At 40.1% G+C, this 144179-nt stretch overlaps 3 protein-coding genes across 5 annotated transcripts; 2 read left to right on the forward strand and 1 right to left on the reverse strand.

Moving 5' to 3' along the window:
* The first annotated feature begins 20960 nt into the window (after positions 1–20960).
* On the forward strand, positions 20961–39384 carry DENND2D (DENN domain containing 2D). 2 transcript variants are annotated; one of them, XM_055139864.1, is made up of 12 exons: positions 20961–21090; positions 25639–25820; positions 26859–26971; positions 27700–27769; positions 28398–28475; positions 30166–30306; positions 30952–31100; positions 33936–34113; positions 37160–37201; positions 37573–37657; positions 38000–38239; positions 38796–39384. In XM_055139864.1, exons 1-12 carry the CDS (start codon positions 21033–21035, stop codon positions 38864–38866), a joined length of 1407 nt encoding a protein of 468 aa, XP_054995839.1. In that variant the 5' UTR covers positions 20961–21032; the 3' UTR covers positions 38867–39384. The 2 variants fall into 2 exon arrangements, with proteins under 2 accessions (XP_054995839.1, XP_054995838.1); XM_055139863.1 differs by lacking the exon at positions 20961–21090 and adding an exon at positions 24743–24853.
* Positions 39385–41277: 1893 nt separating this feature from the next.
* Positions 41278–79462, reverse strand: CEPT1 (choline/ethanolamine phosphotransferase 1). 2 transcript variants are annotated; one of them, XM_055140238.1, is made up of 10 exons: positions 79359–79462; positions 72996–73405; positions 65538–65685; positions 63393–63534; positions 51073–51114; positions 50365–50449; positions 44579–44710; positions 43547–43705; positions 42885–43010; positions 41278–42169 (listed from the first exon to the last, which is right to left on the reverse strand). In XM_055140238.1, the coding sequence occupies exons 2-10, from the start codon at positions 73332–73334 to the stop codon at positions 42050–42052; spliced, it is 1293 nt and encodes a 430-aa protein (XP_054996213.1). In that variant the 5' UTR covers positions 73335–73405; positions 79359–79462; the 3' UTR covers positions 41278–42049. The 2 variants fall into 2 exon arrangements, with proteins under 2 accessions (XP_054996213.1, XP_004620148.1); XM_004620091.2 differs by lacking the exon at positions 51073–51114.
* A 50-nt stretch (positions 79463–79512) lies between these two features.
* DRAM2 (DNA damage regulated autophagy modulator 2) lies at positions 79513–110306 on the forward strand. The gene is made up of 10 exons (XM_055139754.1): positions 79513–79686; positions 84485–84592; positions 86480–86571; positions 88425–88569; positions 95584–95651; positions 97697–97836; positions 103449–103626; positions 105203–105285; positions 106904–106996; positions 109347–110306. The coding sequence occupies exons 4-10, from the start codon at positions 88439–88441 to the stop codon at positions 109452–109454; spliced, it is 801 nt and encodes a 266-aa protein (XP_054995729.1). The 5' UTR covers positions 79513–79686; positions 84485–84592; positions 86480–86571; positions 88425–88438; the 3' UTR covers positions 109455–110306.
* The last annotated feature ends 33873 nt before the right edge of the window (positions 110307–144179 follow it).

A 144179-nucleotide genomic window follows, 5' to 3' on the forward strand; every position in this document is an offset into this window, starting at 1 on the left:
TTTCATTGTAGACTGTAGAATTTTCTTACCTAAAGGACAGCAGAAAAATATCAGTGCAGACCAGAGCCATCCTCATTGGATATCAAACTTAAACGGACAGTTGGAGTTAAAAATAAATGTGCTCCAATGACTATTAAAATCCTGAAGTCCAACCAATTCTCTGTACAAGGCACACCATACAAACTTTAAGAAGTTAAGTATCACCAAAGCATTGTACAAATTCAATGCGATCCCTATAGGGATACCCTTGTCATTCTTCAAAGAAATGGAGCAAGCGCTCCTGAAATTCATATGGAACAATAAGCCCCCACGAATAGCTAAAGAAATTCTTGGGGAAAAGAAAATGGGAGGAATCAACCTCCCCAACTTCCAACTCTACTACAAAGCGGTAGTCATTAAAACAGCTTGGTACTGGAACAAAGGCAGAGCAGCAGACCAATGGAACAGGGTTGAATACTCTGACACATCCCCCCAAATATATGACCATCTAATCTTTGATAAGGGAGCAAAAAAGGCAAAGTGGAGCAAGGAAAGCATGTTTAACAAATTGTGCTGGCAAAACTGGACAGCTACATGCAAAAAAATGGGCTTAGACCTCCACCTATCACCATGTACAAAAGTCAGATCAAAATGGATTAAGGACCTCAACATCAGACCAGAATCCCTAAGGTACATTGAAGACAAGGTCGGCAAAACCCTCCACGACATTGAAGCCAAAGGTATCTTCAAAGCTGACACGCCACTGGCCAAGCAAGTGAAAACAGAGATAAATGAATGGGACTATCTCAAACTAAGAAGCTTCTGCACCTCAAGAGAAACAGTGACCAAAGTACAAAGACAATCTACAGAATGGGAAAGGATATTTATGCAGTACCCATCTGATAAAGGGTTGATAACAAGGATATACAATGCACTGGTTGAACTCCACAAGAAGAAAACTGCCAACCCGATCAAAAAATGGGGTGATGAAATGAACAGAAGCTTTCCCAAAGAAGAAATCCGAATGGCTCAGAGGCACATGAGAAAATGTTCCACATCACTAATCATCAGGGAGATGCAGATCAAAACAACCATGAGATATCATCTCACACCACAGAGACTGGCCCACATCCCAAAAAACAAAAGCAACTGGTGTTGGTGTGGATGCGGGGAGAAAGGGACTCTTCTTCACTGCTGGTGGGAATGCCGACTGGTTCAGCCCTTTTGGAAAACAATATGGACGATTCTCAAAAAATTAGAAATTGAGCTTCCATTTGACCCAGCAATACCACTCCTGGGAATATATCCCGGAGAGGCAAAACGGTATAGTAGAGATGGCATATGTATTTCTATGTTCATTGCAGCACTGTTTACAATAGCCAGAATCTGGAAAAAAAACAGAGTGCCCCGAAACAGATGACTGGTTAAAGAAACTCTGGTACATCTACACAATGGAATACTATGTAGCTGTCAGAAAACATGAAGTCATGAAATTTGCATATAAATGGATCAACATGGAAAGTATCATGTTGAGTGAAATGAGTCAGAAAGAAAGAGACAGACATAGAAAGATTGCACTCATATGTGGAATATAATGTAACTGAGAAGTACAAGTTGGCAACGATGCAACTTCTGGCAGATATCTCTCTGGACTTAGTTACTAAAATACTAAAATACAGAAACTCAAAACTGAAAGGCCGCTAAGTGTGGTCACTCGACCTCATACCCCTCAGCAATGGAAAACAAACAAATTATCTAATGATTCCTTTTCAGCAGGTCTGACTTTAGGGGAGAGACTCTCCAAACAATAACAGTGAATTTTGTTGAAATATTGTATGCAATCAAAGTGAAAGTAAAGTAAAATTTATTAGTTACACAGGTGGGAGGGGGGCTTAGGGTGGGGGGGCTAGGGGCGTGGGGGGGTTAGGGGTGTGAAGGGGTGGGGTGGAGCTATACTGGGATTCTTGGTGGTGTAATGTGAGCACTGGTGAAGGGATGGGTACTCGAGCATTGTATAACTGAGATTTAAACCTGAAAACTTTGTAACTTTCCACATGGTGACTCAATAAAAAATTTTAAAAAAAGAAGTTAAGTATCAGGCATTGCATCAAAAAGGAAATCAAAGAAAATGCAAAAAATATTCCTCGAAACAAATGAAAATGAAGATACAGGCTACCTGAGCCAATGGGACACAAGTAAAACTGACATTTTGCCAAACTAACAAAAGACGGAAATATCCAGATTAAGCAGTTTAGAAATGAAAGGGAGCGATAGCACAGCAAGTAGAGCTTTTGCCTTACATGCAGCCGACCTGGGTTCAATTCCTCCATCCCTCTTGGAGAGCCCAGCAAGCTGAGAGTATCCCACCCACACAGCAGAGTCTGACAAGCAACCCATGGTATATTCGATATGCCAAAAACAATAACAACAAGTCTAACATTGGAGACATTACTGATACCCACTTGAGCAAATTGATGAATAATAGGACAACAGTGTGACAGTGCTACAGAAATGAAAGGGTAGAAATTATGATGAAAGAAATGTACATGATCATAAGCAGTTGCCTCAGAGGGGGGCGAGTGAGAGCCCTCCCCACCCCAAGGGACCCAGCCCCAGCTGCCAAAAACCTCCAGAACCTAACCGCCACCATGCTCAAGGCCACTCCCCACATGCTCAGGCTAAGCCTCACATATGAGTGAACATATTCCTGGACCATGTGGCTGCTTTTGTGGCCACACAACAAATCATAAGACACTCCCTACCCATTCTCCATAATTGCCACACCACATTTGATGGGGTTCAAATAGTACGCAACAAATCATAGAGGGAAATATATATGTGCATATATACATATTTTCAGATATATATACCACAGCTCACATTCACCCAAACTTTAACAACATGTTAGTGATATCCTATAGAATGTCTTAATGGCTCCTGCCAAAATAGAACAATCTTCACACTGTTTCCTATATGAGTACTTTTTTGTAAGCATGTTCAGCAGTTCTTCATAACAGACAATACAAAATATATTATTTTGGTTGTGTTTTGCGACAGGGATTGGGGCTTGGGATGGAAACATCTTGAATTTGGTGGTAGTAATGTGTAATGGTGGTGGGATTGGTGTTTGAATATTAAATGTAATCAAATATTGTGAACTAACTTATAAAATTTAAAAAAAATAAAAATAAATGCACAAAAATTGTCATTTGTATATACAATGACAAATGGGAAGAGAAATAAATAAAAAGGATAATCCATTTAAACTAGTATTAAAAATCAAGTATACCTTGGAATCAACTTATGCATTGAAAATTGCAATTTTTGAAAGAAACATACAAGGATACCAAGAAAAGGAAATTTTTTTCATGTTCAGGAATTGGAAGAAATAACATCACCAAAAATGAGCAACCTACCCAAGGCATTACACAAATTCAATACAATCCCCATCAAAATCCTTATGATATTCTTCAAGAATATAGAACACACTCAACTAAAATTTGTATGGGATCATAATACTATCTGATAATTAAAGACATTCCTAAATAAAGGAAGATGAAAATTATTATTGCATTGACTCTAAATTCTATTGTAAAGCTATAGGAATCAAAATGGTAATACTGGCATATTGACCAACCAGCGGACTAGAATTGAGAACACAGAGACAAACCTTAGATTTATGGATAGCTAATCTATTACAAGAAGCTGTGTGTGCATGAAGTAAAGAAAGCCTTAACAAATGGTGCTGGAAAAACTGGACAGCCACACACAAAAAATAAAACAATACATACTACACAACATACACACAAAATAAATCAATTAAAGTAGATTAAAGACTTTGTGATTAGACCAGAATCCATAAAAATATAGGTAGAACTTTCAGAATAGAAACATTAGAGGTGTCCTCAACAATTTAACCCTGAAGAGAGGTCTTAAGTGATAGCTGTGTAAGAGACAAAGTGAAGGAGCAGAGAATGAAATGCAAATGGAAAGCCTATGCCAATGAAACCAAGGAAAAAAGAGAAAAAAGAGAATGCCTGTTTTCTGGCAAAGGTTTGCAGCTGCCTTCAGAAAGAGTCTGGGTTTCGCCAAGAAGCAGAAGGATAGATTCCATAGAAACCTCAGTGAAGGTTCAGGGGAAAGACTATGAAAGGCCAGGAGAGAAAGTGGGTTCATAAAAACTGAGAACTGCATTTGTGGGAATATATAAATAAATAAATAAATAAATAAATAAATAAAAACGTAATATGAGATTAATACCCAAGAACAGTAGAAACAAGGGGCCAGGAGTAGTATTCTACGGTTGGAAAACTGTCTCAAATGCTGTGGAAGAAGACAATTGGGATAGAGAAGGGACCATTTTGACAAAGATAGTTGAAAATTATCATTCTGGATAGGAACTGTGTGCTGAAAGTGGGCAAACAAACAAACATGATAACCTCTCAGTATCTGTGTTGCAAACCATAGTGCCCAGAAGGAGGAGGGGCAGAGGGAGAGGGAGAGAAGGAAAGTGCCTGCCACAGAGGCTGACTGGGGGCTGAGTAGAGGGAGAGAAACTGGGGTCATTGGTGGTAGGAAATGGACACTGGTAGAGGGATATATGTTGGTTCATTGTATGACTGAAACCTGATCATAAACAGCTTTGTAACTATGTATCTCATCATGACTAAATTTAAAAAAAAAAACAAACTAAGAACTGGGTGCCAGAGCTTTAAAACAGTAAAAACAGTAGTTAGGGCACTTGCTTTGTACACAGCCAATTGAATTTAATCACTGGCAACCCATATGGTCTCCGGAGCCATGTAGGAGTAATGTCTGAGCACAGAGCCAGGAGGCAGCTTAAGCACAGCCAGGTGTGGCCAAATAGAAAGAAAGAAAAGAGAGAATGAAAGAAGAAAGAAAGAAAGAAAGAAAGAAAGAAAGAAAGAAAGAAAGAAAGAAAGAAAGAAAAGAAAGAAAGGAAGGAAGGAAGGAAGAAGGAAGGAAGGAAGGAAGGAAGGAAGGAAGGAAGGAAGGAAGGAAGGAGGGAAGGAAGGAAGGAAGGAAGGGAAGGAGGAAGGAGGGAAGGAGGGAAGGAGGGAAGGAAGGAAGGAAGGAAGGAAGGAAGGAAGGAAGGAAGGAAGGAAGGAAGGAAGGAAGGAAGGAAGGAAGGAAGAAGGAAAAGAAAGAAAGAAAGAAAGAAAGAAAGAAAGAAAGAAAGAAAGAAAGAAAGAAAGAAAGAAAGAAAGAAAGGAAGGAAGGAAGGAAGGAAGGAAGGAAGGAAGGGAAGGAAGGAAGGAAGGAAAGGAAAGAAAGAAAGGAAGGAAGGAAGGAAGGAAGGAAGGAAGGAAAGGAAGGAAGGAAGGAAGGAAGGAAGGAAGGAAGGAAGGAAGGAAGGAAGGAAGGAAGGAGGGAAGGAGGGAAGGAGGGAAGGAGGGAAGGAAGGAAGGAAGGAAGGAACGAAGGAAGGAAGGAAGGAAGGAAGGAAGGAAGGAAGGAAGGAAGGAAGGAAGGAAGGAAGGAAGGAAGGAAGGAAGGAAGGAAGGAAGGAAAAGAAAGGAAAGCAAAGAAAAGGAAGGGAAGGGAAAGAAAAAAAGAACTAAGAACTATAGGATAATGGAAATGTGAGCTAGCGCTGCTCCCAGGTACAAGACCAGGTTTTACTTCCAGCCCACATAATATGGGTAACGTGCTCTGAAAATGTGTGAAATTGTACCCCTACAACATGGTCTTGTTGTCACAATAAAAATAACTGCCACACCTAAGTCACCTTGATTTACAGGGCCTGGGAAAACAAGATCTAGCTCTATTCAAAACTCTGAGGAGGATTTGAATCCTTAACTAAAGGAAAACTATACTCACTAACCCAAGGTTTGGTCTGAAATAGCTCTAGGAATTTGCTGAGGGGACGAATCCAGAACCCAGTCATGCCTCAAGGAGGAAAGAAAAATAAAAAATGGCCTGTTATTATCAGTGAGGAAATGGAGGCATCGTCCTCAGTGGGTCGACTCCTAGGCCCAGCCCCTGTGGTGCCTCTGTCTCTGGAGAGACACTCAGGTAAAACGGGGAAACAGTGCCCTCTGGTAGCAGCTGGTAGGAAGAACAACACCTGGCTGGAGCTTTGTTTGCACTCTGCTAATGTACTTCACGAGGCTAGTCTTGGAATAAGGATTATCTCAGAAATGTTGGGAGACAGGAGTGAGGCCATGATCCGCTATTGAAGGAATAAATATGAATCAAAAAGGCAACAGAGGAAGAACACCAGAGAGAGAGGGACAAAGGAGAAAATTCAAAAGAAGGAAGAAATGTTTACTCTAGATATGACAAGTGGATTTTTCTTGTTTGCCCCAATAGGCATGCATTGCTGGGACTTGGAGCCACTTCTGTGACTTCTGAGGCCTGGTTCAGGCCTAAACCTGGTGCAACAGAATGAGGTTTCTGTTAATATGCCTCTAGAGAGAAGAAGAAAAGCTATTTCACCATATCTGCATGTGAGGTACCTGGGAATCCTGCCAAGCAGAGTTGTACTCATGAGCAGGATGCCGAAGGGAGGCTGAACAGGCCAAGTTCCCTGTTATAGAAAAGTGGAGATGGTTTAGAAAGGGGTTTGTTCCCTGAAGAGACAGCGGCCTCTCTCCCAGGGAGAGATGAAGTACCACAGAACCTAAGTAGAAACACTCAGCTCACAAAATGACCGGGGACAACACTGAAGGTAGCCCTCACCTGAGAACTCCTCATGATAAATTACTATCAAATCTGCACAAAAAGTCTCTTGCATGTTGTTCTGGACTTTGAGTATGAAACTAAACCATAATAAAGTACAGCAGGTCCTTAAGTAATTCCTTTCATTCTATATAATAACGTTGATAAGGAAAAAATAATTTATTCCTGCAAGTGGTGTGTGTGTGTGTGTGTGTGTGTAGTGTAGTGTAGTCTGCACATTCTCCCATGTCTGTATGAGCTTTCCACGAGTTCTCAGGTTTCTTTCCACATCCCAAAGACGTGCACATTAGATTCATGAATGTGTCTCAATCACCCCATCTGAGGGGTGTGAATGTGTGTGTTTGTGTGTGTACATGTCTTGCCCAAGGTTGGTACCTGCCATGTAGCTTCAGAAATGCCAGCTTAGGCCTGCCACCATGACCCTGAGCTGGAAAAAGCAGATTAGAAAATGAATGAATGGATGCGTGCATGAATGAATACATGCTATTGTTAGAAATATCCTGAGACTTTAGAAATTTAGTGACATTTCTGTGGCCATAAATATAACAGAGAATTTGGGAGCAGAGGGATTGGGCCACACCTGGCAATGCTCAGGGCTTACCCCTGGCTCTGCACTCAAGGATCACTCCTCGTGATGTTTGGGGGCTTGTATGGGTTTCCAGAAATCAAGCCTGGGTCAGCCACATGCAACACAAGCATCCTACCTACTGACTATTCACTACAGCCCTTTGTCACAGAAATTTTAGTTGTTTATATCAGTAGACCTAGAGTAAAAATAGTTTCATTATATGTCAATTCTCTAAAGTTGATGTTTCCAAGATATTATCAACTACTGTGAGGACTTCCTATACTTTAATGTTGGATAATATTAAACACGATGTGAAGTCAAAACTTCCTTACTCCCAACCGTACTTTCAGTACTTCAAACAAACAAAAAGAATCTCATGAAGTTATTGCTATTAAAGAGTTGCTAAGAAAAAAATTAATGGGTTATTCATCTTCATCGTTCCAGCTGGCCTGGATATCGGGTAGGTCCACTGGTAGTTATTTGCTGTTGATAAATGGATGAATGAATGAGTCACTCTTGAGAACTCAGATTTTATCATTACCAGACCGGCTCTAATTTGAAAGATGTTACATAAAAGCTTTTCCAAGTTGAACTACCAGTGAGGATGTCACTCAAACACAGGATGTGGTAAGAGTTCTCACCATCTCGAGAATGAATGTTAAGTATTGCAGGGGGTCTTTGATTTGCTGGTGGAGCCTGTGCAGGGGCTGACTCATCTGCAGAATTCTGAGTTTAGAGGAGCAAGTTGCAAAAGAAGCAGGTAATAAATATCAGCAAAAGATGAGAAGAGGGTCTTTGCTGAGCACATTCTGTACGAGGTGCGCCAGGATCCTGATGGAAATGTAAAAAATTGCAGTCTCTTCAGTACAAACTTGCCCAACTCCTCAGAAGGATGAAAATTTTTCTACAGTAGCAATCACATCACCCTTTTAGATTGTTTGTGAATATTAAGTATGATCATGTATGAGAAGCACTCACTAGAGTGCCTGGATCAGAAAGCATACCCAATAAATATCTATAATCACTTTCCAATTTTCTGTCACGTTGGTAAGGAGGGGAGAGTTGTGAGGTGCCAAAACCTGAGGCATCAGAGAGGTCTTTCTAAGCAGTCATCCCCCACAGCCTGGTCTTGATAGGGAAGCATTTCTGTCTGTTGCTGCCAAAGCCGAACCCCCATTGCCTTTGTCCCATGCTGGGAGGTCAGTTTCTCCAGGGGACAAATGCAGAGTCTCAATCTGGGGATAAGATATGTATCAAGAACCATTTCTAATGAGGATGGGTGGGAGAGGTAGATTTGGTTGGGGAGAAGCTGAGCTGCAAAGAGAATGAGACAGGAGACAGCCCTGAGAAAAGCTCTGAACAATCTGGCCAGGAGAAGCTCTGGAGCAACTGATGTCCATCAGAGTTGCTCCCCTGGGACTCATGTGCTTGGGCCATTGTGCTCTCACCTTGTTTATCCTACTCTTATAGGCTACCCTTAGGACAGGGATGTAGAGTGAAAATTATCCTCATGGTAGACCCCTATCAGCGAGCTGGCTGTTCAACACAGCTCCATAGCTGGCAATAAGTTCTTAGAATAATAAGTCCCTTCTTTTCCAAGTACCTTTGTGATGGTTGGTTATTCCTGTCTGGTGTACAGACAGGTGTTTACCATTTGATTTTCTAATGAATCTCATTTGCAGAAGTGCTGCTGTTTACAGTCTCACAGATTTAACCTCATCTTGCATATATTTGAAGTGAGGATCTGAAGCAGATGTCGAATGAGGAGGATCAGAGAGCTCATTCTATTGGTTCAATGCATAACTCTGAGTTCTAGATACTGGTGGCCTGAAAGACCTACCCCAGCTAGTTTGAAAAGATGTCTTAGGTAGTCGAAGGCAGGAAAGGAGAGATTAAGCATCCCTAAAAGTTAAGCTAAAAAAAGTCAAATACAGCCAGATCTGAAAGAAGACCCTGGGAATGCCAACTCTGCTTTGAGCTTGAAAGACAGTTATGTCTAGACAAACTGTTTCCACACTCTGAGCTCCAGTTCCTCTACTGATATCGGTGTACTGACATAAGTACACTGATATAAGTAATACAGGTACACTGATATAAGTACATCCAGCTCATAGTCTAGTGACTGGCATGCCCTGAAAGGTACAACACATTTAAAAATATTCATGGCCCGTTCAGATTACAACTTCATGCCATAAACTAGAAAACTAGATTCAATAGATGCAGTAATTCCTTGCAGATATCAGCAACATGAAATGTAGGACAGTGACTTTTGAGAGACAGGAAACCAATGAGATGAGTTGAGCTTCCTGCTTGAGAAACAGTTTTCAGAAAGTAGCACAAGGAGGGAACAGCTCAGAAGAGTGTGGCCTTCTCACTGCTCTGGAGAGATAGAGATTGGAAGTTGGAAAAGGCTGGGATATGCAGAAATTGTGTAACCGAATGCCAGAGATAAGATTGCAACATAGGGCCAGAGGCTCAGAGTCAGCCTGGAGTTTCCTTGAATCTTTGATTGCTAAGACATAGAATGGAGCTCCAGAGGATTTAGAAAAAATACCATTGTGAAAGGGGAAAAACACCATTAGCGTGCTGAAAGCTAAACAAGCACCAAAACATCTACAGGCCTGGGAAATGGTCAATGTGAGACTGGCCAAAATGAAAGATATTTGTGGAGCACCTGGAGAAACTTAATTAGCCTCTCAGAAGAATTAAATCTTAGTTAAGGGCAGTCAACCTAAAGAGAATGCTAGATCTTCCCTAGCAGATCTTAATACAAACTTCAGAATGCTCAAGTCAGTTGAAAGTAAACTTGAGCAGTGGGGGGCGGGAGAGGGAGGGGCCAGGCAAAGGGTAAATGAAGCATTGCTGGCTGAATCTGTCCCAAATTAACCCCCAATACAAAAGTTTTCCTAGGGGTCTTGTTAGATTGGTGGGGCCAAAGAGATAGTACAGTGGGTAGGGGATTTGCCTTACATGCAGCTAAACTGGGTTCGATTTTCAGTATCCCATACAGTCCTCCAAGCATCATCAGGAGTGATCCCTGAGCACAAAACTAGGAGTAAGCCCTAAGCACAGTTGAGTATGGTCCAATGACTAAAACAAAAAGATTGTTGGGTTGGTAACAAAATTTGTGCCATTGATTGTTTTTTCATTAAAGGTACTCTCTTCAGTGTTTGATGACTGCAAATAGCATATACTGCTACCATGCTGACATTGGGGTAAGACGGTCTGGAAGTTTTCACAACAAGTAACTTGAAGGAAAGACCTTTAAGGAGGGACAGAGAGGTGAAAGAATGGGTATGGTTGATGTCTGTCTGCTAAAAATTGGCTTGCCAGGGGACCAGAGTGTTGGGGACTTATGAAGATGGTGGACTGGCTTGACTGTTTCACGAATCTTAGGTTACTTTGAAGAATTGAGAGGTGCATGGAGGAAAACAAAATCAGCACATCGGAAAAAAAGATGTGTGTGATACATATGTAAACACATAGATATTGTGATATAATATTGTTACAGTAATATGTAATAAAGCATAATAGTGATATAGTATATGTTATAATACACTGCATATTTTATAGCATATAGGATACATACTATATATAATAAATCAGGAAGAAGAATTTATTTTGAAAAACAATTTCTTGTTGTTATATTCAAACACTGGCATAATCTGTCTATTCTGAAAAGTTAAGTCCCAGGTTCAGGTTTCAAGAGTGAAAAAGGAAGTGAGAAAAACTAAATTGCTCTGCAACATAAAATAAGCATTTAAGATTTTGTTTGGTTACTGAAGAGAGGGTCAAGGGGTCCTGAGACTTGGAAGAAAGGGGAAATAGAAGGAGAGAAAGTTACTGTCCCTGATACCAGGTCCTCCTTCACAGAGAGGGAACGGACAGCTTCTCAGTGGCAGGGCTAGGATCGGAAGGTCGAACTCCAAAGTCTGGTGCTGTTTATGCCTGCAGCATCCCCTGCTCAGTCTGAAGGACTTGGGTTTGAGTCAGGAGGCAGTTGGTTGGTTCTTCACAAAATGTGATTATCTTCAACTATGGAGAGACTGAAGGAAGAATCCACCTGGTGTGAAGTGAAGCATCAGATGCTCTTGCAGGAAGTCCCTGCACCACCTTGGGGATGAGGCTACTTCCTCTGGTTAGTTCTCAGTGTGCAGGTTCCACCTGCTTTCCCAGAGAGAGCTAGTAAACAACCTCACACCACCTCCTGCCCCCTAGGCCTCCTGCAAGTAGGCCTGGTTGGGTTACTAAGACAACCAGACTTTCAATTTCCTGATAAGCAGAAGCTGAGTAGCTGAGTCCCCCAAAGAATTTGCATTTGGTTTCCTTCACATATTATTAAAAGAAAAGAAGAAAGAAAGCAAAAGCAAAACAAAGCTGATTTTTAATGGCATGGCCTATTTCTCCCTGAGAACCTGGTGCTTGGGGTTTCTCATAGATTCACGTGATTGCTACTCAGGCCACACATGAAGTCCTTCATTAGCTGAGCTCTGCCTCCCGCTACTCCCAGCTGTGGGGATGGCCTACCCAGTGAAATACCTGGCAACCGCATTAGCTCAGAAATGCAGAAGACTCAACGAGTTTTCATAAGTGAACTTTCCTTGGGTTTCAACAGAAGTTTGCCCGAATCTTGTGTCAAATGTGAAAACTCCTGAGGGCAGAGATGGCAGATCCTTGGTGCTGGGTTTAGGTCTAGATGATTGCTTTGGCAGGCCCCAGCTGAGTGCCTGGGAATCTTGGGAAATGACAAGTGCATGAAGATGCGTGAGAATATGATCAAAAGTGAATGGGAAATGGAGAAAACAGTGAAAAGACTGCAGCATTTTTTGTCTTATTTAAAAAATCTGACACAACATAAATCCACTGAGGCAGAGGTTGGCTTCGAAGCTTGAGTTGGTCCTTAGTTTCAGAAAGACAGGCTTTGCGGGGGCATAGGGTTTAAGTGGCTCCATTCAGCTGAATCAACTGTGCACATAGAGTTAAATAGATGTGTGGGCACCTATGGGTGTGTCCTCTCTTTTGTTATGACCAAGACAGGAGGGTTTTCTCTATCTGGACAAAGGGGAAGGAGAAGAGAGGTGTCTCTAAGATCCAAATGGGTGGGGGAAGTTGGGATGCCAGATCCGTGGTGAGAGGCCAATGGGGTTCTATGAGCTTCCTCTTTATTCACAGGTTTGTCTTGCTGAGAATTCTATCGTCTCCGCAGCTTCTCCCATGTTGAGGCCCTTTTATCTAACAAGATTGTTCAGTGTGGAGCTCTTCCTGGGCTGAGTTGAGGCTAGCAGACAGGAAGGGGACTATGGAAGCGTGGGGATCCTATTTTGTCAGGCTTTGTTATTAGTATGAGCATGAAAGGTCAATGTCATTAATTAGTCAGTGGACAAGTAATAATGATGGTGGAGTTTTGGGGCTGTGCCGGAGCTCACTGTTTTGTTTTCTCTGCTCAGTAAGAGAAAAGGCAGAGGGAGTGGTTAGAGAAGACAATTATCGACCAAGTCCTTTAGTTGGGTTGAATATGGGAGCTTGACTAGAATCTCCTGTGTTCTGGTTCTAGTAGCCACTAACTAAAGGATAACAAAGCTTCACTCTCCTCACCTTCTACCTCCCACCCCAGCTCAAGGAGACCAGGAACCAGCAGATTTCAAGTTCTCCAGGGAGGGAACTTCTGATTGTTGAGACCAAGCCAGTGAAGGTGCCAGTGTAGACAGAGGCAGCCTGGATCATGAGAATGTCCTTGATAAACTGTGCCTTCTGACTTGACATTCTACAATTCTGAGTTCTTTCTGTCAATAAATGAGCAGAATTAATGGTGCTTAGTGAGGTGCAGAGGAATGAATCAGGTGTGGAATCCAAGTAGGCCATAAAGAGATTCAGGCAGAGCAGAGAGAAATAAAATTCCAAGTGATCAAAACTAAAATTCATATGGAATATGTGTTACCTCTCAAGAAATAAAAAGTAAAAGGGTGTTATGTGTAAAAAAAAGGCTACCAGTTTCAAAAGACTTGCCTACTTTTGGGCTCAGCTTGTGAGTTTATGACGCATGTACTGTAAAGTTGGAATGAGCGTGCAGGTTTTGTTTTCTCATCCAGAGTCTCAAAACAAACCTGATTCTAAAATGTCAGTTTGTGTGATGTGTCTGAGATGGCTTTTAAGTAAAAATAGGTATCTCTGGGATATTGTATACAGAAGCAGAAATATAATAAATCTATAAATGCATAGTCGGTGCTTTTGGGAAATGGTGTTCTGTCAGTCCAGATAGGTAAGGAGCCAGAATGGATGGGTAGTTTATGGGACCTTTAACCCAGAATGCTGACACCTGGAGGCAGAATGCTTCCTTGCTGGGGCTGTGTGTGTGTGTGTGTGGGAGGGGGTGGTAGTAGTGTCCTGTATCTGCTCTATCTCTGTTCCTTCTCCTGGAAGAATCTCCCCTTGAGGAAGAAGCTTATCCTAATAAATTAAGGCCCTCAAATGTGTAAAAGTCTAACCCAGATAAATTAAAATAGTCAGGCATTTGACCTGAAGAATGTTATTCTTCTCGTGATGATTACTGGTCTAAGCAATAAATATTGCACATGGAGGACAGTCAAGGCTCTCAGTCTATGAAGCTGTTAGCCACCTGACCTCATGCCTTTTCTCTCTTATTTGTCTCTTTTTCTAATCCTTGCAGCATCCCTACTTTAGGCCTTTTCACCCAGAGCCAGTCACACAGGTAAAGTGGTTTGCCTTCACGATGCTGCCTGAGTTATGTTTTATCTAGTAACCACATTTAGCAGGTAGAAAAGTTTCATCTGTAGAGCTTGTTCACATATTTAGAAAGATTCTGCTTGTTATATTGATGTGTTCCTTGTTAGAAGTCAACTTTTTAGAGTCTTGGAGAAAAGCAAGCATTTTAAAATTTTCTACTTCTAGGTAGCAAAGTCTAAGTATCTTTAATTTTTTCCTCTAAGTATCTAATTTAATTTAAGCATCTAATTTATTTTTTTAATTTTGGGGGTGAGGAGGGTGTTCCTGGCTGTGCTCAGATATACTTGTGACTTTGAGCACAAGGATCACTCCTGGTGGTATTTGGGGGACCATTATATGGTGCTGGGGATCAAACAGGGGTCAGCCTCAGCCTCATCTAAGGCAAGGGCTGTACACACTGTACTATTTCTTAGGCCCCAAAGTGCCTTTGATGAATTCCAGAGACCTACATGATCCTCAAGCCCTTCTTTCCTTCTCTAACACTGGGCCATAGGTTCATTTCCCTACAGCTTTAGTGACTTATTTATATCTTGGAGCACTTCTGGGAGCTGTGACAGCTTTTATGGCTGGTACCTATCCCATGTAGCAAAAAAGCAATGACATTTCTTAACATCTTTGAGCCTGTTTCTTCATTGATAGAACAGAGGAGTATTAGCTAGCTCAAAGAATCATTGACACTCCTTCTTCAAAGAAATTTTTGTTTAATATGGTCCCTGGGATATAGAAAGAACTCAAGCCACAAGAATTATCTGTTCTTAAGGACATGGTAGAGCAGAAATTTGCAATCAAGATGCTAGGATTACAATTCAGTTCAACAAGTATGGATTGACTATGTGCCAGTGTTAGAGACAGCAAGCCGGGGATATATTCATTGTTTTAGCAAATACTCATAAAGCAAATATTGTTAGCAAAATCAATTATGACTATTGGTTGCTTAGAGTTCTGAATAGAAAGACCCTTCTTTTTTCTTCTCTTTCTTTTGAATTTATTCTATATTACAAAAGGGTCTTATAAACTTAGGTGGAAAAAAATCAATCAATAATTCTATACTTGGGACTGGGACTATTGCTCAGTGGTAGAATACAGGTTTTGCATGTATGAGTTTGATCCCCTGGCACGCCTCTTCCCCTCTCCAAGAAGCAAATAAAATGATACAAATGACATTATTTCTTATCTACGACATTCTGGAAAGGTACAACTATAGAGATAATAAAAGGACCAGAAGTTGCCAGGGATTTCAAGGGAGGCTAAGAGGGATAGATAAACAGAACACTGGGGATTTAGGGCACTGAAACTATTCCACAGGCTACTGTAATAGTGAAAACATGTCATTATGCATTTTCCAATACTCAAAGAATGCACGGGACAAAGTTGATTCCTTATGTAAGTATGGACTATAATAACAGCATGGCAGCAGCATCAATTCCAACAAATGCCTCACATTAACTCAAGATGTTAGTTAGAGGGAAATTCACAATGTGAGAGAATAGAATGAGGGAATATATAAGAATTCTTTGTACTTTCTGTTCAATTTGTCTGTATACATTAAATCACCCTAAAATTAATCTATTCAATGTTTTAAAAATAGTTTCATTATTCCATTAAATATCTCAGTTCTACCTTCTAGAAATTAGATTTGAATTTTGGTTGAAGCATATGTTTCTCCTTTCTATTTGGGGACAGGCCCACATTTCTCCTGACCCCAGTGCCTCCACATTTTAACATTTTCCTACAGAACAAGGGAGAGCAGGAACCATGCCCTACATTTAAGTCCTCTGTTTAGACCTCTCAGTGCTTCTCATCCCATGTGTGTTACCTGTATTAACTCATTTAATTCTTTAAATAATATGATTATATAGTTACCACACTTATCTCCATCAAGTAAGAGAAAACCAAATCTCAGGAAGGTCAAGTAACAAGTTTTTTTCCAGTGTAGCAAAACTAGTCACTGATAGAGCATGGCCAACTCAGTTTACCTGGCTTTAGGATTTTGGGGAAGTATCTGAAATCCTGCCAAATTTTTTAAAAATAGTGAAGCAAATAATTTTAGTTGGGGGGTGTGATGGAGGAAAGGAGAGAGAGAGAGAGAGAGAGAGAGAGAGAGAGAGAGAGAGAGAGAAATGGCTCTGGGATGCAGACACTTCACCTACTCCTTAAATGTTTTAAACTATGGGTGACACATACTTTTGTGTAGTGAAGTCATTCAGTTTTCTCACACAGTGAGAGTGAAATTGTTTTTGTAAAAGGTCTGCATTTTTGTCTACTATATTGTACATGTATTTTCTGAAGATCCAATATAAAGTGCATTTAGAAAACTCACTGCTTTAATCTAAAAGGAGAGCTAGGGCCTGAGAGAGAGCACAGATGGTAAGGCACTTGTTTTGCTCTTGACTAACCTGACTGAATCTTTCGTACTCACATTTGGTCCCCTGAACTCTGCCAAGAGTGAACCTTGAGCCCAGAGTCAGAAACCTGAGCACAGAGCCTGAGTACTACTGGGTGTGGCTCCAAGACAAACAAGCAAAAATCAACAAAAATCATCAACCAACAAAAATGAAGAGCAGTATGATCCTGGAAAAGGAGAAGACTAGAGCCAACTCAACTGAAGCCTCCAGGTGCTGTCCCTGGCTCTTGCTGTCTCACTCATCCTGCTGCCTGTGCTCTGTAGTGTGTCCCAGCCTCCTCACAGCAGCGCCTGTCATCATATCCAAAATCAAGAATGTTCATTCATGTTGAATGACATTTTTCCTTACAGACTGTGATGTTAACAGTCCCCAGCAAATGTCCTATTGATAGGACAGATACCTTCTTTCCTCTTGCTCCCAGACTGAGTCACATGCCCACTCAAGTCAACCCAGGAAAGGAAATGGGGCTGCCAGGATCAGATTCCTCCCAACTGAATATCTCTGATCAAAGGCTGCCTGCAAAGATAAAAGAAGAACTGAGTGTAAAACAATCTAAATGTTTTTCCTATGTAGAAACCAAAGCAAAAATCTTTCAAAAAGGCATTCTCTATTTCCTTAAACGTAGAAGTCTAATGCATAAAGTCCATCTATTCAATCATCCATTTATTGCTTCCAGAAATGTTTGCTGATGATCTAGTCCATGCCTGGTACTGAGTTAGGCACTGGAAACACAGTGAACAAAAGGAGGCACCTGGGGATGTCTCTAGAAAGGGACAGAGTAGTTGAACAACTAGTCTCTCTCTTTCTCTCTCTCTCTCTCTCTTTCTCTCTCTCTCTTTCTTTCTCTCTGTTATATTACAAATTGTAAGTGCTTCTAAGGAAATAAGAAATTGTATGATTTGAAGTTGTAACAGTGAGATATGATTTAAGTAAGGAGGAGTGTCAGAGTTTGTTCCAGGTTATCTAAATACAGAGCAAAGTCCTTTGTCGAGGAGAGAGACTTGAGAATGTTGGCTCCAGAGCCCTCTGCGGTAACATAAAAGGTTAGCTTTTCCAGAGTGACATAGCAGCAGGTCTAGCACTTGCCTTGCACATGCCCAATCCAAGTCCAATACTCGGTATCCTATTTGGTCTCCAGAGCACCACAAGCAGTAATTCCTGAGTGCAGAGCCAGGAGCAACCCCTGAGCATTGCTGTGTATGGCCCCCAAAAAAAACAAATAAAAGACCACAATTTTTCAGGTATCCTTTTTTCAAACCCAATATCAGCATTTAATTTCTTAAAATTTATGAGTTATTATTCAAGTTGTTTCTCCCAGATGATCAGAATCCAAGACTTCAAAGTAGCCTGATGAAGAATAGTTGAATCTGTTCACCTCATGTTATGACAAGGAATTGTACTAGACTACTGAGAATGTTATTCTATACCAAAGGTGCCTCACCAGGCTCTGTGATCATATTTGCTCCTGGCAGTGTTCAGGGGATACTACAGTGCCGGGGACCAAATCCAGGTCTCTTATATACAAAGCAGATAAATTAGCCTTTTGAGCTGACTCGTTGGACCCTCTTTGGAATTTTGTTCGTTTTTTTTTTTTTTTTGGCAATCATTCTTTTGTGCCAATGGACAAGATCACAGTCTGTCCCTGGTGCAGGGTACCCCTCTGAATGTCATAAACATTGATTGTTAGTCACTAGCGAATATGTGAATAGTGATGCAAAGCTAATCATTTCTGCTGCAGACAGTTCAGCTGGCTGCTGTGACACAAAGCACTCCTATTAGCGGCAGTGTTTGGGAGACGATGGATGAGTCTGCAGACCCAAGAGCAGTGATACTTTGTACTTAACTTTTTTTTTCTCTTTTTCAATATTCTTCTCCTAACACAAAAACCTTTAGCAAAATCTTAAGAAACCTTATTTCCTAATCTCAGTTCATACTATGGAATTTGAGATGGCGCTGATGTCCCAGGTGGGTGAGACAGTGGAAGAGCAGTAGCTGTGAGTTTGGAGACAAATCATAAGAAAAGTGAGGGACAAAGCTTTTCTTTGGCAAAAACTGAGGTCTCTTATTTCATCCTTTAACTTTCTATACTTTCTTGGCACAAATTAACACTTATAATTCTCTGCCATTCCCCCTTGAATGGAGGGTTTTCTCATTAAAGCCAACCTTGTACCCAAATCCCTGATTTTGACTTCCTCCTCATCCTGCTGCTGCTGCTGCTGCTCCTCCTCCTGCTCCTCCTCCTTTGCTCCTCCTCCTCCTCCTGCTCCTCCTTCTTTGCTCCTCCTCCTCCTCCTCCTTCTCTTCCTCCTCCTCTTCCTCTCAGACCTGTTCCATCTGCTACTTAGAAATTTCTCCTTTTCATCGTGGCCCTGCAGGTTCCTATCCTTATGATCATAAATATGCCCTACTCTATCCAACTTACTCTAGCACTTGAATCTCCAATCTCCCTTTAACTGTAGACCAACCCTCATTCTTATTATCCCAACAATTTCTCAGTTGCTGCTTAACTCATTTAAATTTTATTATGCCATCCTATCATCCTAATGAATACTTTCAAAAAGTCTTTTAAAATCAAAGTTTCACGTACCTTTAGAATAATATACATAAATCTATAGAGCACAGAATAGTCACATAGCTAATGTACCTAATATCTGCCACCAGGGAAGGGCATTAATATGGTGGCAGATATTAGGTAATATCTATCCCAGAAGCCTCATCATCACTTCCTCTATCCTCCTGAAATCTAACAACATGCAAAATTCTCATTTTATATATTAGTCTTGCCTCTTTTTCCTTTCAATTAATATAATTAGGATCTTATATTAATCTATCATATTAATATCTCCTCATTTTCTCTGACCCTTTTGTTCAATATTATCTTATATGATGTAGACATGCTATTACATACATTTGGGTTTGTTTCTATTATTCCATTGTAATAATATGCTGAAATGCATTCATTTCACTGCTCATGAACATGAGCTATTTCAAACAAAAGCTATTTCAAATAGAAGTTTAATTTTTGTACTTGGCTTTTTGGCATATGTGTACATGGACTTCTTCATTTGCTATATTTTATTTATTTGGGCATTTTGGGCCACACCCAGTGGTGCTCAGGGCTTCCTCCTGGCTCTGTGCTCAGGGATCATGCTTGGCAAGCTCAGGAGACCATACAGGGTTCCAAGTAATCAAACTTAAGTCAGCTGCATGAAAAGCAAGTGCCTAACCTGCTCTACTATCTCTCTGGCCACTCTTTGTTCTAAAGGAAGTTGTTACTTGGGACCACAAAAGAGATGGAGAAAATTAGGCACTGTGATATTTAGCTGATTGGATTAATTTATCATGAACAATTATTCTATTACATAGAGATGCAGAAGAACATGGTTGCAAACAAGAGATGGTACTTGGGAAACAGATGTGTGCTGTATGAGGGAATACACAGAAACAGACCCTGTAATTAAGTACAAAATTGTACAGTTCCAAAGTAGAGGCAAGTTTTAGAATCTCCTGGCTAAGATCAGACAGTTTAATACTAGGGCTAAGAGTCCTAAGAGTCCTCCCTTCTGCTCACCTCACAGACCGCCAGGAGAGTCCCTAAAGGCCTGGCAGAGAAGAGGCTAGAGGTGTGGGAGTCATTTTCATCAAAGCCAAATATAGATTTCTGCCTATGTGTCTTCTTTCCGCTGGGCCCCACACTTAAGTAGATGCAAAAATGGCTGCAAATGGAGAAAGTGCAGATGGGTTCTGTGCCCCCTCCAACCTTCTCAGGCTCAGAACTTTGATCCTGCCTGGGAGCTAGAGCAGAAAACCCAAGAGGACTTAGATGCATAGAGCTCAGAATCCGTCCTCTTTATAAGGCAATGAAGGTGAAGAGGCAGGAGGAAGAGCTGAAAGCGTGCCTTTGGATTTGGGATTAGGAGAAGTGCGGATGGTCCATCATTATCATTAATGTCATCATCACTTAAATTTGCATCGCTTATGAGTTCATAAACAGCTTTCAATCGATTGCCCCGATTTTAAATATTTGCCCCCAAGAACCCGTTTGCCGTGAAGACAAGGGGAAGCCTCTATCTCTTCCCCCATCCCTCTCCGCGCCTCTCCAGACCCTTCTGCGGAGCCCAGAGGGTACCCCTCGCTCCATTTCTCCGCGGGAAGGTAAATAGGGCCAGATAGACAGAAGCCCTGGGGCTGGTAGGACAACAGACGGCGAGACCAGGGACAGGCCCCCGGCTACAGAAGTGACCCGAGCGAGTCGGAGTAGTTGGAAACGTGACAACTTGGACACCTCAGGCGCCGGCGGGGATGGGTCCCGGACGGCTAGACTGGGCGCGGGGGCGCGGTGCGCTCGCACGCGGGGCCGAGAGACAGCGGACACATCTGGGGACTTGGGGGCGCCGAGCCGCAGCTTTGGCCGCGCACCCCGCCGAGGGTGGCACCGCCTCTCCCGGACGCACGTCGAGCGCGGTCACCCCACGTCGCCCCGCGGGGGCCCCGGGCAGAGCGGGCCCGCCCAGGTGCGCGGGGGTTGGGCCCGGCAGAAGGTGCGCCACCCCGCAGCCGGCGGCGCCGGGGCCCCCGCGGGAAAGCGAAAGTGTCGGGGTGCGCGGGGGGAGGGGCACACGGAGCCGAGGGCCATGGACGGGCTCGGCCGCCGCCTGCGATCCAGCCTGAGATTCAAGCGCGGCCGTGGGGGTCAGTGCGGGGCCGGGGTGCGCCGGGAGGCGGGGGCGCGGGCCCCGGGAACTCCGCCCGGGTGGTGGGGGCTCAGGTGGGTGCGAGGGAGGCCCAGGTGAAGGCGGGTCGGCTCAGGTGGGGACAGAGCTGGAGGTCAGGGCAGTGGGCAGGCCTCTAGGGCGAGCGCGGCCGGCTGTCCCCGGAAACGACATTTGGGGCCCCGGGCCACGTGTCCTCCAAATCAAGAAACTTGTGGTGCAACCACAGGGTTCCTGAGACCGGTCGGGACCCGCCCCTTCCCGCTGCTTCAGGGGCCACTGGGTTCCCGGGAGAGAGCAGAGCTCTGGGCACCCCCAAAATCTTTTGCCAGATGCGCCCATATCCCTGACCCAGGGAGACTCCCGGGTGGGATGGAGATTGCTTAGGGGTGGGATGGAGGCTGTGTGTGTGTCTGTGTGTGTGTGTGTGTGTGTGAGAGAGAGAGAGAGAGAGAGAGAGAGAGAGAGAGAGAGAGAGAGAGAGAGAGAGAGAGAGAGAGAGAGAGAGAGAGGGGAGAGAGAGAGGAGGGTATCATTCTGTCATTCTCCTGCTGCATCCCGCATCTGCCAAGAGAGAATCAATGGATGACCAGAGCCCATTGTCACTTTGGCCATAGTCACCTCCTGCGGAGGAAAGCAGGCTGGGAAGTCAGTGAGGGTCTTCCATAGTTCCCTACTTCCCTGACATCCAGGAGTCAAGGGTGAGACCCCCACCTCCACCCCATTCCAAGTCTCAAACTCAGGAAAACCCCAGAGTGCCCTTTCTGCCCTCCTGACACCTGCTTCCCCAACCTGATGGTTCTCCCAAATACAGAGATCAGCCACCTGACTCTGTGTCCTCACCTGCCTTCTCCCTCCTTTCACTTGGTATCCCTCTACCCTCAAAGGCCTGTGTGAGGGGCTCCATGTTTTCCGGAGTCCCTGCAGGCCAGCCACCAAGCCAATGATGTTACTGGGAGAGTAATAGCTAGTATTACCTGTCCTGAGCTCTGGCCCCTGAACCTTCACCCTGCCAACAACCCCCAACTGACCTCTGGGTGCACCCTCTTGGGGATTCCTCCTTGGGAATTTCTTCATAGGCAGTTGTGTGATAGAAGGGTGTGTGTGTGTGTGTGTGTGTGTGTGTGTGTGTGTAAATCATTATGGTGGGGACCAGTGGCCTGTGGTGGTGGTGGAGGAAGAGGAGCTAGGTTGCAGGAACCTCCTCATCTCTATTATACAGTTGGGAGCCTCCATCAGGTGACAGGGAGGGGCTTTCTGTGGAGGAACAAGTGGAACCAGAGTCTGGACTTCCCTAGATAGGGTGGCTCCCTCCTCAGCTACAAACAGGACAATCATCCCTTTACAGGGCACTAGGAAGTGAGATGAATTATATAATTATATGAAGCATGTGTGTTTGAGGGATAAAGCAGCATTTAAAAAAAATTTCTGGATTCTCAACCCAAAGATCTGGTCACATTTGATTTGTGTCTTTTGAGGTTATTTGGGCTCTCCTGATGAAACAGGAGGAAACTGACTGAAAGTGCAGCCCTCAGGATTCAGGGAGAGGAACAATCTCTTCAGATCTGTTTTGTTTTTGTTTTTTTCCTTTTTGGGTCTTGCCCAGTGATGCACAGGGGTTACTCCTGGCTCATGCACTCATGCACTCAGGAATTACTCCTGGCAGTGCTCGGGTGACCATATGGGATCCTGGGAATTGAACCCTGGTCAGCCTTCTGCAAGGCAAACGCCCTACCCACTGTGCTATCGCTCCAGCCCCCAATCTCTTCAGATCTGATGAAAGCTCCTCAGTCCTGTGCCAACAGGGGGCGTGTCACACTGAGTGAAGGTTTGGTGCATGCTGCATTCAGAGGGCGGCTGGAACTTGGCCTGGAGGCCTCATCATTTTCATTTCCATCAATTCATGCCCAATCATGTAAATAGTCCCCAAATGAGTCCCTGCCTCAGTTTCCCAGTTTGTCTCAGGAAGTGGCTGGTTCCTCCGGACAGATCATGAGGTTTGCTTGGGTGTGTGCAGGCTGTAAGGTGTGGCTCTGCGGAGCTGGTGCTGCCTGCGTGTCTTCCGGGTCACTGCTCATTCATCCCAGCATTCCATGCATCCTTATGTGACGAGCCTCTGTGCCAGAGTGTGGCTGGAACACTGAGCTGGCTCTTGCTAGTCCCATAATTGCCAGATCTGAAGCTCAGGAGCAAGGCAGCTATGCCCCTCTCTCAGAACTGCTTTTTTCCCAGACAAACTGCTACTTCTTGGCAAGTGGGAATATTGATACCAAGCCCTTTGACCTTTCTGGTTCTCTAAGGGGCAGTTTCTGGCCCAACTCCTTTAATTTTGTACCACATGTATTTTGTGATTAAATAATTAAAGGGTAGGGTACAGAGAGATAGTACAGGGACTAAGGTCCTTGCTTTGCATGTGACCAAGCCCCTTTCTATGCCTGGCACCACATGTGGTCCTCCGAGCACTGCCAGGAGTGACCCCGGAGTACAGAGCCAGAAGTAAGCTATAATAAGCTCTTTCATTTTATGGCCCCCAAACAAGACAACAAAGGCTTCTGTGGGAATTTAGGATGATTTATTTATTTATTAATTGATTTATTAAAATCTTTCTCAGCCCCTAGATGCTGCTTCTATAAACACCATTAGAACTACAGGGGCAACTGCTCTGCTGTTAGTTTGGGTGGAACCTCCCCTTGGCCCACCAGGGGTAAGAGATGGAAGTAGTAAGGATAGGGTGGAGAATACCCAGACACTTTTCTCTGCAACCAAGTGACCCTCAATTTCCTGATGCAACCAGTCCCTTACTCTGGGGGAACTTCCTAAGTCAGTCCTTCCTAGTTTAGAAGAGGGATTCTTTGCTAGAGCCTCAGAACAGGGCTCCAATGAGAAAAGTTTATCCTAGTCAGCCTGTGTGGGAGATTAAAGACCCAACAGAATCCAGAGTATTGGCTCAGAGATGGACTTTGCTGTCTGTTTAGCTACTGGGATTGGAGGCTTCTAAGTCTGAATTGATCTGCAGGACTCTTTCTTTGGTCAGACCAATTTCATCATTTAGGTCAACTCCAGTCCTCTTCCACGGGGAGGCAGTGGCCTCCCAGCTCTGGGGGGTACTTGTGCCTCTGTGCTTGCTCATGGAGCTCAAGTCTGGAACTTCAGAACAGCTGATGACCTTACAACATGGCTACCGTCGAGTAAGTGAAAGGTCAGGAATTTAAGTCAAGGTGATACAGGATCCCTTTACTTGGCCTTAAGGTTATCAGGCTTCCTGCACTCAAGGGAGTTGGAAATAATCCCCCACCCCCTCGCAGAGCATGCAGCCCAGCATTCAAAGTCCTTAGCCCAGCCCAGCAGCTGGGGTGTTTGCTCATGACCTTTTCTCTCACCACACCCCGGGGCTCTTGGGAGGAGCTGAGGTCTGTGCTGCATTGCCAGGATGCTGCCTCTGACAGTGCAGCTGTTCTGCTGCCTTCCTGGGCCCCGTCACATCCTTCTCACTCAGACTGTGGGTGCCCAGGATGGCAACTCCTCTTCTCTGTTTGGAGGACAATACGGGGCTCGGCTCTATCGAGTTGCAGTTGGAGACTAAAGCAGTGGCCCCTTTCTCGGGCTTTCGGTAGCCAGGCAGTGCTGGAGAGGGAAGTCCCTCATGCCCCATCAGCCTGAAACGATGGAAGGACAAGTAGTAGGAGGCGTGCTCAAGCTCTTCCGCAAACAGGGTCCTCTTCGGCTGCCTCGACGCCGACCAGGTTTGGACTACATTACCCAGTTTTTTATTTAAATTTTTCTTTTCCCTTCGTTGCTTCCTTGAAATGTGTCTTATTCCTTTCCTTTTTATAGCTTGACCTCCACCAGGGCCCTGTAGGGCCAAGCCTGGAGGTTTCCCATGTTGCTTTTGGACCAACCATTGTGGGGGTTGGTATGGCCCCCAGCTCTTGCCCCTGGGCCTTATTCTGATCTCTTTCTGAATACATTTAGACCCCCCCCTCTACTCTTTGGGTATCAAAATCATATCAAAATGATGGGGTGAGGGCAGGAGGCCACATATTTCTATTGTGGGTCTCAGTGGGGGCTCACTCACTTGAATTGTGCTTCCTGCTTGCTGTGTTCCAGTGATGAGAGTTTCTGGCTGGTGCAGTCCTGAGTGGGGGAGGGATCAGACTTGTTAACCGCCTCATGCCTTCAAGGCAAGTGCTCTACCTCAGAGCTACCTGGGCCTCCCAGTTCTGATTTAACAGAAGTCAACATAATTCTCAGTACTGACACTATGGAGGAGAGGCAGTGTTTAGTACTTGGGGTGAGTGGCCTTCCAGATCTGTGGTTTCTTTGTTCTTGGTTCCCCCGCAGTTTCCCGCAGGCTCAGGTGTTTTGGGGCAGGCACTGGAAATGGCCCAGTTGGCTCTGATTCTGCTCGTGACTTGAGGTGCTAGACAGGCTCCAGTGGGGCCTGGCAGCCTCTACGGGACTGGAAGTCTACACACTCCACTTGTGGGGTCCTGGACCAATGAGATACTGAACTGAACCTGTGTCTTAGTTTCAGCGCCTCCACAAGATAGCACTGGGGCCACAGACAAGGAACCAGAAAGGACTCAGGAATACAGTTTGTCCAACCTCACTGGAGGCCAGCACTTCTTTGAATACCTTCTTGTGGTTTCCCTAAAAAAAAAGCCCTCCGGGACCAATTATGCACCCACAATCACCTACCAGTTTCCCAAGGTAAGGACCCAGGGAGCCAAAGGGTTGGGGTATTTGGGAGGGAATAGTGCGGTGTGCCTCTCTCCCCAACCTGCTCCCAGCTCTCACCTTCTGCTTCCCTTCTCGTCCAGCCCTGAGCTGTTATCGCCTGCAGAATCTAGGTCTGGCTTCTGGATGACGTGCTGGCCAGATGCCTTGCCCCAAAATCAGGCTAGAACATCTGCCTCTTTGGAACCTCTGGGCTCCTTCACATTCCACCCCTAATCACCTTTCCGGGGAGCAGCTTACCTTCGGCCTGAGCTCCTTGCTGGAAGCCCCTCCCTGGGGAGAAGGTGGGAGCGGCCTGTGGGGAGGCCCAACCTGTGGCCTCAGCCCAAGCATCAGGTTCCTTCTTGTCTGAGGCAGCTATGCTGGGGCTGGGCAGTGGGGCGGGGACAGGCCATTCTTCTCCTTAACCCTGACTTAACCTTCATCCTTAACTAAGCTGGCGGCTTCTCTGCCTAACCTAGTGTCTCTCTGATGTGGTCGCCACCTCTGAGCTCTTCTGCACACAAGTGATCCAAATCCCCTTTCTTACTCTATAGCTTCATGAGTTCCAACTCGGATCTATGGGTTTGGCTCAGGAGGGGCTGTTTTCGGTCTCAGGGATCTTGCTGCCAAGCTTTGTTTTTTTATTTTATTTTATTTTATTTTTAATGAATCACCATGAGGTACAGTTACAGACTTGCAAACCTTTTGTGCTTACTTTTCAGTCATACTGTGTTTCAGTCAAGTACCCTTCCCTCCACCAGTGCCCGTTCTCTACCACCAATGTTCCCAGTTTCCCTCCCATCAACCCCATCCTATCCCCCACCTCCTCGCCCCTCACACCTCTATGGCACTGCCACCAAACTTTGAATGAGCTCGTGCACAGAGACAGGCCAGGGCTCTCTATGAACCCCTGTGCTCATGGAAAAGCTTGTAACATGGCTGTTAAGCCCTTAAAGGAAGCCTGCCAGCCTCATGTGCCGTGCCCCATCCCCTAGTTCTGCCATCCTTGTCTCTTCCTGTTCCTTCTAGCGGGAGAATCTGCTTCGGGGCCAACAGGAGGAGGAGGAGCGGCTGCTCAAAGCCATTCCCTTATTCTGCTTCCCAGACGGAAACGAGTGGGCACCGCTTACTGAGTATCCCAGGTAACTGCTCAGCTATAGGACAGGGGGTCAAGGCTGGGTGCCAAGGGGCAGGTGAGGGCTGTGCATTTCTGTGGCTCCTCGTGTGTTGAGTGTGCCTGTCCCCTCAGACTTCCCTCCTGTGTAGAGGCACTGGGTGAACTTACCTATAGGCACTGGGTGGACTTACTTATAAACTCCTCTCTTGCAGGCCCAGTAACTCAGGCTCTCAGCTAATGGGTCACACCTATCCCTGGTCTAGAGAAGGGGCAATTCTCTGCCCTGTCTAGGGAAGGAGAAGCACAGTGCTTTGATTCGGCCTCTGGTAGAATCTATACTCAGAAGCAATCTGCTGGCCTCCTAGAAGGAGACCTGCTCAAGTCCTCATAGCACAAGCCTGGGATGGATCAGGCCACCTACCTTACCTGCATATTTTGGCTTTTATGAGTCTGACGACCCTGAGTGGGAAACACCCTCTCAGATCCTCAGAATCTGCATCTTTGAAGTGAGAGAATCATTGAGAGCACGTCAAAGGGTTGCTCTGTGGATAAAAATGAGCAGTGGCATGCAGGCTCAACACTGGGCAGCACTTAAGATGCTCCTGAGGTTATTATTACCTTTGGGATCAATCGGCAACCACCCTCTGCCCCCTGCACTCCCTCACCCCACTCAGCTGTCAGAACCCCTCAGACTCTGGCTGCCTTCCTGTTTGAGGATCAAATGCAAACCGGATGTTGTCTGTTCTTCCTCAGGGAGACCTTCTCCTTTGTTCTGACCAATGTGGACGGCAGCAGGAAGATTGGCTACTGCAGGCGCCTCTTGGTCTGTGCATCTCAGAACCACTCCCTCCTCCCAGTAGCTGGCTGGGTTCCACAGCTGGGTTTGCCCAGGGCAGAACTGCAAAAGCCCAGGTCCCCAGGCAAAGGTGGTTGTAGCAAGGGCACAACCCAACACCTGCTGCCACATAAATGACCCCTTGCCCTAGCAATCCTCAAGCACAAAGACACACCTCACATCCTCTCCCACAGGGGCCCTTTGCCAGTGTGCCTTGGACTTTAGCCCTCCCTGATGTTCATCATCAGCCCCCTTCAGTGGAGGCTCCACCAGAATCCTCGAGCCAAGCCCCGTAGCCTTGGCTTCTGGCTCAGTGTGCCCAGAATGCACACTGAGACTTGAACCCTGAGGTTCAGTTTGGAGTCACAGGAGGACTCTCTAGGTCACTGTCCTGTTACTCATCTCATTAGTCACCTGCATCTCTACAGCCCTGGGTTCCCCTATGGTGCTGGCACAAACTGTGGCCTTGCCTGCCTGCGAGTCCTCCTCGCTCCAGTTAAGCTGTTTCAGGTTCACTATGGCGCAGCCTCAGCCACCATACCCAGGCCTCCTCAGTCTGAATCAGGTGACCTCGTGGAGTGACTGTGGTTCTGAAGGTGCCTCTCTGTCCCCCCAGCCCGCCGGCACCGGCCCTCGCCTCCCGAAGGTATACTGTATCATCAGCTGCCTCGGCTGCTTCGGCTTGTTCTCCAAGGTACAGGCGGGCACAGCATGGCTCCTTGGAGGCTTGTTTGGTGGGCTTGACTTCTTGGGGTCCGCTGCAGGCTGCCCTGTTTGCCCCCTGAACCTTCCATGGAATCGCATCCTCAAGACCCCCTCCCTCAGGGGTCTATTGGGAGAGAAAAACACTTGGGAAAATTGAGGCAGATTATGATGGGGGTCAGCTTGATTTCAGGGGAAAGTAGTAATGAAACCTAGAGCGTGGTGTGCCCCCTTCCCTGCAGGGACCCCCGCCCCTCTGTTCAGTTGAGACCAGTGGGGGTGGTGGAAGAGCCACAGATTAGAAATTGGAAGTTACAGGGGACATCTGACCCGAGATTCAGCTTTCTGTTCTGTCAGATGCATGATGGGGTCCTCATGCTTCCAGGTGGCATGAGGCTCAAGTGAGGTGATGTGAGAGATGCTAAGCACACAGGAGGCTGCTGGTTATGTGAAGGTGCCTCCTGCCAACTCCTGGTTATGCAGCTAGTGTGATCCCAGAGCACCTGGGCCAGGGAGTGCGTGGTGGAAGCAAGTCTTAAAGGACCAATGGACCCAGTGGACGATTGAACAATATACATTTGAATGGTGTGGATCCATTTCTCCCTGGATTTTCTTTTCTTCTCTTTTTGGTTCTGCACCACACCTAGATATGTTCAGGACTTATTCCTGGTGGTATTTAGGGACCCTTTGGTGGTGCAGGGGATTTGAATTTGGGTTTGCTGCTCATAGCACCTAATTTTGTGTACCATCTCTCTGGTTCCATCCTTGGATTGATTTTTTTTGGGGGGTGGGGTGGGGCATACCCCGTGTTGCTCAGGAGTTATTCGTGGTTCAGGGATCACTCCTGGGATGCTCAGGGATCACTCCTGGCAGGTTCTGAGGACCATATGGGGTTCTGGGGCTCAAGCCCAGGTCAGCTGCATGCAAGCAAAGTGTCTGCCCACTGTACCATCTCTCTGGTTCCCCATCCCTGGATTTTCTTATAGAAAGATGATGCAAACTTATAATATGGATAAGTACAGTAATGCAAATATATTTTCTCTTGTTACTTTTTATATCTCATTTTATTTTCTCTAGTTTACTTTAAGAATACAGTATATAGCACACATACTGTACAAATTATGTGTTGAATGGCTCATTGGCAAGGTTTCTTTTCAATGTCAGGCTGATAGCAGTTAAGTCTTTAAGAAGTCAATGATTGATTATACAGAATTTCTGGCTGTTCAGGGGGCTGGCGCCCTTTCTGCATGTCAGAGTGTGTTGTGTTTTGGAATGATTACTGGGAAGACTATTTTGCTGATATAGGGAGAGGGGAGGGACATGCATTAGTAGAGAGAGAATGAAACTAGGGAGAAATAGTACAGCAGGTAGGGGAGCATTTGCTTTGACTTTGACTGTCTCTGGCATCACATAAGGAAGATCCCTTGAACATGGACTTGTCCCTGAGCACCATCTGGTGTGATTCAAAAGAAAGAAAGGAAACGCATAAAAGCAGGTTTGGAGCAGCAGATAAGTAGCAGGTTGTTCAACAATAAGTCCATTCCTAGGAAGGAGAAGAGAACCAGTTGGTGGAGGAGCTGAGGAGAGACAAAGGATGAGACTTGGGGAGACGGTGTTGGTCCCATCCCCAGACACCAAGCCTCCTCTTGAGCCATGCCAACCCCTGTCCCTTTTCCATGCAGATCCTGGACGAAGTGGAGAAGAGGCATCAGATCTCCATGGCGGTCATCTATCCCTTCATGCAAGGCCTTCGAGAGGCGGCCTTCCCTGCTCCTGGGAAGACTGTCACTCTCAAGAGCTTCATCCCCGACTCAGGAACTGAGGTGGGTTAGCAAAATGTGAGAGAGTGGCACTGCCTGCAGAGTCTGGGCTCCCCTGGGCGTTCCCTCATGCTCCACTCACTGCGTGTTCCCAGACTCCCAGCCAGGCGGGACTTGGCTAAAGTTGGGGATAGAGATGAAAATCAAGCTTGACTTGTTTGATCCTCCCTAGCTGATGTTTCCGAGGATCTAGTCCCTATTTGGGACACCAGATTTACATCTGTAATAAATGAACCAGGGAAGCCGAGATTCTCAGGACTAGAAGGGACTTTGACCCCAGACCACCCCTACACCTGCCTTTTGCCCCTGATACCACCCCAACTCCCACTGCCTTCTGCCCCTGAGTTGTTCCTGCTCACGTCCTGTATCTCTCCCTCCACCTCCACCTGTCTCTTATCACCTGTTTCCACTATTGGGTCTCCACCCAGACCACATAGGCTTGCCATTGTTTTTAGGCACTCGGCCTGACCTCTGCTACTCTGGGTAATCTATGCCCCTCTGAACTTTGGTTTCCCCAAGTAAACTGAGGGGGAAAAGACTTGGCCCTTTCACTTATTCAAAAACTAAGCATGGAGTGCTTGTGGGGAGAGGCCCTGCATTCTGAGGCCTTTGGAGTGTGATGTCACCTTCTTTCTTCTATCTCCACAGTTCATCTCGCTAACGAGGCCTCTGGACTCCCACCTGGAGCATGTGGATTTCAGTTCTCTTGTGCGATGTCTCTGTTTTGAGCAGATTCTCCAGATCTTTGCCTCTGCAGTGCTAGAGAGAAGGATCATCTTCCTGGCAGATGATCTCAGGTGGGCGCAATGCTTGGATGGCTCCCTGGCACTGCTGGGCATCCCTGGGCCCAGGTAGCAGATGTGAGGGCCAGGCCTGTATGCTCAGTCTCCTGCCTTCACTTCTTAGTCCACACAAGGACTCCAGAAGTAGCTGTTGCAATCTCCTTGTTCCCACCTCCACACTTGATTGCTTCTGTCTGTCAGGTCTAAAGTTCCTGACTTAACTCTGCAAAGGGCCTGATGTTTTTCTAGCAACAACCCAGGTGATGACTAGTTAGGGTGGATACAAAACTGTGATTTGACTTTGAAAATCTCCGGGGGAAGTGAGGACAGAGCTGGAGGAGCACATGGTTCATGCATCTATGTCTTCACTCATCCCACAGGCACTTGGTGTGTGTCAGCTATCTGACAGATGCTGAGCATTGGGAAGGTGCAGACACACAGAACGAGGCCACTGACCTTAGGGACTTTAAATTATCTCATGGTTGAAAGCAGAGGTGTTGAAATCAGCAGAATGAGGTTCAAGACCCACGTGGTTAAAAAAAAAAAGACCCATATGGTTCATAACTTCTTGAAGCCGTGATTTTTCTTATCTGTAAAATGAAGATAATGGTGCATTTACCTAATAAGGGTCTGGTAAGGAGAAGTAGGTGAATTAATGCAAAATAGGTCCCTAGGACCCTGCTGGGTTAATTTGGGTTAATTGATACCTTACTAATAAATCCACTCGAATGGGTTTATACACAGACCCTGTGTATCTTTGAAACAAGGGGTACTAAGTCACATCTTTTTTACTTTTTTTTTGTATTTTGGGTAACACCTAGCAATGCTCAGGCTTAGACCTGGCTCTCTGCATTCAGGAATTACCCCTGGCACTGCCCAGAGGACCATACAGGATTCCGGGAACAATCCCAGGTTGGCTGCCTGCAAGGCAAATGCACTACCCACTGTACTATTGCTCCATTCCTCCCTGCTTCCTCCCCCCCCCCGCCCCCCCCACACCCATTCATATCTTGATCTCTTATTTCTTGAGGGTTTCAAGTCTGAGAATGATAAGGAGAGAATGGGGAAGGCAAACAAAAACAAAACCCAAGAGGTTGATTTCTTCATGCCAGGGTAGGGAAGAAGCTTGAAATACAGAACCAGCAGCCTTAGTTCTGTATTTTAAGGAAGATGGAAGAAAATATGTTAGCAGTCCAAAGGCTAGGAATAGGTCAGGAGGATGTCATGGGTTTTAGAGGAAAGGAAGCTTGGGCAGGGATAAGGGTTTCTGAGTTACAAATTCCACAAAAAATCTGACAAGCAAAAGAAGCTCCATACAAGCTGATCCTTGAAAAGAGCTACATTATCTTTTGCTTTGGATAAAGCTCTTTTTGCTCTCAGTCATGCAGGGAGATTTCTGTTTTGTGTATCTGAGTTTGTGATGCTTCCCCCTGAGATCTGTGTTTAGGAAGTGAAAGTGACAGGTGTCATTTGACCTGGAAGGGGGGGCACTACTGGTAGGACCCCTTTCAAGGTTAACTTTCTCTGGGGAGAGTCCCACCACTCCCTGCATCCTTCCCTCTGAACTTTTCAGCTCCCTGAAGTGCTGGCAGGGAGGGGACTTCCAGGCAGCAGCCTCAGTGCTCAGAGACTCTTACCAGCACAGGAAGTGCCCCCTTAATGCCAAGAATTGAAACAAGGTTTCCACATCTGTGTTTTTACTGGCCTTGACTTTGGGGCCATTTGGAGAACTGATTGAGCCACTAAAGCGAGTGAAGACTAGAGAGAGGAGTTGTGTGTGCTGATGGGGAGAGGGAGGTGCTGAGTCCTTACCTTGGGGTGATGCTTCCTTGGAAAGGTCAGAGGACATTCCCATGTGGGACTTTCCTATAGGAATCGCCTGGCAGAGGTTCCTGGAATCTAGGAATTTCCCAAGTTAACACAAGCATTGACCTGGTAACTTTATTTATTTGGTATTTGGGGCCACACCCAGTGATACTCAGGGCTTCCTTCTGGCTCTGGGCTCAAGAATCACTTCTGGTGGGTCTTGGGCCTTATATGGTATGAGGAATTGAACATGTAAGGGACGGAAGTGCCTTAACACCTGTGCTCCCACTCCTGACCTGGTAACTTTAAGCATGATTAGAGGAAACCATGGGAGGAAAGACAGGATGAGGTGAACCCGCCCAAGCAGGAAATAAGGCTGTGCCTCTCTTTTGCATCCCAGTGTTCACCTTTATCTCTGTAACTATAGGTGAGTTCCTTAAAAGTAGGGTCCTATATAGGCCACCCCTAGTGTTTCTTGGAATGTTGGGAAGCCACTTTTGGAGAGTTTGGCCTGGTATGGGAGGTACCAGGGCCACTCCTGCAGAGCTAGGGGAGGTGCATATGGTGCCAAGGCTTGAACTTGGGGCCTCAGCCCTGCCAGCCATGTGCTGTGCCTCCTGACTCAGCTTCCTGGCCAGCAGGAGCCATCTTAACTAATCTTAACCATCTGCATCTCTTCCTCTCAATGGGAAGGCCCTGGGAGGGCTCAGTCAGTGATCTGTTTGAATAAAGGCATTTATTTTTTCTCCCCTCCTCTCTTGAGAGCCTCTTCTACTTTTGGAAGTCATGAATGGAGAAGACTAAGGGTAAAGACAGGGGTTGAAGAGAGAGCCTTGGCTTCTCCTAGTTTCTACCACCCCCACCCCCAGACACACACACATACACACACACACACACACACACACACACACACGAGTCATCATGTCTGACCTTTGCATCTCTCAGACTTTCCTTTGCACACACAGGCAGCATTCCTAGAAGCTGCTGTGTGAAGCTGAAGCTGGAGGCCTGGGAGAACCCCTGACATCCGTTCTCTGTCCCCAGCACCTTGTCTCAGTGCATCCATGCTGCTGCCGCTCTGCTCTATCCCTTCAACTGGGCACACACCTACATCCCTGTCGTCCCTGAGAGCCTTTTGGCCACCGTCTGCTGCCCCACCCCCTTCATGGTTGGAGTACAAATGCGTTTTCTGCAGGAGGTCCTGGACAGCCCTATGGAAGAGGTAGGACACACCAAGAAGAGGGTCTGGTTTGGAGGCAGGGGTGCTCGAAATTCCATCCTGGTGATGCCACTAGCTGTGCCATGATTGGAAGTTTGAAGCCTATTGCTCACCCTCTTTTAGCCTGAGTATCTGTAAAAGGGGGATAAGGATGCACAGCTCCTAGGGATGATGGGTATGGGTTGTGGGGTAGGAGGTGGGGAATACTCTGCATCAAGTCATTCGTCCAGGTACAGTTGATTATAAGTACCTGTCCCCTGCTCCAGGGTGTCTGCCTTCGGGTTAAAAGGACAGCACCTAGCTTGTTCAGAGGTCATCTAGCTGTTCCAGGCCAGCTAGTCCTAATGAATCTGCCCCAGGATGTCCCATCACTCATCAATGGATTCCCACAGCTGCTCTCTTGCCACACACACCCCACCCAAATGCATTTGGGTGCACTCACTCCACTTAAGAGTAAGCTAATATAGCTCTCCATGCACATCATGACTTCAAATATAGATTTTTGTTGCAAGAGTCATCTGTCATTAGCGTGCAGCTTACTTGGCTAATGAGGATACAGGTTCAAACCCCCTTTGATTTTTTTTTTCTTTTGGTTGCTGTTAGCTTCTTATTTCTTGGCATTTCCCCAGATATGCTGGAGGGCTTGGTGGTAAAATGGGCTTTAAGAGCTTAAATCAATCCCCAGTGTTGAAAGGACAACTCAAAACATGCACTCTGCTGTGAGCTGTCGGTAGGAGCCTTCAAAGGAGAGCAGCTTCCTATCATCTCAAGCCAGAACTCTGTGATTGCATGTACACCTGGAAACCATAGACTCCATGTAGAGGAAGGGCCCAAGGAGAGAGACAGGGTCAGAGGAAAGCTACTACAGAAACTTCTATAATTTCTCCCACTTTGCACGGGGAAGATTTCAGTTAGTGTCCAGCTGACTTCCCCAGGCCAAATAGGCAAGATGGAAGCCAGCTAAAGCCCTTCTGACATGGAGCACTGCTGGGAAGCCGAGCAGCACGCTGTTTCCCTTTCTTGCCTCCCAGCCCTCCCTGAACTGCTGAGTACACAACATGCACTTTGAACGAGCCTTTGCCTTATGACTAACTGGGGCAGAGTATCAGCCCCATGTTTAGCAATTAAGTCTCAAATGTCCCAACCCCCAAAGTTAGGAAACTTCCTGACGCAGCAGCTCAAGCTCCCCAGATGCTGCAGCCCCTCCTGGCCAGGAAGACACCAGAAGGCCACTAGGACTGAAGCTGCAGTTCCTGTTCCCCCAAGAAGAAGGCAGAGGCCAAAGGCCTGAGTGGGCGTGGGAGGACTCCCTGACTCCCATGCACATCTCAGGAGGGGCTTAATTGACAGTGATAAGCTCAAGTATTGGGAAGATTTCTGGGAACAACTTCTCAACAGAATTCTTTACACACTCTTAGCTCCAACTTCAGCCCATCTCCAAGCAGTTCAGGCTCCAACTAGCTGAACTTGTCTCCCTGCTGATAATGAGGACAAGTGCTGTCTTTGATACTTCCCAGTCCCTCTATTTCCTCCCACTGGAAAGAAAGGAGCAAGGCTTTTCATTCCTTCATTGTCAGCACCCCGGAATGCCCCCAAAGAAGGGACCAGCAGCCATTTAAGTGTCTAACAATGATTGTGTGTGTGTGTGTGTGTGTGTGTGTGTGTGCGTGTGTGGTGGTAGGAGGGGCAGAATTTATGTGTTGTGAGGGGTTGACTAGGCTCAGTTCTGTCAGAACATCACCCTTTAGAAATGTGAGCATAGGTTAGAGCTGCAGACTTTTTAGATGTTCGCAAACCAAACTTTGGGTAAAATTTTTCAATTCAAATAATGGAAGAAAACTCAGTCCAGAGTACTGTTATTCCAGTTGGGCCTCCGGCAAAATTTTCATTTTGGTTTGTTTTTGTTTGGGGGTCAAACCGGTTGATGCTTAGGAGTTACTTCCTGGCTCTGCATTCAGAAATTACTCCTTGTGGAGCTTTGGGGATGCTTTGGGATGCCAGGAATTTAACCCAGGTTGCCTGCATGCAAGGCATGCCCACTGCACCATCTCTCCAGCCTAGAAACAAATCCAGTTGTTTAAAAGTACTCTTGGAATTAAAGAAACATAACTGTGTGTCCCATCAGGGGCTGGGAAGGCTGAGGGGCTTCAGGCAGTGATGGGGTTGGTTCTAGAAAACCCAGGTCTCCCAAGTTCCACCCTTAATAACTTTATTTCCAGCCTTTTGGCATAAGACCTCCTCTGGGCCTTTCTCTCCCTGCCTGCTGAGACTGGGGTCATTTTTTCTTGCTGACACGGCCAGGAATCAAACCCAGGTTGGCCACTTGCAGGGCAAGTATGCCTTAACCACTGCATTATCTCTCCAGCCCCTTTGAGTTTTCAAAGTAGAACAGGCAATTATGGGTCCAGCTCTTGTGAGCACTAAAAGATTGAAGAAAAAAGAAAAGTCCATAGCTGTGCTAAAGCTGAGCAGAGGGGAGGGGATTGAGGGGTCACTGTAGATGGAGTTGTACAGTCCCAAACACTGTACCATCTAAGTGTGAAAACTGGTTCCACTCACTATGTGAGTGTTATCACCTCAGATGATTTAGCTTTTTTGGGTTGCTTCCTCTCCTGCTAAACAGGGATGGTACTTGCCTCTACATGCTAAAATGAGATAAATCTCACAAAGTACTTACTAACTTCTCAATGTGCCACAGGTAGAAGCAATCTCTGTGATCAGTTTTATGAAGGGTGTGATTGGCTGGGAATACTCTATAGGTGTTCCTGTTCTGTAACTTTTTGTTCTTGACTGAGAACATCCCATAGGTATTCCCATTCTCCCGTAACTTTCTATTCTTGTCTTCACTTCCTACACCTTTAAACCTTTTCCCCAGGTTTCTAAAGTGGGGGATAGTGAGAATGGGTATGAGACAGGGAATTAGAATTGAAGGTGCTGACTCTGTTGCTGCTTGGGCTTCAAGACATAGGTAGGGGTAGAAATGGGGATGCTGAGTTCTTCTCAATTCTTCCAAGGGGGCAAGATAAAGTGGTTGTTCTGTTCCTTTCAGGTCCTGTTGGTGAATCTCTGTAATGGCACCTTCATAATGTCAGTAAGTGTCTACACCTCAGACCACTCTCACCTCATCCATTTATTTCACTGAACTTTAAATTCTTCTGTTGAGTGAGAACTCTTAGAAGACTTCTCTTTAAAAGTGCCTATGGCAAAGAGACAAATGACTTCACTAGAGCAGTAAGGCCACTGGTCTGTGCTTTGTGAGCAAGGATAATAGTCAAGTAGCACAGGGATCGAGATTTGCAAATGTTTAGACTTAAACTAAGATCAAGAAACAGCTTGTCTTGCTCGACTGCAGCTTAGTTGGGGGCTGGGACAGTAAATTTGTACTCTCCTTATGCTCCTGGTCACCATTTCACTCTACGGCACTCCCTCACTATTGGTCCTGAGCTGAGTCTCCTTTCTTAGGTTGGTGATGAAAAAGATATACTGCCCTCCAAGCTTCAGGACGACATTTTAAACTCTCTTGGCCAGGACATCAGTGATTTACAGAGTAAGTCCAAGGACCCTCTTTTGGGTGGTTTCTCCAAAGAACTGTATGGAAGACATGGTTCCTAATATTCCCTTCTAGATCTAGGATGAACTCCCTAAGTAGTCTGGGACCAGTCTCAGTGATAAAGCTGTAATCTTACATTCCAGGGCAAGACCCAGTCTGAGATTCTATTCTTCCTAAGGAAAGGTGAAACCCCTAGTTGTCCCTTGAAATCAACCCACAATTATTAGCTCTGTTTTAACCCCTTCCCTGGCAGCTTTCAGCCTGAAATGAAAATCATTTGAAGGTATGAGTGGGTTGTTTCAACCGTTGCTCCTTCTAAATGGTCTCTGTTCCCTGCAGCTTCAGAGCAAATCAACGAGCATGTTTCAGGTCCTTTTGTGCAGTTCTTTGTCAAGACTTTGGGCCATTATGCTTCCTATATCAAGCGGGAGGCAAATGGACAAGGCCATTTCCAAGAAAGGTCTTTCTATAAGGCTCTGAGTAACAAGCTTGTCAGGAGATTTGTGAAGAAGTTTGTGAAGACACAGCTCTTTTCCCTTTTCATTCAAGAAGCAGAGAAAAGCAAGAATCCTCCTGCAGGTAACTGACAGCCTTCTAGTGATGAGTCCAGAGGGATGTGGGGATGTGTGTGGGGGGGATGGGAGGAGGTGGGTGTGGTGTGGGAATGGGGGTGTAGCAAGGAGAGGAAGAGGAGAAAGAAGATAGAGAATTTCTAGAGGTAAATGGAGTTGTAATCTTACCAGTAAAGTGGAAAGAAATAACATGAGGTCTAAGAAAATATCTCCTGGGCTGACATTTTATAGCAGTTGCTCTAACCTTAAGGTCATTTGGCCTTTTCCCTTGCTTTAGTCTGGAGCTAATTCCTGCCAGTGACTCCCTGATCGTTGGCCCCTGTTTGGAGTCAATTAAATGTCCAGATCTCCAGTGGCCTATGAGGGTACACGAATCCTGGCAGGAACATGTGTGTGTGTGTGTGTGTGTGTGTGTGTGTGTGTGTGTGTGTGTGTGTGTGTGCGCGTGCACACGTGCATGCATGTGTTGGGGTAGGACTGTGATGAGTAGATGATATTGCTGATCTTTACTCCTGAAATGGGCCAGTTTAGAAGACAATGACACTTTGTATTTGACCCCACAGGGTATTTCCAACGGAAAATACTTGAGTATGAGGAACAGAAGAAACAGAAGAAATCAAAGACTGTGAAATAAGGGTGACAGTGAGCAGGACTGACACGATCAACAGGCCAGTTCTGGACTCTGGTCTGCAGGATAGCATCAGCCAAGCTCTCGGCCTGCACACTCCACAGGGCTCTGAGTCCTGACTCCTGGCCTTGCATTGAGCTGGTGTCTGAGTGTGGAATCCTGGAATCAGCTGTCTCATGCCCCTGGGAGGCTTTGACCTCCTTGCTCACGGAGCTGGGCTCCAAGCTGCCTTTCTTCCGAGGTGATCCAGAGCCAACACAGTAGCACAGGTGGTTAGGGACTTACTTAGAAGCTGCTGCAACTGTCCTCTCCTGGGAGCCACTTTTTATAGTTTTCCACAGAGGTAGCAGTTGGCCCCAGGCCTCAGTCTCTCCGAATTTAAAAAAAAAAAGAAAAAGAAAACAAGAGGTCTGTGGGCATGTGAGGATAAGAATAAAGATCAAAATAAAAATTTTCCTGTGGTTAATGTGCACGTTTGGTTCCCAGTATGAGGGGAGAAGCAGGAAAATTGAGGATGAACTAGACTTGAAGAGGATAATTTGGTCATAGTGGTCCAGAACCTTCGGCTGTGTGGCTTGATGTGTTAGAGGGTGTGGTAGCTCCATGTCTAACAGGAGTCAGAGATGCTGGAGGGAGCAGAACAGCCACGGGGACCCAGCAGCAGCTCTTGCTCCTAGTCAGATATGCAGTCCTGAGTCCTGGGAGGAGCCGCTGTTGATCAGCATGAAATTCTTCCTATCTAGTAAAGAGAGGTTTAGGAATTCCAGTTCGTTGAAGCCAGGGCAAACATTGTGCCTCGTCCATAAATGTCAGCTCATCACTTGTAGTTCCAAGCCTTCTGTTGTAGATATCTATTTTGTTGTGTCCAAATCAACTCGACAGATTTAGTCAGAGGGATCACTGTATTGACATATTTCTTTTAGAAATGAGAATCAGAATCTTTTAAGAGTCCAGAGGAACTGAGCCGTCACCTTGTCTAGCTCTCTTCTATACCACTACTGACTGCTGCTTCTTCACAGCTGTAAGAGATGGGAAGTATTTAGAGAGGATCAAATTTTCCATCTTCTTTATGTGTCTCTGAATGCTGCCCTCAAGGCCCTTGAATTCTCTATAAAGAACACTTGTTTTAGAGGCTGGAATATGGGGATGGGGTTGCCAAACTGAAGTGAAAGCCAATATACCTTGATTTGGGGGCAAAGAAAATGGTTGCAGGTGGCAGATTGTTAAACATTCCACTTCTAATGATGCTGTTACTACTTCTAATACACACTCTATCTGTTTTGTTTATTGCTCTGGGCCCTATTTAATGGTGCTTCAAAAGGATTTTGAATAAGGACTTGAATCCTAGGAAATGTAAAAAATACTAAGACTCTATTCCATAGATACTAAATCTTGTTTAGAGGTGAGATGTGGGAATCTGCATTCAAAAAGCCGCTCCAGATGCTGATACCTAACCAGCTTTATGACTATGAGAAGACTGAGAGCTGCTGAAGTTTCTGACCAATGTACCTTGAGGTGGTACTGAGTATCTGGGACTGAGGATGCACCCACCAACTATCTGAGCACCTTTAAGATGCCCTTTATGCTAGACTCTAGTATTTTGGCTTAATGCTGATGCCCACTAAAAAGCTAGAACTGAAGGAGAGAACACTGAGAAATCCCGAATGCTTGTCCCCCTCTGGAAAAGTAGAGTCATGTGACACTGAGATGTTGTTTAGCCTCTTTGGACATCAATGTCCACTATAGTAATTACTTACATCTCTTGAGCCTATTGTAATCATCAAATAGACATAGATGCATCTAGGCAAGTAAGCAGAGCTATCTTCTTTCGCTCATTCCCGGTTTTCAGATCTTGATTTGACATAGCATTTTCCTGTGTGCACTTCTCTAGCCCTTAGGCTGAAGAAGTTTCGAGCAAAAAAGGTGATGAGGGATTTCCCTTTCCTGCCACACAACCTATCAAAGTCACCGCTAACCCAGATGAGACATGGGATTGATAGGACCAGCAAAAGCATAAACAAGTTGTCAGGCGAGACAACACAGCTATTATTTATCCATGATTATGGAAATGGTATAAAAGGAAATTAGGACGAAGATACTCTTTACCCAAAGTTAAAATCTTTTTTTGATGTTTTCTCTTCAACCAAGCAACTGAATTATACCATGGAAAGAAATCTGATTTGCAATTACTGAGAATACTTGGCTTTAATTTATATATTAGCTAAAAAAGACAAAACATAATTTGCAATAAATGCTTAGAAAGGCCTGAGAAATTACTGAAAATGTGTGGGAAAGGCTGAGACTCCATTAAAATGGATAATTCTCATGAGTGACAATTACAATAACAACAAAAATCTACTTTTTGAAAAAAGCTGAACAGTTTATATAAAATAGGAAGGTCACAAGACACAACTGCAGCTGACTGAATCTCCTTATTTATTAAAGAACAGAAATAAATTTTGCTTAAATTTTAAAAAATGACATTATAACTCAGTTTATAATGAATAAAACAGAAAAAAAGCTGGCTTTCAGATCATATATTTATTTAAAAAAATAAATGGATTGACAAAATTACCACATTATTTTGCATGCTAACAGGATTTCCCAAGCCCATAGAGACCATTTTTCAGAGCAATAAAAAAATGAATGACTTCTTCAACAATGTCAAGATAGGAAACCTTTCAATCCAAATTCAAGGTCTTTACCACAAGTTCATCTCACAAGCCAGTGGGAATGTATCTGTGCCCCAGCTGAGTTCCTTAGTAAAGAATGCTTGAGAAGACACGCAATAAGGATGTCACTAAAAGATGATAATTTGTTAAAATTAGAAAGCAACCATCTTTTGTCCTGCAAATATTCTACATCAGAAATCTGCACCACTGCGTATCTGCTCCCCATGACAATTTCCTTCTGAATCCAGGATAATTACAAATACGTGGACTATTTTCCTGCATGCTTTCTTGGACCAAACCCTGTACAAAAAACATGTACGATACACAGGATGGGAGTTGAAATTCCCATTCTCACACAGGATAGTTAAAGGAGTGTTACCAATAACAAAGAAGAAAAGTTATACAACATTGATTATTATAAATTATATTTGTTCTTATCCATCCCATTCTTCTTAATATGTTCAGATTCTTTCCTGTAGAAAACATGAGTTTCCTATATGACACCGACACTTAATCATTAGTGATGATTAGAATGACCTGTAGAGACTTTGATTCTGAAGACATGTATGTGCAGGTGAGAAGCAATCTGGTTGCAGACACTGACACAGTAGCGGATCAAGTCAAAGAAAGAAAAGACCTGGAAAGAAAAGTGATGATTAGATTCTCAAGGACTTGTGGAGGCATTATTAAGTTTCCAGGAAATAATGAAGAGAATTTCTGACTCCTCGCTTCAGATTCATCCCCAAAGCCATAAAATTTATTATCTTGGCTTCCTCATAAATCTTTCCTTTGCATCAATGATAAACTTTGTCAAAGAGAGGGTAAATATTTTAGGCATTGCTAATCATCCTGTCTTTGTCACAGGACGTAGAGTAGCTTAACTCTCCACTATGGTAAGAAAGCAGGCATAGATAATATAGCAATAAGCATTTATAGCTATTTGCAAAAACCAAGCCATGCGTCTCACAGGGTATAGTTTCCCAACTTTGACCTTAAAGTTAGAAATCTGCAACTTATGAGTCCTATGTAGGCAAAACTAATACAAATTATGCAAATCATGGCTCAAAGATAACATCAAAGAATTTCTAATAAAGCCTCATAAATATGGTTTTCTGACAACCAAGTTGTAATTATTTGGTTGTGGGGAATGCTCAGGGATTACTACTGGTTCTGTGTTGGTGGCACTCAGGCAATCATATGAAGTTCTAGAAATCAAACTGGGGTTAGCTACAAACAAGTCAAATACCTCTGTTCTAGCTCTCTGGCTAAGTCATTACATATATTTCAGAGGACTGGCAAGAAGCAAGAAAACAACCTCCAACTCATGAAATAGGACAAAGGACAGTACTTACCAGGGCAATCCAAAGTACAATATATTCATCAATAAAGCTGTTAAAATACTGGTCTAGAAACAAAAGTGCTGGGCCTATAAATGCTGTGTCATGCAAATGCATTTCACTTTTAGTCATGTGTGCAACCTATGAATAAAACAGAACCAATGAGGAAAGCATTTTTCCATAAGAGCAATTAAGTTTTGTTCAAAGGCTTTAAGAATTATACAGAAATAGTTATTAAATTCCCCAAACTGAAAAATTGAGCTGTTTACCAGAGGACAGTCTTGCTCTCTGTCTCTGTCTGTCTCTGTCTGTCTCTGTCTGTATGTCTCTCTCTCTCTCTCTCTCTCTCTCTCTCTCTCTCTCTCTCTCGCTCCCCCACCCCCAATTCCTGCCCTCAGCTGTTTTTCCTAAAGGTTTTACTTTGAATGTTGACATTAAGTCTAAAGAGTACAAATTAGCTAAGTAACCAAACTGAACTTTGAATAAAGGAGAGAGCTCCAATAACCTCAGATGTACTTTTACAGAGAAAAAAAAAATTGCTCCCAGGTTCATGCAAGAAACTTTGACTGGAGAACAAACTCTTGAACAGCTTAGGTGCTACATACTGAAAATGATGGCCATCAAACTAAATTGAGATGCAGCTTACAAGTCAAACAAATAAAAAATCTGGTGCTTACCACAAGTTTGTTAGTGATTTTAGCAGATACAAAACCAAATGTAAGTATATAGAGACAAGGATGCTTTTCAAAAAGCTGAACTGCTGATTTTTTATAGATCATTGCAGCTAATGTAATCACTGATCCAATATGAAGGAAAGGAGAAAGGACACTTGTTCCCTGTGCAGAGAAAAGAGGAGAATTAATGAACTACTAGCAGATACTGGAAGATCAACTCAGACTATTGAGAACACTATGGTGTCTAAGAGCCAGTAGTTTGTTTTGTTTTTGGAAGGATGGGGGGTAGTGACACCTGGTGGTGCTTAGGGCTTTACTCTCTGCTCTGTGCTCAGTATCACTCCTGGTGGTGCTGAAAGTAACACTGGGGTGAGCCACATGCGCCTTAGCCCTAACTATCTCTTCAGTCTAGAGCCAGTCATTTCTAGAACTAAGTATTCTTCATTAGTAAACTAAAGTTTACAACTTTTGAGAGCTTATAGCTTTCATTACAGGTGATGAAAATCATCAATATGGACTTGGTACCATATAACTGAGAGTTTTACTTAGGGATTTAGAATTATTTTACAAAGCAAGTCATACTTAAAAAATATACACATATATAATAATGTGTACATATAATTTATACTAGTTATATGAGATTTACATTAATAAGTGAACAAAATATGCAAATGCAAGCATATGAAGTAAATGCAGCAGACAAATTCTTGATACGTTTTTTTTATTGGTAGTATGGGGAGGCATACCAGGTAGTAGTGCTGGGAGATTACTCCTAGCTCTGCTCATGGGTCACCCCCAGCAATGCTCAGGGTATCAGGCAGTGTCAGAGGTTGCACCCAGGCCTCCTGCATGCAAAGCATGTGCTCAGCCCTTTGAACTATCTCTCTGGCCCTGGATTTTATTTTTTAAAAAGATTAAGCTGAAACTCTAAATTACCAAGTGTTCCCCCCACCCCCAATTCAAGTAAAAATAAAATGACCACATAACTAAGTCCCAGTGTTGCAACAATCATTAGAAATCTTAAGATATACTTACTGCTATTGTTGATCCATTTTTTCCCACACCACCTGTGAAGATTACACGGAAGTAATTTGTACAGGAAAATATGGTCCCCGCTACTGTACAAAGTGCAGGAAAAATTTTCATTTGAATATTCAGCACTGGAATCTTTAATGAGTAAAAAGAAAGAAAAATTAAAAATTTTGTACAAAAATTGAAATTAGAAAACTATTTGATTCATATTTCAAATATTCTCAGATCCCTTCAGTTTGGTAAACAGTTAACAGAAATTCCCTAATCCCTTTCTTTCACTATAAGCAATATAATAAGCCTCAAAAGATAAGGGAGGCAATACAGAAGTCATTCTCATATTTGACACCAACGTTAAAGAGAACAGTGAACCCAACTTTATCAATTTGTGTCATAAGCAAAGTTTTAACTAATGCAGGCCAGAAGTCTGGCAACAATGAGCCAGGGTGCTTTCCAATTTTTTTTTTTTTAAATAAAAGAAGTGTACCATGCCAGGAGTATGGAAAACCAGGAGTAACTCCTGAGCTTTGCCAGATATGGCCCCCAAATGAAACAGCAATAGTACAGCAGCTAGGGCTTTTGCCTTGCATTCGGCTGACCTGGGTATGATCCCTGGCATCCCATATGATTCCCTGAGCACCACCAGGAGTAATTCCTGAGTGCAGAGCCAGGAATAACCCTTGAGTATCACTGGGTGCGGCCCCCAAACAAAACAAAACAGAACTGCATCTTGCCTTTTCCTTCTTGCAGTTTTTGAACTCTATATTAGATTTTAAAAAATTTACAAACTAAAGAATGGAAGATCAAAGTGGGTAAAAATCTATTCAGAAGAGTTCCCATATTCAAACAGCTAAGATGCAGACAGTAGAAGCAGTGGGTAACTCAGATGATGCTCTATGCAGAGGTAAATATAACTCAAGTATATCCAGCTCCACAAAATTTAAATGCTTATGTTCATATTCATAAATAGCATATTTATTGTATAGTGAACATATTTACCTAAAATAGGTGCTAAGTAAGCTGAGATCATGTATTTAATTTTTCAAATATGTATTATATTTTTCAAGTATAATGTTATCATTTAAAAAATATACTTGAACTTAATTTTTAAGTCCTTCCCCTTTTTTGCATGTTTCCTTTAGCATTTGTGAAATTCGCCATAAGTGTTGTCTAATGTGAGTAAAGCAAAATTAGCATTCTAATAATGGAAACACATGACTACACGAACAAGATTCCAGATGCTCACTTTCGTTTAATATGTATTGAGTTCTTATATTAAAAAAAATTTAATTAGGGCTGTTTACGCATTTTTTTTCAGGGCTGCCACCTTGACCATTCTTTAAAATAGAGAGAGACTGTGGGGGCAGGATGGGAGGTGGGGAAGGAAAACTCGGGACGTTGGTGCTGGAAATTACACTGGTGGAGGGATGGGTTTTGGAACACTGTATGACTGAAACTCAATCATGAACAGCACTATCACTATCTTATAGTGATTCAATTAAAAAGAAAAGCAGAGATGGCCATATTTGTATAGCTCAAATAACATTTGAGCTAAAGAAAAGTACTAAATGATAGTAATGGACATTACATACTGGTTAAGGGACCAATAAATAGATCAAAAGGAAAAAAAAGAGGAAAACAATACTTTGTATTTTTTGTTGTATGAAACCCTGGTACAACTGCAGGCATGAATCTTAAGTTTTAATCTTTAAAACTCTTAAAAATTCTCAAGGACTTAAAACTCTCAAAAACGACAACTTGTTTACACAAAGCTCTCTTGCAAAATGATAATTCAAAAAACTTTGAAATCTACTTCAGACTTCAAGTAGTACTGTGGCTGTGTTTAATTTTCTAAAATGAAACTAGTACCCTTAAATACCAAGCTCAAAAATACAAAAAATAGGGGCCGGAGCGATAGCACAGCGGGTAGGGCATTTGCCTTGCACGCGGCCGACCCGGGTTCGATCCCCGGCATCCCATATGGTCCCCCAAGCTCTGCCAGGAGTAATTCCTGAGTGCAAAGCCAGGAGTAACCCCTGAGCATCGCTGGGTGTGACCCAAAAAGCAAAAAAAAAAAAAAAAAAAAAAAAAAAAGAACATCTTAAATGGTCATCTTCCTCCCTCCCCACCCTCAAATGAGTTCCAATTTTTACATACTATTTCAAAACTTTTCAGTGAAGGAGCCATGGTTGGTACTGAGCCCCAAGAAAAGAAAAAGAAAAATGTTTCTTTTTTGCTCTATTTCAGTAAACCAGGGACATTACAATCTAAATCTGATGCACCTGGCTGAAATTCAATATTCTGGAGCTAGTTTCCTTTTTCCTTCAGAGACAAAAGACCTGACTGGCACAAGGTGAAATACTAGACTCCCTCAGAACACAAAAGAAGCCAAGCATTCATCCATTATATGGGCATCCCTATATTAGGGTCAAGCTACCGAATAACTGAATAATTGGCAGCCCCACTGTGAAAGTAATCTGTGCCAAAACTGAACTGACTAGATCACAACAGTATTTAAGGTTTGGTTTAAGATCATGGAAACTGTTGCCAGCTGAAAGAATTAGCATAAATATTAGAAAAGCCAGGAAATGGTTCACTGCACAAAGCAAGTTACAGATTTATGAGCAATCTATCAATACTGTTATTACTTCTGTCATATAGGGTGGTTACACACACAAAAGTGTAAACTTAAGTGTAGGATTTCAGTTGTTTTTTACATTCTTTTCAGAAGCCTGGATATAGTGCTGCTTAACAAACACTTGCTGAATGAAGACTAAGATGCTCTCCCTTTCTTTTACTCTCTGTGCAGAAGTACCCAGTATGTGAGAACACATTAAGAAGCAGGGGTCAGGGGGACGTTGGGGGGAGCTAAAGAAACTTTTAGGCATAGTAAAGGAAAAGCTGGAATTAGAAGAAACCTAAAGCTAAGAAAGCAATCCCTTAAAATCTGGCACCAAGTGAACCACTTATATAAAATGTACTAAGAACATTCCCAAAATCAGTAAGAACAAGCACCTTTTACCTCCCTGAAATTTTCCTTTTGTTCTCTTCCTCCTAAAACTCCTATGCCAGGTAGTACATCTGCCCTACAGAAATGGGCACAAAGTGATAGATCTTCACCTAAGGAATACCCAGAATTCCAGAAGTCTTCTAAACTGGGAAGAATTAGAAACCCAATATAGTCAGAGGATAGTGCTTTGGATTCATGCCATGAATTTATGCATCCAAATGAATTTATGCATCCAAATAATACCAATTTAGTGCAATTTATCTTTTTAAGTAGTGGTTACAATATCTTAAATTGTGAACCAGATGATAATGGCCATATTTTGGTTCAATCATTTGCATTACAGCAACTACAAATGTGAGGCTATTTTTCTTACAGGCATAGAAAAATATTCCTAGAAGGTTTGACAATTTCAGCAGAAATAGAAGCATCATTCTGAGATTAAATATTTTCTTCCGAAGAATGTGAAAAGGCTGTAAAAACTTTTTGTGTAAGTGAATTCCATTAAAATAAAATGTAACAACTATTAATGTTCACCACATGTTGAAGGAAAATCACCACGTCATAATTGTTTAAGTCTAAGGGCAATTCTTAAGTTCTCACTTCAGGATGAGAGAAATAAATTATAGCACATAGTCTTTAGTTATACATAATGAATTTTGAAAGTTCCAATGCTCACCATTTACCTTAACTGAATTCCAAAAGGTGTCTTATAGTTTAATCAACTTCCATTTTTAAAAGAATCAAGCATCAGTGAAAGTAACTGTGAAAAGATTATATGAAGGTGTTTTTCAAAGTAAAGATTTTTTATTTTATAAAGATGAGATCATGAAAGATAGTTTTAAGACATTCCAAAAGGAAATAGTCTTGTGGGAAATACACAGGAACATGTTTTATTTCCTGAATGTGTAAATCATCCAGAGTTTGTTATTAATTTTTGGGCCACACCAGCAATGCTTAGGGACTGCTCCTGGCTCTGTGCTTAGGAATCACTCCCGGTGGTGGTCAGGGGACCACATGGGATTGAACCTGGGTCTGCCACATGCAAGGGAGGTGCCTTACCTGCTGTACTATCACTCTGACCCCCATCCACTGACTTTTGAGTTTGAAAATAATTTTTCTTCTTAATAAACAACCAAGGAGGAAATGCATGTAATGAAGGGGGGATACCTAGACCACACTTGACCCCAGAGTATAGAGAGGAGTATACAGAAGGAAAGCAAGGGGGTGGGAAAAAGATGAGAAGGACTGGGTTTCCGTTATACTGGTGATGGTTCACGTATATAGCTATATATCCAAAGTAGAGACTCAAAAACAGTGAAAACATAAGATCTAAGTAGCAACAAATGAACTTTGAAATGTACCTGTCAAGGTGGCAGCTGAGGGTTGAGGGGAAGAGGGTGGGATGGGAAGGAGCATAGGAACACTGGTTGAGGGAAACGGACACAGGTGGTGTTGAAATATATAGTATGCCAAAAACTCATGGTTAAATTAGAATGCTAAATTAAAAACAACCACAGAAAAAGTTATAAAAAAATAATAATCATAACCTTTGATAAAAACCCACCTCAGAAGGAAAAAAAAAGCGGCAGGAAACTGATAGTAAACAGTGCATAAATAAATCACTTACCTTTGCGAAAGAGTTAATCTTCTGGAACCAGCATTATAACATTTGCTGATTTTTTCTATAACTTTGCTTTCTAAGTATCAGTAAGGACTTTTAATGAGAATTTGGAGAGTAATTTCCATTTTATGAACTCCAAAGGAGGAAAGTTTCACATCTGAATTTAAATACTATCTTTTATCTATTTTGGCATAAATAAGTAAAAGCACCACATGTAGCAATCTTGCTAAATATGATGCAATTCAAAATAGCATATTCAGCAGTGAACCCAGAGGGCAAAGCAGAAAAGGAAAAAGAAACATAGTGGTCTGTGATCATTTATGGGAATCTGTATTGGGAAATGTGTATAGGATACAAAATATTTCTCTAAACCTCCAAATATCACCAGAAAAGCCCGATGACAATAGTAAGTTAAAAACAAGGCAGGGACCGGAATCTGTTTTCCTAACTTAATCTTGTAACCTAAACTTGCTAAATCTGGAATTAAACTGTTGAGATTAGGAACATAATTTTGGTCTTGGAGTTCCTTGGAATATTTTTAAAAATTTCACTTGAAAGCATTCATTCAATGTGGGGGGTCATAGCCAATTGATTACCCCAAATATGCTGCTCGCTTAAGTACACGACTGAAAAGTGAAAAAAAAAGCAACAACAACTTTTCGGGGGGGGGGGGGGTGGGCGGTGATGATTTGTTTTTAGGCCACAACTGGCAGTACTCAGGGCTCTGTGCTCAGGGCTGAATCCTGGTAGGAGACCATATAGGGTATCAGAGATTGAACCCAGGCCAGCCACATGCAAGACAAGAACCCTACCTGCTGTGCTATCTTTCTCCAGTCCCTGAAAAGAAAAATTCTGAAAGTCAAAGGCCTGTTTTAATCTGGTTATTGAAGAACTGGCCATATTACCTGCTGTTTCCTTAGCTGTAAAAAAATGACACAAAATGACTCATATCATTTTATATGAACCTACGGTATCACGGAACTCCAGCAGTAAAATTCACCATACCCTAAAGAGAAGTAGATGTCCTAGCCTTGTTGTTCCCTTTTATTTTCATAAAGAAGAAAATAATTTTACATATCACCCTTTACCTGGATTATCCTATATTAGAACACACAAGCAAAAGACAACATGCATTATGAGATACACAATGTGAACAGTTACCATAGATTGCCAAAAAGGTGGTCCTCCAATCACTGCCAGCAAATGCATGATTATTATGAAGATTTGCACTTCAGTCACATCAATTCTGATTAGGTACAAAAGCCAAAAAAGCAGAATTACTCAAAAACAATTTCAAGTTAATTACTTGCAAGCTTAGCAGCATTCCTCTATCATGCACAATAGAAAAAAATCTCAAATATTGAGGAAAGGGGAAAAGGAGGTGTCAAAAATTTGTTATGAGCATAATCAAATAAAATCCAGAGTCTTTAAATTTGATGAATTTCACAGAGCAATAAAAACCCCTCCTTTCAAAAGGAAATTTCTTACTCATTAAGGTTGGGTTGAAACTATAGCTTAACCTTTCACACCCCAAAAAAAGGGGGGGGATTACTAAATGTCTATTCAATTTTGAACATCAGCAGAGGATTATAACATACTGTTATATAATAGAAAATAATGAAATAAGGGCTTTGTAGTATCAAATGGAAGAATGGAGAGCTTTTACTAAAGTTACATCAATATCTGAGGTCTTGCAAATCTTATTGCCCTTAGATATATTAACATCCTCCATTGTATGTTGATGGGAAAAAAAGTTCAAATTTTTACCCTAAGTAAGTACCTTAAGATTTCTAGAAAGAAGATCAGAAAGTGGCCAAGAATTAGCTTGAAGTTTGCTGAAAATGACCTTACAGTCAAGAAGAGACAAACCTGGTGCAAAAACAGGGCAGCAGAAACGAGAAGTTTGAAAGTCTGAAAAAAAAAGATTCTGGGTAAAAAGACTGAGGAGCAAAGCATTAACTGGAGTATTCCTTCTGCAGACCAGCACTTCGTATAATCTTGAGATTATCATCTCAGATTGTTGGGTCCAAATGCCTCTTAACGTTGAAAATTTATCCTACCCATCTGTTTACAAATGTGTGCAAGGCTATTCTTTAGAACATACTTCATAATAGCAAAATTCAAATCATCCCTCAATGACAGAATGATTATATCAATATATCACTTATAGTCCTTTCAAATAATGAAATACTTGGAGCTTATAAAAAAAAAAAAGAACAGGGAGGCTCCCCGTATAGTGATATAGAATAAAATCAAAGAAATGGAAGTTCCCAAAAAGGTATCACAGAATATATATGTGCACATATGTTACTTTTCATGTAAAAAAGAAAAATAATACTTAATTCTTATTCTTGCCAATATTTACATAACAAATTTCTGGAAAAATACATGACAGGGTAAGAACAGGTTACCTATTGGAGAGGTCAGTGTAGGGGGCAGTTGGTAGGTGAGGATGGGAAGGACACTATTCACTGCAGACCTTTGTTTATAATGTTAGTTTAAAAATAAAATAGTTTAGCCATTAAGGTAATTTTTTAAAAAGTAAGCAGTCTAAGAAAAATAGGTGCCAATAATAGCAAGGGGGTTTAATTCCCAGATTAGAATAGAGCCCCCAATTCTAAGACTGATACTTCAAGCAGAAACCTATATTCTGAGCTTAAGTTACAATATTTATTGTAAGCTCTCATACTCGTAATAAACAACATGGCTGCAACCAGTCTCTCACAACTGAAAAACTGCTTTTTGTTTGCTAAAGAATGTTTTTAAATGGCTTATTAAATTGCAAACATATCGTGATGTAGTTATTTTGATATACACATTTATTAGGAAAAAAAATGGAACTGAATTAAGCTAAGAAGAATCTGTAGAGCTGACCTGTGAGTGGTGTTGCCAATAGGGGGAATTACACACAGTAGCAGACTCAGGAGACTAAGCAGGTGTCAAAGATGATCGACTCTGTCTTGGGTGGAGAAGGGTAGACATCTTACAACATTTTGCTGGATATATGAAGCAGCCTTTTGGGAGGGGAAGGGCCAGAAGTATAGAATTACAAAATAAAAGTGGAGGGAACCTCATGCAGTTTATCTTTGTACCTTGGATGAATGTAAAAGAGAATAGGAAACATGAAATAGATCTTTACAGATTGGGACTCTAGGGCAATGGTTTTCACACGCCAGTCAGCAGACCAGTGCCTGTCTGCAGGTGTAATAAGGTTGAAAGCCTTTGGTCTATATCATTTGATAGGGTAAAGGTTATCATGGGTTGGTCAGCTTGGAAAATATGAGAAAAATTTTCTAAACCATTCAGATATTGTCATTGTATTTTAATCAACAATGCCTTAATGCCAAGAGGAAGGCCCATAGAAGACTTACTTACCAGAATATTTGTTCCAATTTATCTGGTCTAAAGGAATACTCTATTCCATGATATCTCAAAGTGTGAGTCATGAGCAATGTCTAGCACTACTCTTTGAGGCTGCCTCTACTCTTCACTATCAGTAAAAAAGGTGCAATACAAAGGTGCCACCAAGGAAATGAAGCAAGCCAAGGAAAGACAGGTAGCAGAAATGACTGACAATGAATAAGATAAGTTCTGTTTAGAAGAGACTGACAATCCGTGACAGTAGATTTTTCTACCTTCCCACTGAAAATTCTCACAGTTTGAAACTGAATTTAGATTAACACATACTTGGAGGGACTTATTACTTTTTTGAGCTATGTAGGAAAGACAGTTATCTAGAAGGGATATTATGTAAGGGCAGAAATCTGTTATTTCTAGAGTCACTTATTTTCTAATTTTTATTTATTGCTTTTTGTAGGGCTGGAGATCGAACCCAGGTCTCATGCATGCAAGGCAAGTGCTTTGCTGCTGCGTCACACCCTCAACTTATTATTTTCAAAACGGGTGACAATATTCCTAAATGCTGGAACTTAGGGTAGAAAACAAAGAACAAGCAAACAAAATCAACCTCCATAACTACACCAAAGTTAAGCCCTTCAGGACCTGGTGCTACAGGGTAGACGTGCACCTAAAATACCAGACTGATTTATGGGACAAACTGGAAAAGAGGTACATCTGTAGCACTCTATTTTCAGAAGAAGTGAGATGATAGTAAACATAATTTCCTGTAACCATGAAAGTCCTTGAATAACTTTACTTGGTATTGCTTTTGAAAAATAACTTTATTTTCATTCGGGTTGCAAAAAGAGAAAAGTTACAACCCCAATTGCTTAGATAATGCATGTAAGTATTTTGAACAGGATAAACTACTACAACAAGCCAGGAACAATGTTCTGATGGCTGTCTTGGAGTGGGGAAAAGGAAGGAAAGATGTAAATTAACTTTCGTTGTAACTAAAGCTTTCCCATTTTTCTGATGGGAGGTGCTAAGTGTGGCAGGCCACATTTGGAATAACATTCAACAGGCACCTTTTGGGCCTGTCACTCCCTATAAGCTGAGTGGTGTATTATATAAGAGGCAAAGAGAGTGAAGTGTCTTAAATGAATGTGAGTAATTCTAACTCTAAACATGGAACAGAGAATCTGCCTGGAGTGAAGATCACAGAGAACCTTTATCACCATAAAAAGGCAGCTGAGAATTCCTGGATCAGGGCAGTTAAAATATCAGAAATACAATTATTAAAGATAACTATATAATACAGTTCCAAATTATCCAAGTTAATTAACTGTGAAGAAAATGTGTCTATACTGAAAGTTTCATTTTTATTTCTTAGTATTCTACGATAACTAGCAAATATATTTCATTTGAACTTTAATATGACTGTATTGAGGGATGTGAGATTTAAGAACATACTGTTAAGAGTTGATAAGCAAGTTAATGACCTTTCCCCAGGACTTTTCTTATTTGGTTTTCATACCACATCCAGAAGTGGGCTGATCTTTGCTCAGGGATCACTCCTGGTGCTGCTGGGGACCATATAGGATGCCGGAGACAAAACCTGGATTAGATGCATCCAAGGTATATGTGCCTTAACTCCTGTACTATCTCCAGTCCCTCTCAAACTTTTCTATATTTTTTCCTTTAATATCAGAAATAAGACTATTAAGTCCATCTCTTTATTCTTTATATATAACATGACCATGATACTTTAAAATTATACTTGCAATTAATTTGTGACAAATACTTTTTGTTAAATATGCATATAAATATAATTGTGCTTTACTTTGGCTTGGTTATTCTCTGGTTAAAAAAAGAACATGAACCAAAACTAAATTCACAATGTTAAAAAAAAAAAAACCTAGTTTTTTAACGATTTCACTTGGGTAAGCTATTATTTTAAAAGAAACATTTCTTTTAAAGTTATATATTGAAGGTCTGGAATCCTATCCAAAGATTAGATTATCATTAACTATAGACTTGCAATTATTAGTAAATGGATCTGAAGTTTTAGTAAATTGTTAAATTAAAATGAGGATTAGTTTAGAAATTCACTACACAACAATATTGGTAAGAAAAACTCTTAATAAAAAAAACAAAAATTCTGGAAATGAGTAGGAATTACATAGATCTTAAGATTAACAAATAACGAAATGACAGTGAATATTTACTATATGCCAGGTGTTGCAAAGAGCATGTTACATTTTTTATTCTTAATCTTCACGACTATTTGAGGATTTATCATTTTACACATGAGAAAATTTAGTCAAATGTTTTGACTAGCTTTCCTAAGATTACAGAGAAAGTGGGAGAGTGTTAAAAGAAAACAGGAGTGTTATTCCTATATAGCATCAGAATTCTCAATTTTCAGTGTACCAATTAATGGAGGTAAGCATTTTTTAACTTGCTATCACTCAGAGGTTTTAACTTGTTATCACTCAGATATCCTAACATTTCAGAATGATGTTTCTCGTATTTTAATACAATAGTTCCTAATTTGGAAAATATTAGAAATAAAAACTCTAAAGCTTAATTTCTAAAAGATTAAATGCATCTGATAATTTCAATTCAATCACAATTCAAACTGTTAAAGCAAGAAATACTTAAAGCTAAAGAAAATCTCTGCAAGTTAGCAAAAGGCAAAAGTGAAGACCTTATACCTGGAGAAAAAAGGAATACTTTTCTAAAACTTTTATCATGATGGTAAAATGCATTCATTTAGAGGAACATTTTAATAGGAGGGGCTCTCTAAATGTAGTGTACCTTGTTATCATAGTCAAACAAGGTGTGAGTAAATAATTCAGTCAACATCCTGACTGTTATTTTATGAGTAATATCAGTAGAAAGGATCTTTCATATACATAATAAGAGAAGCTGCAGTGAGCATAAAGCCTGAGACCTTTGAAGAAAGTGGCAGGTTAGGGTAGAGGGTATGTGAAAGAATGATACATCCTGAATAATGCACATCATTCTACTCTCTGAGGAAACCCCACAAATAATTTACTTGACTACACTGGAAATTCAACTTTTTTCAGCTTTGCTCCTATAGTACATTTCTCAGTATGTTAGTATGTTCCACAATTCAAATATATTTTGAAAGAAAATATAGAAAATCCATCACTATTAATGTGTATCCAACGTCTTCATTACTGCTCCTGAATAAATGGACTTAAAACACTGCAGGATACCTTTCAGGAAGAATTCTGCTACCTGAAGCTCACAATTTCTCTCACTTTAGTGAAGCATTTCTGGACTTAGGGAATTAATGTAGGAAACCTTTTCACTAAAATGATCTGTCAGGTCTCCAGATGAATACTCCATGAACTGTAAAGTAAGTGGAATGAGTCTGAGCTCTATTTTTATTGTAAATGAACTACTAATGTGCAAGAGATTCTAAATTATTCTACTGGGAAGCCACTTCCTAATGAATCTTTTTAATGTTTGAAAGTCATAAGGTCAAAACTACAATTATGAGAGAAAAAGATGTTACTTACTCTTGTCATTAAGTAATTAAGGACTTACTACAAAAATTTGAGGAGATTGTTCAAGGGTTGACCACACTAACATGAAAAGCTAAGAATACATATTTAAAGGCACAGTTCAGAAAGGAAAACAGAACACAAAACAAATAGAAATGAAAATTGCTTTTAGCATTAATTTAAAAAAATCAAGATCACAGAAAACCCAAGCAAAGGGATTAATACCAGACTGCTTAAAGGATATACTAAAGAAGTTAAGAGAATAAACAAAATCTTCCCAATGTTTTATAGAATCTTCTCAACTTAGCATATAAGGAAAACTGCTGGCTCTCTTCAGTTTTTCAAAATACAAATTTTGAAAAAAATATTTAATGGTGGAAAGGGATTTTCCTTTTAAATCACATAAAGTGAAAAATAATATTAGGTGCAATAAGTAAGCCAGGAGGATTATTTTTAGTATCAAATCACCAGAAATGTTATTTTTGAAAAAAATTTAATAGGCTGGATTTTTATTGCCCTAGTATATTAAAATTATTTGTTTTCTCATGACCTTTTGTCTGTGAAATACCAACAGGTTGGTTTTTTACTTTTTAATTACTCTGTGCATGACAAAGGTGCTGTTTTTGAGTTCACGCCATTGTTCATTGGACAGCATGAATATTCTAGCAGTTACCGTGAAGTTCCAGAACCAAGGTCCCAGGGTTCCTGTGAGAAGCTGGCATATTATAATTATGATCTGGGACTCTGTAACATCGAATCTATGCATAAGGAAACAAACATTTCAAAATAAACTTTACTCAGAGCTTTTGCTAAAGAACCCTACTAAAACAGGAAGCAAGAGATTTTAAAAGGCAGCATTCCTATTATAAACATCTAAAAAAAGTCAATGATACAATTTCTACAGTACTACTGCTATTCTTATCCATACATTTGTATCTTGTACCCAAATTAAGAACAGTAAGAAAATGTAAAAACTGCAACTGTAACACACTAAATAAATTGCTTGTTAATAGGCAGCTAAAACCCGAATTAAAAACACAAGAGTTCACTCTCAATTTACATAGGATAGATGAATACTGGTGTCTCAAACACGCAAGTTTGCAGTGATGCAATTTCTGGCAGATATTTCTCTGGACTTAGTTACTAAAATACTAAAATACAGAAACCCAAAACCGTAAGGCCAATAGGTGTGGTCACTCGACCTCATACCTCTTCATTCTCAGCAATGGAAAACAAATTGTCAAATGCTTCCTTTTCAGCAGGTCTGACTTTAGGGGGGAAAACTCTCCAAACAATAATAGTGAGTTTTGTTGAAATATTGAATGCAATCAAAGTGAAAGTAAAGTGAAATTTATCAGTTACACAGGCAAGGGGGGGCTAGGGATGGTGGCGGGGGCTAGGGGTGTGCGGGGACGGGGTGGAGCTATGCTGTCATTCTTGGTGGTGGAATATGTGCACTGGTGAAGGGATGGGTGTTCGAGCATTGTATAACTGAGACTTAAACCTGAAAACTTTGTAACTTTCCACATGGTGACTCAATAGAAAATTAAAAAAAAAATAAAGTCACTTATGGGTCTGATAGCATTTTTCATGCCCCTTCACTGCTCCATATCTCACTGTGCTCCTATTTCTTCACTTTCCAATAAAAGCTGGAAATGGAAAGTAGGAAGTAATTTCTTTGGATGTAATTAGAACAAAAATCAAATTGGATTATTTTCTTGTCTTGTTTCCTGGTGATCTCTAGTTCAGAATATTGATATTTTTCTCCGTTCACCTCCCTTATTTCCACACCTGCATTATAACTATGTTGGATTAATTTCTAAGTGGTAAGCAAAAGTAAACACCCAGTTCAATCACTAAAGATCTTTTTAAACTCAGATGTTAATGAAAAAGAGGAGCAATATACAAGAAACTTCAAATAAAAACTATGTTATTAAAATTTAGAATGGAGGAAAGCTGTAAGAGATTCACAATTTCACCTGATCTGAGAGTCAAATTGCAATCTAGACTTTGTATGAATACAAACTGTTGTTTAGAAGAATATAAAACTTTGATAAAATTAAATTAAATTGGGCAGCATTCAAAGGAACAAATCACCAATGAAGAAAAAATTTCAGAGAAACGAAATTAAAAGGAAATTTTCTGGTATTTAATAATTCATCTTAAACATTTAAAGACCTACAGATCCTATACAGGCATTCAAGCTATTCCTAATCCACAGAAAGTGAATTGTATGTTAACAGAGGACAGTTTTTAATTACCTAAGGTCAAAATTTTATTTATATAGAAATAAACACTTAATGGCAGGGGTTAAACGTAAAACCTTGGAATTTAGAATTGAAAATGTGATGAAGATAGTTTAGTTGTAAGTACACTAGAAATAACACCTGTAAAATTAATACTCACTGAAGAAACTTTAGATAACACCTAATTAAAAACTCTTACAATACAAATTAGACAATATGCACATGAAAGTTTTGGGTCTTGCATCAGCTGATAATAGACGAGATAATGGGGAAATGATATTTGAGTCATGATATACTGGACTTAGTTCAATTTATTATTTCTTTTTGTTCACTGAAAACATAACTTAAGATCTTTTGTTTCCGTAAATAATAACCTTTTACAATGTGGAAGATTTTTAAAAGGCTCTTGTTTTGCACAAATACAACTTTATTAACATTGGCAAGGATTTCTAAAAATTTACAAAAATTATTTTCTACTCACATATGGCAAGCCAAGTGTTTAAAAATACCTGACAATAGAGTTTGTGTCTTAAGGGAGGATTTGAGAACATTTAATGTAATTAATAAACATTTTATGGTTTTTATTTATATTTACGGTATTTTTTGTTCACACCCAGCAGTGTACAGCCTGACTCCTGGCTCTGTGCTTAGAGTTCACTCCTGTAGGGCTTGGGGACTATATGGGATGCCAGGGATCAAACCTGGGTGGGCTGTGCAAAACAAGCACCTCACCCACTGTACTACTGCTCCGGCCCCTCCAAAAACATTTTAAAAAAAATTTTAGAAGTTACTTCAACTTTTTCAACTTATCTTCTTCCATGAACGTAACCTATCCATGAAGTTCTAATCTCAGCTCACTCCCTACCCCAGTCTTCCATTTTTCTAAGACAGTAAAACTCCTCAAGGATTAAAACAGGTCTGGAACAGCCACAATGAGCAATTTCATCTCTACATAAACTTCAATTCAATATGTAACTGACAAATACCTCTATCTATTTTATCTGCTGTTGAAAGGAGTATGTGAAATCTAAAATGCTTCTTTTAAGGCTTCTTCAGGAATAGTTGTATTATTCCTGTGACTCCATTACATTGATATTTTGATAAATTGTTCCTTAAATATAAAGGACTGTTAACATATTAGTAACAGTGTACAAATTCAACACTGCTTAAATATAAATGTGAATGCAGGATTTTAGGAATTTTATAATTTTTTAAACTGAAATGAATCCCTTACAATACTAATATCTAACTGAAATGTTATATTTAAAACTGGCCTCAATTACTTTGTGACCTTCCCTACATGTTATTATGAAGAAGCACTACAGTGGGAGAGTGTCTCCTTATCTAGTTTCTGTTACCCTAACTCACTTTTTTAAACTGCTGCTTTTTCCAGCAATTTAATTTCATAAACCTCACCTCCTCTTTCCTGTTCTCTTCAATCTCTTCTCTAGTCAATTTCCAGAACCTTGAACCCATGTTTTCTGATGAATACCTTTCTCCTTCCCATCATAGCGACACATTTTGCAAGTATAAACTGCTTATTAATTTCACTTCTCATCCCCTGCAAGTTGGCTTCCATCACACCACTATAGGGAAACTACTCTGGATAGCCTCATATTGCCAAGTCGATGTACAATGTTTCTGTCCTCTTTTTGAATCTTGGCAGCATTTAGAGTTACTTTCTTTTGAAGTTCATCTCTGTTTTGATTTTCCATTCCAATACACTTCCTTCTACTCTCTACTCTGGTTTTTCAATCACTTTCATGAACTTTCTTTTAGGTGTGCTCTCTAAGTTTTCTGCAGTCTCTAAAATTCCTCACACACATGTTCTAGATAGAGGTAATCTTTCAAAGAGGTTCCTCCTCCTGTAGCACCTTTCTCCACTTTTCATCCAACCATCCACAGAGCGCAGTAAGGAATCACCCCACCATCTGTGTTCTCATCCATTTCCCATATCCAAGAGCAAACTGTGTCCTGTATTGTTACCTTTTAAAATTTTTCTGCAGCCTACCACTTTCTCTTCAAAGAGGTGATTGTGACTGTGCTAATTCAGACTTCACTAGTCTCCTTCCTTACTTCTGTTATAATCTCTTCCAATTCAACCTCCAAAAAATCATCAGACTAATCTTTCCAAATATTACATTATTTGGGGGTTGGAGGTGGGGGTGGGGTATGGAGGGCATACCTGCAGATGCTCGGGGCTTACACCTAGCTCTGTGCTCAGGGGACCAAATGCAGCCCTGGGAACCAATTCTGGGTTGGCTGTGTGCAAAACAAGTGCTTTAACCCCTGTATTTTCTCTCTAGCTGGAAACTGGTACTTCTGCCATTTTCCTGCTTTAGTTCTGCCACAGTTTCAGGGAAATAACCCAAATTCCTTGTCAGAACATCAGAGACTTTTCTGAATCCTCCTTAGCCTACTGCTGGCTTCTCCCTTTTAGGCATCTTCTGCTCTAATAGGAAATGCTTACTGTTCTCAAAGGCTCATCAAAGGAGCAAACCATGAGAGAAATTCTAAAGTTGGCAAAGAGAAAGCTATGACATCAAGTTCTCCTAAAACCATTATTTACTCTTCCCCTAGTTCCTTAATTCGTTCTTTCTGCTTTCTTTCATTCCCACACCATTTGTTTGGTGTTGCTAAACTTGAAAGGGAAAGAAAATACAGTACGACTGGATGGTAAATAAGCTTTCAGTTTAAAGTTAACTGAAGTAATAAGCAATAAAGCAACCTAACTATGTGAACTCCAGACACTATAAATTCTGCTACTTTTGAAAATAGCAACATCACTAAAATAAAAACTAAACTAGGAAAAACCAAGTGATCTTAGTAGTCCATCAACATTTTGTGGTTTTAAAAATTTTATTATTTATTTATTGGGTTTTGGGGTCACACCCAGTGATGAAACCCAGGTTGGCTGCATGTAAGACAAGCACCTTACCCACTATACTATCTCTCTACCCCAATGATTTTACATAGTGCGGAGAAAGAGTAAGAAAATATTAAGAGAAAAATATGTATAATGTGGAAGGGGAAAAAAATCCTTTGCTTTTTTCAATATGCTTCTTTTATGCCAGAAATCTTCAGTCCTTTCAAACTATTCATCATTTTATAAACTGCTAATGAATTATGCAGTTTTCAGTTGCACATTCAACTCTACTATGAAACTTAAAATACTTAAATAAATAAAGATATCGCTGGATGGGCCTTAAACATATTCTCTAATCTCCTTTACTTAAAAGTCCTTCTGAGACAAGTCTTCTAGTTAAATCCAAAGTATTATTTATTTACTAAATTATTTAGTTAATATCATAACTTAAGAACATCTTAAATTCTATTTAAATAAATTTAACAAAAAGAATCCGAACTGAACTTGTAAGGTACAGCTGAATTTTCATGCATTCTGGCTTACTGAGGGCCTACAAAAGTAAATTTATTAAGAAACTATAAATTAAAAAATCCATTAATAATCAATCCTAAAGAGACAGGTTAAGTTGTTCTCCTATCAACTACCTCCTGAGATTTTTTTTTTTTTTGACTTTTTGGGTCACACCTGGCGTTGCACAGGGATTCCTTAAGGCTCTGCACTCAGGAATTACTCCTGGCGGTGCTCAGGGGACCATATGGGATGCTGGGAATTGAACCCGGGTCAGCCGCATGCAAGGCAAACGCCCTACCCGCTGTACTATCTCTCCAGCCCCCCACCTGAGATTTTTGATATATCATAAAGTATTCTAATTTTTTTGGTGGTGGTGGTGGGGAGGGACCCACATCTGGCAGTGCACAGGGCTTTGTCTTGGCTCTCGGCTCAGAGATCACTACCGGAAGAGCTAAGGGGACCATATGTGGTGCTGGGGATCAAATCAATGTTGGCCGCATGTGAGGCAAGTGCCTTAATCCCTGTTCTAATCTCTCCAGTCCAAAGTATTCAGTTTTTTCTCAAGGTTTTTCTCTTTTAAACCTATACCACGTAAGTAGGAACTGTGACACTTAAGTACCATTTGGTGAATACACTTAAGCATTGTTCCAAGACAGGTTCACCCATTAATATTCATGGAAAAGTACTGATCTCCAAGCAGGAATTATTCATTTTGGAGTTTGAAAGGAGTTTAGTTTTCCTAGGTTTTAGCTTTTGTTGGGTATTAATTAATATGGTGTGCTCATGCCAATAGAATTATCAAAAGAATAGAATTTTATAAATTCTTAAAATACTGAGAAAAAATGTGAAAAAAATAAAATGTATTAAACTAATGATACTTAGAGATGAAAATTGTTCTGTACTCTCAAAAACTGATCTTTCCTGAAAATGCACTTTCACATGTCAAAATATTAGCAGTAGGGGAGAAAGAATGAATCTGTCTGAGGGAAAGAAAGGCTATGAATGAGCAAGGGCTACTGCTTTTCACTTTACTTTAAAAATAGTGGTTGGGATGGGTGGGTAGCTGGATGCCACTTTGTTGCCGGAGAAGGGTGGCAGTGGATGTTAAGGGGATCAGGATAGAAAAATAAATAAAAGAAAGAAAGAAAAGAAAGAAGGGAGAGAGGGGGGAGGGAAGGAAGGAAGGAAGGAAGGAAGGAAGGAAGGAAGGAAGGAAGGAAGGAAGGAAGGAAGGAAGGAAGGAAGGAAGGAAGGAAGGAAGGAAGGAAGGAGGGAGGGAGGAAGGGAGGAAAAGAAGAAGGGAGGGAGGGAGGGATTAGGTGGGTCAGAGTGATAGTCCTACAAGTAGGACACTGTTGCACACAGCCAACCCTGTTCAATCACCAACACTCCATATCATCCTCTGAGTCCTGCCAAGAATGATTCATGAGAACAGAGCCAGGAGGAAGCCCTGAGCATAACTGGGAGTGCCTCCACACCAACTTTTTTTTTTTTTGATGGGAGGGGTGTTGGTTGGGAGATTCTAGTATTTCCTTTTAAAAAGAGTAATTGGAGAAAACATAAGAGATAATAAGGTAAGCTTAAAACTTATTTACTAGTTTAGTGACTGATCAAATCCTAATACACAAATACCAAAAGCAACAGTCTTCATATCTGAAAGAGTGAACAAAATCTCCATTAAATGTTACTTACATTCCAAATCGCAAGGTTCCAGAAACATATGTTTGCCAGTGTGCACAATAGAACATGAAAGTCCCAGCAAAACAACAAAAAAACATCCAATCAGGGTTTGTCCCCAGTTGTACAGCAATACATGTTCCAAGAACCACAAAGACTGCAAAAGAAACATCACAATGAAAACCCAGCAATCTCAGTAACAAACATTAGGTGAGTTGGAAATTATTTTAGATGTTGCAAAAGATTTGCTATAAATGTCCAATCAACTCTTATGTACGATAACAGGAAAGTAGGATATAATTTTCAAATTATCTTTTCAGTTTTATTTCAACCTCTTCTTTCATTATACCACTTAGTGGGACCAAAGTTCTTGAAAGCAACAAAATACTTCAGTATGTTTTGTAGTGAATTCTCTCAACCTGGTGATAGCATTATAATAAGCAATAAAAAATGATAAGGCAGAGTCAAAAAAAAAACAACAGAAAACCTAAATAATTAACAAAGAAACCCAACAGCTGTAAATTGATAGTTGTCTTCAATATGGGTGAACAACACAGAAAAAAACTTCCTATAAAGGTTTGGGAATTGGGAAGGGGGGAAAGACAAAAAAAAGGGGAAGGAAGCGGGGAAGGGGTAAGAGAGAAGATGGAGAGGGGAGAGGGGAGAGAGAGAGGGAGAGAGAGGCCCAGGGTTCCACCCTGCAGCCCAAGTAGCCCCTTTCCACCTGTCCCCAAAAGTTTAGAAATCAAACTACAGAGTGAAATGCCTATCACTTAATATAACTAGGTATTCATCTTTCTGCAGCCACATAAATAATTAAATAGCCTTTAAATAAGTCTCACTAGCCTTTATTTGAAGTTCTAAGTCTGTAAAAGTTCTGAGCACCATTTGACCCTTTTCCTTTAGGATACACTGAAATAATTTCAATCTGCATCCACATCTGAGAAGAGGGTTCACTGGGTAAAACTATTATGGGATTTTGTTCAATCTTTTTAAAATGTTAAAGGCTAAGAATCTAACTGAAGAAAAAGTAAGTGTGGTGTGTAGAGAGAGGTTTCTGTCAGGGAGACTAGTTAGAAACTTTCATTTAGTTTTTAAATTTTTCTCACCTCTAAAAGTATTAAAGTGAAACATTAATAAAAGTATTAAAATTTAATTAAAAAGAGCATAAATACATGGTACCTACAGTCTAACTATGATGACTCTCCAACTAACTAGAACATTAGTATACTGTTTTAGCTTTTTATCTAAATCCATTAGCATAGTTATACTCATAATTAAGTTCACAGCATATTTTTACTTAAATTATTGTTTTTTTTATGGTGCCAGGGATCGAACCTAGCATCTTATAGTACATGCAAGGCAATACAACATAATTTTATAAACACATTTTTTTTCTTCCGATACTGGGGATTGAATCCAGTGTCTCACACATGCAAGGCAATCATACTCTGCTGCTAAACTATGTATCTGACAGGACCCCCCCCCCCACAAACACACACCCTGCCAAATAAAATGAACGCTAACTTTCTGTTTTCCTGTTGTTATGGTGGTGTTAGGGATTAAACCTAGGGCTTTGAATGTGCTGTTACATGTCCAACACAATATTATGTTAAATGTCTACATAATATCCATTTGAATATAAAGACCATGAAATCCTCATTCTCCCACTTTCATACTTAAATCTAATTTATAAGATTGTTTGGGTTTTTTTCTGCTTATTTTTTGGAGGGGGGTGGCCATACCCATCGATGCTCAGGGGTTACTCCTGGCTCTGCATTCAGGAATTACTTCTGGCGGTGCTTAGAGGACCATATGGGAGCTGGGGATTGAACTCGGGTCAGCCAAATGCAAGGCAAGCACCCTATTCGCTGTACTATCATCTCTCTGACCCCATGAGATTGTTTTTTGATGATGAAAAGTATGCCTTTTGATTTAAAAAAAAAATGCAAAACAAACTCTAGGGTTAAAACAAAACTTAAGATAGGAAATAGTTTAATATCTACATTTCCCATTGACAAATATTAACCAGATGTATAGTCTTTTGAAAATAATAAAACATAATTATTCTAATACCACACATATCTCTTATTTATTCTCATATTTTAACACATTCCATGTATCACTGTTAATCATTAATATAAGAAAAATCAGGAATACCTGTTGATAGTGAATCACAACCATGATCAAAAAGTTCTCCCAAAGGAGAACTACTATTGGTCCTTCTTGCCTGCTTTCCATCTATAGCATCCAAAGACTGGTAAATGAAAAGGCCACACGCACAAGCAATATATGCCCACAGAGGTGCCTGTGAAATAAAAGGCAAAAATATTGAGACACATTAATTTCTATGGGTTGCTAAACTATTTATACTTGCAGATAATTCTTTTTTTTCATTTCTTGGGTCATACCTGGCGATGCACAGGGGTTATTCCTGGCTCTGCACTCAGGAATTACTCCTGGTGGTGCTCAGGGGACCATATAGGATGTTGGGAATTGAACCTGGGATGGTCACGTGCAAGGCAAACGCCGTACCTGCTGTGCTATCACTCCAGCTCGCTTGCAGACAATTCTATCTTTATTCTTTAGAGAAGTATTACTAGTTAGAAGTTATGGGAGAGAAAATCCAAGTGCTTCATAATGAAAAGCTTTCTGAAACAAATCTGATTTGTTTTATAATAAGAATTAAATTTACTACTTTGGAGATGCTTAGGCAGATGCTGACTAACTCCTTTTTTCAGAGAAATAACTAAAATTCCATGAGAGTAAATACAAAAGTCCCACCTAATATTTAGCTTTTATGAATCAATTAATAAACAACATATAGTACAATTTCTCAACTATCTTCAAGATGATTTTGGGTATTACACAGAAAAATAATTTCATTCTCAACTCGTGCAGGAAGCACTGGATTAAACAACATTACACAGATTTCTCGACTAATTACTCATGCCCATTATGACTATTCACGAGGGGATTCAATACACTGCCATTTTACAAGCTAAGTTGAGCACATAACTTATTTTCAAATACACCTCTTCAATGGTCTATCGAACAAGAGGGAAAGATGATCTTGGATAGAGTGACTATAACATTTTTCCCCCCAGATATTTGTGGTCATTTCTAGGGGAGGAGGGTTGTCCCATACCCAGCAGAGAGGAGCATATACAATGCAGGGGACTGAACTGAGGTAAACACATGCAAGGTAAGCACCCAGGTACTATCTCTCTCCCTGCAATGGTCACATTTTTTAAGCAATAGTTTGTATTTTTTTCTCCCCACATGGACACTTAATGAGATCACTAGGACTGAATTTAAATGACAGATATTTTAAAAGAAGAGCTTCTACTTAGCTTATTTTTTTAAGAGGATGTGAAAAAAAGAATTCATAGTAACAAGATATTTTCTCAGATACTGTCTATTAAGCTCTGAATATTCAGTGTAGGGAGCAACATATTAAGACTATTCAGAGCTGCAAATAACACTTAGTTTATTCCAAATTTACAGACGTTTCTCTCTGATAGAGATCTACTTCTTTAGTCCTGTTATTAAAGATAAGGATTTTCTCATATACTTTTTTGAAGTTTAATATTTTAGGACACTGTAGCTGTCAAAAGAACTATGGTACATACTTTTCTTACGTTACACTTACAAATCCTGAAAACAGTAACATTCTTTACACTTAGCCATGATGGAGAGAGTGACTAATCTTGTATGACAAAGAACCCCCTCTTCTAGGTCTCGGGCCTACTGCTTCTTGCTCCTAAGAAAGTCAGTAAATTTCCAATTCTGCACTGTCCTATAGCAAGCAGAAAGTAGCCCTGTGGTCACTGTCTCTGAATTTTTAAAAATCACACTGAAAGTAAAACTCCGTTGCAAAGGCACATTTCAAGTGTCATGGTATTGCTATAATACTGACTGCATAGATCCAGAGCCTTACCTATGCAGAAAATTCCATTCAACAGTAGCATTATTTCAGGAAAACAGAAAACCAGGGATATCTTTGAGCCCAAATTTAGGATTACTACAGGTCAAAGTGTTACTCTGGAACACAGTCAAGTTCAAATATTAGTGGGGAAAAAAAACCCGAGGAAATACCAAGATGGTAATTATAAGAATATTTATATGAGAATAGTAATATATGAAAATATTTAAATAATGAAAACTAAGCCTTTTCATATTTGAGTTTTTCTCCCTGTACAATTCTAAAACTAATATTTGTGGTTTTCTTCCTTGTTCCCATTATTTCACAACTCTCAGAGCTATTTTCAAAAGGCCACATTCAAGAACAAATTTGATCTCAGCTAGGTTTAAGAACTTGAGACACTAATGAAAGAATTTATGTATTAGATAGGAAGTAATTACACCTGGGTAGGCGGGTGGGGAAGAACTAGCATAAGCAAATAATCTTATCAGAATGTGTCAATTAGTTAACTTGCAAAATCCTACAGCGATACTCTTTATTTTGTGGGGTGACCTCCCAAGCTGTGCTCAGGATAGTTTAAGCATTCCTTTCTTCCGTTCACATGCCTCCCCCAAGTTCCCTTCCTCCCCACAGTTCTTGACCCATGTGGGGGTTAAATGCAAGGGCAAGAGGATGGTGGTAAAAGGATAAGAGGATGAAGTATTTGGGCCCAACAGTGAGGGAGATTAATTGGGCCAGCAGATAATAAAGAGGGTACCATGTGATGTCAGATATTGAACCTAGGTAGGCCGCATGCAAAGAGAGTGCTTAAGTCCTGTACTATCTCTCTGGCCCTGTACAGAAATATTATTTGAATAAACTAAAATGGGAAAATCTAAGAAACATAGGGTTTCCTTAATCTTTAAAGCAGAAATGATGAACTTACAAATACATACATACTTTAGTACAAGTCATTTTTCTTCCTCAAAGGCTACATTAACAATTGTTATGAATTATAAGTGAGCTTGGAGAGACAACATAGCTTGCTTCGCACACAGCAGATCTGGTTCAATCCCCAACACCACATAAGGTCCCCAAGCTGTGACAAGAGTAGTGCCTGTGCACAGAGCCAGGTGCCCTGAGTACCACTGAGTGTGGAACTCAAAAACAAAACAGCAACAACAAAAATAATTATACATAAAAAGATAAACTGGAGGCAGCACTATGAAGTCATGTTAAAAAAAAAAAAGGAGCAATTTTACTTTTGTTTTGTACCTCTCTGCTCTCTTTCTTGCTTTTAATGTCAATAAGAGTGAACAGGGCAATGAAATTATATGCAATGGATCCTTAAAATTTTTCTCTTCATTTTTCTGTACTAAAGATTTTTTAGGGGCTGGAGTGATAGCACAGCAGGTAGGGTGTTTGCCTTGCACGCGACCGACCCGGGTTCGATTCCCAGCATCCCATATGGTCCCTTGAGCACCGCCAGGAGTGATTCCTGAGTGCAGAGCCAGGAGTAACCCCTGTGCATCGCTGGGTGTGACCCAAAAAAGAAAATAAATAAATAAATAAACAAATAAATAAATGAAAGAACTTTTATGTCTTGTATTTATACCCGGTTAGGTGGCTGGGTGTAAGAACTCCAGGAATTTCTTTGAGCCTAAACACTCATTGTTTTTATTAAGTAAAGTTTCTTAAAACGTAACTTACTTAAAATATAAGTAACTTAGTAAAAATAAATGAGGATTAAAACAAAAGCTCTTAAGATGTCCATATTCCAAAAAAGGTTTTTTTTTTTTTACATCTAATAGAGCTCTTATTAGTTCGGATTTAGCTTATAGCTAAATTGTTTTTCTTACATATAAAGTAGAAAATACTTATTTTCTTTATTTAGCAAGGTAAGAGCAATTATAAAACACATGAAGGTGCAAAATGAATTCCACATGAATTTTGGATACCCAAAACAAAACACATCACTGATGATGTTTAAATACTTTTTTTAATTGTAACTAGGCTGTGAGAATATTTTGGTACTCTATCAAAAGGGGAAAAAAATACTCATTTCTATCATTGGAATTTGGGGGGAAAAATTCTTTTCTTTTTTTTTAAAATTTTTATTTTTTATTATTAGTGGATCACCGTGAGGTACAATTACAGAGTTATAAACTTCTGTGCTTGTGTTCCAGATAGCCACTCAATAGTTCTACTGCAGACTACAACATCCAAAAGGACAGAGAGGACATTTCCTTTCTCACCTACCTAAAAGTCTTTTCCTCCTTCCTTTTTTTTTTTTTTAAACTGTTGCAATGTCTTGGTTTCATTCTGGGATGCAACGTGTAGTTAACTACCTACATAGAGTGCCACAGAACCACAAAAGGAGTGCCACTTGGAGAAGTGGGGCAGTGCCCTGTAGGGAACTTGCAGTTTCAAACCTGCAAGGCAGGTGCTCTACCATTGAACCACATTTTCTGGTCTCCTGAACAGCAAGTTTTTTCTAATGATGGCTAACTCAACTGAAACCATTACAACAGTAACGTTCCTATCTGCTAGAAGTATTGGTATCTGAAACTCATCAATATTAAAACAGTAATATCAAAGGCAAGTTCATAATTTAACATAGTTTAATGCTCACCTCTTGTATAAGGCCCCAAAGAATCAGAGCTACAATAATTGAAAATTTTCCTAAGTAATAAAGTAAATTCTAAGATACCCGTAATGGAAAAAATAAGAAATTCAATAAAGAATTAGACAAATGTGTGATTCTATACATAATGTACTATTAGAGGAAATCAGGAATGAAGAGGTTATGTAAAGAAAAAAAAGCTATATACTTAAATCTTTTTTTAATCGGTGAAATAATATCCATCTACCTTTCATTGAACATTATATGCACTCTCCACATAACATACCTTAATCCTCTTTACCTATAAAATAAAATTTAAAAGAATAAACTGCAACTTTATAAAAGTCTTCACAGAATTTAAAAATTAAATTCCCACTGAAGATCACTCTTAGTCTCACAGCCATGTCAATTTTAATTCATTATAAGTCTAATGAGGATTTCTATTCTGCAGCTATAAGCATGTCTACCTCACCTCTGTTAAGAAGCACCTTCCCTAACAATGTACCCATTTCCCAACTTGATTCCTCCCAGCAATGATTTTGAAAGTTTCTCTAAAGTATTTCCTATTTTGTAAGTTTTTCCAGAAGAGTTCATTAATTCTGGGGTTAACCCAACATTTCCTAATCACTGAAGGATAAGTATTGTAAGTAACATGATGCCTGTAAATTCTAGAGAATTCAATAAATGACTATTAGATGAGTATTACTAGCTAAGAGACCTTTGGACGTGCTCTCATTCCCTGATTCCCATTCTGAAAGTAGTTCAAGATTACTGGAGGGCTTCCAGAGAAAATATATTACTTTTCTGTTTTTCTAGTATATCTCTGAAGGCCTGGGAGAGCTGAAGAATTACTCAGTTTTCCAAACAAGCTTCAGCGGTAACCTTGAATTAAAACAACTCAAAGGACATGTGATAAAACAACCACCACAAAAAGATACCCAAGACAGGGGCCAGAGACAAAACTCAATGAATTGGAATTCATGCTTTGCAGATGACTGGGTTCATCCCTGGTCCCCAGAGCACTGCAAGGAAGGAACCCCACAACACTCAGTGGGGTATAGCCCCTGAATACCACTAGGAGTGCTACCTCTGACTCCCAAAAATCCCAAGACAGAGATCCTGGGATGTGATTCAGTGGTAGTATGCCTACACTGTAAGTGTCAGGCTGCAAATTTGATCCCTGGTACATCTCCACAGCACCAAGGACAATCCTGGCTTCCCTCCCAGTGTTATCCCCAGGACCACAACTAAGTTTTGTGATTCTCTGCATGCTGCAACGGTGAACACAGTGATAGCACCACCAAACCAAAGGGAAGGGGAAAAAGAATCCCAAGACAGACTTCACTAATTTTTGCTTGAATTTTCTGACTGCTGTAAAGCAAGACAGAAAAAAGAGGTCAACCAGAAATATAATCATACAATATGTATTCGTAAGTAAAATGTGAAATGAACATATATTAACTGTGGCTCTCAATGGTATTTAAGAGCTGTCTGTGGTAAGAAAGGAGCTAATGAAATAGGGAGAGCTAGGCGTTTTGCTAGTGATAATTTTATCTCAAAATCATCTAGAAATAGTACCTTTTAGAAAGTCATTAATTCAGTCTTACAAGATAAGGAATGTTGTGACTATTTCATATAGGTCGGTCAGTTCTGACCTCTTTCTTTAGTTGTGAATCACCTTCTATCTTCTGATCATTTGATTAGATTATTCTGATTAATACAGACATAAATAATTTTTTTGCATTTAACTCTTAACAATTCTTACTGTTAATAATAACTTTCTGATAAAGACATTTGAGAGTCAAGTAAATAACATCAATTTACCCATTGTGATAAAAGGTTCTAGTTTCAGGGGCTGAAATGATAACAGGTGTTTGCCTTGCATGTAGCTGAACCCCAGTTGATCCCCAGCATTCCATATGGTTCCTTAAGCACTGGCAGGAGTAATTTCTCAGTGTAGAGCCAGGAATAATCCTGGAATATTGCTGGATGTGTCCCCCCCACCTCCCTAGCCCACCCTCCCGCTGAGAGTGAGCAAGAGAGACAAAGAGAGAGAGAGAAAGAGAGAGAGAGGTTCTAGTTTCAGTTTTGGTTTTAAGTAATGGGCAGCAGAGGGTAACTGAGGTACCATCAGTAGAGAGACTAGTATTTGAGAAGGCCCTGGAGATAGTCTTTGTAAGGAATACTATGTTTTTTTAATGGCAGCCAAAACAGGATACAGAACAGGAAATACATCATATCGATTTTTTCTTATACTTCCTCTGCCTTGTTAGAATAATAAAGTAATATCTGAGGTCCATCAACTATATGTGTTCAGGAGAGAAAAGGGATATTCAATAAGTTTCACTGAAACGGAAAGGAAAAAACCTTTCCATAGGACTGGTTAACTGCCATATAGTCTCACTACAACATACATTTATTTTAAACTTCATTTAAACTTTATTCAGCCATTAGAAATAGAATGAAGCTTTTTTAGCATGTCACCTTCTATAAACACTCATATATATTCTAGGACCAGAGTCTACCCTTAGTGTCTGGTTTCTCATAAACTTAGTACATAAAGGAGCTTGTAGTTGTAAGTTTTGTTAATGATATATATGATACCTTATTTGCAAATAGTTGATAAGTAGCTGTCAGATTATCTAATCTTTAAAATCCCAATTAGGAACTGGAGCTATAGGTATAAATATAGGTATAGCTATACCATACGTGGGTAGGGTATTTGCCTTGCATGCAGCAGACTCGAGTTCAATTTGCAGCATCCCATATGGTCCCCCAAGCACTGCTAGGAATAATTCCCAAGTCCTGAATCAGGAGTAATCCTTGAACATTGCTGAGTGTGACCCCAAAAGCAAAATAAATACAATTTCAAAAATAATAAAGAGTGCTTTTGGTATATAATAAATGTTTTTTATATGGTTTTCTTTGGGGTGGGGGTGAGACTCCTGGTGATACTCAGGATCACTCCTGACAGGGTTCAGAGGACAATATGGGATGCCAGGGATTGATCTGCCACATGCAAGGTAAGTACTCTACCTTCTGTATGACTGTTCAGGCCCATTTTTATCTGGTGTTAAGAAACTCCTCTTACCTGCTCTGTAGCTGTGGGGCAGTAGAAGACTAATAAAACAGTTGTACAGATGTTTATCGACAATCCAATGATGGTGATAAGATTTGGGGCAATCCAGGAGGGAACTCTGCCAACTAGCCATTCCCAATACCCTTGCATTAAGGGTTCAAGTAGGGACCGTCCAGCACTCTGGTATCTGTGTTCTTCCAGCCGCTTTAGTTGATGTCTCGACAGTGGTGGTGTAGGTAACTGAAACAATTTATTTAATATACACCCTGGAGTACTCATATGCCCGAAGCCCATAGAGGACTCCGGGTGAGTCTCTCCATATTTTTTTCTTGCTGACCGATGCCCACTCATGGATCTTGGCTTTCTTTTATTTGGAGAGAATAATATAACTAGTTTTATAGCTGTTTATGGCTGATATTTATCTGAAAAAAAAAAAGATTCATTTGTCAATGACTTTGGCAATATCAGCAATTAAAAAAAATAGATGGAATAAATTAATAAATGTATAAGACAAACATCACAAAACCAGGAAGAAAGTTCTATTTCTTATAAACCAAGAAGTCACATAACCACTACATTAGCAAAAAATTAAAGATTTTAATATTTCCTGATATTTATAATTTGACTTCAAAGCTCATGTTTTTTTTTCTATTGAGTACCTTCTCTCACTAATAAAATAATTATATACACATAAATAAGGCATAAATGTTTACTCAAAAATAGCTAATAAATTAGTAATGCTAAAGGGACAGCTGCTTACTAAATGCTAAGCACATATTTATTTTCCTTTTGGTTCTGGGCCACATCTGGTGGTACTCAGGGATCACTCCTGGTGGGCTCAGGGAACTATACGGGGTACCAGGCATCAAACCTAGGTCAGCCAAGTGTGAGACAAGTGTCCTACCTCCTATACTATCGCTCTGGCCCCTAAACACATTTCGTATGTTAACTCATCTAAGCCTACAAATTTAAGAACTATCAACTGATTCTCTTTACAGAAAAAGAGACTGGAACACAGAGAGACAAATTAAACTCATATGTAGCTAATAAGATTCATATAAGCACATGGTTCCTGTTTAAGCTACATTAATCGATAAAATGTATCATTAATAGAAAGGAGTACAATGTTATTTTAGGTGAAGATAAACAGAAATGAAAAATGTTAGTGTACAGAATATATATATTAGTAAAGACAGCTAATAAACTGAGAGCTTAATCCCATAAGTACTTGTATTTAACATAAAGAGATTAGTGATAATAACGGCTACTGACTTAAAATAATGACAAGTATTTTTCAAGATTAACAATTATCTATATCTATATCTGTATCAGATGGGGGTTGGAGAGAGAGTACAGTGGGTAAAGCACTTGTCTTGCTCTGTGCTCAAAAATCACTCCTAGTGGTACACGGGGACCATATGTATTGCAAGAGATCAAACCAGTCTGTTTTGATCAAGAAAGTGCCTTAACCCTTGTTTTCTCTCTCTGACTCTCAAAGCAACTTAGAGATAAGTATCTTTTACTTTATTATTTTGATTTTTGTAACTCACCCTGTGGTGCTCAGTGCTTACTCCTATCTCTGGGCTCACTCCTGGTGGGCTTGGGGAACCATATAGAGTGCCAGGGATAAAACCCAGGTCCACCATAGGGCAAATGCCTTACCCACTGCACTAGTATTCCAGCCTCAAAATACAGATATTTTAGATAAAACCAAATGATGAGAATTTAGGTAAGAGATGAACATCAACTTAAGTCATCAACTTAAAAACTAAATCTACGAAGGCCAGAAAGTAGAAATTCTTGAAGAGATTATGTATGAGAAGGAAAATAAAGAACCTGTGGGAAACTCACAGTGAGCAAGAGGAAGAGAAACCATAGGATTAAAAACAGAAAGAAAAAAGCATTAAAAGGGTAATGGCATTAAACAGGTACTTTGATATCTCTCCATAGAAAGCAATCAAGAATGCAGAATGAAATTCCCAGAAATGCTGTACGCTTGGGAATATAGCAAGTGATATAGGATCTAGGACATGTGAGCAATGGACCTGTCCATAACTTCTTACTTTTGTCCTCATTAATTTCAAATTCTAAAATTTCACTATCATCATTATCAATAGTAACATCCCTCAATCTGGGCCAATCACGTATCTCATAATTAATTCAGAAACAGTCATTGTGAGGGTCTGAAGATAGTACAGTGGGTAGGGTATTTGCCTTGCAAGCAGCTGACCTGGGTTATAGCCAACTCGGGTTCAATCCCCAGCACCCCATATGGTTCCCTGTGCTGTGCCAGTAATGATCTCTGAGTGCGGAGCCAGGTGTTAGCCCTTAGCGACATTTGGTATGGCCCATAAAACAAAACAAACAAACAAAAAAATGAAACAATCATTGTGAGATTTGATAATCAAATAAATTTTAGTGAGCTAGTCAGCTTTCTGGAATTCCATTTAAAATAGAAATAAGAATTTAATAAATCGATTTACATTTTGTTACTGTACTGTTCCATTCTCCTAGACTGGGGGGAGGGGCAGGAATCTGACATACTGAGTGCTGATCCGTTTTTGGCACTAAACAGCTATAAGCAACTGATCCTAATGGTTTTAAGTTTGAACATTTGGCAGGACTATCTGATAAACTGATACTTTCCTTCTGAGAGTGTTCCCCTCCTTTGGCCTAATTTTATTTTAACCTTCTATTTTCTTTTAGGAAAATCTACATTTTGACAAGCCTTTCTAGATTTAGCCATTATGTAATTCATACATGAAAAAAAAGCCAGAGATTTTGAAGGTCGGCAACACTGTGTCTATGAAGCGATTAGAAACAAGATTACAAATATAAATTCACATACTTGTAACCCCTGACACAGACACAGCTACTCCGCCTCAATGCATACAGATGACTAAGAGGTTGCTGGATCCATAGTGGTTCATCTCTACTCTTTTCAATCACACCAGAGACTCACAAACTAGCGCTATGAAAACCTTTTGAAGAAAAGGAGCTGGAGAGAGAGCAGGGAATGTGCTTGACCTGCACAGGGCCTGACTGGGTTTGATCTCCAGCATCCTATCTGATCCCCAGAGCCCTACTGGGAGTGATCCCTGAGCACAGCCACAAGGAAACACAGTCGGTGTGGCTTCAGAACAAAATGAAACTAGCAGCTTTTGAATTTCAGCAAACAAAATGTTTTCAAGGGAACCAGAAAAGGAGGGGGGTTATAATAGGAAGCTTGGATTGAGAGAGGAAGTATTGGGATAAACATTAAAAAAATATTCTAGCCATTTGTGATTCTATTTTTCTAGAGTCAGGCTTTTGTCTAAAGGGGTGTAAGAGTGTCCTTCTCTTTCTACACTATAAGAAACAAAAAAATTATGTAATTAATAAAAATTATTGCTGGCTAACCTAAAAGCATGACCACCAGTGAAGTTTTATGAGAAAATAGATTCGAAGTTCTAAATGCACCTAACCAATATCTGAATATGATACACAAGTCAGACATGGTCCCAACTCCCTTTACCAATGGGAAAATAATTAAAAATACAAACATGTAAATAAAATTCTGCACTGTTTGCATGCTATGAGGAAAACAAGTATGTGGCCAGTAAAGAGCATATTTCAAATATACTTGCAGTCTCTGATGAAGGAGCATTTACACCTAGTTCAGAGGAAGAGAAGCAAGCAATTCCAAGAGCAGGAAGGAGGGAAGTTCAAGAAAAGTGACAAGCCCTGAGGCAAGAAGGAGCTTCTAAATCCAGGTTCCTTAGCAATCTCAGGGCTAGGTAAGAGGCAAACCAGATGAGAGTGGGACAAAATGAAGCTTGAAATGCCACTCAGTCAATGCAAAGGATGACAGACCATGGTATAGCATTAAGATTTTATAACCACCTGTGGCTTATAAGGAAACCTGCAATTTTGGGTCCAGTTAACTGTGGATGTCATCATAAATCATGACAGTGAAAGTATTTAAGCTATATATATATATAAAAAAAACCCTCATCACGGGCATTCAGTATGCAAATTTGATCGCATTCTTTCTTAAGGTAACCATTCCACTTGCAAGCAACAATTTCCCCTCTCTTCATAGCTATAACTCATAGCTTGAGTTCCCTTCCCTTTCATAGAATTTATCACGTTTTGAACCTTCTTTGTTCCTTCTCCCACAATAGTCTGTAAGCTCCATGTATATGGGGACCAGGTCTGTCTAAACATTCTTTTCCCCTGAATCTCATCCTGTACTGTACACCAAGTGGGTAATCAGTACTTATTTGTGAAATAAAAAACAAAATATGATTCATTGAGTATCAAATAAGTACCTAGTTGTGCTTGAGCCAGAATAAACAGAAAGCCTGAAGTATGCCATACATGCTCACATAAGAAGCTCAAAGAGGGTGGTTGGGGTGGGGGCCTTCTTGCAAATAGCTAAGTTATAATAGGTTGTGAACAAACTTGTAGGAGTTCAGAGGAGGGGACACATATGGTCCAACAAAATATTCTCCTTGTGCAGGCATGAATATTTATGTGGAAGTATAATAGTACAAAAATACAACCGTGGGTATTTAAGGGACACCTTTACTAAAATTACACACACTCCATGGACCTTAAATCTCTGATGCAGAACATCTATGCAACAGAAGCAGTGGATAATGGCACGCTGCTGTTTTAATCTGTGTTCAGTACTGAGTTACAGCTGACAAGTGTCATACTAAAAAAGAAATATCCAACTGCTCCTAAGAGCAAAAGGTAAGCTTATACAACTTCCAACCTTTGGTGTAAAAATCCAAATTCCCATCCTCCCATTGCACCCAGTGCCAAATTTCTGAGCTGCATTGATTCAGCAGTATGTTTACAGTTCTTTCACAGGATCTAGTGACTACACAGCCCTTTCCAACCTTTATGACAAGACTAAAGGGCAATACTAATGGCCAACATTCCTGGGGTGGCAAAAGAAATTATAAACAGAAAAAAAATGCAAATAGGCTCACGGGATTACAGTCAACATTATTTAACAAGTGATATACAAGAAGAAAAGTTAGCAAATACAAAAGCCTTTTTTCAGCAGTCTTGGAGTCTAAAGCAGTACTGTGTAATACAATTTAAATCTACTGTTTTACTGAAGTGAAATCTTGTGTTCCTTAAAAAAAAAAAAGGAAATAACTTCCTCCAGAAAAATAAAAGATGTGAAAGCCTGACAATTATAGATGATTTTCCTATTCCCTTAAAAATTAAACAGTCATAGATGTTGATAGAAGCACAGCGGGTAGGGCTTTTGCCTGGAAATGCGGCAGTCTTGGGTTTGACTCCCCAGTACCACAAAAGGTTCCCGGAGCTCTTCCAAGGCGCTTCCTACCTGAGCACAGAGCCAGCAAGGAAGTCCTGAGAACACCGGGTGTGGCCCAGAAACCAAGAGGACCCTCTGTTCAAACAGACTAATAATAATACGAGGCAGCTTTAGCTGAATTATTAAAAAATGGAAGTGTGAGAAGACAAGATACACAAGGGACTCTGACTAGCAGTTTTCTTTTTCGTCAGCACCGACTATACACTCAAATGCTTTTAGGAGTTAAATCTCTGAGATTTTATATGAACACCTATGGTTTTAGCGCAATCAAGCCAATTCAACACACACACGCTGCACAAGATCCTACTAGTTTCAGAGCAGATCGCTGAACGTGCCTACAAGGAACTCAGAGAGACTTGAAGAATGACACTCAATACCAACGGTTCGAAATGCCAACAACAACAAAGTGACACACAAAAAAGAACCAAAGCGCCCAACTGGCGAAAACAAGTTTCCACCCCGCCAGCTAAAGACCCATTCATCGAGCGCTCCCGGGCACCGGGCAAGGCTCCGCCGCTCGCCGGGGCCTTTCTCCTTCCAAGAATCCGCTCCAGCTGACGAGCGCTGGCACCCGCGGAGCTCGTCAACACTGGCTGAAATTTCCCGACCAGTTGCCGAACCCAGAAAGCGGGGCCCATCCCCGAAACACCACCAGCCCCGCACTCCAAAGGCAGGGCAAAGCCGGTTTGTAGACTCGGCTGCGCCCGGGCAGGAGGGCGTGGAGCTGACAGGCAAGGTCGGTTCCGCGCGGGCAGCGCCCCCACACCTCGACCCGCCCAGGTCGTCCCCGCTCCGGCGCCCGCCACCCCGCGTCCCTGCAGCGGGGCCCCCTGGCCCTGCGCTCGCCCCGCACCCCGGCGGGCAGCGCCACCCCTCCCGAGGAAGGACGGCGCTCGCTTCCCTCGGGTCCGCACACCGCTCCCGTCCAGCGCCCCACCCGGAACCTGCAGCCGCCTCTCCACGCCCCGGGACCCGCCGTGCCCCCCAAAGCGCTCTTCGCGCCCTGCAGGCCTTCCCCACGGCGAGCCCCGCAGCCTTACCCTGAGCCCCCGAAGCGCACCCCTAGGAATAAGACTGCCGACTCCAGACTGCTGGGTGACTCTGAGCGGCGGCAGCGAGCTTCGCGACACTTTTACGACTGCCGTAAAGGGCTACTGGGCGGGAGCGCGCGGCGGCGCGGGCGCGTCCCCGCGGCCGGCGAGCGCGCCCCGGGCGCGGCCCGGCTGCTCGGGAGCGCGCTCCGGGCCCCGCCCCGTCTCCGTCTGTGCCCGCGGGCTCGCAGCCACCCTGCACCCCGCGCCGGCGGGGTCTTCCCGGGCCAGGTAGGCCGCAAGGGAGGGGGAGCACCTGCCTCGACGCTCTCCGGGGGTAAGTACTGGGAACTTAGAGGAGGCGGCTGCGCCTGGGGACGCCGCCCTGAGCCCCTCGGCCAGCGTGGTTGTCGCGTGTCGGCTCGCCCAGCCTCTTGGGGGTTGCTCAGTGCCAGGCACGGAGGAGGCTGAGCGGGTGGTGGGAGCCCAGGCTGTCCCCCGGGGCCGGTAGAGCTCCGAGCTCCCGGGCTCACCTTGCAGTCCACATCCTGGGTCCTTTCTGCACTCCACCCCCATCCTTGTTCCCTGCGGGGCCAAACTCCGCCTTTTGCTCATTTCCCCCGCCTCTAGCAAAGCGGAGCTGAGCTGCTTTTCCCAGTTCCTTGCACCCGGAACGAGAGAGCTCTTGTGTGTGTGTGTGTGCGTGTGTGTGTGTGTGTGTGTGGTCTCAATGTGTGTGTGTGTGTGTGTGTGTGTGTGTGTGTGTATACATCAAAAACGGTTTTGAGGACTTTTCTCGCAGCCCCACAAAAAACTGCGTGCCGTTTGAGGACGCGTTTTAGTTGTCCTTGGACTGAGATTCCTGGGTGGCAGGTGAAGGGGAAAGTTTGAAATTGAGATCCTTGGTGACCTTGTGTTTACACCAAGTCTGGTCGGCCACGCGCAATTCTAGCACGAGGAGGTGGATCCAGGTGGTAGTTAATCCTATGTGTAGCTTCATAGCCGTGCTCTAACAACAGCTACCGCGAGTATATTTGAGAAATAGAAACTACAATCGCCGACATGATTTTTCCCTTTGTTGCAATTTTTTAATTTGTTCCTTGGTGGCCAGATGCGCATATGTCATTTGCAATACAACTTAAGCTTCTTTCTCATTTATTTCCTGAAATTTTGGATTCAGTTTTTAAGTTAAAAATTTTAAACGCTTTAGGATTTTACAAGAATATTGTTTGTTGATGGCTAGAGCGATTGTACAGCCAGTAGAGTGTTGGATCCCTGGCACCCCATATGTTCTATGTGGTTCCTCCATCCCACCAGGAGTGAAACCAGAGCACAGAGCCAGGAGTAATATATATGCGTACAGTGAACTCAGAATTAAAGAATGACACGTGTCTATATGTATTATAGATATTACATTTGCCAAGAGGCAAATTATATATTTTTTATTTATTATTTTTTAATAGTGAATCACCTTGAGGGTACAGTTACAAATTTACATATTTCCGTGCTTGTGTTTCAGTCATACAATGCTTGAGTGCCCATCCCTCCACCAGTGCCCATTCTCCACCACCCATGACCCCAGTATCCCTCCCACCCTCCATCCCACCCCCCACCCCACTTTGTTCCCTCTCTCCTTTTGGGTGTTGTGGTTTGCAATAGAGGTATTGAGTGGCCATCGTGTTCAACCTATAGTCTACTTTCAGCACTCATCTCCCATCTTGATCAGGTCCTTCAACCACAGTTTACTTGGTGTTCCCTTCTCAGCTGAGCTGCCTTTTGTCCCAGCCTGTGAGCCTGGCTTCCAAGCCATGGAGCAAACCTCCTGGTACTATATTTAAAAAAAAAAAAAAAAAAACATTTTCTGTAATTCTTTGCTTTGGACCTGGTGGTACTTTGTACCTCAAAATAAGCTTAGGGCTTTCTCTCTTCACTTGGAATATCCAGAATTTGCATCTTGGTATTGTGTCTCAATAGAGGAGAATAGCATAAAGAATAGTTCAGATTACCAGTGGTGTTTCACACTTGTGAAAGTTCAAAATGGTGTCTGACTTTCTGTTTCATGAATTTTCAAAGAAAGCAGAGATGAAAAAAGGGGAGAGATGCAAGAATATTTTGTTAAACACTTGCAGTATATGAAGGCTAATCCTGGATATTTTCAAGTATCTTGAACGGTTTCTTAAGTTGTTAGCCATTATAGTTCCAGTTTGCTTGATTTGCAGCGAGCCTGTCATGCTTCCAGATTTCTGAGGTGAAAATTCATGGATTATGGTAATAACCTACCCATGTGCCTACATTTGTGTTATCATTAGCAAATTGGTAAACTCTTCCATCCCTGCTTCTGTTTAAATAACGAGAACCCTTTAAATCTAAGGAGATCTACATTGGTGGTGCTTAGGAATGATAGAACTAAATATCTAACCACGGTCAACAGACTGAAATCATGAAACCCAAACTTTAACAACTGAACTCAAAAAGGTACCCATCATAGGCTTGGGGCCTCAAGGTGGGGGGTTGCCTTACGGAAGGGAACCTGGAAACATTAGTGGAAGGAACTTGACAATGCTGGTGGGTTTGGTTCTGGGACATTGTATATCTAAAACTTAACTATGAATAACTTTGTAAATCCTGGTACTTTAATGAAATAATAAAAAAAATCTAAGGAGATTGGAATCCAAGATATTTCAGGCTATAATATAAAGAAGTGGGAGTTTCTTTTCATTTCCCATGGCTAGTTATAATTGTGCACATTTAAAAAATTAACTTTCCTAGCATTGTGTTCCTATTCTGTGCCACTTCTTCTGGGGAACAAGCCTTGGAGATAACTGCTTCATAACTTGGAATAATACCATACCCTCTGGAAGTCAGTGCTGAAACCAAGTATTGGAAGGCACTAAAGCTAGAATTTGCATTTAGATAAATCTGACCTCATAGTTGTGTTCTTTTCATTGGCTCACACAGACCAGTTAATGCATTATTTTGTCTAATAATAATTAGCTGTCATTCTTTTCTGATTTTTATCTTTCACAGAAGAAAATGGTTTTCTCTTTAGCCTTTTTGATGACAGTGAAAGGTGTCTAATGTGAGAAAGGATAAGAAAATTGATGTTCTAGATTAAAAGTATTATTTAATTCCAGATTCTACAACACCAATAGGAAATACAAGTATTGACTCTTTTTAAAAAATAATGTTCTGCCCATTGCACATTATGTCCACATATAGTGTTCTGCCCATGAAGTATATTGGCACATTGATTTGAAATTGTGCATATTTAAAAGAAGGTTGAAACAACCTTTTATTTTCTTTGTATGTGGATTCCAAGATTAACTAAAGGTGCAAGTTTGGACAGTTATGAAGACTGATGTTTTGTAAACATGTAAAATAGGTCATTCATTGTTTGTATTTCTTTAAGCAAAATTCATTTATTTTGGGTCCTACTTGGCTGTTCTCAGGGCTTACTGCTGGCTCTGTGTTCAGGGATCACTCCTGGTGTGACTCAGGGAATCATGTCGGATGCAAAGGATCAAACCCCAGTTGGCCTCATGCAAAGCAAGCACTTTACCTGCTGTGCTATTTCTCTGGCCTTTCATTTAATTCTTGAATAATTTTCTATGAAGCAGATGTACTGCAAGCTACCATTTATCTTGTAGCAATGCATTAAATTCTTTACTGTGATATATTAGTCCAGTTTCTGCAGTAGCTTCCCAGTACAATTCAGCAGAACCTTTCCATAAAAACGTTCTATGTTTTTACTACTCTTGTATGACACCAGCTCTAAAGGTGTGCCACTTGAAGTATAGTTAGCCTAACTGAAGTTTGAAGTTTTAAATTTTATTTTATTTGGAATTGTAATTTAAATAACAACAAATGGGCTCTTGGCTACTGTACTGGATGGTACAGCATTATATCTATTTTTCAAAGGGAAACTGATTCAGAGAGGTTTGAACTTCTATTTAGCTCCTTCCTCCTGCCCTTTCTGCCTTCCTTCCATTGCCACAGCTGACAGTGCATTGGGCTTACTCTGCACTCAGGGATCACTCCTAGCAGTATTTAGGGGTGCCATATATGAGGTGCCAGGGATCAAACCCCCGGTTGACTTGCGTGTAAGGCAAATGCCTTATCCATTGTATTATCACTTTGGCCTCATGTCACAGTTTTCTTTAAAATATGTTTTTGAGTAAAAGAATGATTAGGAATGTTGGGGCTGGAGCAATAGCACAGTGGGTAGGGCGTTTGCCTTGCATGCGGCCGACCCGGGTTCAAATCCCAGTGTCCCATATGGTCCCCTGAGCACCGCCAGGAGTAATTCCTGAGTGAAGAGTCAGGAGTAACTCCTGAGCATCGCCGGGTATGACCCAAAAAGCAAAAAAAAAAAAAAAAAAAGAATGATTAAGAATGTTAAGTTGACAGTACTTATGGACTGGACTATGGGAAAAGAGAAAAAAAAATGAGACAAAAAGAATTGAGAAACCTGACTTGTCACACTGGGAAGATGAGTGGTTACAAGAACTGTGGGTAGAATTGTTGTTACTTGGTAAGAGCATGGGAAGCCTTTGGAAAAGAGAATCTTATGGTTAGTTGGAGGTCACAGAATCTGGATAACTCTGGAAAATAAGACAGTTTACTAAATTAGAAAAGCCATGAGGGGGCTGGAGCAATAGCACAGCGGGTAGGGCGTTTGCCTTACACACGGCTGACCCGGGTTTGATTCCCAGCATCCCACATGGTCCCCAGAGCACTGCCAGGAGTGATTCCTGAGTACAAAGCCAGGAGTAACCCCTGAGCATCGCCAGGTGTGGCCCCCCAAAAAAGGAAAACAGAAAAGCCATTTTGGAATTTTAAGGATTTGGTTTTGATTATTTGTTCATTCAAAAACTATTGCAGGGCTGAAAGATTGTGCAAGGGTTAGGATAGGGCACTTCCTTGGCTTGCAGCTGTGACGATGACACTGGCACCACATATGGTACCACAAGCACTGCCAGACCCCTGAGCACTGCTGAGTGTGACCCCAAAACCCAAAAGTATATTTGTTGTGTCATTATTATAAACAAGCTTCTTGCTGTGCCTTTGTAAAGAAATGGAGTATTTTATCAAGGATTTCATACATTTAAGACACCCTCTACATGTTTCTGTTTTAGAATCTAATGAGCAGTCACAAATTCTCAGAGTGCCCCCCACTTCCTGATGCAAAGGAGGTAGAAAGTCTTGTATGGAAGATGGTATTTGAGCCTGATTATGAAGAAATGGTAAGGATTTGGACATGGGAAAAAATGAAGGGGGTAGAGATTATCCTTCAAGCAATGGAGTGAACAGAATGTTTTGAAAAAATCCCTCTTGGTCCAAACACCTAAATATGGAGTAAATTATGCTACCCTCTTCAATGCATAGCAAGCCTTATAGGAAGGAAAAGGAAGTCTGCAGAGTTAAAAAGGCAGAAAAAGACATGAAATCAGTGGAAATTAACACTACGTCTCCTCTGGGGATGTTTTCCTGGTAGAAAAAATAAAGCATAGTCGCAGGTAACAGGTTCCCTCTGTACCCTCTCTATATAAAATTCTAAAGCGTTATTGACCCCAACCCCATACATAAGGATGTATAGGGTAATATGTGGAAATGGTTCCTGTGTTTGTTGAGATTCATAACTTTTCCACCAAAACCAAAATGTTACTATTGCCACTGTTACTCCTTACAGCCTTAGAGAACCAACTTTCCTCAAGCCAAGACACTCCCCAGTCTACATAATACACTTAGTGAAATGTGGGTGAGAAAAAGCATCCCTTTCCTGGCAAAGGGAAATCACTAAGAAATTTGCTCATTTTTACCAGGTAGCTACAGATAGAGGAATAAAGTAGAGTGTAAAATGACAGGATCAGCTGCATCTCAGATGCAAGGTTCAAGTGTTCTTTATCTTCATGGTCTTAAACTTGACTTCTAAAACTGTGGATTGTGACCTGTATGTGGTTGTGACTGATGAAAATTTGGTTTAAATTTCTTAGGGGCTGGAGAGATAGTACAGTGGGTAGGGCACTTGCTTTGCATGCTGCTGACCCAGGTTCAATCCCGTGCATTAAATATGGTTCCCCAAGTACCACCAGCTGTGACCCAAAAACCAAAATAAATAAATTACTATTAATATATGTTTTATCTGTTGACCTAATCTATAAGACTGTTTACCCAGGGTCATGAACATTTTTTAGACAAAAAGTGTTTTCAAGTGGAATAGGTTTAAGTAGGCCTGGTCTAAATTCCTGGAAACCAAGGAATTTAAGTTCTCTCAGATTGTTAATATGTTAAAGTACCAAGTCGTAGTGATAGTACAGTGGGTAAGACTTTTGTATTGCAGGTGGTTGACCTGGGTTTGATAGCCTGCACCCTTTTTGGTCCTTTCCAGGAGTAATTCCTAGAAGTAAGCTCTGAGCACCACTAGGTGTGGCCTGGAAAAAATTCACTCTTAATCTTAGGCCTTTAGAGTACTTCTGGGTTAGAATTATCCAAATTTGAGCACAAAAAGCAAAAGTTAAAATATCTGTAAGGGTCTGCAAAACAACAAGGTGGGAACTAGATTCCTAAGGACTGTAGTTAGGAATTGCCATAAACAAATTAAAGTAGTACTTAAAGAAATGAGTGGTAACTAGATAGTGGAATGTTAAGAATTGGCCAGAGATAAGGAACAGAAAGGAGATGTGTGATAATCCAGGCAGAAATTTACTTACATCAAGCTTCTAATAGTGACTGAAAGGAAAAAGGAAAAGAAACTTATTTAGCAAGATTGAAATGTGCATGTTTAACAGTAAGTCAGATGATTAAGTAAATGACAAAAATAACTCAGAAATGGCCATGATTTCGATATTTGAAAGGTCAGCTTAAGATACGGAAGCAGGAGACATTATAGGGTGGCAGAGGTAAAATTTGGAAGTATTTATGAAATTTGTAGGAAATAAATGATTTTCAGTGTATCAGACTAAGAGGAAGTTCCCCTGCATCCAAAAATTAATCGTATTTTTTTAAATTAAGTGCAGATACATATATGTTACTGAGTCATTATTCCTAACTAATATCCTCAGCCTAGAGTTCAAGCGGTCATACGTGGTCTTTAGTTAAGCATTCTCTGCTTTTGTCCCCCTCTCATGTAGGAACTGGAAATGATGAACAAAAGAGTAGGTGCCTGCTGTCATTGACCTTAAAATTAAGTGAGGAAGACAGAAACCAAACAAGCAAATAACAGGCAAGTGTAGTAAGTGCTGTGTTGGGGCAAGTAAAAGGCAACTACTAGAAACAAAGCCAGCCAACTGAATCTATAATCAATAATAGTGAATTTTTTTTGTTTAAATATTGAATGTAATCAAAGTAAAGTGAAAGTAAAGTGAAATTTACCAGTTACACATGCGGGGTGGGGGGCTGGGGAGGTGGAGGGAAGGGGGGAGGTATATTGTGATTCTTGGTGGTGGAATAGGTGCACTGGTGAAGGGATGGGTGTTTGAGCATTGTATAACTGAGACTTTAACCTGAACGCTTTGTAACTTTCCACATGGTGAATTAATAAAAGAATTTAAAAAAATGAATCTAGAGGAGTTGAAATATGTAGGTTGATAGTGGGGAGGAAGGGGTAAGAGCAAAGAAGTCTAGTTCTAAGTTTCTCAAGTAGGGACCCCACAGCCCCTTCTGCACCCCCAGGATGTCACAAGGAGGGGACCCATGCATAAATGGGGAGGGGAGCACACAGCACTAGGCTCTGGGGCCAACCAATAGGACAGCGTGGTCCCAGCAAGGAAACAAGGTCAGAAGGGGGTGCAGTCAGATAAAACTGCTCTAGTCATACATACTGGAAGATGTGCTTGAAATTCTTTAGATGGGCAAGAGATCTGGATGCATGGGAAGATCTGACCGACCGAAGTTTGCTATGACTTGAGGGTATAGTGATTTGGTGTTAGGATGGAACTGCTTGAGTCTGCATCCTGACTCTACTCGGAGAGTTCTCTTAAGCTGTGTAATTCTGTTGAGATGCCTCTGCACGAGATCATGTTTTTAAGGTGCTTTGTGACATGACTTAATAGGACAAAATACCAGATAACTTCCTTTATAATGATGGTGGAGATGATGATCGCAAGAACAAGGAATTGGGAGCAGAATGACCCAGAAATAAATCTAGGAAGGTGACTGGAGATCTGAGAATGCAAGGACCTTAGAGTGTATATAAAGGAAGAATGTGTAAGGATATAAGGGAGACACAGAATTTGTCTTTGTAGAGCAAGATGGTCAGTTTGTTATTTTAGAGCAAGAAGAATCCCTCAGTGTGGGGCTGGAGCAATAGCATAGTGGGTAGGGCACTTGCCTTGCACACCGCCAACCTGGGTTTGATTCCCAGCATCCCATATGGTCCCTCAAGCACCGCCAGGAGTAATTCCTGAGTGCAGAGCCAGGACTAACCCCTGTGCATCACTGGCTGTGACCCAAAAAGAAAAAAAATTTTTTTAAAAAAGAATCCCTTGGAGTGGGGGTGAAGGTGGAGTCAAGATTTGTGTGGTCCAGAATAAAAGAGGACCATTTAGGAGATTATAATTATAATCTACAAGGAATGATGGGAGTTTAGGCAATGAAGATGGAGAGAGAGAGAGATTTGAAGGAAATGTAGGAGGTGGAATAGTCTTGATACTTGATTGTTGGAAAGATGGGGGAGAAAGTTTCTGGATATAGCAAGTAGCTGAGTCTTGATTTCATTTACTGAGAATGTGAAGTGGAACTGGTGTTTGTACATACATTGGAGATAGTTTTAGAAGGGTAGAAGGAGGGGCTGGAGCGATAGCACAGCAGATAGGGTGTTTGCCTTGCACAGGGCCCACCTGTATCTAATTCCCAGCATCCCATATGGTACCCCGAGCACCACCAGGAATAATTTCTGAGTGCAGAGCTAGGATTAACTCCTGAGCATCACTGGGTGTGACCCAAAAGGCAAATAATAATAATAATAATAATAATAATAATAATAATAATAATAATAAAGTATAGAAGGATCCTTAGTAGGTTAAGTATCCAGGAAGACTTGTGACTAATCTTTTCTAATTTGTGTTTCTGCTTTAGAAAACCTTTTTGAAATGTGGTGGTTTCAGCAAGGCCTCAGTTTCCTTCCTTCAGCCCTTGTCATTTGGACAGCTGCTGCTTTCATATTTTCATATATCACTGCCATCGTCCTTCACCATGTTGACCCTGCTTTGCCTTACATCAGGTCAGTGAGATGTATTCTTAGAAAATAATATTTCTTTATTAGCATTAACTGCCAGCTTTTAATGTCAGCGTACTCAAATTCAGATTTTTGTTTGTTTGTTTTGTTTGGAGGTCACCCCTGGCCACACCTGGTTCTCAAGGGTTATTCCTGGCTCTGCACTACGAATTAGTTCTGGGGGCTCTCAAGGGGCTACATGGGATTCCAGGGAAAGCAGAAGCACCTTATCTACTATTTTATCTCTACAGTCCCTTAAATTCAGATTTTACATTTGGTATTATATTAATAATTCTAAAAAAAGGAAGTTGTACTTGGTTCTTTTTATGTAATAGAGAAATGTGGAGAGAGAAGGGTATAATTCAGTTATAGAATGGCTTAGTGATTGTGACACTGACATCCAACTAAGTTGTTGTGTTTTAGAAGATAGGGTTGGAATTATTTTCTTAAAATAAAAAACTTAAAACTATTACAAATTTGCATTTATACTGTTATTAATATTACAACACAGCAGTAAGCAACATATATATTTATCATGTGTAATATATTTTATATTTATATAAATTATCATTCTATTCTGTCCCGTTGCTCATAGATTTGTTTGAGCGGGCACCAGTAATGTCTCTCGGTTGTGAGACTTATTTGTTACTGGGTTTGGCACATCCAATATGCCACGGGTAGCTTGCCAGGCTCTGCCGTGGGGGCTCGATACTCTTGGTAGCTTGCCAAGATACTCTTGATACTCTGAGAGGGGCGGAGGAATCGAACATGGGTCGGCCGTGTGAAAGGCGAACACCCTACCGCTGTGCTATCGCTCCAGCCCATATTATCGTATGTATTTTATATAACTATATAATTATAATATATTGCGGGTTATATAATATGTACATTGTTATCTATAAGTGTTGCATATAATATGATGTTGTATATACATATAACAGTAATATATCATGTACACAGTAAAAATATTGTACTTTATTATATGATTATTAGTGATTATAAGATAATGATAACAAGCTTTTATTAATCTACTTATTAAGTTCAAGGTAATATTTTTCAAGTCATTCTTCAAGTCTTAAATACTTGAATGTTCCCAGCCTTTCTTAGAGTTAGGAGCTGTTGTGTCCGCATGAAGGAGAAAGAAAGGAGTTCTCTCTCTAAGCACGCACAGCTCAGTAGTGCTAGAACCAGATTCCATTTGACTGCTCTTGTGGCTCCTGGAAACTCTTGCTCTTTGTGACACATGTGTAGATATTTCTGATATTTTAAGAATCAAATTTTGGTAATACTTTTGAAATTTCAAAAACTGCCAGTATTGTAAGTTTAGGTATTCAGTTGTATCACCCTCTTCCTTTTGGTGGTGGTGGTATGTGTGTGGGTGGGGAGGCAATGTGAGGGCGCCCTCTGGGAGTGTTTAGAGTGATACTCAGCTAACCAGACTGGATGGCTCAATGCTTGCATCCAAGGGTGTAATACTACTTTGTCTCAGTGCCCCCTCCCCCCAGCTCTGGTAGGGGTCTGGAGGGCTACACTTCACAGTGCTGGGTATCAGGGACTGCAATGCCAGGAATTGAACAGGGGTCCTGCCTGGAGACTAAGTCCATGCTATCTCCCCTGCCCTATACCCTTCTTTTTTACCTTTATTTCATCTCTGGCACCACGTGGTCTCCCAAGTATTTGCCAGGTATGACCCTGGAGGTCCTCAAGCACCACTAAAACGGTGATGGTGGTCCCTAGCACTGCAGGGTCCTATCTCCAACTGGCAAAATATCTCTGGGAGTAGCCCTGGGCCCCTGAGTGCTGTCACCTATGAAGAAGTGGCAAATGGGAAGCCCAGTCACCCCCAAAATATTATAAAGGAGGTATGTGCTTATAATAATGGATTTTAAATACTACTAGTGATTATAAAAATAAAAGGAGAAAGTCCATAGGCTAATGTGATGGCTTAAAAGAGCCAGAGTGCAGAACTTGGCTTCTGGGAGACCTGGATTTGATCCCTGGCTCTCTTTGGTCCCCTAAATATTACCAGGAGCAACCCCTGAGTTCTGAGCCAAGGTGACCCTTTGGGTGTTTCCCTATTCCTCTCTCTGTCACTGTCCCCCAAAATATAAACTGTTTCCCTGGTCAGTAATGTGGCTCAGGGTAGAATAGATGCCTTGCATATACGACCTTAGTTTTCCATTTCTGGCTCTTCGAAGGCCTCCCTCAGTTCCTGTCCTTCCTCCCAAGTTGATTAATGGTTTGGTTGGTTCCTTTCCAGACTTTGGTTTGCTTTGTCATCTGTGTTTACACAGAGCTTTCTGTCTCCCCCATTCATCTTTCCCTTTTTCCTTCCTGATCATTTTTATATTTTGTGGTGTGGTGAAGGAGGCTAGAGTTCATTTGTTTGCTTCATTACCAAAAATAATATAATATGTTTAAAAGCAAGTTGCTTTTTATTTTTTAGCTGTTACAATGTTATAATAAGTATCTCATAATATATACATGTACACACTTCTGCTAATATTAATATGAGGTGGATTCCTAGAAGTGGGATTATCAGATAGGTAATTGGACATCAGCTCTTTTAGTTGGACTCTCCCTCTTAAAGCATCCCATTAGTTTATGGGTTCACAAAGAATATGAAATATTCCTAATGATAATGAATTATTTCTGCAACTATAAAGATTTAAACTTTTATATAAAGCTAAAAGACTTAAAGAGTCAGGTAAAGAAAACATTATTCAAGTGCCATTTAAAAGTATGATTTAGAGATTATCTGTTTTTTAATCTTAACGATTCCACACTGGGTAAGGTTCAGTAATTTTTGTTTTTAAATAGTTCGCTTCTATATGATGCCTTTGAAATATCATCTCTGTGAGCATGGCCAATGAATTGCTTTTCTAAGAAAAAATATTACTTTATTGTTACTTTGTTTACTTTCTCAATAATAATTTTTACAATATTGAAAGTAATAAACTTTAAAGGATGATAAATTAAAAGCTTAAAAAGGGCTGGAGCAATAGCACAGCGGCTAGGGCATTTGCCTTGCACACGGCCAACCCGGGTTTGATTCCAACATCCCATATGGTCCCCTGAGCACTGCCAGGGGTAATTCCTGAGTGCAGAGCCAAGTATGACCCAAAAAGAAGAAAAAAAAAGAAACACAGAGAGTAAGAGATTTGTTTTGGGGTATACTGGGGAGATTGGTAGTGGCAAATGTGCACTGGCTGAGGGATGGGTGTTTGAGCATTGAATGATTGTAACTCAAACATGAAAACTTGTAACTGTATCTCACAGTGACTTAATAAAGTAAAAATTAAAAAAAAAAACTTAAAAAGTTAATAGGGGTTCTAGCGTACAGCAAGTTGGACGCTTGCCTTGCATGTAGTTTACCCGGTTTTGATTCCTGGTGTCCATATGGCTCCCCAAGCACTACCAGGGATAATTCCTGGGTGCAGAGCCAGGAGTAATCCCTGAGCATCGTTGGTTGTGGCTCCAAATCAAAACAAAATAAAGATTTAAAATGTTTATAAAATGTGGCATTGCTGTCAATGTTGTTTGTCAATGATACGGTGTAGCACAAAAGATATAAAGAAATTTGGTTTGCTTTGGGAAGGTTTAGAAAGCCCAAAAATATTTTAGAATTTATGGTATAAATTCTCAGAATAATTTTTTAAATAATCACACTGTTTATCACATTGCTTGGGAGATAGATAGATAGATAGATAGATAGATAGATAGATAGATAGATAGATAGATAGATAGATATACATCACTGTATCATTGTCATCCTATTCATTGATTTGTTTGAACGGTCACTAGTAACGTCTCCATTCATCCCTGTCACATGCTAGTGTAGCCCGATGGTGTATTGGGGACTCTTTCAGGGTCAGGGGAATGAGGACTGTCGTTACTGTTTTTGGCATATCGAATATGCCACGGGTAGCTTGCCAGGCTCTGTCGTGTGGGCGGGATACTCTTGGTAGCTCGCCAGCTTCTCTGAGAGGGGCAGAGGCTTTTGGGGTGGCCTCTGCTCACCTTTACAGGTGTTCGAAGTCTACCAAATCATTATGCCCAATGTACTCTTTTTTTTTTAAGGCTCATTTTCTTCATGTGCATCAATGATTATACATTTAACTAGACTTCTGCAAAGTTCCTTTCATATTTTATAAAATAGTTTATAAACCCTATTTAAAAATTTGGTCGACTGGCATGTTGTAACGATCTGCACACTGACAAACACACACCTGCCTTCGTCTCTGGGCAGCACCTGGGACATCTGCCACCTCAGGTTTAGATACCTAAAATTCTATTTTCTTCATAAAATATGAGATTATATATGAGATTCATGAAGTTCCTTCAGCATTTTTAGTTCCCCTTTTGAGAACTGGTATGCTTTCATTTTAAAAAACTTAATAATTGAAGAGACCATTGGGTTCTTTTTTGGAGTTTCAGTTCTCTGATGGTACTGCATGTGATTTTCTGTTGGATAGTACTCCAGACACTTGCATTTCTTGCATTGTCCTTCTGCCTTTTTTTTCCTTCTTCCAATGAAATTAATGTTACTCTGGGATCTTTTTCCAATATTCTAATATGGTTATGCCCAATGATACTCTTTTTTTAAGGCTCATTTTCTTCATCTGCATCAATGATTATACATTTAAATAGACTTCTGCAAAGTTCTTTCAGTTTATAAACCCTATTCAAAATTTCAATTGTTAAAATCCCCGAAGGACTTAACCAGTGTAAATTTGACTTGTTAGATGAGTCTTCTGCATTGAAGCATAAATGCAGAGGAATTTTCTTCAACGTAGAACCATTCATTGGTTCAAGTAGAGGATGTCCAAATATAGAGTGCATGAAACTAGCCACTGGAGTATGGTAAGAAACTACTAGATTTTTTCATAGTTTTTACTCTCAAAATATTTAAATTTTATTTTACAATCACTGTCACTGTCACTGTCATCAAGTTGTTCATTGATTTGTTCAAGCGGGCACAGTAACATCTCTCAGTGTGAGACTTATTGTTACTGTTTTTGGCATATCCAATACGCCACAGGTAGCTTGCCAGGCTCTGCCATGTGGGCACGATACTCTTGCTACCTTGCCGAGTAAACTGATTATTTTACAATAATCACATATATTTTAAAGGTACATATGTGATCAAAATCATTTGTTGACCAGTAAATGGAAGTCTTCTGCTGATGAGTAGATGAATTTGGCTATTTTCACTTGTATCTAGCTTATGTCCTTTTGCTGCAGAGCCAAGAAAGGAGATCAATTAGCTAGACATCTTGAATACATTCTTTTCTTTATGTATGGAATAATATAAAACAAGAGTATTGTTTATAATTATTAAAATTATAGTTTTTTTCCTTGACTTTAAGAATTTGTGAGAGAGATAGTAATGAGGTTAGTGCACTTGCCTTGCATGTAGCCAACCCTGGTTTAATCCCCAGCAATGCTTCTGGTCCCCTAAGCACCTCTAGAAGTGACCCATTAGTACAAAACCATATATAAGCCCCTAGCACTGCTGAATGGGGCCTCCAAATCTCCCTGAAAGCCCCCAAACTGTAATGCATATACATTATAGAAAACTTAGACGGTAGAAGGAATGACAAAAAAAATCTATGATCCTTACTCCCTCAGGACAATCAAAGAGTAATAAAAATCTATGGTATGTGAAGTTTGTGAGCCTTTTGATTCATATTTGATATTTTTCTTAAACATCCTTTTCCAACTGGGGTTTCTGGTGGTGGAATATGGGCACTGGTGAAGGGATGGGTGTTTGAATATTGTATAACTGACATATAAACCTGAGAACTTTGTAACTTTCCACATGGTGATTTAATAAAAATTTAAAAAAAAAATCCTTTTCCAATTGTTCACTAAATTTTATTCCTTATCAAAGATGATTTTCCATTTTCTTTTTTAAAAATTCCCATTGCATTGCTTTAGATGAGATACTTTTGGTCTCTTTCTTTTATACTATTTGGAGACCAATAATTTTCTTTTTTTTTTTCTTTTTGGGTCACACACAGCAATGCACAGGGGTTTATCCTGGCTCTGCACTCAGGAATTACTCCTGGCAGTGCTCAGGGGACCATATGGGATGCTGGGAATCGAACCTGGGTCAGCCACGTGCAAGGCAAACACCCACCCACATGCTATCACTCCAGCTCCGAATTTTCTTTTATATCATTCCCCTGACTCTAAAAGAGCCTCCAATCATTGGGAAAGATGAGTAAGGAGAGGTTGCTAAAATCTCAGGAGTGGGACGAATAGAGATGTTACCTGTGTGGCTCAAGCAAATTGATGAACAATGGGATGACAGTGATACAGTGACCAATTTGTATAATAATTGAATGTAAGAGATAGGAACCCACATTTAATAGGTGTTTCTGTGTGCCTTCTCCTGTACATTATCACATATTTTATCATATTAGTAGGTTCAGTGAGACTGGGAGGGAAACAGCAGCATGATTTCATAGATAAAGAGACTCCTTAAGGTGGTGTCCTTTTTCTTGGCACTGTACTCATGATCTTAAAATGTTTGGTATGCAGTAAGTGCTTAATAAATACCTTTTTAACTAATCAGGAAGTGGTTAAGTGTTGATTGAATTCTAAGCAAAGTTAATAGCATGCAGAAAGACAGAATTGTGAAAGGACCTGCGGGGTTGTTAGGTAATATTGAACTAAAGCAGATAAACATGTCTACTTGATTGATTAAAGAGTTCTCTTAAAGAGTCCATGCCAAAAAAAAAAAAAGAGTCCATGCCAAGGCTAACTCTTTTAAAAATCTAATTTATATTGATTTTTATCATGTCCAAAAGACATGATGAGGAAAATATGTGAGGGAAAAGTGATACTGAGAGTTCTAATTATTATGTGCTCCTTTAAAAATTATATGTGGGCTGAATGCATTGATTTCTGAAAAGAAAAAGGATTTGAAATAACTGTTGTCTCTATAAGAAAAACACATGTTTATCTAGTATGGGAAATTCACATCCCTTCTTCTTCTTTTTTTTTTTTTCCTAGTGACACTGGTACAATAGCTCCAGAAAAATGCTTGTTTGGGGCAATGTTAAATGTTGCTGCAATTTTATGTAAGTAATGAGTGGTTTTTCTTTCTTTCATTTTTCTTTCTTCCTTTCTTTCTTTCTTCCTTCCTTTCTTTCTTTCTTTCTTTCTTCGTTATTTATTAATAAGTATTCATTTAAAGTGCCTATTTATGGTAAGCAGTAAATGATCAGGATATAATATTCCATTTGGAGAAACATACAAAGAATGAATTAAGAGATAAGAAATATTACTTCAAAGGTAGCTCAAAGCTATACGATTTTGTAAAGTAGGCTCTGTCTAACCTGCAAAATACTCCTTCTTGACCTGTATCCACTATTTACACAGATCGAATGTTCTAGATGTGGCTGTCCTAATCTAGAAGTCTTTGATCTTTTTTTTAGGCGTCTTAACTTTCAAATTTATTAGCTAATTTATCCTTTTATCCTTTCTTTAAATATTATAATGTTGCTTGTTTTACTTTGTAGTTACATATGAAGGAATGTTAATCACTAAATTATTGATCTGACACTCATTAAAAAGAAAATAATTTCTAGTAATGTATAGTTATGGATTTTTTAAATAAAATTTATAATTTTTGTAAAGTTATAAAGCTTAAAAATAAATCTCTATTGGGTTATATGGCAGCTCATCCAAAGGAAATTATAGAATATAACCAAATATTACTTGAGGGATGAAATAGATTCTTTAAGCAACCTGTAAAGAACAAAAAGCCATAGACATAATGAACACAAGTAACACCAGCTAAATTAATTTAGGATAAACAATCTAAGAGTTTGAAAATAGCAGTAAAACCAGGTTTTGATATTTAGGGCTATTCTAATAGCAAAAGAATGAATGTAAGCAGTATTTTGCAGTTCTCTTATTTATTTTTAGAAAAAGATTTTTACTAATGGCTTAGTAAAACTTTCCGTCAGTTGTTTTTAAAAATTTCACTCTTCTTATATTTTCTCACAGAAAAAGTTGAAGTCAGAGGGTTAGAGGATGGTGTAGTGGGCAGGGCCTTTGCCCTGCATGTGGCCAGCCCAGGCTCATTCCCCAGCACCCTGTATGATCACTGGAGCACTACCAAGCGTGTCCCAAAACCAAACAAAAAAATACTGAAATCAGGAAAATGATTCTGTTTATAGACGTTCATTAGGACCAAATTTTTAACTAACTTATTTATAAAAGCATATCTCTCTTAAATTTTCTACACTTTTGAATTTTTTGAAGTATATTCACATTGAAAAATTTGGTTTGGCTCTTTCCTGACCAATAAGAAGAGAGTGATGTGGTTTTTGTTGTTTTTTTTTTTAGTCTAATTACTATTTTTGTTTCAGCCATCTTATAATAATTTGAAGTAAATGAATGCTAATAATCTTTTAGTATTTTTGCTTATTTTGCTCATTTTATTCATGTATGAGCGTAATTACTTTGGTGCTAATCACATAGAATATTTTGTGTTTTATAAGACCATCTTTAGAGATTGTCCAAAAACATCAAACTTATCTCTTCTATTTATCCTAAAGTTTTGGGACTGGGGAGATAATATAGCAGTTAGGGCACTTGCCTAGCACGTGGCCCACCAGGGTTCGATTCCTGGCATCCCATATGATCCCCAAGGACTGCCAGGTGTAGTTCCTAGAGCTAGGAGTGAGCCCTGAGCATTGCCAGGTGTGGCACACAAACAAAATGACAGAAGCAAAAGTTCTTTTTTGTTTTTGTTTATTTCTATTTTTATTTTGGTTTATTTTGGTCATACCCAGAATGCTCAGGGCTTACTCCTGGCTCTGTGCTTAGAAGTTATTCATCCTGGTGCTCTAGGGACCATATGGGATGCGGGGATCGAACCTAGGCCAGCTTTGTGCAAGGCAAGTGCCCTACCTGCTGTGCTATCCTTCCGGCCCCTGAAACAGAATTTCTTTAAATTCTACAATTACTTTGTTTTGTTTTGTTTTTTCTCATATCAACTTTAAAGAGAAATCTCTTTCTGGATATCAGTGACCTTTGTAAACTCTTGTTGGCAGTTTAATTCCTTGGCTACTTAAGAGTTTGCTGGTTTTTGGTTATTTTTATTATCTCTTCCTAGGCATTGCTACCATTTATGTTCGTTATAAGCAAGTGCATGCTTTGAATCCTGAAGAGAATCGTATCATCAAATTAAACAAAGCTGGACTTATAATTGGATTACTCAGTTGTTTAGGACTCTCCATTGTGGCAAACTTCCAGGTTTGTATTTCAGCCCAGGATAGGTATTTCATGAAGTATATAAATACATCTGTTAGAAAGGAAAACTAAAATGTTCAGTTATATCTTATTATTGTTTCTTTATCTAAAGATAAAGAATCTATTGCTTTTTTAATTTATTGAACTCTCTTAGGAATGGTAGCATTCACACAAAGTAACTCATTCATTTGTTTTTATTTGGTGAAAAACATATGTTCCATTATAGCATTATACGTAGTTATGTATGTGTGTGTGGTTGGGGGAGGCGGGGTGGAGACGAGGTAAATTGGGATTTGTCCTCACAAGTGATGCTCAGAGCCTGAGGCCCATTCCTGGCAATTCTAGGCCAACCTGCCCTAAAGGTGCTGTTTGGTTGTATAGTGCTGGACCCACAAAGATCCCTCTAGGGTGTCTAGGGACCTCCAGGGCTACATTATGCAGTTGGGGGGCAGGGGTCATCATTTGGTGCTGGGGATCAAACAGGAATCTGAACTGGGATTGGACACGTCTTGCATGTGCCCTCTACCCTGTCATATCTCCCCTGCCCTAAACTAACTCATCCTCAATTATCTATTCAACCATTATAAATATTCTAACTTTTTAAAAATCAATTGTTAGTTGGAGATTACTCTCAGACCAGAATTGACTATGGGACACAATTCGAAACTTAAACTTTTAAAAATATGCCTGACAAATTACACTGATTTTATAATACAAGAATACGTGATTTTGTATTCTTGTTTCCATGTTGCCATTGATTGCTTGCATTCTTAGCTGCCAGGACCCTTGTATGCTGAAGTCCAGGGAGGACCTGTTTGGCCTTGTAGCCAGATGCTTGCAAACTCCTTACATTCCTTTCCATTGACATTCTTTCAGATGAGTCTTTGATGAAAGGGAGTATAATCTGAGCATGTTGCACTTTTTGAGTAATCACTCTGCAGTTCTTAGATTCAGTTCAGACATTTGATAACCCATTAGAACCTCTAATAATTGTTCAGACTTAACACTCATTGTACAATAGTAATTATATAGGCATTTTCCATCTCTTTCTAGTTTCTTTGTTTCTTTGGGGGGGGGACACCCCAGTGGTAACTCAAGGCTTATTCCTGGCTCTGCACTCAGGGGTCACTCCGGGTGGTGTGGGCACCCATATATGGTGCCAGGTATCAAATCCAGGTTAGCTGCATGCAAAGCAAGCACCTTGCCCATTGTACTGCCTATCAGGCCCCAAATAAAACTTTCTGTTGTTGTTATTTTGGTTTTTGGCTACACCCAGTATTATTCAGGGGTTACTCTTGGTTCTGTGTTCAGAAATTATTCCTGGTGTTTTTCAGGGGACCATGAGATGTTGGGGATCAAACGTGGGTCAGTCACATTCAGGGCAGGGACCCTATCCATTCTTCTATCACTTCAGCCCCATTTTCCGTTTTTCTTATTCCCATTTCTCCATTCCTGTGTTTCTCATTACTCTTTCCCACAGTTTTAAAATAATGAAACAAAGCCCTAGATTTCAGTGGTGTAAACAGCAGAAGTTTCTTTCATACTTGTGTCCAAAGCCAATAATTTTGGGTAATAGGCAACTTTCCTCCCACAACTAATTAAAGTCCATACTATCTGTTTGAGGGCTTGCCATTCTTAATACTTTATTGACCACTGGATCTCACTGGCTGAAACAGTGAAAGTAGAATTCATCCCTGCGCCTTAAGAACCGTGGCCTGGCAGTGAATCAGATTCCACTCACATTTATTTATATGGTAAATCCAAGGAAGCCTGGGACAATATCAAGTTGCCAGGAAGCTCTGATACCTTGAAAGGCACAGAAAAATTGGGTGGCCCACTAAATATCGGTGCCATAAGCAGGGTCCTATCTTCCCTAATTATTTCTAAAACTCAGTATTAAGAATATACTTTAAAAAACGTTCAGTGTATGAATACTGATTCTTTGCTTTAGTTGTTGCTTGATCGATTTTAATATATTTTACCACTGTGTTTAAACAATCCCAAAGTGACCTCCATATATACTATTTCTCAGTTGTGTGTCACAATCGCAGTCCCCAGGGTATCAAGTCATTTTTGTATTGAATTCCAGCCTCATATATGCATATATGAGGCCTTTGAGCCATCTCCTCTGCCCTTCCACATACTATTTCTTTTAGTAACATGTTTGATTACACAGTTAATTCTAATAGTAGTTTCTAGTAGCACACCAAACTCTTAATTTTCTCATTTACCCTCATAGACAGTTTATATGTACATACTTTTTTGGCTTTGTTCTCAACTTTAATTCACCTTCCCCACCAGATTCCCTGTGGTCTCATAATTATCAATCAGGTTACTTTTTCTCACTTGATTACATCTCTTTCCTTTGCTTTTTTACAGCATAACCCAGGAATTAAATACTTATCTTTCTCTTTTTTGTTTTGTTTTGTTTTCTGGCCACATCAGGCAGTGTTCAGGACTCCTGGCTCTGCACTTAGAGATAACTCCTGTCAGGGCTCAGGGAATCATAAATGGTACCAGGAATTGGACCTGGATTGACTGCACGCAGGACCAGCAACCACACTCACTGTACTCTCTCCAGCCCCTTCACTTTCTTTTCTAATGTAAACTTGTACTGCTTATTTAAAGTAGCAAGTGCGAGGCTAGAGAGATAGTATAGGTGGTACGGCACTTGCCTACATGTGCCTGACCTAGGTTTGATTACTGGTACCACATATGATCTCCTGACTATGTAAGACCCACCAGGAAAGATCTCTAAGTGCAAAGCTGGGAGTAAGCCCTGAGCATCACATGTGGCCCCAGAACAAGCAAATGAAACAAAAGCCATAAAGTGGCATGTGTATCATTGCCTTTCCTCTCTCTTACATAGTAAAACTCTGGTTGAATTATATAGGGAAAATTGTGTGCATACAGGGTCTATAAAAGCTTTACACGTGGACAGCATGACTGGAAGAGAGATTAGCCCTGTTTATATTTAGGGGTTTCATGGATTAAACCTAGAACCTCACAAATGGAAAGTTTGTGCTCTGCTGCCTCACTTTATTTTTGGCCAAGTGCCATCTCTCTCTCTCTCTCTCTCTCTCTCTCTATATATATATATATATATATACATAATGTATGTATGTATATATATATACACACATATGTATGTATATATACAATTTTTCCTGTTTTTCTTTAGGAATCATTCCCAGTGGTATCAAGTGGGGAACTAGGGACCATACCTGGACCTGGGCATTCTTGGTGTGACCTTGACAGTTTGGGGTTCAGACTAGTGCTACAGTGCTTCATAGGACTGGTATTACTTAGGAGCCACTAGGACCACTCCTTCTGGTGCTTAGGGGTCTTCAGGACTACACTTGGCCGTGCTTGGGAGTCTGTTTAATGTGGGAGATCACACTCAGACCCTCACATGTTTGGCATGCGTTCTCTCTATCTCCCTGCCCCAAACACCAGACTTTAGGGACTTGTTGGCTTTACCTCTTAAGTATTTATTCAAAGCACCTATTTCTCTTTATTTGTCTCCCTATAGTTCCCTCTTGATTTATATAGCTTTCCTCATCTCTCTTGAGGACTTCTGTCCTAGTCCCTTTAGTAGTATTTCTGAATTTTCTCTTCTATGCCTTTAATACTGTAGCCAGAGTAATCCTATAGAAATGTATATACAGCTCACTTAATTTCCCTATATCCTTACTTAAAAGCTCTGAAGATCCAAAATTGCTTGTAAAGTGATACAATCAAGAGAGAAAAAGTAATTTGTAAAACTGCCATGATGCTTAATATCCCAAAGATCTGGTCTGATCTGGCTCTAGCCTACTTCTCTGGCCACATTTTGTGTCATTCCCCTATATAATGCTTCTATTGTACATATGCTGGTCTTTCTCTGTTCTTTAACAAGACAAGTTTCCACAACTCCAAGCCTAAGTGAAATTAGGCATCTTGTATGTACATTTTTTGTTTTTTTGTTTGTTTTGGTTTTTTGGGGTTTTTTTTTTGTATGTACTTTTTCAGAGAAATAATTTTCCATAAGTATATTTGTTCTGGTATATTTCAAGTTTTCTTCTTTTGCATTATCCAAGTACCCATACAACTAATTCTTCTTAACACATACTGTAATCTGATTTTTCTATGTAAGTTTTCATATGTATTAAATTTTTTGATGTTTTTTCCTCTGTTAATTATAAGAATAACCAAACTATAACATAATACTTAGCATGACTATGTCTCGTTAAGTATATAACAACTCAGTGAGAGCAGAAAGAGGAACTAAGGATGAAAAACATATTTTCTTACTATTATTGTGATTGTATTTAAAGAAATACATTGTAGACCAGAAAAATAGCTCAAGGAGCTATGCCCAGCAGGCCAGGTTTGATCCCTGAGTACCACTGCCCCCAGGAATAATCCCTGAGCACAGAGCTAGAAGCAGCCCCATCTGGTAGGGCTCCTAAACCAAAGTAAATAAGCAAACATGTATCTAGGAATTATTGTATTGGAAAAATATGAGTTAAAATATTTCCTCTGATAGAAACAATGCATGATACTATTCAGCAAAACAAACCCATGGTAAGTATCTTGTTCTCTACTGAGAGGTATTTTTTCCGTTTAACAAATTGTTCTTTAAAGAAACTTGAGAGGGATAAATAGGCAGACATCGGTTTCAGTTTCCTAGTGCTGCCTTAGCAAACTACCACAAACTGGAAGGATGAAAAAACAGAACTGTATTCTTTCAAAGGTGAGGAGGCCAGAGTATGGCATTCAGGCAGTGGTTAGATTGGCTTCCTTTTGGGGGCTCAGAGAGAGAAATCTGTTAGTGCTTCTCTCCTCAGTGCTGGTGGTTTGCCAGAATTCTTTGTATGTGGTAGTGTAGCTCTTTTATTCATGCTTCTGTCATCATGTATCATGCACCCTAGAAAGTTGGAAAGGATATAAATGAGCAGAAAAGAGGCTTCTAGTTCCCTCAACTACTTTTGGATGACTGCTACAGACCATGCAGTGTTATAACGTCTGGACCAAAGATTTGCTTTTGAACAACTTATCCTCTTTCATGTTTCTTGATAGTCTTTTGTTAAAGAATAATTTTTGAAGTAGTTAGCTCTATTTTTTGTCCATGTCATAAGTTACTAATTAATAATAACTTAATTACAAATGAAATAATAGCTATTACAAATAATTAGCTACAAAAAGAAGCCAAAATACCACACTTTCATAGCTAGAGAGTGCTAAAGTGAATTTAAGTGTATAAAATATGGAGCTGGAGAGGTAGAACAGGAGTGAAGGCACTTGTTTGGGACTCAGCTGACTCAGGTATCACTTTATAATGACCTTCCTTGAAACTTAATGGGCACCCAAACAAAATTATAAAGATTACTAATGTATTTTCTGAAGCAGTGTATGAATTGATTTGGTTTTACTGTCACTCAGTTTCTGCTGATTATTTTCAGGGAAATTAAAAGATATCTTCTTCAAGAAGTAACTTGTTACATCTGTAGAGCTGTTCTACTCACTGGACATCTTTTAAAAATCTCCGCCACATCCTGTTAAAAATCTCTGACACAGTGCTGATAATGTTTTATGAGTTTTTGTTATTTACTTACTTCTTCTTTCTACTTCAGAAAACAACCATTTTTGTTGTGCATGTATGTGGAGCTGCACTCACCTTTGGTATGGGTTCATTATATATGTTTGTTCAGACCATCATCTCCTATCAAATGCAGCCTAAAATTCATGGCAAACAAGTCTTCTGGATAAGACTGCTGGTAGTGATCTGGTGTGGAGTAAGTGCCTTTAGCAGTATCCTTTGCTTAAAGTGTAATTACATTGGTAAGGAAATGAAATAATAATGTTTATTTTATTTTATTTTTTTGTTTGTTTTAAAGCCACCCCCAGCAGTTCTTAGGGCTTAGTCCTGACTTTGTGTTCAGGGATCACTCCTGGAGGGGTTTGGAGGTCCATATTGGGTGCCAGGCAAGCAAGCGCCATTCCCCTATACTATCTCTCCTGCCCCTTGAATGAAAAAATTTAAATGAACACTATTGCTGTGTTTTGTTGCCATAGTTTGGTTCCTGAATTAGTCATGCAAATTAAAGAATTTGAAATATAAAATTGGAATTTTACATAGACCGTAGAAATTGTGTTAAGAACTTAATGTTTACCCAGATCATTTTCATTACCACTTAATAAAGGATGAAGCAACATTCCCCCTGAGAGCAACTTTGTAACAAGCTAATCATGGAATTTTAATTCGCTGAGCAATTTATTGAGTGAAGAGGGATTGACTATGCAGAAGTTATAATAGTAATATTTTGCAGGGGGGAATATTTAAAATTTCACACCTTTCATATGGCATTGCCTTTTAAAAAAATGATTTGGACCTAGGGAACAAACATATAATTAATCCCTTTGTACCTTTAAAATGGTTTAAAAAAATTTTTTTTAATATCTGTGAGATAGATCATTGCAAATCTATTCATGATTGGATTTCAGTCATACAATGATCCAACTCCCATCCCTCCACCAGTGTACATTTCCCACCACAGATGTCCCCCATTTCCCTCCCACCCACCCCCAACCTGCCTCTATAGCAAGGCACTTTTCTTCTTTTTGGCTCTCCTTTTATGCATTATGCTTTGCAATAAAGGTAGGTCATCCTGTTTGTTTAGGGGATTTAGCATTTTTATTGGGAAGGAACAACTGGAATAGCCTTTTTTACTGGATGGCAGCTATGGGGTGTGGATGTGACTGCCAAAGCGTCTGAAAGTACAGAGATGTGGGTGGAGGTAGCCCTTACCCCCAAGAAAGCCTGGAGATTTCAGTCACAAAACTCATACTCAAATTTTCAGCAGATTATATCTTGGTGAGGTCCTTCCCAAGATGGTGGAGTCTAGCCAGAGGCATGGAAGCAATTTTGGATCTTTGGATCATGGAAGCTAGCCACTGCTGAGCATTCTGCTTGGGCCTGCCCCCCTCCCCCTCCAATTTACCCCCATTTTTTTTTTTTTTTTTTTGCCTTACCTGGGTCCGAGATTAGCTGCAGCTTTGGGTCTTTTTCGAGATTTATTTATGGAGCTTTGAAGTAAGGCCAGAAGAGCTTACATGGTGGCACTGGAGTTGGTTCTTGGAGGTGACTGCCAGTGCTTCCAGGAGTATAGGGAAGTGGACAGAATTAGCCCATCCCAACTCTGAGACAGCCTAGAGATTTCAGCCACAAAACCTGTTGAATTTTCAACAGGTTAATATCTCAGTGAGGTCCATCCTGAGATGGTGGAGTTCAGCCGAGGGCATGGTAGCAATTATGGTTTTTGTTTTGAATCTAATTTAAACTTGCAGGTCTTCTCTGAGAGTCTTCCTTAACTTACTTCTTTTATAGTGCTGACTTGTTCATCACTTTTGTACAGTGGCAGTTTTGGCAATGATATAGTTCAGAAACTCCATTGGAACCCTGAGGACAAGGTAGGAATTTAGAATAAATAGCACTTAGATTTGTCATAAAGATGAATGTTTTGGTGTATTTTTTATTTCTTCACTAGTGAAACTTTTTCAGTAGGATAATGTAGTAGGAGTACTTTGTGTTTGTGATGGAGTTTATGCCAAACTCTCCATATTCTCCTGTCATCTATGATCTGTGGACAGTTTCAGGATAGAATTGTGATAGATGAGTTTTCTCAGAGATTGACTTTTCTAAATATGAATATTGTATAACATATTACCAGCTGAAATCTTCCACTAACAGAATACTTTTTTTTAACTGAATTGAAAAGATGTTTTCTCTTTTTATTATATGAAAGTATTAGTATAGACACTATGTTTATGTTATAAGAGAGTGGATATATATATACATATATATATACATATATATATACTTTTTTTTAACCAAAGGTTTTTACAAAGCACTTGGAGATGGTTATTTTAAATTTGTGTGTGTGTATGTGTGTGTGTGTGTGTGTATGTTGCTGGGGATTGAACCCACAACCTTCTACGTGCAAGGCATGCCCTCTACTACAAAGTCACATTCCCAACCTCTCTACATTAATTTTCGAGACTCACTTCTAGATTGGACAGATTCGTCAAAATAAAACAGTTCACCAGATTCTCAATCAATTCTCTATGTATGGCTTGAAAATAGCACTAAGCTTATTGTGAGCATTGTTTGCTCAAGCCCTGTTTAGTGACATCTTCTAAATCTTATCTTGAATGGGAATGACAATAACTGCAAATTAGTGCCGGGTTCTCCGGAGAGCCCAGCAAGCTACTGAGTATCTCGCCCGCACGGCAGAGCCTGGCAAGCTACTCGTGGCGTATTTGATATGCCAAAAACAGTAACAACAAGGCTCACAATGGAGACTTTCTAGTGCCCATTTGAGCAAATCAATGAGCAACGGGATGACTGATACAGTGATAGTTAGTGCAGAGTACTAATTCTTCTATTTGCCCCAGATCAGTGGTTTCTAGACACTGGTTCACAGATGTAAATAGATTAAAAATCACTAGTTTTCTGCCATGGTTACCAGCTACAAGTCTATAGTTCATAGATTGAAAGTTATTTTTCTAGATCAGGCTTCAGCTTTTTCCATTTGTGATTCCTTTTTACCTGTGAAATATTTAAAATGATCTGGGGTACACAAGTATATAAAAGTTATGCAAATAAAACATTTACTATTAAAAATTATAAGGAAATATGTTTTTAGATGACACCTATATTCAGTTTTGCTGCCCCTGTGGTGTCACCGCTCACTCTTTGTATTTAGGAAGGTAGATTCTAGATGATGCTAAAATATCTAGATTATTTAAGAGGACTTTCCAAATGCCTCCCACATGGAAGAGCCTGGCAAGCTACCCGTGGCATATTCGATATGCCAAAAACAGTAGCAACAAGTCTCACAATGGAGACGTTACTGGTGCCCACTTGAGCAAATCGATGAACAACAGGATAATAGTGCTACAGTGCTTGCAAATGCCTAACTTTTAATTTTCAAAATATGCTCAAGTCAGTAATTTTTCTTATTTGAGAGTAATTCTGGTTCATTTGAATCAGATTTCATAATACTGTTCTTTCCCATTGTCACTCAAGGGCTATGTGCTTCATATGATCACGACAGCAGCTGAATGGTCTATGTCATTTTCCTTCTTTGGTTTTTTCCTGACTTATATCCGTGATTTTCAGGTAAGAAAATACAGAATTAGACTCAGGCAGTCAGATTTCCTTCAAGTAGAGGAAGAGAACTTTGTGTAGGAAAATTCCCATTCCCTTTGAAAATTAACTTTAGAATTGGGCACCAGAGCAATGATGCTGAAAGAGCAATAACTCAGGTGAGTTGTTTCCGTTTGGAAAAGTAGCATGTTGCTAATCAGTTTCAGTCTTCTTTTTTTTTTCCCTGATGGTTCTTATCCATTTTCCTTCTCACATTTACTTTCTCCCCACCCCTAATTTTAATTTAAGCACCCTGATTTATAATTCCCTTAATAATATAGTTTCAGGCAGACTGTGTTCCAGCCTCACACCCTCTGCCAGTGTCAGTGTTTCTGCACCATGGATCATGCCTCACTCCCTCTCCTACCTTCTTAGCATGCTACACTCAGTCCTGTAGACTGACTCTTAGGGTCTGGTACCAGTGGCTGTTTGTTGTTGGTATATCTCATAATATTCCACCTCTGAAGAGAAATCATCATCCTATACTTGTCCCTCTCACTCTGATTAACCTCACTCAGCATGCCTTTTAGTTCATGTAATGTTGAATTATATACTTTAATCTTATAACTGACAATATTCCATTGTGTCATATATAATACATATATACAAACATATATATATTGTGTGTATATATATATGTTTATATATATACATATATACACCATAATTTGTTTATCCACTCATCTGTTTCTGGACGCTTGGGTTTTTTCCATTTCTTGACTACTGTGAATAGCACTGCCATGAAAATAAGTGCAAATATCTTTTCTAAATACTTTTTTGGTCCCTTGGGGAGACACCAAGAAGTGGAATTCCAAAAGGAAGTTCAATTCATAATTTTTTGAGAAGTCTCTATACTGTTCTCTAGAGAGGCTGAACCAGACAACTTTCACCCACAGTGGGTGACAGTTCCTTTTTCCTCACTTCCCACCAACTCTGGTTGCTTATTCTCTTTATTTTTTTTAATTTTTTTTTTTTTTTGAATCACCGTGAGAACAGTTACAAAGCTTTCAGGATTAAGTCTCAGTCATACAATGATCAAACATCCATCCCTTCACCAGTGCGCATGTTCCACCACCAAGAATGCCAGTATACCCCCCCCACTCACCCCCTACACTGCCTGTGTGGTAGATGATTTTCACTTTACTCTCTCTTTAGTTTGATTACATTCAGTTTTCGACAGAAAACCCACTATTATTATTTGGAATTTCCCCCCCAACAATCGGACCTGCCAAAAAGGCATCATTAGATAATTTGTTTTCTATTGCTGATGATGAAGAGCATATTATGTCGCATGGCTTCAAAAGCAGCCATGCGGTTTTGGAATTCTGGTATTTTAGTAATTAAGTCCATAGGTATTTCTGCCAGCAGCCGCTGCATTCCAAGATTGGTTTTTGTACCTCTGGGATCATGGCCATTAAAGAGTGGAGGAGCCGTTCATGGGCAGCCGCTCGAGGTCTCGTTTGGGTGGGGAGCAGGGCTGGTTCTGCCCCCCCCCCATCAAGAGATTTCCCGAGTGCCCCATCACTGCAAATTCCTACCTCTCTGTCCAATTGGCACTTATTCTCTTTTTGATGTGTGGCAAGGTTCAGTCTTAAAAATGGAACTGTAAAACAAGTTGGTAGAAATTCTTTTTAGCATAACTTTTATATTTGCTCCCTATAATTATGTAGGTCATCCTCAACATTTAATTTTGCTGGTACTTTTTATTTTTACACTTTAAAAATTTGTAAATGAATCACTGTGAGATACACAGTTACAAAGTTGTTCATGATTTGGCTTTTAACTGGTACTTTTTAAAAAATTATTAATGAATCACCAAGAGGTACAGTAACAGACTTGCAAACTTTTGTGCTTGCGTTTCAGTCATACAATGATTGAGTACCCACCCCTCCACTTACTGATACTTCTTAGAAACCAAAGAAAAATAAGGATTTTCTGAGCAAAGAAATTAAATTTCCTGGGGCTGGAGCAACAGCACAGTGGGTAGGGCGTTTGCCTCACACATTGCCAACCCGGGTTCAATTGCCAGCATCCCATATGGTCCCCCGGGCACTACCAGGAGTAATTCCTGATTGCATGAGCCAGGAATAACCTTTGTGCATTGCAGGGTGTGACCCAAAAAGAAAAAAAAAAGAAAAAAATTAAACCTCCCCTCTCTATTGATACTACAGATGGTTCCTTTTATGGTACAACAGCAATTTCATTTTTAGTTGTAATAAATTGATTTACATTGCTAATCACAAAAGATAGTTTACAGAATGTATAGATGTGATCAGTCTTTAGGGAACTACCTTCTATGTCTAATTTTTTTTTTCTGTTCCAGAAAATTTCCTTAAGGGTGGAAGCCAATTTACAAGGATTAACCCTCTATGACACTGCCCCTTGTCCTGTTAATAATGAACGAACACTACTGCTTTCCAGAGATTTATGATGAAAGGATAAAATATTTCTATGATGATTATGATTCTCAGGGATTGGGAAATGATCATGAAAGTTACTTATTTTGCTCTGGAATTTTCAACAAACCAGCCAATCAAGACTGACATTGACTATGATGAATACATGTAATTGAGAAATGTGAAGTAAACCACTGAAGAACTTGTTTAAGGGTATCATCAAGAAGGTGGCATCAAAAACATTTTTGCCTTTACCTTTTTTTTTTTTTAACCCCAGGAAATAATACCAAAGGACTACAACAATGGAGTTTTTTCCCACTTTCAGAACTGGACAGAGCAGTCCTAAATACTCAGCCTTTTACATTTTATAAATCATTGTAAAGCATTTTTGTTTGGAGCACTTTAATGAGCAACATTTTCAAGGACCCTAAATAATCAGCCTTGCTCAGCAGCTTCTATAGAATGGATTTAGAAGTAATAGTTAATGTAATAGTTTTTACCATACAGTACTTTTCTTGTGGTTTTTTTTCTGAAGTCTACTTACAGAGGTTAACAGACCTAAATTCACACAAGCGCTTTCAATTGCTTAAGCTTTGCACAGAAGAGTCTGAGAGTATTGGTTCTGCTTTTACCATGAGGTCAGATTCTATGCTAACTGGTCTGTCCACACATGCTTCCAGTAGTTTAATGAGACTTAGTCTCTGGTATTAGAATTTAATAACTAATGAATGAGAGAGGTGAGATAGCTATTATTAGTTATTAGCTATAGCTGAGTTTATTTGTTATATTTCATATAGATATAGGTAAATATTCATGTTACAAGGCTGATAATTTTTTGAATAACAGCAGATATGATTTATATAAAATAAAAATTACCCCAAACGAGAGTCAAGAGCTTCTTAGATTTTCATTTATAACAAATTATAATTGCTTGTACAAAAAAGAAAAGTAGATTTAAGCAAGCAAATATTACACCTTTGCAACATGGCACGATTTTTATAAGAACCACAATTCTGAAGCCTAATGTCAACAATAAAAAAAACTAAATGCAAAATAGTTATGACATATAATACTGTCAAAACAGTTTTCTGTTTAGCCATATAATGCAGTCATATAATACAGTTTTTTGTGCTGCTAATATTTCATAGGTTCCAAAGAAATCCAAAAGAAGAAAAATTCATCTGAAAGGTGCCTATTGGCACACTGGTTTGCAAAGAAATATTTGAAGGCGTTTAATAAAGCTTAGCCTTCAGAAGAAATGATTTCATAAGCAGAATAAAAGTTGGTGAGAGCACAAGTCTTGAATATTACCCTTTAAGAATGAAAGATTTTTGGAGCCAGAGAGATGGTACAGCAGGTAAGGCTCTTGCCTTGCATGCAGCCGAAATGGATTCAGTCTCCTCGGCATCCTGTATGGTCCCCCTTGCTCTCCAGGAGTGATTTCTGAGAGCAGAGCCAGGAGTAACCCCTGAGTACCTCCAGATATGATCCAAAAAATGAAGGGGAAAAAAGAAAGCTTTTGGGGCTGGAACGACAATAGGTAGAGTGCTTGCTTTGCAAGTAGCTGACCCAGGTCTGGTCCTAGAGACCCCAGAGCTCTGCCAAGAGTGATCCCTGAGCCTCACTGATCATGGCCAAGTATGCCTAAAATCTGTAAATAAAGTAGAAAGGGTGAAAAAAAATTCAACTAAAAAAATTAACAATACGAATTCATTGGAAAAATACATATTCTCTTTGTGTTGGGGGTAGTGTTTCCTTTGTATCCAGTACTACATTTTCTAGCTTCTTTTCCAATTAAAGCATGAGACTGAAATTTCAGTGAAATATAAATGGAGTAGATAGATTTATTATCTTCTCACTAGTATTTGAAAGCCTTTCTTGTTTCCCTAGTTTTTTCCTAATGGGATATGCATGCAATGATATTAGAACCATATGATACTGGTGCCTGAGCTGGCACACTTTTAGTTAATTGTAGAGAAATCAAACTGGGCCTCTAATATATAGGATCTCTAGTTTTGTCCAGCCCAGTTCTTAATGTAGTATGTATTTCTAGTATGATTGTAAATGCTCAATGAGTTTGTGAAAGACAGTTCCCCTCTTCTGCAGTGTCTTCTACAGGATACCTGCAAAATAATGTTCAGTCAATTCTTGCTTTTCAGTGCCCTTGTAAATTAATGATCTGTCTCTACCTGCCTTTTTGTTTTGTTTTGTTTTAGGGTCATACTTGGTGATGCTCAGAACTTACTCCTGGCTCTGTGCTCAGGAATCACTCCTAGTGGGACTGGGGAGATATCACATGTAATGCAAAGCAAGCACCCTACCTGCTGTCCTATCTTTTTGGCCCTCTTGATGCCGACTTGCCTCTTTTCAAGAAGCCCCAGTTCTGGTTTTTAAAAGACACACTATAACCTGAGAGCTAGTGTAGAGGTTTCTCTTCCTTGTAGCTAACCCTAATTTGGTTCTGGCACTGCAAATAGTCACTCAGCATCTCCAGGAGTGACCCCTGAGACCTCCAAAATAAATGAATAAATGAAAAATAAAGACATACTAATTTTTACAAAGACAAATCATTGCACTTTTACATTTTTAAAACAGTATTTTTGAGATAATGATTCTACTATAAGCATTTCTACTCTCCAAAAGATATGGTAATTTGTCAGAGTTCCAAGGAACAGACTGGAAGAGCATAAAAATACAGAACTGGAATGTGGAAAGAGAGAACTCCCCTCTTTAGAAAATCAGTGGCTTAACTGAAGAGCATGGAGATTCCACTAGAATCACACCAAGTTTAGATAACAATGTCTGTTAAAAGTAAACCCTGTGCACTTAAAACATTTGAAGTTGATGGCAAAGTAAAACTAAAGTAGCAACAAAGTTCATCCCCACCTCACGACAGATGCTATTCTTTTAGCCTTCCATCCTAGGAGGCTGCTAAATGAAGAGGGGGTACACTTTTTTTTTCACCGCGGAATGGTCTTGCCACCCAACTTGTTTAGAGACAAGACAGCCCTGAACCAGTTTTTGAGAAAAGCTTTATTGCAAGATCAGTCTGCAAAGAGGCAAGAGCCAAAACTCAGATCTGACTTCCCAGTTAAGCAGGGGACATTTTTAAATAGGGCCAGGATAGGAGGGATATGTTGGTTTGTTAAAGGCTTATTGGAGCAGTCCTTAAGGGCATTGTCTAACCGGAGTCAGCAATCTAACTGGAGTCAGCAGTTTTTGGTTTAAACTGCAGGGTTTTTTTGTTTTTTGTTTTTTTTTTTGGCTTTTTTGGGTCACATCTGGCGATGCATAGATGAATACTCCTGGCTCATGCACTCAGGAATTACTCCTGGCGGTGCTCGGGACCATATGGGGTACTGGGAATCGAACCCAGGTTGGCCCCATGCAAGGCAAATGCCCTACCTGCTGTGCTGTTGCTCCATTGCCTAGACTGCAGTCTTGGCTAAGCTTCCTTTGCTGCCGAGTGTGGTCTGCTGTACCAGATTTCAGCTTCAGTTCTGCTTTTGTAAGGCTTTTTGGTTATACCTAGAGGATAAAGTTCTGGGGGGAAAATCCTAGAGAAATTGAAGTTTCTGTGATGCGATTCATTTGAAAGGTTTGTTCTTACTACTTCTGTTCCAGTTGGGAACTGGTAGTTGAAGCTGTTACAAAAAGTCTAAAACAGTACGACATCTGGACTTTAAAATAAATAAATTTAAATCTCAATAATACACACACCTATATTATTGATTGGGTTACTGTGATTTATAGTTATTAATGATGGTGTCCCCAGTACAGAATTCCAACATCACACCCATTATGGGTGTACCCACCTCTTTCCCCCAAAGTTCCCAATCTCCCTTGTATCTCCCTCATGCCAGCCACAAACTCAGTTCTGTGGATCAATTCTCTCATTGTGTTGACTTTGCCCTTTGTTTCTACTTTTCTGTGTATTTTTTAAGGCCCAATATGAGATTATTCTGTATTTTGCCCTTTCCTTCTGATAAATGAAGCAATTTGCTATGACAGCAGGTTTTTGGGTTTTTTGTTTGTTTGTTTTTTAATAAGTAACTGTTGTGTGGTGGACTCTCTTTTTGGGAGGTAACTCTATGTCTACTTTTAAAAAAATTTTAATTTTTTATTAGTGAATCACAGTGAGGTACAGTTACAGACTTACAGCTTTTCGTGCTTGTGTTTCAGTCATAAAATGCTCGAATACCCATCCCTCCACCAGTGCCCATTCTTTATCACCAGTGATCCCAGTATCCCACCCGCCCATCACCCCGCCTCACCCCAACCCACCTCTGTGGCAGAGCATTCCCTTTTGTTCTCTCTCTCCTTTTGGATGTTGTGGTTTGCAATAGAGGTATTGAGTGGCCATCATGTTCAATCTATAGTCTACTTTCAGAGCGCATCTCTAATCCCCAGCGGGTCCTCGAACCACACTTTTTAAAAAATTAATTAATTTATTTATTTTTTATTAGTGAATCACTGTGAGGGTACAGTTACAGATTTATACATTTTTGTGCTCATGTTTCCCGCATACAAAGTTCGAGAACCCATCCCTTCACCAGTGCCCATTCTCCACCACCAGTAAACCCAGCATCCCTCCCACCCTCCCCAGTCCCAGTCCCGTCTCCCCCCACCCCACACTGCCACTATGGCAGGGTATTCCCTTTTGTTCTCTCTCTCTGATTAGGTGTTGTGGTTTGCAATAAAGGTGTTGAGTGGCCATTGTGTTCAATCTCTAGTCTACATTCGGCATGCGTCACCCTTCCCCCGCATGACCTCCGACCACATTTTACTTGGTGTTCCCTTCTCTGAGTTGCCCAGAATGAGAGACCAGCCTCCAAGCCATGGAGACAGCCTCCTGGTACTTATTTCTACTATTCTTGGGTGTTAGACTCCTATTCTATTATTCTATATTCCACAGATGAGCGCAATCTTTCTATGTCTGTCTCTCTCTTTCTGACTCATTTCACTTAGCATGATACTTTCCATGCTGATCCACTTATATGCAAACTTCATGACCTCATTTTTTCTAACAGCTGCATAGTATTCCATTGTATAGATGTACCAAAGTTTCTTCAGCCAATCATCTGTTCTAGGGCACTCAGGTTTTTTCCAGATTCTGGCTATTGTAAACAGTGCTGCGATGAACATATAAGTGCAGATGTCATTTCGACTATACTTTTTTGCTCCTCTGGGATATATTCCCAGCAGTGGTATTGCTGGGTCAAATGGAAGCTCAACCTCTAGTTTTTTGAGAATCGTCCATATTGTTTTCCAAAAGGGCTGAACTAGTCGGCATTCCCACCAGCAGTATAGAAGGGTCCCTTTTCCCCACATCCTCTCTAACAGCAGTTGCTTTTGTTCTTTTGGATGTGTGCCAGTCTCTGTGGTGTGAGGTGGTATCTCATGGTTGTTTTGATCTGCATCTCTCTGATGATTAGTGATGTAGAGCACTTTTTCATGTGCCTTTTGGCCATTCGTATCTCTTCTTTGGGAAAGTTTCTGTTCATTTCTTCACCCCATTTCCTGATGGAGTTGGATGTTTTCTTCTTGTAGAGTTCAACCAGTGCTTTTACACCATTGATATCAACCCCTTATCTGATGGGTATTGTGTAAATATCCTTTCCCATTCTGTGGATAGTCTTTGTATTCTGGTCACTGTATCTCTTGCGGTGCAGAAGCTTTTTAGTTTAATGTAGTCCCATTTGTTGATCTCTGTTTCTACTAGATTGCTTAGTTCCGTGTAATCTTTGAAGATACCTTTATCCTCAATATCGTGGAGGGTTTTGCCGACCTTGTCTTCAGTGTACCTTATGGTTTGTGGTCTGATGTTGAGGTCTTTAATCCATTTTGATCTGACTTTTGTGCATGGTGTCAGGTCGAGGTCTAAGCCCGTTCTTTTGCATGTGGTTGTCCAGTTGTGCCAGCACCATTTGTTAAAGAGGCTTTCCTTGCTCCACTTCACATCTCTTGCTCCCTTATCAAAGATTAGATGATCATACATTTGGGGTTGTGTGTAGGGATATTCCACCCTGTTTCATTGGTCTGCGGGTCTGCCTTTGTTCCAGTACCATGCTGTTTTAATTGTTACTGCTTTGTAGTAAAGTTTGAGGTTGGGGAGGGTGATGACTCCCATCGTCCTTTTCCCAAGAATTGTTTTAGCTATCTGTGGATGTTTGTTGTTCCATATGAATTTTATGATTGCTTGATCCGTTTCTTTGAAGAATGTCATGGGTATCCTTATAGGGATCGCGTTGAATCTGTATAATGCTTTGGGGAGTATTGCCATTTTGACAATATTGATTCTCCCTATCCATGAGCAAGGTATATGTTTCCATTTCCTCATGTCCTCTTTTATTTCATGGAGTAGCATTTTATAGTTTTCTTTGTAGAGGTCTTTTACTTCGTTGGTTAGGCTGATTCCGAGGTACTTGATTTTCTGGGGCACGATTGTGAATGGGATTGCTTTTTTCATGTCCCTTTCCTCTGCCTCATTGTTTGTATATAGGAAGGCCATGGATTTTTGGGTATTGATTTTGTAGCCTGCAACTTTACTGTATAAGTCTATTGTTTCTAAGAGTTTCTTAGTAGAGGCTTTGGGCTTCTCTAGATATAGTATCATATCATCTGCAAATAGTGAGAGTTTGATTTCTTCCTTCCCTGTCTGGATGCCCTTAATCTCTTTTTCTTGTCTAACAGCTATCGCAAGTACTTCCAGTACTATATTGAAGAGAAGTGGTGAGAGTGTGCATCCTTGTCTTGTGCCTGATCTTAGAGGAAAGGCCCTTAGTTTTTCTCCATTGAGGATAATGCTTGTCGTAGGCTTGTGGTAGATGGCTTCGACTATCTTGAGGAAAGTTCCTCCAAAACCCATTTTGGTGAGAGTTTTCATCATGAACGGATGTTGGATCATGTCAAATGCTTTCTCTGCATCTATTGATATGATCATATGGTCGAACCACACTTTACCTGGTGTTCCGTTCTCTATCTGAACTGCCCCTTCCTCCAGCGTGTGAGGCCAGCTTCATGGAGCCAACCTCCTGGTACTTATCTCTACTATTCTTGGGTGCTAGTCTCCCATTCTGTTGCTTTATATCCCACAGATGAGTGCAATATTTCTATGTCTGCCTCTCTCTTTTTGACTCATTTAATTTAGCATGACATTCTCCATGTTGATCCACTTATATACAAAGGTCATGACTTCATCTTTACTAACAGCTGCATAGTATTCCATTGTGTAGATGTACCAAAGTTTCTTTAACCAGTCATCTGTTCTTGGGCACTTCGTTTTTTTCCAGATTCTGGCTATTGTAAACAGTGCTTCAATGAACATTCGAGTGTAGATGTCATTTTGACTATACTTTTTTGCCTCTCCGGGACATATTCCCAGGAGTGATATTGCTGGGTCAAATGGGAGCTCAATTTCTAGTTTTTTGAGAAGCATCCATACTGTTTTCCAAAAGGGCTGAACCAGTTGACATTCCCACCAGCAGTATAAGAGAGTCCTTTTCTCCCCACATCCACAACAACAGCGGTTGCTTTTGTTCTTTTGGATGTGTGTGCCAGTCTCTGTGGTGTGAGGTGGTATCTCATAGCTGTTTTGATCTACATCTCTCTGATGATTAGTGATGAAGAGCATTTTTTCATGTGCCTTTTTGCCATTCATATTTCTTCCTTGAGAAAATTTCTGTTCATTTCATCGACCCATTTTTTGATGGGGTTGGATGTTTTCTTCTTGCAGATTCCAACCAGTGCCTTGTATATCCTTGACATCAACCCCTTATCAGATGGGTATTGGGTGAATATTCTTTCCCATTCTGTAAATGTAGAATTGTATTTTGGTCACTCTATCTTTTGTGGTGCAGAAGCTTCTTAGTTTAGTATAGTCCCATTTGTTTATCTCTGTTCCCACTTGGTTGGTCAGTGGCATGTCATCTTTGAAGATACTGTTAGCCTCAATATCATGGAGGGTTTTGCTAACCTTGTCTTCAATGTACCTTATGGATTCTGGTCTGATGTTGAGGTCTTTTTTTTCAATTTTAGTTCTTCAATGTACCTTATGGTTCTTCAATGTACCTTATGGATTCTGGTCTGATGTTGAGGTCTTTTTTTTCAATTTTAGTTCTTTAATATTACATATCTAAGAATAAAAAATTTTACAATTTTAAGTTAATTATCATTATGGGAATCTATTTGAATGCTGCAAGCAGAAATAACCAAGCCAAGAAAATCTTACTTGTAAAATCTCACATAACTTCCTATTTTCCTAAAGTAATTTATTAAAATACACTTGGCAGAACTTAATTTTTACCCCACAGAGTAAATTAAAGAATAAAATTTTATTTCATAAAGAATAAATTTTATTATTTTTTATTAATGAATCACCATGAGGGTACAGTTATAGATTTACATATTTTCGTGCTTGTGTTTCAGTCATACAATGCTCAAGCACCCATCCCTCCATCAGTGCCCATTCTCCACCCATGACCCCAGTATCCCTTTTGTTCTCTCTCTCCTTTTGGGTGTTGTGGTTTGCAATAGAGGTATTGGATGGCCATCGTGTTCAATCTATAGTCTACTTTCAGCATGCATCTCCCATCCCTAGCGGGTCCTCCAACCACATTTTTCCTGGTGTTCATTTCTCTATCTGAGCTGCCTTTTCCCCCAGCATGTGAGGCCGGCTTACAAGTCATGGAGCAAACCTCCTGATACTTCATCATCATCATCATCATCATCATCATCATCATCATCATCATCATCATCATCCCGTTGATCGTCGAATTTCTCGAGTGATCTCAGTAAAGTCTCCATTCATCCTAGCCCTGAGATTTTAGAAGTGTCTGTCTACTCATCCTTCCCAACGATGCCGCATTGGAAACTCTTTCAGGATCAGGGGAATGAGACCTAGCTTGTTACTGGTTTTGGCATATGAATACTCCAAGGAGAGTTTGCAAGGCTCTCCCATGTGGGCAGGAAACTCTCAGTAGCTTGCCAGTTTCACCCAGAGGGAAAAGTAGGTTATGAGATACACTCTGCCACTTTGCTTCTGGGAGCTTACTTTTAAGTTTCTGGATGTTGGCCATTGATGGGATTACAGGACACCAGGGGCCGTCCCTGGGTATGACTGCCTAACAACTGGAAAATGGGAAATCTGGGCGGAAAGGCCCAGTCCCAATCCGAACAGGCTTGGAGGTCTTAGCCCCGGGTCCCACACACCTAGGTTCCTCTGCTGGTACCTTCATGCATGAGGGCCGTCCAAACATGTGGAGAGGGGCCTTGAGCATGGCTATGGCTAAGTTCTGGACGTCTTTGGCCACCAGGAGCTCTGCTCGGGGTGGGGAAGGAAGCTGGAGCCCATCCCCTCCGAGGGACCCCGGGGAAGACAGCCAGGCATGTGGGTATAAGACTCTGCCTGGTACTTATTTCTACTATTCTTGGGTGTTAGTCTCACATTCTGTTGTTTTATATTCCACAGATGGGTGCAATCTTTCCATGTCTGTCTCTTTCTGACTCATTTTATTTATCATGATACTTTCCATGTTGATCCACTGATATGCAAAGTTCATGATTTTATCTTTTCTAACAGCTGCATAGTATTCTTTTGTGTAGATGTACCAAAGTTCTTTAACCAGTCTTCTGTTCTCAGGCACTTGGGTTTTTTCCAAATTCTGGCTATTGTAAACAGTGCTGCGATGAACATACAGTGCAGATGTCATTTCGACTATACTTCTTTTGCCTCTCCGGGATATATTCCCAGAAGTGGTATTGCTAGGTCAAATGGAAGCTCAATTTTTAATTTTTTGAGAAGCGGTGGGAATGCCGACTGGTTCAGCATTCCCACCAGCAGTATAGGAGGATCCCTTTCTTTCCACATCCATGCCAACACCAGTTGCTTTTGTTCTTTTTGATGTGTGCCAGTCTCTGTGGTGTGAGGTAGTACTTCACAGTTGTTTTGTAAGCCAGAGATGGCCAGCAAAAATAACTTGAAGAGACAAGATGAGATTCTTCTCTGCAGCCTGCAGATGATCTTGATTTTGTACTTCTTCCTTCCAGAAATTTGAGAGAACAAGTTTTTGTCATTAAAGTCACTCAATATATGACAATTTGTTTTGACAACTTTGGAATTAAACAAAATAAAAAAATCTAGTAGAAAAATGAAAAGAAGCAATATAAGGGGCTGGAGCGATAGCACAGCAGGTAGGGCGTTTGCCTTGCACGCGGCCGACCTGGGTTCGATTCCCAGCATCCCATATGGTCCCCTGAGCACCGCCAGGAGTAATTCCTGAGTGCAGAGCCAGGAGTAACCCCTGTGCATCGCCAGGTGTGACCCAAAAAGCAAAAAAAAAAAAAAAAGAAGCAATATAAAAGGACATCACCACATAGCCTATTGACATTAAAGCTAAAAAGAGCTTGTTATGAATAAATCAATGCCAGTAAATAAAACAAATACATAATTTCAAAACACCAAAAATTATTTGACAAATAATATTTTTGAAGCATATCAAAGTGGGAAAAGAAGAAAAAATTATATAAAATCCTTCTAAATATGAAACTCCAGGATTTGGTACTTCACTGGCAAATTCTTTCAAATGTTTGTCAGAAATAATGCTGAATTTTGCACACCCTTTTCAGAAATATAGAAGAGAACTTTATAACTTATGAAATCAGAATAACCCCAGTAACGATATAAGGTAGGGTCTATTCATCTATGATAATGTAACAGTTAATATGGTAATTAAAAATTTAGTATCAAATCCTTCCTATGATCAGAAGAAAAAAGGTAACATTTCTTATAACCTTTTAGTATTAGAATAGAAGTTCAAGTCCATATAACAAAAAAGAAAAAGTATTTTTTTAAAAATCAGAGAAATGATAGTGTACTGCCAAAAATCCTATGAAAATTTCAAAACTGCTCATTTTGGACATGAATTTAGCAAGGTCACAGCATAGAAGTTCCGATGAAAATTATAAACTAAGTTAACAATGTACACTTAAAAATAGTATGATGTTACCATCAGTTACACAAGACAATCATAGATTTAGGAACAATCTATGTCAGAAGAACAAATCTGATGGGGAGTGCAAAAGACCTTATGCTAAAAGTTACAAAAGTGGCTGGGAAGAATTTAAAAATGCCTAACAAGCTAACACTCTTCATGTGCTTACTGGGAATCTGGATTTCCTGGAAAAGTTTTATCTTCTTTTTCCACTTGTTGATGGGGTTATTTTTTTGATGTTGGGCTTTGTGAATACTTTTTGTATCTTAGATTAACTTATCTGAAGTATGGTGTGAAAATACTTATTTTTCCCATTCATCCAGGTGTCTTTTTATTTTAGCCCAGGTTTCTTTTGCTATATAAAAACTTTTAAATTTGAAGTCATTCCATTTATTTACTTGTTTTTGCTAATAAATTCAAATCATTGAAAACACCTCAATGTCCATATTCTAGAGAGTTCTTCCTTTGTTTTCCTCAACATATTTTATGGATACTGGTCAACATCTTCAGTCCATTTTATTTATAAGTGTATGTGTGTGTGTGTGTGTGTGTGTGTGTGTGTGTGTGTGTGTGTATTTTGGGGACACACGTAGCAGTGCCCAGGGCTCTGCACTTAGGGTTAACTCCCTCCCCTGGGTTCATGGAACCATATAGGGTGCCAGGGATCAAACCAGATCAGCCACATGCAAGGCAAACACCCTACCTCACTATCTCTCTGGCCTATGATTATTTTAAAATAATCATTTTAATCCATTCTAAATTGACTTTTATGCATAGTGTGATATGAGATTCCACTTTTGTGAGTTTCTTTCCTTGCATATTTAATCCAGTTTTCCCAGCACCATGTTGTACCCAAATTTCAGATCCCCAGTTTCAGAGAGACCAAGTCTGTTGGATATCAACCCTAAGTGTTTTAGTTTTCACTGGTGAATTACCCCTTTTCTCCTCCCAGCAATGCTTATCATGCCCTTGCTAACATCCCTAATTTGGTTAAAGTCTATCCTCAACCTTTTCTTTGTGTTGGATATTAACCCTAAATGCTTTAGGCTTTATCAGTCAATTGCCCCCTTTCTTCCTCCCTGAGAAGTTTAACCTGCTCTTGCTAGCTTCCCTAACTTAGTTAAAGTTTGTCTTTAACGTTTCCCTTATATTTTACCTCTCATTGTCACAGTTCCCCAAGTCAGTCTTGATTACTTGTAAGCCAAAACTTTCTGGTAATTCTGAATATGTATTTGTTCTGCTTTGTATTTGAAGTGTGGTATGTTTGTGCCTGCTTTTCTATTTCCCCTATAGCCTTTTTACATTTTACTATAGAGCAATGTTCTTTGGTTAAACACAGAAAGACCATTAATGCTGTGCTCCTAATATTTGGGAATTGATTGACGCTGAAATATATCTACTCCTGGGCATAAATACTTGGTCATAACTACTTGACTCAGGCTTCAGTTTCTATAGTTCCTAACACCCCAAAAGGGAGGTCCCACCGTGGGACTGGGATGCACCTGGGGCTAGTGGCAAACTACCCGGCATTGAGATGGGACATTCTGGAAAGCATAAATGCATGGTGTTGATGCAAACCATTACAGCCTAAGAGACAGTACCCCCACGGGGAAGAACTCGCTGAACTGGCCTGAGGACTTAGTCTGGGATTTACAGTCTTTTTGAGTTGACCTCTCCAAGAGAATTTCCTCTGCCAAATGTTTATCTACGTAAATGACAAATCACACCTGTCCTTACCTCAGCCCCCCCTTCAGATGGTCTATAAGTATGCTAGCAGCTCTGCATTAAACGGGCCATTTTCACCATCACTGTGGTCCCCAGCCTCCCCATCTCCCTCTCTGTGTCTCTATTGGGGAGCCCTGGGCAGGTGGGGAGGTGGGGAGGCGACTCAGGGCCACCAAACACACACACACGTGTCCAGCAGCAGCAGCCCCTGAGGATTACTCTTATGAATTTACACAAGTCCACACACAATACTACAAAAGCGAAGGAACTTTATTGCTAACTCGAGCTAGGGTCCAAGTCTCATCCAACACAGTGGAGTCTTGACAAGGACCCTGACCCAGACTCCAAATCACAAGCGGTTTATATAGGTTTCAAAGTTGAGCAAGCACTATGGCAACAGTGGTCAGGCAACAGTTAAACAATAATTTCCAGTAACAGTTTATGGTTACATTAGCTACTAATTCTTTAAATTAACAAAGGCAGTTTCTGGGACATTGTGATTGATTGAGCCCCCTTGCTGGGCCTGGGAACTTTACAGGTGGGTTCCAGGTGAGTTGGCTAGTTAAACATTGTTTGATTTCTGGGAAACTGAAACTGTTTCAGTTTTAAGAACTGAACTTGAGGCCTACCTGATTTTTCTCATTTCTGCCACAGTGATGGTGTCAGTTTCACCCTTACAACTATATATTGAAGAGGTTTTCCTTGTTCTATTTCATGCACCTAATTCCTTTGTCATAGATTGCCCATAGGTTTATGAGGGTTTACCTGTGCTCAGTTCTATTTTATTGATCTGAGAATATATTTTTCAGTACCACACAGTTTTGATTACTAGAGCTTTCCAGTGTAATTTAAAGGCAGGAAATGCACCTCCTCCCATCTTATTTTTTTCTCAGAAGAGCATTGACTAACAGAGTTTTATGATTCCATACAAATTTTTGTAGTTTTTTAAAAACATTTGAAAATTGTTATATTTTGATGGAGATTGAATTACTATATAATTCTATGTACAGAGTCATTATTTTGATAATTTAAGATTTTTCCATGAACATGTAGTATTTTCCCATTTCCTGTTGTCCTCTTCTGTTTATTTTGATAGTGATTTATAATTTTTGATACATAAATCTTTCACATATTTTACTAACTTGATTACTAAGTACTTGATGTTTTTAGACATTTAAGTGGTGTTATCTTTTTAATTAAATTCTCTTCTAATTCATTATTTGCATACAGGAACACAACATATTTTTGTGTATTGGTTTCTGATCTGATTTTGCTCTATTGGTTTATTGATTCTAAGAGGTTTCATTTTTTAGTGAAGTCTTTAGGAAATTCTATTTATAAAATAGTCTCATCTGAAAATGATAACTTCTTTTACAATTTCAATGCTCTTGATTTACTTTTCTTGTCTAATTGCTATAGTGAGGAATTCCAAAGACTATACTAAATAATGGTGGAGAAAGTGGACATCCTTTCCTTGTGCCTGAGTGATTTTCCTTATGTCTCTATTTTTATCATGGCCTTTGGACCACTGCCAGGAGTGCTTAGAGTTTACACTTGGCTCTGAGCTCAGGGTGCCTGGCAATATTTGGGGGACTAAATGTAGGGTGCTGGAGATTGAACCCAAGTTGTCATGTGCAAGGAAAGTGCCCTGCCTGCTGAACTTTCTCTCCAGCCCCTAAGATTATATATTTTGATTATCATGAATGGATATTGAATCTTATCAGAAGCTTTCAATTAACAAAGTTGATGAACAAGAGCCTCCAAAGTAAAGGAATTCCAGAAGAAAAAGAAAAAAGGAAAGAACTAATAGTAGAAGAGATAAAAGTTGAGAACTTCCCCATCCCAAGGAGAGGAAAGTGTGCTTTGATTTAGGAGGTCCAAAAAGCACCAAAAAATAAACTCTTGGGGCTGGAGCGATAGCACAGCAGGTAGGGCATTTGCTTTGCACACGGCCAACCCAGGTTCGATAACTGGCATCCCATATGGTCCCCCGAGCACTGCCAGGAGTAATTCCTGAGTGCATAAGCCAGGAGTAACCCCTGTGTATCACCGGGTGTAACCCAAAAAGCAAAAATTAAAAAAAAAAACTCAAGAGAACAACAAGGTATATTATAATTTAAAAGGCAAAAACAAAGAGAATATTTTTGTTTGTTTTTTGGCAACATCTGTGGTGTTCAGTACTTACTCCTTGCTCTACACTCAGGATAACTCCCCCTGCAGCTTGGGGGACCATATGTGCATATGGGAGTTGAATCTGGGTCAGCTGCAGGCAAAGCAAGTACCCTACTCCATCCCTTTCTTTGTTTTTTCTTCTCTTTTTTTCCCAAGAGAATATTTAAGGAACAAGAGAGAAGCAAAGCTTCAAATAGAGAAAAATAGCATAAAATTCACATCAGAGATCTCAGATAAAGCCTTATAAGAAATATGACAATCAAATAATATATATTTAAAGTACTGAATAAAAACCCCAATCAAGAATTCTCTACCCTTCAAGATTATCACTCAGATTTGAGGGAATTATTAAAAATTCTCAAAACAACAGCTCAAGACTATTTGCTGCATCCAGAACAGTTCTGCAAGAAATACTGAATTTCCTCCTATAAAAAACAAATGCTTGAAAGACACAAAATGATTGATCAAAACCCTCATAGAAAAATTCTAAGAACTTCCATAATATCAATAATTTCTCTAAGTAACAATAGACACAACAGTTTATTTAAAAGGCAGAGAATGACCATATGGATCATAAAACAAAATATCAACCTTCTGCTAAATACCAGAAGAACTAAATCTCTTCTCAATTGTTGCATCAGAAATATTTGACAAAATTAATAACTTATATGATAAAAATATTTAGTGAACTAATAATTGTGTGAAATGACAAAATAAAAGCTATGTATGAAAAACATGCAGCAATTTATATACTCAATGGTGAAATAATTAAGTATTTCACCTAAGACCAGAAACAAAATTATGGTGCCTGCTTTCAACACTTCTATTCAATGTAATATTGTAAATTCTGCCCAGAGCAATAAGGCAAAAGAAAGACAAAGGATCTGAAATGGGAAATGCCGAGAGGCTGCCTTGCAATAGGAACCTCTGTCTTTGATTCTTGTATCACCCCACACACTAAGCACTGTTGTGATTCCTGCATCAACAACAAAAGTGCACAATCTCTGGCACTTTGCAACCAGATGTCTGAGACAGTTAAAGTGTTTGACTCTGGTAAGCACTGCAAACAAATGTAGGCACCACAACTAAAGTGTGTGACTCCTGACAAGCACAATAACTAACACTTATAAATACCATTAAAAAGTGCAACCTCTGGTAAGCTTCACAACTAATATATTCTAGGGTGAACTCTTAACAGCTACAAAGGGAAGGGAAATGGGGATATAACTTTTTTGTTTGTTTTGGCTTTTTGGGTCACACCGGCGATGCACAGGGCTTACTCCTGGCTCTGCACTCAGGAATTACTCCTGGTGGTGTTCGGGGGACCATATGGGATGCTGGGAATCGAACCTGGGTCAGCCGAATGCAAGACAAACACCCTACCCGCTGTACTATCATTCCAGCCCCGGGATATAACATTTTAATGGGATATTTTTACTCTATTTCTTTGATTTGACACAATAATTCAATAATAGGGAACTTATTCTATTCGTATTAGGAATTCCCCCTTCCTTCTACTCTAATTTATGTCTGGAGATACAAAGAAGCAGCATGACATTGGAAGCCTGTGCTTGAGTGCGTCCTGGGCAACAGCCACGGTTTCACAGCTGAAAATGCCTGTGGCAATGCGGTCATGCAAACCTAGAGGCATCTTGGGGATTCAGAGACTTCAGTGTCCTGGAGCCTCCTGTGAAACCCAACTCAAGGATGCTTGGTATAGACGGAAGAATTCACAATCAGTTGTGCCTGAGCTGCGCTAAGCTGTGTGGAAGGCCTGGATGATGACTGGGATTTTCCAGTCTTAAGTGAATAACACCAGCTGTATTGCCAAGCAGACCTTTAGCAGTGACCAGGAAATTCAGTCACAAGTGTCTGTTGCTCAAGAGCCACAGTCATGTGGAGCCATGCCGCTACTAGAAACTCTGTACTAGAGAAGGTCTGAGAGTAAATAGACCTCAGCAGCAGCGGGCAGCAGAACATACACTTGGAAACTGTCCAGAAACGGGTCTTGATGGTCGTGTGGCAACCAGGGAGCACAACAGGTCAAGCAACAACCAGAGGGCTACAATCAAAAGTGCTCAGGGGGACCTAAGTGCCACCTGGAACAGGTGTGAACATCAGCCAGCTGCACACCCTCATGACAAATAATTCAGTGAGTGACTATCTAGGTTAGCATGTCTATAGTCCTGATGTGAACATGTTGACTTGGGTGGCAGCTCAAAAATCTATACCAGGAACACTCACCTGTGCTCAGAGTAGGCTGTGTACTAGGTTTGATGGTTTGATTCCCAGCACCCTATAATGGTATTTTGAGACCTCCAGGAGTGATTTTAGAATGCAGTCAGAAGTAAGCCCCAAACATTGCCATGTGTGTGTGTCCCCCCGCCATAGCCAAAAAAAAAAAGAGAAAACTGGGGCCTCAGTCCTAGCCGGTGACGTAGAATACTCCCAGGCTGACTGAGTGCAGAGACTGGCTAGTTGTGGGTCAAACAAGGCATACAAAGGGATGCCCATACCAACTATATTTTGGAGGTCCATGGGAAGCTTTCAGGATGGAGTTCACTTGCTATCAGTCATTTGTAAACTGAGAGGGGTTGGGAGTATTTAAGTGTCAAAATTAAGCAAGTTTGATAATTGTCTGTTTGCCCTGGCTAGCTCAAGTATTCTTAAGGGGTGAATGGAGTTATCAGGAATTTGCCCCCAGGATCCATTGCTATGGTGATTGGGAACTAAAGTGTCATCCATCAATGCTGTTCTCAGCAAGATTATGAGGTTTTGCCAGGATGGGCATTTACCCAGGACTCCAGCACCTATTTATTTTTATTTCGTTTTGATCTCCTGGTCATAAGCTTATAATATAGAATCCTAAGTCTGGGATGCCGGGTTTTGTGCAATGCCTGTCCCACTTCTTCAGGACACATCTTACAAATCTCTGAATCTCAGACTGCTAGGGGGTCCTTTTTGGTGAGTGTGGCTATCTTTATCTCCAATTTCTTTGGTACTATTTGTTTGACTCTTGTTTCAGAGACTTTGTTCAGATTTCATCAGTCTCTGCAGATGGATCCAGGTTTTAGTGTAGATTTGCTGTGTCATTTCATTTCTTTTCATTGCCAAATAACATTTCATTGTGCAAATGCACTGCAGTTTACTTAATCATTTATCAGTTGATGGAAATGTGATTTTTCAGTTTTGGGCTATTCTGAATAATGCTTCAATAAAATTTTGAGTGTAAGATTTTTTTGTGGATATATCTTTTCAAGACTCTTAAGTATATATCTAAGAATTTGGAATCATAGAAACTTAGAAAGATTAAGGCTTCCAATCTTTTCAATAGGGCTTTGTTATTTCATCATTCCACAACAATGATGATGGCTGCAGTTCCTCCTCATATTCCCCAACATTTGTATTGCCTGCCTTTTAAAAAAGTGTTTCTATTAGGTGTAAAGTGGTATTTCACTGTGGTTTTACTTTGTATTGCTCTAATGAAAAATGGTATACACATTTTCAATTTCTTACTGGACATTTATATCTTCTTTGGAGAAATGTCAGTTTAAATTTTTGCCCATTCACTAGTTAGCTTTGTTGTTGTTGAGTGGTAAGTTATTTATATATTCAAATGCATATATCCTTTATCAAATATGCAAGTTGCAAATAGTTCACCATTTAGTGAACTGTTTTTTCCTTCCTTCTTTTGTTTTTCCTTTCTTTCTTCCTTTCTTTGTTCCTTTCTTTCTTCCTTCCTTTCTTCCTTCCTTTCCTTTTCTTCCTTCCTTTCTTCTTTCTTTCTTTCTTTCTTTCTTTCTTTCTTTCTTTCTTTCTTTCTTTCTTTCTCTCTCTCTCTCTCTTTCTTTCTTTCTTTCTTTCTTTCTTTCTTTCTTTCTTTCTTTCTTTCTCCTTTTTCTTTTTGACTTGTGCAAAGAATCAAACCCATGTAAACCAGTGCTTAAAACCCCTGAGCCACATCCACAGCCCTTGATTTATTTTCTTGAGTATAATTTTCTTTTTTCTTTTTTGCTTTTTGGGTCACAACCAGTGACGCATAGAGGTCACTCCTGGCTTCCTGGCTCTGCACTCAGGAATTACCCCTGGTGATGCTCAGGGAACCATATGGGGTGCTGGGAATCGAACCCAGGTTGGCCGCGTGCAAGGCAAATGCCCTACCCGCTGTGCTATCATTCCAGCCCCAGAGAATAATTTTTAGTATACAGAAGTATTCAATTTTTATAAATACCATTTCATCTATATTTTATTTTACCACTTTTTAATGTCATTTCTAAGAAACTATTGTCTGACAGAGTTGTACAGATTATAACTTTTAAGAGTTTTCTAATTTTAACTCTTACACTTTTCTTATGCATTTGAATTAATTTTGTGTAAGGTGTATAGTTAGAAGAGAAATTCGGTCTTCAAATTGATTCTTAGGCATGCAAATATATAGTTGTCCAAGTACCATTTGCTAAAGAGACTACACTTTTCTTATTGGATGGAATTGTCACTTCTATCACTTGTCATCGTATTGATAGATTTGCTCGAGCAGGCGCCAGTAACATCTCTATTTGTCCCTGTCACATGCTAGTGTAGCACAATGGTATGTGCTCGCTCCAGGAGCACAAAGAGCCTCAAACCACTCATTCAGAGTTTTGATGAAGAATTCTGACCATCTCGTCGGTGGGCGGCCATGCGGTCTTTTGACATCCTGTGGAATCCAGTCGGTAACAGCTCTAGTCCAGCGGTCATGTCTGAATTGCATTACGTGTCCAGCCCATCTGATTTTTGACGCCTTGGCAAATGAGACAGCGTCCCTGATTCTTGACCGTTGACAGAGGTCTGAACTCCGGATTCCTTCCCTCACTTGAATGAAACGTGATACTCCAAGCATAGCTCTTTCGATTCCTCTTTGGGATACCGAATAGCATTCTCCTCCTGTTTTCGTAGGACCCAAGTCTACGAAAGGTGTATGTTACTGCAGGAAGAACGGTAGAATCTAAAAGATGTGCCTGGAACCAAAGGTTCTTTGTCCTCTTGACCACTTCTTCCATGCTCTTGAAGGCATTCCACGCTGCTCTCTTCCTCCTGCACAGTTTCGCGGCAAGTTGTTCCTCATGTTGAGTTCTCGACTCAGGTACACATAGCTGCTGCATTTGGAGATGTTCCTTCCATTGTGAGCAAATGGGACGTCAGGGACTAGTTCGTTTTTCATGAGCATTGTTTTGGTGAGATTCAGCTGCAGTCCGACCTTTACACACTCATGGTCGAAGTCGGCCAGCATTTGTGCCGCTTAGCTAATGTTTGGTGTCATTAGAACGATGTCATCAGTGAAGCAGAGGTGGTATAGTTGCCAACCGTCTATCGTCACTCCCATTCCTTCCCATTCCAGTCGTTGCATGACATTCTCAAGGGTGGTACTGAAGAGTTTCGGTGAAATGGTATCACCCTGTCGAACCTCTCTCTTTACGTCAATGATGACTTCCTTGTAGAATGGTGAGATCCTGGTGGTGAATCCGTAATATAGTTCGAGGAGGATCTTGATGTACTGAGTTTGAACACCTGTTTGGCTAGGGCTTCGATGACTGCTTCAATCTCAACAGAATCAAAGGCCTTCTTTAAATCGATGACAGAGCAGCATCTTGAACTCTCGTGAAACTTCAATGAGCCTGGTCACTGTGTGGATATGGCCGATGATGCTGAATTCTTTTTGGAACCTGACTTGTTCGCATGGTTGTCCTTCATCTAGTGTTCTGCCTATTCTACTCAGGATGACTGGAGTGAACAACTTGTAGATGACGGACAAGAGGCAGATTGGGTGATAGTTGCCAATGTCGTGGATGTCTCCCTTCTTGTACAACAGGACTGTTTTGCTGGCTTTCCGTTGGGACAGAATCTTGCATTCAGACATGTAGCATGTGAAGAGCCGAGCCAGTGTATTGATGAGTACTGGCAGCAGATTCTTCAGGTGTTTGAGTCGGAAGTTGTCTGGACTGGGTTCTGTATGCGTCATTACCCACGAAATGGCATGTTGGATTTCGGAAGGGAGGACATTGGGAATGACATATCCATCCTGCAGAATTTGGTATGTGGGCAGATAGACATGGCTGTCAAAAAGATCCGAGTAGAAGTGAATAATCCTCTCCAATGCCCTTCTGGAAGATGTGATAGATCCATCAGGACGTCGGAGGGCAATCATTTTGGTCTTGTAGTTGACAAAGAACAGGCGAGCATTGTGAGTACTTTTCTTGGCTTCTGCCACATCGGCCAACACTGCTGCTCTTCTCTCTTTGAGGTCTTCATTTATTACTTCTCTGCACAGCTTTGTGAGCTCAGATGTTAGCTGTGATTGCCTTAGGCTCATGCACGTTGGCGAATGAGCTTGAGAGTTTCTGAAGACAGGAGTCTGTGGATTTTTCAGTCTCGGCGTTCTTCGCACAGTCATGGAGGTGCTTAACCAGTCAATCATATTCCTTGTCGATGTTATTTACGACAGCATCTTCCCATGTTGCTGCAATAGTGCTAAAGAACTCCCAGTTGGTGGTCATTCTGGGAGTTGTCTTCTTAAACTTAAACTTTGCAGACCTTTCTCCCCAATCTGTGAAGTAGAATTTTGCACAAAGGAGATGGTGGTCCAATCCCATTTGGGAATTTGGGACAACAGCAACATCGGTCAGGTAAAATCTTCAATTGCATATGATGTGGTCAGTTTTGTTGTAGAACTGTCCACTGGGAGACTCCCATGTTCAACGTTTAGTTTCAGCCTTCTGGAACTGAGTTACCATGGATGGTCTTGGTCGACATGATGAACTCAGATAGTCTCTCACCCTGTTCATTCCATTCTAGGCCATGGGTCCCAATATGAAGTTCTTTGGGTGACCTTCTCAATCCTATCTTGGCATTAAAATTACCAACAATGATCTTGTAGAAGGTGTGGTCTTCTTTATAGAAGTTCTTCAGCTCCATGTAGAACTTCTCAATTTCTTCTTCATCATAGTTGGATGTTGGTGCGTAGATGATGAAGATAGAAATTGCCGGCAGTGAAATACATCTATTCAAGCATAATCATCCAATTCGGGTTGTTAGGCATTCGAATGAATCAATGCTCATGACCAATTTCTTGTTGACAAGGACACCAACACCACCAGCACCTCTGTTGTCACATGTTCCGAAGAACAATTCTTCTTCTCCAGTGTCGAAAATGGTGTGATGTGATTGATGTCTCCTTGTTTTGGTCAGACCAATGATGTCGTACTTGATCTTCTGCACCATCAGGTCCTCGATGGATGCTTCCGATGGCAGCGTACGTGCGTTGAAAGTACAGACAGTCATTTTAGTCTTTCTTCATCTTGGCTGTCTAGTTCGTCGCTGAGATTTTATCAGCCTTTTCTTGCTCATCCTTCTTAATGCTGCCGCATTGGGGGCTCTTCGGTGTCAGGCGGATGAGGCCCATTATTGTTACTGTTTTGGGCATATTGAAAACGCCACGGGTAGCTTGCCATGCAGGCAGGGCACTCTTGGTAGCTTGCCAGGCTTTCTGAGAGGGATGGAGAATTTTAGGCGGCCTCCAATCGCCCTTACAGGTGTTCCCATGGTTCAAATCATATTTGAACCCCATCAAATATGGTGCAAAAATTATGGAAAATGAGTATCAAGTGTCATATGGTGTGTCTGAAAGAGGTCCAGAAAGCAGCCTGTAGCGTGGTGGTGGCTGGGTAGTGGAGGTACTGGAGATCTGCTGGTGAGGTATTTAACTGCCTCCAGTAGGGTGGGGCATCTGGGTTTGATCCCTGGAGCGCCGGACATTGGAGGAGGCAGAGGATCTTGTTTCCACGTCTTGTTGAGCCTCGAGTCCAAGGTTGAAAAGTTCTGCTTTACCTAGTTCTGTGGGACTTTACCTGGTTGGATAGAATTGGCCTGTAAAAACCATTTTTTATAAGGTAACCATGGATGTCTGTATTTATTTCTCTCCTTCCAATCCAATTATCATTGGTAATGTATGTCTAGCCTTATATCAGTACCATAGTTTCATGGGTGCCATAGCTTTTCAGTGTTTTAAAATGAATAGATATAAATTTTAGGGGCTGGAGTGATAGTGACAACAGGCAGAGCATTTGCCTTGCACACTTCCAACCCAGGTTCAATCCCCAGAACCACATATGGTTCCCCAAGCAACTCCAGGAGTGATCCCTGAATGCAGAGCCAGGAGTCAGTCCTTAGCACTGCCAGATGTGGCCCCCAGACAAAAACAAAAATAAAAAAACCAAACCAATAATAATAATTTTAAAAAATTGATCCTCTCTTTTAAAATTATGTTAGCCATTCTGAATTAATCATATTTCCTTTAAAATATTTTTTGATATTTTGGATCACACTTGGTGGCACACATGGCTTACTCCTGCTCTGTCTCAGGCAGCACTCCTGGAAGGACTCAAGGGGTCATATTTTGTGCCAGAGATTGAACCCAAGGTCACAGCATACAGGCAAGAGTCCTACCCACAGAATTATTGCTCCAAGTCCTGTATTTCCTTATTAACTTTAGATTCAGATTATGAGTTTTTGAAAACAAACCATTTTATGTTTTGATAAGGTGTGTGTTGGGTTTGTAATTCACTCTGAGCATCTTTATCTTAATAACTCATGAATATGAGATGACTTCATTTATCTTAGGTCTCTTTAGTTTCTCCCAGCAATATTCTACTATAGTTTTCTACGTATAACTCCTACACTTGGCTGTATAAAATTCACTTTAAGTTACTTGTTATTTATTTAAATAAAATAAAATATTTTAAATAAAATGTATTTCTTGATTTAATGTTTTTAAAATTTACTTATTTTGTATAAACACATCTCTAACATAGTGGTCATACAAAGTTTAAGAATACCTTCAATACTTTTGACTTTGTATTCTTAGATTTTCTATGCACATGTAAGAATCTCTATATATAAATACGTATAATTTTCTAATATACACATAATCTGTGAGCCAAAATAAGTTTTCTTTTACCTTCCTGATATGGATGACACTTTTATTTGTTGTTGGGGCATACCCAGTGGTGCTCAGGGTTTACACCTGGCTCTGTGTTCAGAGATCACTCCTGGTTAGGACTCAGGGGACCATATGGTTGGCTGCATTCGTGGCAAGCGCCTTACCCCCTGTACTATTTCTTCAATACACCTTTTCTTTTTTAAAGCTTAATTAATCATTGCTATAAAATATTACATCACTTCAGGATCCAGATTTATACCTCTATATGTATTTCGTACAAAACCCAACACCAAAGTTCTGTCTGTCCCATCACACCAAAAAATAAGGTTTTACTTATCTGAGAACATCTTGATTTTGCATTTATTTATTTATTTATTTATTTATATGGGATATGTGTGTGTGTTTGTGTGTGTGTGCAGAGTGCGCACACACCTGCAATGCTCAGGGTCCCTCCGGGTAGAGCTCTGGGGAACATGTGGTGCCAGGAATTGAAGCTGAACCTCTCTCATGCAAAGCATACAGTCAAACTCTTGAGCTATGTCTTCAACCCCTCACCTTCATTTGAAAGAAGAGTATTTCTGGATGTAGACTTATTGGTTGACACTTTTAATTTTGGCAGTTAGTCTGAATAAGGATCCTACATCTGATGAATCATTTTTACTAATGTTTTGAATATTTTTGTTTTGTTTTCTTTGAGGCCAATTTGGAAGTACTCAGGGGTTACTTGTGATTTTGCACTCAGAAATCACTCCTGGAAGGCTTGGGGGACCATGTGTGGTGCTGGGGATTGGACCTGGGTCATCCATGTGCAAGGCAAACTCCCTAACCACTACTGTCTATCTAGCCTGTGGGATTGGAGTTGAAATATTATATGCCAAAAAACTCAACTATCAATAACTTTGTAAATCAGTTATTTAATTTAAAAAAAGAGAAAAATGTAGACACTAAAAAAATGAAAAGGTCAGGGGCGGGGGTATACTGGGGAATTTGGTGGTGGAATATGGGCACTGGTGAAGGGATGGTGTTTGAATATTGTATAACTGAGACATAAACCTGAAAACTTTGTAACTTTCCACATGGTGATATAATAAAAATTTAAAAAATAAAAATAAAAAAATTAAAAGGAAAAAGATTTTCTTGAAAAAACCTCTGGCATTTGATAGTTGGACACTGATGTTTAAAGTTGTGAATCTCTTTTAGTTTGTTTCATTAAGTTCATTTAACTTCTTGGAAATGATGATTAGCACTCTCTAAATTTGGAAAGATTTTATGTGGGTTTTAAAACAAATTTTCTGCTCCCCCTTTCTGTCTTTTTGAGACTTCATTGATACATGTGTTATTGCACTTGATTCTTTGTGGACTTTCAAAGACACCCTTCTCATTCCCCTATGTAATATTTTAAATAATCTCTTTTTGCACATTCTGTCTCAGGCAGATGGAATGTTTAATTGTTTCCATTAATTATTTTGGGCTGAAGTGATAGCACAGCGGTAGGGCATTCGCCTTTCACTCAGCCGACCGTATTCGATTCCTGCGCCCCTCTCGGAGAGCCCGGCAAGCTACCGAGAGTATCACGCCTGAATGGCAGAGCCTCGCAAGCTACGGTGGTGTATTTGATATGCCAAAAACAGTAACAATAAGTCTTACAGTGAAATGTTACTGGTGCCCGCTCAAGCAAATCGATGAGCAACAGGATGACTGTGACTGTGAATTATTTCTGACTAGAAGCCAGGCATTTTCTCATTGGATGGATTCTGAGTCAGTTCACATACAAGCAAATATTAGAATGATTATTTCCCCATAGAAAAAAAGGTCAAATAGAATTATTTCTCATTTTGGGGGATCGGGGCACACTCAACTGTGTTCAGGGTTTAATTCCTGGCTCTGCACTCATGAACCACTTCTGCTGGTATTTGGGGGATCAAACCAGCTCTATGCAAGGCAAGCATCCTACTCACTGTACTATCTTTCAAGCCCATAAACAGTAACAATTCTTTAGAGATTGACTGATGAGGCTATCTAAACTTATTCTTTCTTTAGTAACTATGCCCTGCTCGTTATTCTGATCTACTTGCTTTCAAGATTATGCCTGATCTGTGAGGAGGTGTATGGGAATAGAACATAATTAGACTCGTTGTTTTGACTGATATTTAGTTGCTTTTCTTGAAGAAATGCTCTCCAGATTATTGTAGCCATTGACTAACTTCCAGAATTAAAAAATCAAAAAAGTAGATACAGAGAGATATAGTATAGCAGATTGGGTGCTTGCCTACCATGCAGCTGACCTGGGTTTGATCCTTTCACCACATATGGTCCTCCAAGCCCTGTCAGGAGTGAATACTGAGCTCAGAGTCTGGAGTAACACTCTGTGCACTTCTGGATGTTGTCAAAAAACCGAAGTTTTAAAAAGTTGATTTATTTTCAATTAAAAATACTATTGCAGGGGCTGGAGCGAAAGCACAACGGGTAGGGCGTTTGCCTTGGACATGGCCTACCTGGGTTTGATTCCCAGCATCCCATATGGTCCCCCGAGCACCACCAGGAGTAATTTCTGAGTGCAAAGCCAGGAATAACCCCGGTGCATCGCCAGGTGTGACCCAAAATGAAAAAAATACTATTACAATCATGTTACCTAACTGTAACAAATTTTTTGAAGTTTTTTTTTCTGTACCATTATGCCAGTGTTCTCATATTTTTGTGAAGTAGAGTTTTAGATTTCCTCACTATCCCCTTTCAAAAGTGTCTCTGAAGATAATTTTTAAGGGTAAAACATTAGTAGAGCTGAAAAAAGTGGAGGTAAATATACATTGTCAAAATAGGATTCTTGCCAGTCCTACAATCATGTGAGTCACTCATTTAAAATAAATATATCTTTTAAGAGTTTAGAGGAGCAAGAGGCTAGAAATAACCTAGTTTGCAAAAATAGCACATCACACATATCTGGTGAATTTATTTTTAATGTAAGTGCTAAGAATTTAATGCAAAAGCATCATTTTCATCATCAAATGGTACCAAAGGTGCTAATTTTATGAATTTAAAACTTATACTTACCTAATGCTTTTTATGAAATACTTATTTTAAATGGTAGTCAGGGATGTGTTGTAGTGACACAGTACATGCATCACCTAGAGTCCTAACACTGTAAAAATCTGTCACTGACACTGTCATCCTGTTGCTCATTGATTTGCTCGAGCAGGCACCAGAAACATCTCCATTGTGAGACTTTATTGTTACTTTTGGCATAAAAATAAATAAATAAATAAATAAGGATTAGGTATCTACATAAGGGAGGTAAAACTAGATTTATTGTAATCTTAGCCTTTGGGTAAACAAGAATTTGTTTTTGTTTTTGTAGTTGTTTTTTAGATAAGACACTAAAGAAGTGAGACATTAAAATAAAGTTGTTCAGAGACTCATAAATAAATCTCAAAAGAGATCAGCAAGCTGCAGAGATGCCTCCATACCTCATACTAGGCTGTCTCATATCTGGGACACCCTAGAGGGGGACAAGTGAGCCCTCCAGCATCCCAAACAGAGCTCCAACAGCACAAAACCTACAGAACCCAATTACCAACATGACCATGGACAGACTCCACAGGCACAAATTAGCCTCCTCCAGGAATAAATCTGTTGATGAGCCTCCTCCAGAAACAAATCTGTTGAAAAACTAGATTTTTCAGGTTTTTGTGACTGAAATCCCCAAGTTCTTACAGAGTCAGGATGGCGACCTCTCCCCATCCCCTTGTTCTTCCGGGAGCATGGCAGTCATGCCCATAAATTGCCTCTGGCGCCATATAAGCTCATTAACTGGCCATGATCCAGAGATTCATAAATTAATCTCTAAATAGATAAACAAGTTGCAGAGATGGTTCCAGACCACAGAGTCATCATTCAGTTAAAAATTTATCTCCAGCTGTATCATCCCATCAAAATTTTAGAATTCCTGAGCAAAGAGCCAGGAATAAGCCCTGAGCACCACTTGGTGTGGCACACAGAATATAAGAAAGAATGAATGTTCAGCCTTGTTCAGCCATAACTTCAAACCATATGCAAAAATGAACTTTATATCTTAACAATGTATGAGTTGAAATAGTGAAGTGTTTAGAATTCATTACCTTGGTTTAGGCAATGATAGATATGATACTGGAAATACAACAAAATAAAATAGAGCGATAATAAGCTTCATAAAGGTTCAAAACGTTTTTGCATCAAGGAACACTATTCAAAAAGGGAAAATATGTTAAAGTTGGTAAAAAATAAATATCCCAACCAATAAATTAGTCAAAGATTAGATTATTTTTCAAAGAAGATATGCAAGTATTTAGTGCATACTAGAAAAAAATGCATTTCCCTTGTCTCAGAACTATGGCAACTCAATCTACTTTTGGTATTTATGGATTTGCTTCTTCTGAATATTTCAGATAAATGGTCGTATAACATGCATTCTATTATTACTGACTCCTTTTACTTGTCATAATACTTTCTATTTATCAATACTTTGTTTCTTTTTATTGAAAACTAACATTCTATTGGATATAGGTGGCTCATTTTGTTAATTTGTCAATTAGCCCTTTGGAGTGTTTAAGTGGTGCTTTAAAGGGCCCGATATATAGTTTTATATATATATATATCTATATATAGATATATATATAGTTCAGGAGGTAGTGGCACATGGAAGAAGCTTTGCATGTTTTGCACACAAGAGCCTGATATTTGATATTTGATCTCTGGCATAGCATGGTTACCCAAGCACCATCAAGAGCAACCCCCGAGCACTACTGGCTGTGGTAAAAACTGGTTCCGTGAACATACATGTTGAATTGTTGAATTTTTTTTTTTTTGCTTTTTTGGGTCACACCCGGCAATGCAGAAGATTACTCCTGGCTCTGCACTTAGGAATTACCCCTGGCGGTGCTTAGGGGACCATATGGGATGCTGGCAATCGAACCTGGGTCGGCTGCATGCAAGGCAAATGCCCTATCTGCTGTGCTATTGCTCCAGCCCCAACATGTTTAATTTTTTATGAGCACATATGTTTATATTTGTGAATTCAGTTCTGTGTAACTCGACCATTTCCAGAATTTATAAGGTTCTTTTTCAAAGTCACTGAACCATTTTAAAATTCATACTAGCAATATATGATGTTTCACTGAAAAACATTCACTTAATTTCTTATCATGAGTCTTGAATGTAGTTTCTGCTTTAATGTTTTTTTAATAAAATTGAGTGTTGGCTGTGAGGCTAAAAATAGCTCTGTTAATTTATCTTTCCCCAGTACCATTCTTTTAACCAAGGTCTTGACTGATTTTCAAACTTTATCTAGTTAGAGTCATTCTATAATTTTATTCATTTGAATTTCTTTGTTTCTACAACACTTTGATGTCTTTAAAAACATGACTAATGAAGTTCACATACAATTCTTTTCTCATTGTTGTGCTAATGATCCACTGCTTCCTGTATGAAAACTGGAAACTTAATTCTTTAAATAAATTTATTATAATTCTCTACCAAAATTCTACATTTGTTTTTTTCTAAAAAATACTTTTCCTTGAATTTTCTTGATAATACCAATCATTAAAATAATATTTGCAGTTAACTTTCATATGTAGAATAGTATATTCCATATAGGAGCTATTTGTCTATTTAATGTCTGGAATAAGAGAGTCTATTTCTAGTTCACATTTTTCTTCTTGTGTTTTGATTGCATGATTCAACATTCTGATGTATTTTATGTATGAATTTAGTACAGATATAAGTGTAAAGGTAGATGCTAGATGAAAGTACTATCCTCCATATTGAATTTTGACTTTGCAATGCATCTGTAATATGATTGATAATCTTAATCCATATATGTATATGGGTGTGCTGGATTTCAGTCCTGGCCAGATTCAATTTGTTTCTGGAAGATTGATATAATAAAACTCTTATTTTCAGAGTCTTTCCCTAAAGTATCTATCTCACCTCCTTCTTTATGTAACTACTGTGTTCATCAATTATATTTAGAGATTTATTTGATGAGCAAATATTTGCAAAATTTCTTTTGGTTTCTATGCATCCCAAACAGCTTTTGTGCTGACACTAATCCTGGATTCTCAACCTTCTGTCTATGGTTAATTTTAGCAAATGACCTAGTTTAAAGTTGTTACTGAAGTGATACCACCTCTCAGGTTCTCTGATCTACACAACCTGAGTACTTCAAATGGTTGTCATTGTTTGAGCAGTTCTTACATTTCTTCAGTTGATACTGGAGGTTTATATTGCAGGAAAAGATATTTAGACTAACAAAAAATTCATTTAGTGGCCAAAGAATGAAGAGAGTGAGGTAAATAATCTATTTCTTTGCAGGACTTAGAAACAGTTGCTTTTACAGGTGAATGAATTATTGCGTATCTCATTAACATCCTAAGTTTGGAGGAATAGTACTGAAAAGTACTGATAGTACCTTTGGAGGGATAGTACTGAAAAGAAGCAAAAGATTCTTTAAGGTGTCAAGTTGTCAAACAGGCGTTTTACGGTCCTTCCAGAGTAGTCCAATAACCAGTTTCCTGAAAGGGTGGGGCTCATGGAAGTTGCAAAACTTATATAACTTAAGGCACACAGACAGAATAGTTTTTGGTGATGGGGTTGAGCATAATCCTGGAACATTTTAAGCAATCAGTTAGAACAAACTGTCTCACATAATTGAACATCTCTGGATTTGGTTTTGTTTTAATTTGGTTTGGTCTGGGGGTCATACCTGGCAGTCCTGTTTTGGTGCTTGAGTATGATCTCCAACTACTTCCTTTGAGCTATGCCCACAGGTCCTAATTTCTGCATTTTTGGCCACACCCACCATAGCTTATTAGCTAATGAGTACACTGGTTTACTGCTCAGACTACATGGAACTTGGAGCTCAACTCTTAGTAACTGTGAAGCATTGAGAATAATGAAAAAAAATGAAGGCAGTCACATTAACAGATAGTGACAGATGCCCAGGAAGTTTTCAAGAACAGAAGATCTTTTAATACTGATAGCAGATCACTTTAGGGCAATAATCCTCACAATCTTCACTGAGCTGAGGAACCCATTCTAACAGAAATAAATTAACTAAAGAGTACAGTCATAATATTCTTTATCAGAATGGAAGAAACTGGAAATTAATTGAGACCTAAAGCCAACGGACACAGCATCATCAATAAAGAGGTCATTGAAAAGACGTTTTGAAATGAACAGTTAAGTTATTTAATGAGCAATAACAAGGAAAACAACCCTAACTCAGGACTTCCAGAAGGAGAAGAAAGAGAAACGGAAGGAAGAGTGGAGAAATAATAGCTGAGAACTTACCAAGGCTGATGAGGGAGAACTGTGTGCTGATACAAGATGTCCAAGAGTGTCAAACAAAGTAAACTCAAACAGAAAAACACTAAGACACTGTGTAATCAAAATGGCAAGAATAAAACAAAGATATCCTATTTAAAGCAGAGCCTCAAACAGGGGATGCAACATAAAATTCATGTTGCATTTCTCAACAGAAAGTTTACTAACAAGAAATGGAATTATATCTTCAAAGTATTGAAAGATAAGACCCTCAACCAGGCAGTCATTCATATTTATATTAGAGCAAAAATATTTCAAGTTAAAGAAATTAATAAGATAAAGATAGATATTGCACACTAATTAAGTTATTAATAGATGAAAGACACTTACCTATTATTAGCATATATGCACAAAATAAAGGAGAAGTAAAATTTATAAAATAAATCTGAGGAAGTACAGCAATGAAACCACAGTAGTATTGGAAGACTTTAATACACTACCTTCTTCATTAGACAGCTCAACCAGATTGAACAGCAGTAAGAAAACAGTTCCTAGTGAGGAATTGACAAAAACTGTGATTAATAGACACTTCACAGGTCCCTCCATCCATCTAAATCCAAATACATGTTCTTCTCTAGTACACATGGGAATTTCTACAGGATATACCAGACACTGTGGCACAATATGATTGTCCATAACATCACAAAATAAACCATATTGTGTCTTGTTAGAACACAATGTCATAAAATTATAAATTAACCATAAAGTGAAAGTTTGGAAAACCCAACGTTTAGAAACTGGAAAACATGCAGTTAAATATTAGGTTAAATAGTAAATCAAAGAGGAATAAAAGAGTCATTGAAATAAATAAGAATGGAAGCACAAATTATAAGAACCTATGGGACACAGTAAAAGCAGTATAGGGAGAGATTTTATAGCAATACAGGTATACATCAAGAAACAAGAATAGCTCAAACAAATGATCTGAACTCAGAGATAGAAAAGAATAACATCCAAATTGCAATTTAAGTAAAAGAGAAGAAACAATAAAATTATAGCAGAATAAAATATGTAAAGTAAAAAATTATTTAAAAGGTAAATTAAACTTAACTAGAAATTAAAAGGAACAGATTTTTTCAATACAATAACATTTTTAACCTAAAAATGCTTAGACAGACTCATAAGAAAAGAAGAGAAAATCTCAAAAAAATCATATCAAAGATGAGGAAAAAGAAATTATAACAGACACCTAGGAAATACAAAAGATCCTAAGAAAGTACTAAGAACAACTTCATGAAATTAAGTTTGAGAATTAATAAGAAATGAACACATTTTATAATCAGAAAATTTGAGATTGAATCAGAAGGAAGTAGAAATCCTGATAAGATCAACCACTAGTAATAAATTGAAACAATAATCGAAAATCTTCTCAAGAACAAAAGCTTACAGAGTTGGAGCGATAGCACAGCGGGTAGGGTGTTTGCCTTGCACACAGCTGACCCGGGTTCGATTCCCAGCATCCCATATGGTCCCTGGAGCACCGCCAGTGGTGATTCCTGAATGCAGAGCCAGGAGTAACCTCTGTGCATTGCCAGATGTGACCCAAAAAGCAAAAAAAAACAAACAAACAAACAAACAAAAAAACAGAACAAAAGCTTAGGTGCAGATGGGTTCACTATTGAGTTCAATGATGTTTTACCTGTACTCCTTAAGCTCTTCCAAACTATCAGAAAATATGAATCCTTATTAATTGTCTATGAAGTCAACATTGCCCTAATACTAAAATCAGAAGAGATATTACCAGAAAATAAAAATTCATATGTCCCTCATGAACACTGAGGCAAAGATGCTCAACAAAATCTTAGCAAACATACTCCAACAATACATTAAAAAACCTGTACATCATAATAAACTGAAATTCATTCCAGTGATGCAAGTGTATTTTCATACTTACAAATCAATTCATGTAATATACCATACCAACAAAATTTACAAAAATCATATGAGAACATCAGTTGATGCCAACTTTTTTTGGTTTTGGATCACACTTGGCTCAGGAATTTACTCCTAGCTCCCTGTTCAAGAATCTCTCCTGGTGGTACTCATGGAATAATGTGTACTGCCCAAGGCTGAACTGTGATTGCCTGTGTGCAAGTATCTAAGCCCTTGAACTTACCTGAAGAAAACTTACCTGAAGAACTAAATATTAGGTTAAAATATTAAACCTGGGGGCTGGAGCAATAGCACAGCAGGTAGGGCGTTTGCCTTGCACACCGCCTACCCGGGTTTGACTCCCAGCATCCCATATGGTCCCCAAGCACTGCCAGGAGTAATTCCTGAGTGCATTAACCAGGAATAACCCCTGTACTTCACCCTGTGTGACCCAAAAAGAAAAAAAAATTTAAACCTGAAGAAAAAAAAAACTTTGACAAAATTCAATATCCAGGGGCTGGAGAGATTGTATAGCAGGCAAGGCAATTACCAATTAAAATAATTTTCAAAAATACCACGTAGCTAGGAATAAATGTAACACAGGGGCAAAATGCATATTGAAAACTATTTGAAAGAAAGAGAAGAGGATACCAGGAAATGGAAATTTTCTCCATGTCCATGAATTGGAATAATTAACATTTTAAAAGAAATACCTATAGTTCTCAACTTATTTCAATATATCAAAGAACTGGAAATCCCTCCAAATAGCTTCTATAAAGCCAAAATTATCCTGTCACTCTTACTGTCACTGTCATCCCATTGCTCATCGATTTGCTCCAGCGGGTACCAGTAATGTCTCCATTTTGGGACTTGGTTGTTACTGTTTTTGGAATGTTGAATATGCCACAGGTAGCTTGCCATGCTCTGCTGTGCGGGCGACATACTTTTGGTAGCTTGCTGGGCTCTCCAAGAGGGGTGGAGGAATCAAACCAATGTCGACCGCATGCAAGGCAAACACCCTACCACTGTGCTATTGCTCCAGCCTAATAACAAAATAAGAAAGATACATCACTAAAAAAGAAAATACCCAGTAAAATCCATGATGAACAGAGATTCAAAGATTCTCAACAAAATCATAGCGAATTAAGCCCAGCAGTATATCAAATGGGTTTCATCTCAAGAATGCAAAGATAGTTCAATATGTGTAAAATCTATTAATGTAATACATCAAAAATAAATATAAAAGTAACAATGATTTTTTGATGCAGAGAATTCTTTTGACATGATAAAAAAACTCTCAACAACAAAAATAAGTAGAAAGAACATAATTCAGTGTATTAGTGGTTACAACAAACCCACAAGCAACTGTACTCAATGGCAAAAACTACTCTTTCCCTCTGAAATCAGTACAAGGCTAGGATTCCTATGATCTCCACTTTTCTTCAGTATAGCTTTAGAAGTTCTTGTCAAAGCAATTGTGCATGAGAAATGAATCAAAGGTATCCAAACTGGAAAAGAGATTAAACTATTGCTATATTCTGAGACAAAATAGAATACACAGAACACCTTAAAGGCTCAACCGAAAATCTTTTAGAAACAACAAATCAATACAAAAGGTAACAGACTACAAAATTAACACACAAAAGGTCTGTGACATTTCTGTATTTTAA

The sequence above is a fragment of the Sorex araneus genome, chromosome 5 (genome assembly GCF_027595985.1).
Source record: "Sorex araneus isolate mSorAra2 chromosome 5, mSorAra2.pri, whole genome shotgun sequence".
Taxonomy (NCBI): Eukaryota; Metazoa; Chordata; class Mammalia; order Eulipotyphla; family Soricidae; genus Sorex; species Sorex araneus.

Excerpts from the sequence above, each read along its gene's own strand:
- DENND2D (XM_055139863.1), top strand. The coding sequence starts at position 24,754 with ATGCCCCATCAGCCTGAAACGATGGAAGGACAAGTAGTAGGAGGCGTG. Across the intron at positions 24,854-25,638 it reads GCTGCCTCGACGCCGACCAG|TTTCAGCGCCTCCACAAGAT; the intron begins GTTTGGACTACA and ends CCTGTGTCTTAG. Across the intron at positions 31,101-33,935 it reads TTCCTGGCAGATGATCTCAG|CACCTTGTCTCAGTGCATCC; the intron begins GTGGGCGCAATG and ends CTCTGTCCCCAG.
- CEPT1 (XM_055140238.1), bottom strand. The coding sequence starts at position 73,334 with ATGAGTGGGCATCGGTCAGCAAGAAAAAAATATGGAGAGACTCACCCG. Across the intron at positions 50,450-51,072 it reads CTGCCCTGTTTTTGCACCAG|AATTGATGTGACTGAAGTGC; the intron begins GTTTGTCTCTTC and ends GTACCTAATCAG. Across the intron at positions 43,706-44,578 it reads AAAATGGATCAACAATAGCA|GGAACAAGTGTCCTTTCTCC; the intron begins GTAAGTATATCT and ends TTCTCTGCACAG.
- DRAM2 (XM_055139754.1), top strand. The coding sequence starts at position 88,439 with ATGTGGTGGTTTCAGCAAGGCCTCAGTTTCCTTCCTTCAGCCCTTGTC. Across the intron at positions 88,570-95,583 it reads CCTGCTTTGCCTTACATCAG|TGACACTGGTACAATAGCTC; the intron begins GTCAGTGAGATG and ends TTTTTTTCCTAG. Across the intron at positions 97,837-103,448 it reads CCATTGTGGCAAACTTCCAG|AAAACAACCATTTTTGTTGT; the intron begins GTTTGTATTTCA and ends TTTCTACTTCAG.